The sequence below is a fragment of the Aethalodelphis obliquidens genome, unplaced genomic scaffold (assembly GCF_003676395.1).
Source record: "Aethalodelphis obliquidens isolate GAN/ISIS:26980383/991018 unplaced genomic scaffold, ASM367639v1 scaffold21, whole genome shotgun sequence".
NCBI classification, from domain to species: Eukaryota; Metazoa; Chordata; class Mammalia; order Artiodactyla; family Delphinidae; genus Aethalodelphis; species Aethalodelphis obliquidens.
In genome coordinates this window covers 17,900,449-18,022,322 of record NW_020837965.1, presented here as the reverse complement: position 1 = coordinate 18,022,322, position 121,874 = coordinate 17,900,449, and the positions used below count along the sequence as shown (strand labels likewise).

General features: G+C 51.6%; 1 protein-coding gene across 3 annotated transcripts; it reads left to right on the top strand.

Moving 5' to 3' along the window:
• The first annotated feature begins 45,160 nt into the window (after nt 1-45,160).
• On the top strand, nt 45,161-108,992 carry PRIMA1 (proline rich membrane anchor 1). Of its 3 annotated transcripts, none has more exons than XM_027120424.1 (5): nt 45,161-45,304; nt 46,087-46,210; nt 53,186-53,321; nt 92,048-92,177; nt 105,795-108,992. In XM_027120424.1, the coding sequence occupies exons 2-5, from the start codon at nt 46,118-46,120 to the stop codon at nt 105,895-105,897; spliced, it is 462 nt and encodes a 153-aa protein (XP_026976225.1). In that variant the 5' UTR covers nt 45,161-45,304; nt 46,087-46,117; the 3' UTR covers nt 105,898-108,992. The 3 variants fall into 3 exon arrangements, with proteins under 3 accessions (XP_026976225.1, XP_026976224.1, XP_026976223.1); XM_027120423.1 differs by lacking the exons at nt 45,161-45,304; nt 105,795-108,992 and adding exons at nt 45,362-45,461; nt 102,029-103,146; XM_027120422.1 differs by lacking the exon at nt 45,161-45,304 and adding an exon at nt 45,363-45,461.
• Nucleotides 108,993-121,874: the final 12,882 nt, after the last annotated feature.

Here is a 121,874-nt window from a genome sequence, read left to right as displayed (position 1 = left end):
CTCTCTCTCTCTCTCTCTCTCTCTCTCTCTCTCTCTTTTTCTCTCTTTCTCTCTTTCTTTCTCCAATTAAAAGAATTGCTCCAGGCCCCGATAAGGCCAGGTACTTCCCTACAGTGGAAACAATACCTCCTACAGATGCCAATACATCTGGATTGCACACCAGCTCTGCCACTAGAAGCCATGTGTCCTTGACAAGGCAGAAGCTCTCTGAGCCTCAGTCTTCCCTTCTGTAAAGTGGTCAGAGAACAGTGCTGGAGCAGGTCATAGGGTGAGGTTGGTGGTGGGTGAATCGGGGGGCAGCACCCTGCACATCCCCTGTTCCAGGTGAGGAAAGTCCTCAGGCACACGGTTTCTCTGGGCCTCAGATGCCCACAACAGCCGAGCAGTGGCTGCTGGTACCGGGAGTCTTCCTCCACTGTGACACTCTGATGTGATAGAGCTGGGGGAAGTAAGACAAGCCTGGAGCATTTCAGCCTTGGAAACTGTGTCCCAGTTGACCTCGATAATTTGAGAAACAGGAGCATGTCTTTTCCTTGATCTACCCATGAAATTGCCACAGCTTCATTCTTCAAAGACAGGCGCTGTCTGAAACCCAGGCTTTACGAAGAGGAAAACCCCAGAGCATTCTCCCGGTGACAGTCCCTGGTCACCCCTGTGTGAGAAATCTCTGTTCCTCCATCTTCCTTTCCTGCTTTGGGCTATCTTCACCCCCAGGGACTTACCTGCTTAAATACTTTGTGTTAATAGCTCTCAGAATGTATCGTTAACGTGTCTGTGAGCCAGTGTGCCCTGTCTTCAGTCTTAATGAAGACTCTGATTTAAACATGACCACAGACCTGGGGGAAGTCTGGGGGAAAGATGAGGAGGAAAACTTCCTTAAATTGTTTAGGCTCTGAGGCCCCTCTGAATTGTATTTGAAAATCTCTTACACTTAAATCCATCTTAATTAGAATGGATTTGGCTTCAAGTAATCACCCAAACTCCCATTCCTTTAGTGAAGCTGTCAGCATATTTGTATCTCACAGCAGGAAGCCCAGAGGTGGGCGGCTCTGGGCTAGTTCTGATGCTCCCAACAACAGCAGCAAGAACTGGATTCTTCCCAACCTTCCCCTGGGCCATCCTCAGGGCACAGCTTTGGTCCTCAAGCTGCTGCCCTCTGGACACAAATGAGGAAGAGCAGACAGGGATCTCAGGACAAACAGACAAATCACTGGCTTGGATTACTTTCTGCACTTGGCAGAAGAAGAAACTGAAGCACAGAGCAGTTAAGTAACACGCTCAAGGTCACACAGCAGAGCCAGATCAGTCTTCTTTTGAAGACCTCTTTCTATTGGATTATGTTGCCTCCCATCTCCTACCTGTCCTGTCTCCAACCAGAGCTCGTCACCCTGCTCCTTGCCCAGGAAGGAGCAATAGAACAGGACAAGAATCTCCGAGGTTTGGGAAATAGGACCCTCTCGTATCATATGACTATGGGTTTAATGCTGAATGTTTTAAAGTATCTCTACAGTTGCTGCCTCCTTTGTGTCTGAGAATACAGTGAGCCCAAATAAGGCCTCAGAGAAATGTAAATACGAACTGAATAGCAGGCTATGTTGATGAATTATAGTTCACGTTATTAGATGAAACACCAAGGTTACGTAAGAAAATGTCCACACACCCCTCTTTGCTGAGATGCAAATGCAAGTATTCATGAGTGAAATGAAGTTTGCAATTGGCTTTAAAATACTCCAGGGAAAGGTGAGGTGGGACAAAGCTATGGTGGCAAAGTTCTGATGGCTGTTGAAGCTGGGTGCTGGGCACATGGCAGCTCACTGGTGTCTCTACTTTTGAATGTTTGGAAATTTCACAATACAAATTAAAAATAAATGAAACATAAATTTCTAAATCAATAACAAAAGGGCCTCCCAGCCAAGCTAGGAATTAGTCCTGTGGAGTTAGTCAATGGAAACAGAGGGGCTAAAAATAGCAGAGAGATTTATCTGGTCTCTCCGCATGACATCTTTTGATAATTTATCATCCACGTTCACATTTACCACATTTGTTCTCTAGATGTCCTGGATGGAGCTGGGTTTCAAGGAGAGAAAGAAATATTTCCCTATCCCCGCTTAAATAAGTGCTCCTGCAACTTCTGATGGTGGGATGGATGGAAGTGCCTTTCTCTGCCCCCCACTACTGTGAGCCTCAGTTTCCCCAAAGAACATTAAGCATGAGGGTACCTGCTTTGACTCTCCAGTAGGGTCCTTGAAAGGAGCAGAGGAAATGCTATAACTGAAAATACTTTTTTAAAAAGCCTTAATTTTCTTGTTCGTAAGTGAGACCTGGCTCATTGTAGAATATTTAGGAAGCAAGATAATCAAAATAAAGAAAATATAAACGACTCACAATACCACCTCCCAAATATAACCAGTATTATTTTAGCATATTACCTTACAGGTTGTTGTTTGCCGTGCATATGTGCTTTTGTTGCTGTTAATTCACAAACAGGCTCAAATTATGTAACATTTTATTTTCTAACTTAACACATTGGGGACATCTTTTCATATTGTTACAAATTCTTCCACAATATTCTTTTACATTTTAATCATTGCTATGTTTTCCATTATGTGCCTATACCATAATTTATTTAACCAGTCTCATTATATTAGTTTCCTAGGGCTGCCATTACAAAGTGCCAAAAACATGGTGGCTTAAAACAAGACATATATTTTCTCACAATTTTGGAGGCCAGAAGCCTGAAGTCGAGGGTTGATTCCTTCTTGGGTATTCAAAGGGAGAATCCGGTCCATGCATGCCTCTCTCCTAGATTCTGGTGGTTGCAGGCAATCCCTGGGATTCCTTGGCTTGTGGCAGGATAACTCCACTCTCTGCCTCTGTCATCACATGACTTTCTTCCCTGTGTGTCTCTGTGTTTCTTCTTCTTTTCTTGTAAGGACACCAGTCATACAGGATTAAGGATCTATACTGCTTCTATATCATCTTAACTTAGCTAATTACATCTGCAGTGACATTAATTCCAAACAAGTTCATTTTCTTTTTTTTTTTAATTTTTAATATTTATTTTATTTTTATTATATTTATTTATTTTTTATTATTTTTTTTGTTGAGGAACGTGGCATCTTTGTTGAGGCATGCAGGATCTTTCGTTGCGGCGTGTGGGCTTCTCTCTAGTTGTGACTTATGGGATCCAGAGTGCGTTGCCTCTGTAGTTTGCGGCACACAGACTCTCTCGTGGAGGCTCGCGAGCTCAGTAGTTGTGGCATGCGGGCTTAGTTGCCCCACAGGCATGTGGGATCTTAGTTCCCCAACCAGGGATCGAACCTGTGTCCTCTGCACTGGAAGGAGGATTCTTTACCACTGGACCACCAGGGAAGTCCACCAAACAAGTTCATATTTTGCAGTTCAAAGAGTTAGAACTTTAACATGTCGTTCCGGGGATAGAAATCCATCATATTGGTGGGCTTTTTAATTAGCTCATTTGCTTTACATTTTTTTCTTTTTGCTATTACTAATGTCTCATTTTTTTTTTTTTTTTTTTTTTTTGGTACGTGGGCCTCTCCCTGTTGTGGCCTCTCCTGTTGCGGAGCACAGGCTCCGGACGCACGGGCTCAGCGGCCATGGTTCACGGGCCCAGCTGCTCCATGGCATGTGGGATCTTCCCAGACGGAGGCATGAATCCGTGTCTCCTGCATCGGCAGGCGGACTCTCAACCACTGCGCCACCAGGGAAGCCCTAATGTCTGAAATTTTTGAACACATCTATGATTATTTTCTTAAAGTAAATTCTTAGAAGTGGAATTTCTAGGATAAAGACTGTATCAGTCAAAGTTAGGCCATGAAAAGAGAAAGCATAGGTATTGCAAACAGAGGGGATTTAATATAGGGAATTAATTACATAGGTGTTAAGAAGATGAAAAGCAAAAAGATGCTGAGATAACTCAGAGATTAATAACTGCAGGAAGCAGTTACCATCCCCAGGACTTGGGGAACCACAGGAAAGAGTTGATGTTACTAGAACTCAGGAGTGTGGAGGAGGAGCCCCCCTAAAGCTCGTGCTTAGACTCCTACAGGAGACACCGCAGTGTCAGTGCTTGGAACTCTCGAGGGAGCACTGACAACTGGTGCTCAGACATCTAAGAGGAGGGCCCACAAGTGATCTCTGATGGAGCACCACGTATCTGATGCTTAGACTTCTGGTGCTCCTCCAGGGGGTACAAATGGCATGGCCGCTGCTGGTGGGGTACAGACCTCAGGTGGAAGCCAAAAGACAGTCCTTTCTCTCCTCCTCTCACCTTCCAGTTTCCACTGGTTTTAAGGTCAGGCTTTTCAATTTATATGTGGTCAAACCTATTAATTTTATTTTTTTATGGATTTGCCTTTGGTTTTATGCTTAGACAGCTCTTCCCCAGGCCAAGATTACATAAATATTTATATTTTCTTTATTCTTCATGGTTTCTATATTTTTAACATGAACTTTTAAAAATTTTAGTCTTTATATGGAATTTATTTGGGGATATATCAATAGTATAAAGTTAGAAATTATTGAACAGTCAATTTTCCTCTATTATTTGGAATGCCATCTTTATCCTTTATTAAATTTATATGCATATACATGTATCTGTGTCTATTTCTGGACAATCTCTTTTATTCCAATAGTCTGTCTGGTCATTACATTTTATTACATTCTCATAAAAATGTAAACTCCATGACAGTCATCTTGGTACCACCAGTGGCTAGCTAGAATGGTGCCTATCAAAAAGTAATTACTCAAGAAATACACATTGAATGATTGAGTGGACTGTTTCTGTGCCAGAATCATGTTCTTTTTGTTTTAAACTCAGATTTGTTGAGTATTAATTTACCTATAGTAAAATTTTCCCTTGTTAGTGTCCAGTTTAATGAGTTTGACAAACACATACAGTTGGGGAATCACCATCACAGTCAATGTATAGAACAGTTCCACTACCTCAAAAAAAACTATCATGCTTTTTTAAAATTAATTTTTTTAACTTTAAATTATAATTAAAAAAAACTCACATAACATAAAATTCTCCATCTTAACCATTTTTAAGTGTTAAGTATAGTAGTACCATAGTACTAGTGTTAAGTACAGTAGTACTATAGTACTAGTCAGTAGTGTTAAGTATATTTACATGGTTGTGCAATAGATCACCAGGACTTTTACAACTTGCAAAACTGTAACTCTGTATCCATTAAATACAACTCCTTATTCCCTCTCCCTTCAACCCCTGGCTACCACCCTTCTACTTTTTGTTTCTACAAATCTGAAGATTTTAGATGCCTCATATAAATGAGATCACACAGTATTTGTCTTTTTGTGGCTGGCTTATTTCACTTAACATGTGTCCTCAAGGTTCATCCATGTTGTAGCAAATGTCAGAATTTCTTTCCTTTTTCAGGTTGCATAATATTCCATGTTCTCTACCAAGTCCTTTTGTAGTGAATATCTTCCCCACCTCTCAGTCTTCTGTCTCAGCAGTTCGGCCTTTTCCAGGCTGTTACATAAATGGAATCTGACAGTTTGCAGCCTTTTGAGTCTAGCTTCTCCCACTCGGTGTAAGGCATCTGAGGTCCATCCACGTTTTTGTAACTATCAGTAGTTCGTCTCTTCTTATAGCTGGGTAATACGTCATTGTATGCATGCATCACAGTTTGTTTACCCATTTCCCAGCTGAAAATAAATTTGGGTTGTTCCCAATTTTAATTATTATGGTTTCATAATGCATTTTTATAGTGAAACCATTCAGTAAGATGCCAAACATATACCAGTTGTAGCCAGAACTAGTGGAGAAGCAGGTGTCCCTGGAATGTGGAGATAAGATTTCATTCTGGGATTGAGAGCAGGAAGAACTCACTTCTGATGAATGTGGAGAGCATCACTGATAACAGAAGACTTGTGGGAAACCGCCAGGTCCTGCCAATAAAACTGGGCCAAGTGAGCTCACCGGCAGTGTCATGAGGAGTAAGGCATTAGGGACATGAGCTCTGAAAACGAGGAGCTCTAGATGTGGCTCTTTCCTCTGATGCTTCCTTGCTGGTGATGGGGCAACCTCCTGGCCTGCTGGAAGCCTTGGTTTTCCATCTGTAAAATGGGAACACAATAGCACATTCCTCATGTGAAGCTGTTAGTGCAGCCACTAGCGCAAAGTAAGTGCTTACTAATTGCTTCTTTTTGTTAGCTATTCTCTTGGGAAAGTGAGGCTGGATCATGAAAAAGAAAGCCACGTATGGATTCATTCAGCTGTGTTTTTTCTCTGAAGAAAGAATGTACAAACAATGCAGGTGATTATGGTGGTTTTGAAACACGGCTGCAAATTCTTCAACATTCTTCCTTTCAAGACATGAGTCTATATTCTCTCTGCTTGAATCCGGATAGACTTGCAACTGCTTCCACCAATAGAGTAGAGCAGAAGTGATGGCGTGTGACCTCTGAGGCTGAGCCATGAACAGCCATGTGGCTTCTGCCTTGTTAGCTGGGCCTTCTGCTTTTGGAGGCCTGAGCCACCGTTAAAAAGGAGCCTGGCTATCCTGACGCCTGAAGCTGCAGGGGTGAGACTGTAACTGAGCAGGACCCCATGGGGCCTTCCTGGGACAGGCCTTCCCTTATATCCTCTGCTTTAGCTCCTCTCTGTGAAGTACCTAGAAAGCAGGATTTGATGCACATTTCCTGACTTGTTTTACAGATGGGAAACCATACCCCCACCTGCTCCCCACCAAATGGAAGATGTTAACAACTTGATCACCATGAGCCCATAGCCCCAGGCCTCCTGGAGCCTAAGGACTGGTAATGTGAACCCCTGTGACACTGTTCCCTCACTATCAACCAGTCAGAGGGTTGTGCACTAGCTGATCACATATCCCCCCTCACCTGGCTTTTTAAAATGCTTTGCCGAAACCCTTCGGACAGCTCGGGGCTTTTTAGGACATGAGCTACCCATCTCCTTGCTTGTCCCTGCAATAAACCTTTCTCTCCTCCAAACTCCAACGTTTCCGTTTGTTTGGACTCACTGTGTGTCAGGTACATGAACTTGTGCTAACAAGACCACATGCAGACCACACAGAAAAAGAAACCCAACAGGCACCTCAGCCCAGGAACCAGACGTGTGAGTAAAGAAGCTTCCAGATGATTCCAGCTCCCAGCCATTTGAGTCATCCCTAGCTTTGGGGACTCCCCAACTGAGGCCCCAGACATTGTGGAGACAACCCATCCCCTTTGTGCCCTGTCCAAATTTTTGACCCACAGAATTTGTATTCGCAATAAAATAATGGGGATTTTATGTCACTAAGTTTGGGTTGTTTTGTTACAGCCATAGATATCCAGGACGGTGGTCTAGAAGGGATTTAGGAAAAAAAAAAAAAAAGGAAGGCAAAGAGGGAAGATTTATCAGTGTTCTGCTAGCAGCTGGTGGAAGCCTCCACCCACCCACTAGAGGAGCCTCAGACACGTGGTGGGAGAATTAATCAGGCTTTTCCACGGCCTCAGTGAAACATCCCCCCAAGAATGTGTACCTTTGCTTCCTCTGCTTTTGTGCCTACTGAAAACCAGAGACTGACTAATTCAGCCATGATGGCCAGGAGTATTCCGGAGCCTGGAGGAGTTACATCAAAGCGGTAAACCAATAGCTCTGCGTTCTGGTTTGTACAACAGTCTCTTATGACTTCACATGTGTGAATCCCTTAAGCCCAAAACTTCTGGACCTCCTAAGCGGCACAGTGGAAAGTCACAGGCTGAGGCTCTGGGTCTAAATCCCAGCTTAGTTACAGTACCACCTTGGCAAGGTGCTTGGCCTCTGTGAGTCTCAGTTTCCCTGTCGGTAAAATTGAGTCAAGAATGTCTTTTTCGGGCTTCCCTGGTGGCGCAGTGGTTGAGAGTCCGCCTGCCGATGCAGGGGACACGGGTTCGTGCCCCAGTCCAGGAAGTTGCAGTATAGTATTAAAAAAAAAACGAAAAGACAACCTACAGAATGGGAGAAAATATTTGCAAATGATTCAACTGACAAGGGCTGAATCTCCAAAATAGTATTTCTTAATTTCTCTCCCCACACCTCCTAAAAAGCTTGAGGGCAAGTTCTAGACACAGTGATTCCTCCTAACTCCCCCTCCCCCTCTCCAGGCATTAATCCTCAGAAAACCTGGCCATGGGAGCCCGGCTTGCTCCTCTCTGACCCCTCCACCTCCGGCTACAGTGCTGCCCACACAAGTGGAAACTCTTGGCCTGGCTGTTGGAGCCAGGCTGGCTTCCTCGGTGGACCCGAAGATGTGTCTTGACTCTGCTCCTAACCCCACAGGTTCCGACTTGAGAGGCTGAGGGAGAATCAAATAGGAGGCAACAGAGAACACATGGCTGGGATGACAGAGTATATAGTCCCTGAAGGTAAGCAGCCTTGTCCCATCAACTGGTAGGATGGTAGAGAAGACGGGGCTTGGGAAATTACAGCCCCATCAGGCTGCCATCATCTCTTGCCTCTCATGAAAGTGACCAACAGCCCTTCGACTCTCATTTTAAAGATCAAATGGGAGGAAGGATGACTCCATCAGATTTCAGCCCAGGCCGCTGGCAGCCCCAAATGCCAGAGAGTGTGATGGATTGAGTGCCCGAAACACAGAAAGAAAACATGAATCTCCATATATCACTGGAAGACGCCAGTCAGATCCAAGGAGGCACGTGGTCCCTGCATCTTCTGGCCTCAAGACAGATCCTTGTGCTCTCTGGGGGTCCATGCCCAGGCTCTGGAACATCAGTTTTAGGAGAGCAGGCGACCAAATCCATTTTGTTCAGCACACATTAGGCACTCAGTAAATATTAGTTGGATGAGTGAATGAACGAACAAACACTTGTTCTGTCTTTCTAGCTATGAGGTTTTGATCAAGTCACTTTGCACAAATCAAATGGCCTGTCTTGGCCTCAGTTTCCTCATCTGTAAAATGGAACCAGGAATATCTACCTCTCCAGGGTTGTTGTGAAGATGAAATGACATCGTACAAAGAAAGCACAGTGGCTGGCATCCAGTACAAGGTGCCCAGGCAAGGGAGAGGCCAGGTGGGAGAGTCAGGTCACGAGGCAAAGTCCAGACGGGTAGGATGAGAGCCAGAAGGCCAGGCAGGGCCAGGGGAGTGGCTCTGTAGGGCACAGTCCTGAGACGTTTGGGGCAAAGATGGCTCAGCTTTGACTCATCATCTTCACTCTCCGCCCAGCTCTCTGTCTGCGTCCCGTCTGCCTCAGAGGAATCATGCAGAATGCTGTGACATGTGCTTAGCGGATCCTTCACTCCCGGTGACATGAGAATGGTATTCACAAAGGATTCACGGAAGGGGGTCCCTTTGTCAGGAACAGTTCTGAAGGCGTTGTGGAGGGAGGGACATCTGTACCTGTCTGTAACAGGCAGACAGAGCATGGCTGGTGGGGCTGGAACCCAGGCATGTTTGTGGGCTGGGTGCACCTTCTCTGGAGGCTCCAAAAGGCCAGGCTGAGGACTTCACACTTCACATCAAGGCAGTTGGGAGCTATGGAAGGTTTTAGAGCAGGAGTGATTACTCCAAAAAAATTCCTTAGCTTTGTTAAACAATTAGTGTTTTGACTCTTCCACAGAAAGGGGTCAGCAGTTCAACATTAGCGCCTACCATCCAGGCGAAAGAAAATAGCAGGGACGTGATGGCAGGAGTCACGAGCTCTGGGTTCAAGCCCCAGCTCTCCTGCTTACGGGCACCAGTCCCACAGGCAGGTGACTTCACTGCTCCAAGCCTTGGCCTCCTCGTCTGATTACTGAGCTGGCTGCACGAGGATTCTGTGTCAACGCCAGCCAGGCTCTAGCACGGTCCCCACCTGGCAGCAGGAGCAAGCAAGTCTCAGCTGGATTTTATTAGTATTTTATTTTTTTATTTTATTTTATTTTATTTATATTTATTTTATTTATATTTATTTTTATTATTTATAATTATTTATAATTATTTGTAATTATTATTTATATTTATTTTATTTATATTTTATTTTATTTTTATTTTATTAGTATTTATTAGTATTTGTGTTAAACAGAGAAGGAGCGGGAAAAGTTATCTTGAAAGGGGAAAAAGAGGACTTCCCTGGTGGCACAGTGGTTAAGAATCCGCCTGCCAATGCAGGGGACACAGGTTTGATCCCTGGTCTGGGAAGATCCCACGTGCCGCAGAGCAACTAAGCCCGTGCACCACAACTACTGAGCCTGCGCTCTAGAGCCCGTGAGCCACAACTACTGAAGCCCACGTGCTCTAGGGCCTGCGTGCTGCAACTACTGAGCCCACGTGCTGCAACTACTGAAGACCGTGTGCCTAGAGCCCGTGCTCCGCAAGGAGAGAAGCCACCATAATGAGAAGCCTGCGCACCGTAACAAAGAGTAGGCCCCGCTCGCCGCGGGCACCTAGAGAAAGCCCACGTGCAGCAACGAAGACCCAGTGCAGCCAAAAATAAAAAAAGAAAGGGGGAAAAAGAGGGGCAGGCAGGACATTGAAGTTCAGGTTGTCAGATGTGGGCGTCACCAGGGTGCCTTTGGGAAGTGTCCTGTGAGTGATAGCACCAAAAAATAACTGACCCTGGGTAGGAGGTTAAGTTCTTCTTTGCCCCCAGGATTCTTCTCCTGCCCCTCCAATTTTTCCAAAGCCCTAAGGGGCCTGTTGGCTGAAAGAGGCAGTGTGTGGGTTTCTTCTCTCAGTGGGGGATGGGCTGGTTTGTGGTTGAATCTCGGGTTTCCTCTGGCCAAGGGCTGCCTGGTTACAGATCCCATCTGAGCGTGGGGGTCCTGGAGATGCACCCTCACTCCCCATGGCCAACATGGCATCAGGATCATAAATTCACTTTGTTTCCCCATAGATGACAAACAGACAGGGGGAAGGGAGCGGGGACGAAGCCCAGGCTGGTGCCTGGAATCTGGGATCATGACGTAGCCTGTTGGAATGGGATCCTTGGCCCAGAAGGTACACTCTGCAGCCTGGCAGCCACTGGCCTTGGCAGTTGGCCAATGTTCCCAGAGCCCCTGGCACTGACTGCCTTTCTGCTTAAACAGGCTGTGCCTTTGCAGAACGGGGAGAGGGCTACGAGCCCAGTGTCCACCTCAGCTTAGCAGGACATACCCAGTCCACAGGTCCAGGCAAAGTTGGCTTAAATAAACACAATGAGGAAAAAAATCTAACTGGTCACTCATGGCTTCTCACTGGGACCTCCCCGCCACAGCCCCGTAGCTGCTATTTCCTAGCCCTCCAGACTCACTCCCTGCCCCGTTTACACCTGAGCATGCAGCCAGATTTCTCTTCCCAGATTACAGCTCTGGTCAAGTTATTCCCCACCTCAAAATGTCTGCTGTGCCACTATGGAGAACAGTATGGAGGTTCCTTAAAGAACTAAAAATAGAATTACCATAAGACCCAGCTATCCCACTTCTGGGCATATACCCTGAGAAAACCATAATTCAAAAAGAGTCATGTACCACAATGTTCATTGCAGCTCTATTTACAATAGCCAGGACATGGAAGCAACCTAAGTGTCCATCGACAGATGAATGGATAAAGAAGATGTGGCACATATATACAATGGAATATTACTCAGCCATAAAAAGAAACAAAACTGAGTTATTTGCTGTGAGGTGGATGGACCTAGAATCTGTCATACAGAGTGAAGTAAGTCAGAAAGAGAAAAACAAATACTGTATGCTAACACATATATATGGAATCTAAAAAATAAAATGGTCATGAAGAACCTAGGGGCAAGATGGGAATAAACAATAAACAAGATGGGAATAAGCAGACCTACTAGAGAATGGACTTGAGGATATGGGGAGGGGGAAGGGTAAGCTGTGACAAAGTGAGAGAGTGGCATGGACATATATACACTACCAAATGTAAAATAGATAGCTAGTGGGAAGCAGCCGCATAGCACAGGGAGATCAGCTCGGTGCTTTGTGACCACCTAGAGGGGTGGGAGGGAGGGAGACGTAAGAGGGAAGAGATATGGGGGTATATGTATATGTATAACTGATTCACTTTGTTATAAAGCAGAAACTAACACACCATTGTAAAGCAATTATACTCCAATAAAAATGTTAAAAAAAAAAAAAAAGAAACATGTCTGCTGTGGCTAAAAAGTACCTGCACACTCCTCACTGTTGTTTTCCAGGCACCTCCTTCTCAAGGCCAATCGCAAATGCTGTCTCCTCCAGGAAGTTTCTCCTGATTTATTTTTCTGAACTGTATGTGACTGCCCCCTTCACAATCCCCGTCAGCTTTCACTTATATCAGAACCGGTCCCAAGGCCTGGGGTGTAACACACAGAGCCAAGGAAGAGAAGAGGCAGTCCTTCCCCAGGGAGAGCTGATGGCTTCCCCAAGGTCCTGCAACCACACTGCCATCTGTGAAATAAAGAACATGGTCACACAGAGAGTTACCCACCAAAACTGAGCGGCCGGGGAGGCCAAGTGCTGGGTAGCTTTGGTGTGTGCCTGAATGTGTGTGTGTGTGTGTGTGTGTGCACGCGCACGCACGTGTGTGTGAGTACACGTGTGTGTCAGGGAAGCCCGGGGGCTGGGAACATCCCAGGTTGACAAATTTAAATCAAATTAGAGCGTTAGAACTGAAAGAGGCCTCAGATCGTTCAGTCCAATGCTTTATACACAAGGAGTCTCCAGAGAGGGGGTGGGATGGATTTCCAGTTAGAGATCACAGGAATCATCATTTAGTTCATGCAATCACATGGTCATTTGTTCTTTCAGTTATTCAACAACTTTACTAAAGCCCTGATAGATTCCAGACCTCCTGCCAGACTTTGGGAACCCAGAGCTGAAGAAGAAATGGCCCAGCCTGCACGAGGCTGAGAGTCCATGGGGAGTGACAAGTGCCAGTCTGGAGGTCAGCCCAAAGCGAGAAGAAGCAGAGAAGGGAGCAGAGGCCCTGTTGGGGGTGGCAAGGTGAGTAGACAAAAAGTGATCCCGGAAGGTTTCCCAGAGGAGGTGACATCTGGTCTGGGTGTGAGGAATGTTTAGGAGTTTCCTGCAGGGTCCAAAGAAGTAAAGTTAGGATAACCCATGCATGAGGACTCCCTGCCCACTGCTCTTCCCTACCCTGCACTGTAGGATTTTAACATGTGAGCACAGCCTGAAGGTAGTGGGAAGAAATGGGCCCTCTGTCACCCCAGCTTGGCCCAACCTCCACATAGCCACAAGCCTGAGGCTGCGTAAGGTACAGCAATGATTGGTCCAGAGTGACTCTGAGAGAGCCTCCGCAGGGAGACAGAGAGATGAACAGCAACTCTGGGGCAGACCTTGTGTTCAATGATCCATCCACACTGCAATGCTTGACACTTGGAGTGGAAAAGGCTGGGTCATTTTACAGACAAAGCAACTGAGGTCTATGCAGAGAGAGCCGCCGGCTCAAGCTACGCAGTAAGTCAGTAGCAGAGCTGGGACTCAGAACAGGCTTCTCAACTCCTAGGCCAGCGTGCTTCCCTGGCGGGGAGTCAAAGAAATCAGGGAAGCACCCCCTAGGGAAGCATCAGAACACATTATCTTAAACGTCTTTATAAAACTCACAACCAGGGCTTCCCTGGTGGCGCAGTGGTTGAGAGTCTGCCTGCCGATGCAGGGGACACAGGTTCGTGCCCCGGTCCAGGAAGATCCCACATGCCGCGGAGCGGCTGGGCCCGTGAGCCATGGCCGCTGGGCCTGCGCGTCCGGAGCCTGTGCCCCGCAACGGGAGAGGCCACAACAGTGAGAGGCCTGCGTACCACAAAACAAAATAAAAGTTAAAAAAAAAAAAAAAAAAACACTCAGAACCAAAAAAGACCGAGAGCCTGATAAGAAATACAACCAACACCAAATGTAGAGGTTAGGAGATAAGTCAAGACAACTTGTAAAACAGTGTTTTTCAGGGCTTCCCTGGTGGCGCAGTGGTTAAGAATCTGCCTGCCAATGCAGGGGACACGGGTTCGAGCCTTGGTCCGGGAAGATCCCACATGCCGCGGAGCTACTAACCCTGTGTGCCACAACTACTGAATCTGAGCTCTAGAACACGGGAGCCACAACTACTGAGCCTGTGTGCCACAACTACAGGAGCCCGTGCACCTAGAGCCCGTGCTCTGCAACAAGAGAAGTCACCGCAATGAGAAGCCCTCCCACCACAACGAAGAGTAGCCCCTGCTCGCCACAACTACGGAAAGCCGGCGGGCAGCAACGAAGGCTCAACGCAGCCATGAATAAATAAATAAATAAATATACAAGTTTTTAAAGGTGTTTTTCAGGCTGAGGGTCATGATTCCCCTTCCTTCAAGAAGCATTCTCCCTTGAAGACTCCCCTCCGGTTGCACTGGGCGTCTCCACCAAGCAACCCGGGAACTGAGTACCGTGTATCCTCATCTACACTCGAACTTAACAGACCTCTTCTCCACAGTGAAGGAGAAGCTCCTTGAAGGCAGGAATGGTGTCTCTTTTATTGCTGTGCTCCAATTACTCGACGTATTGTAGATGCTCAGTAAACATTTGTTAAGTTAATGACTGCATAAAAAAAAAAAGAGTAATGCTTCTTCCTAAAGATAAGGTCTCTGCTGTAAATTGAATTTCCATCCATCATCTCTCTATTCTCCCATCCCTCCTTCCAACCACCATCCTTCCATCCATTCATTCCTCCATCTTTCCATTCATCCATCATTTCCTGCCTAACCCCTTCTTCCCTTCCTCCTTTCCTCCCTTCCTCTGTCTCTCCCTCCATCACCCATTTATCTATGTATCCAACACCATTTTTTGAGCACCACCATGGGCAGGCCGCTGAGTTAAACAAAGAGAAACGGAGTCTGGTCTCTGAAGTGAAAAGCTTTCTGTTGGCAGGGGCCTTCATAGAAAACCATCATCAGTGTTTTGGAGAAGACAGCAGAGTAATTTAGAGATGTGATTTAATCAATACTTCCTGGTCCCTGAAATCCATCTCTGTTAAGTGACCAACAAAAGACGGAGGCCAGGGAAGTACCACTGACAAGTGAGAGGGGAGAAAACTCAGTGTGACATCTGATGGGGAAAAGATCCACCTGCTGGGTTAGGGCTGCTAAAACCACCAGACACCTTTGTTATTAGTAATCACTGTACAGGGGCTCCTGACAATGAAAGCAGCGTCCCCATGCCTGAAGCTCTGCTGCAGGCAGTGACAACAGGTCTCAGATAATCACCTGAAAATTCCTCCATGTGGGAAGCTTTGCCTCCAGCTTGACTCCAGTCGGCCTCCACACAGCCCATCACCACTCAAGACCCTCTGCCCCCAGAGAACCTGCCCAAGGGCAGCAGTGATGGTAGTAGCTGCATATTCTTTGCAGCAGGACACGCCTTCACATTCTTTTCTCCTTTGAGCCCTTTGAAGATCCTGATTGGGAAGTGGTATCAGTCTTCCCCTTTCCCAGCTAAGAAAACAGAGGCACAGGAGGATGAACCGACTTGACAAGGTGATCAAGTTTGCAACTGTCAGCGGGAAGGCAAACTCGGTTCCCTGACGGACTGCTCCCCTCCCCAGGCCTTCTGGGGACTTGACTCAGTATCAGGACATAATTAAAATCCTAAATGGCATTTTCCAGGTGACACCCAGAGTGAAAACAGCCCAGTGCTGGCCTGGAAACTAGGAACATTATTAGGACTTAAAGTTAACACCCCAGCACGGTGTTCTAGTACCCACGCTCACCATGCGGGTGGATGCCCCCTGAGCTCCAACGGCCTTTCAGAGGCTAGGAGAGTCCTTAGTCAGAGTACTGTATCATCCCTTTCAAAGCAAGAAGGCATTCGTGAGGGCTGCCAGCTGTCATTTCTATAATGGAATTTGCTTTCAAAGCCCCAGGTCATGCTAATGACAAAATAAAGCACGCTCAGGAGAAGTAGGCTCAAACAAGGCGGGTGGGAAATGCCAGGACACCTCCCGCACACGCACACATGCACATGTACTCACACACACTCCATGGGGAGGTTCTGGAAACCAGGGAGGGGGGATTTAACCTGGGAAGGAGATCCTGGGGGGCACTCGAGAGCTGTAAGTCCGTTAAGGGCTTTTTACATGGGAGAGAAATTAGAATTAATTTGAACGATGGTTGCTCCTCATTGAGTGCTTACTATGGGCCAAGCCCTGCACTGGGGGCTTTTATCTTCTCAGTCAATCCTCACAGCAAACGCAGGAGGGATCCTTTTCATCCCCATTTTGTAGGTGACAAAGCAGCGGCTCAGATGTAAGACCTTTTGCCCAGAGTCAGAGCGCTGGTAAGGAAGGGAGCTGGGACTTGAAAGCAGATCTGTCCTCCTCTCCTTACTACTCCACCTCCCTGCAGGTGGGAAAAAAAAATACTATAATAAAACAACAGGCTGGTGTCTCCACAGGGCAGAACTGAATCTCATGGCGAGATGTCACAGAGATGAAGCCACTGTCTCAATCCAAGAAAGAACTAAAAGCCAGGGCTGACCCCAAGTGGAACGAGTGGTGAGACACCTGCCCCAGGAGGTATGCAAGAAGCAGCAGAAACCGGTCACTGGGATGACCCGAGGGTCTGTTGGCTCCTGAGGCTGAAGCCAAAAGAGCTGTTTTTCAGCCCCCGCACAGAGCATCCACCCTCACTTCCGACTAGCCCCCGAGCTCCCAGGCAGAGGCTTCGCCCACATCCCGCGCTGCATGGCTCAGGGAGCTGCCGCGTGACAGTCCGCCTCCGAGGGCACCTCGACCCGTGGGTCGAGAGCCCCCATCGCCAGGGAGTTCCCACGCAGGCTCCGCCCCGCAGTGGCTGAGTCAGGAGCTGCCTGGTTGTCAGCACCGCCGGCAGCCCCGCCCACGGCAGGCGCTGCGGGGAACTGCCGCCCTGCTAACCGCCCCTGAGTGTCAGGTGCCACCCTCACACACTCTGCCCCAGGCGCTGTCTTCTGCCTCCCCAGCTCTGGAGCACTCTCTGAGTGCCTGCCATATGCCAGGGCGGTGCTCAGGAAGCGGAGTCCGGACTTGGATGGAGTCCACCAGTGCATTGCCGATCCGGCTTCTCCGGGATCACCCCATGACTCAGTTTCCCCATCAGCAAGACTGAGTAGTCACAGCCATGACCCAGGCTGGCAGGAGCACTAGAGGCGCTGATTAACATGAAGGGCAGAGAAGGGTGCCCGGCACACACCGGACAGCAGTCACTACAGCCTCACTTAGTGCCCCCAGCAGGCCAGTGAGATCTCGCTTCACAAACGAAGAAACTGAGGCTCAGAGAGGCAAAACCGTGCTCTCAGCTGGCAAGGGGCGGAGCCAGGACGGGAACCCGCAAAGTTCTGACACCAAGTCCAGGCCCCTCATCACTTCTCCTCTGCTCAGTCCCAAAGCCTGACCACACCTCTGCCACATCCAGCAGCCCGCCCCCACCCCAAGCTTCGGGTCACACCTGGGCTGCTGTGACCATTTCCTCTTGGCTCTCCCGATCTGGGGTCCCAGCAGGGTTTTCCCATCCAGCTGGAGGTGGGACTCTCATCAAAGAAGAAGCAGCGTGAAAGGTTTGGGCCAGATAGATGACAACCACAGAGGGCAGACACTGGGGCAGGGGCACCAGGAGGGAGGGGGCTGAGGGCTGAGGCTCCTCCAGTTAGTCACTGGTAACTTGGGACAAGTCATTCCACAGTTTTTTCATCATGAAATGAAGAGAGAAGAATTCTTGCAGGGCTGTTGGAAGGATAAAGTGAAGCGATGAATAGAAAGTGTCTAGCACGGGGGCTGGTATAAAAAGGTGCTTAGTAGCTGAGAATTGGAATTAGGGGTGGAACAAGCAGAGCTCACCAGGGGATCAAAGGCACCATCTCTGAAACTTGCTCTGCCCCAGAGGTAGGTCCATGGCTGATCTGCTCCCCATAAGTCATTCTTCTCTTAGTCCCACAACCAGGGATTGAACCTGGGTCCTTGGCAGTGAAAGCGCGGAGTCCTAACCATTGGATCTCCAGGAGATTCCCTCCCCGTAGGTCATTCTAATGTTTATTGAGCACCTACTATGTGCAGGGTTTTCAGCAGCTGCAGCGCTCTGCATTGAGGCTACGGAGGTGAATGGGGTGGGATTCCCAGCCTCAACAAGTGTCTATCTGGGGAGCTCAGACACACAAAAATAGCTCCAATACACCGTGTGATGCCTCCGTGAAAGAGGAGCAGGTAAAAAGCAGTGAGTACGTGGCGGAAGGAAAGTGCAATTCCAGCTGTGGGAGGAGGGGGGAAGTGGGGAGCTGGAGGTCAGGGAAGAACTCTAGCAGCTGGGCTTTAGGGGACAGGATTGGAATCAGGAGATGGGCGAGGGGCTTTCATCGTAGCAGGCACAGCCTCGGCAAAGGTGTGGAGGCTGGAAGGGCTGATGGAGCTCCAGGAGGGCAGAGCCCTGCGCTGGGAGTCTCTGTCCTTCCAAGGCAGGTGAGGTATGTTGTGAATTCTGCACGTTCCGTGTGGACAAGCCTGGGCCTGTACCCAGGGCCTGGCATGCATTAGGCACCCCGCAGAGATCTGTGGAATGAATAAGACGTGAACCAGTGTCCATTTCCTCTGAGTTTCGTCCAGCTGTTTTCTAGAACACGTAGCTGAGTAGCTTACGGATTTAGTTTCTGGAAAAACTGCTCTGGTCAGAGTTCTGTGTCTGACTACCTTGAAGAGTTACCTAAATTCACCATTACTAGTGAAAGCTAACATTTACGGAGCCCTGCGATGTGACTGGTTCTGTGCTAAGCGGGTTCAAGGATTGCGCCTTTAAGTCTTTATAACGACCATTTAAAGCAAGGGCTGTTGTTTGGTTTAATTTACAGATGAAGAGATCAAGGCCCAGAGAAGCTAAGTAACTTACCCAAGGTCACACAGCTGATAAAGGCAGGAGAGGAACTTGACTATAAATAAAGTGTTCCTGCTTTTCACCACGATATGATGTTGCCTTGTCTCTAAGTTGCTGTACTTTTGTGTCCAATATTATTTGGACTGGAAAGAAAATGCATCCTCAGAGAAATGTTTCTACAGTGTAGATTTTTAATTATCTTGTTTTAGCTGTAAAGTAAAATAGAGGTATATGTAAAATACATAAACATGTAATTATATGTAATGTAAGTAAAATAATATGGAATAATAATTTGAAAGAAGAACTAAATGACACTCATTTAAGAAAAGATCGATTCACTCACTCAACACTCAACACACAACTGTGTGCCAGTGAGGCGTTATTCTCAATGCAGTGGTGCACAAAGCAGACAGTGCCCTCAGAGTTTACATTCAAAAATAAATGATAAGTGGATGATGGAAAGAGAGAGAGATACAGAGTGTGATGAGTAAAAAACTAAATAAGAAAAATAAAAAGTAGAAATAAATCTGAAATTTAGTATTGCAAAGTATGAGTCTAGGGTGAAGTAACAAAAATAGGGTGAAGTGATACACAGTGACTCGGTGATTACTTCAGATGGGGTGGTCAGATCAGGGAGGCCCTCTTGGGGAGGGGACAGTTAAGCTGAGAGGTGACGAGAAGGCAGCTGTCTGACCATTCTAGAATACGGGAAAGGGCAGTGCAAAGGCCCTGAGGACAGAACCACTTGGCACATCCCTGAAAGAGAGAAAGAGTTCTATGTGCCGAGGTTGAAGAGGTGGGCAGGGTACACCATGGGGACTTCCTGTGCTGGGCGAGGGGGCTGGATTCTGGTCCAAGTGCTGGGGGAGGTTTGGAGGAAGTTGATGGGTTTGACTCCCACTGTTTCAAGGTCATGCTGGTGGCTGTGTGAGGGCAATTGGACTGCAGAGGGCAGGAGAGGAAGCTGAGGTCCAGGTGAGGTCCAGAGTAGTGACAGTGGAGATGGAGGACAGGGTCACACTGGGGACACACTGCATTTTGGAGGTGAAGTCAATGGCTCCTCCTGATAGAGGAGATAGCGGACAAAGGGGAATGGAGATATTCTCCATTTCTAGGTGCTTTGCCCAAAAGACCAGGGGGACGGTGGTGCCTCTAAAGGCACAGCTGGATTTGGGGAGGGGATGGTAATCAAGGGGACTCCTTCAGATGCCCATGTAAAGTCCATTCTGGAAATACCAGCCTAGAGCTATGGACCTAGCGGGGTAGAGACGTCCATCTGGGTGGCATTGGCATATGGATGGTTCTTAAAGCTGTGAGCCTGGGTGGGGTCCCCTCAGGAGGGAGGGAGTCAGACAAAGGAGGTGGCCCAGGTGTGCAGAAATAAACAAGAATGAGGGACCAAGATGCCGTGTAGGTCTTCTCAGAGGAGGAAGGGCAGCACCGAGAGCTGAGCTGGGCGGCCAGAAAAGTAGGGAAGGCCAAGAGGAGAAGGAGGAAGCGGCCGCTGAACTCACTTGCTGCCCATCAGCAAGATGCTGGCAATGTGCTTGGCTGGAGTGAGCCGGGGGGAAAAGGAGGTACGGAAGCACCAGAGATGGTAAACGGAGACTGAAACAAAGCTCAGCTGAGCTTTTCATAATTTGTGCGCCGGGAAGAGTAGCAGAGAAATGGGGTGACCCCTGCAGGGGGATGTGAAGTAAGGAGAGAACATTTTAAAGCTTGGAGATACTAAAATATATTCCTGTGCTCCTGGGAATGATCCAGTAGTGAGGGAGGAATTGCCAGTTTAGGAGATCATGGATAATCACAAAGCTGTACCGGGAGGGAAGGCAAAGGGTTTGGGCACGGAGTGTACCCACTGGTTGCTTTGAAGCCAAGACAAGGAGGGAACCCCTGTCCACTTGATTCCTGGCTGAGGCAAGGCTACCAGCTGAGAGAGGGAAAAGTATGCATTGTCAACTTAGAGAGCAAAGAGGAGTGTGGGAGGATTGGGGGCAGGGTGGAGGCCCCCAGGGGCTCACGTGTGCCGATCACAGGCTTCAATGTGCTCAGAGCGGTCCCTGTATAAATAACATTGCGGTGAACATCTTTGCATATCGACCCGTTTCTATATTGTGCGCTGTTTTCTCAGAATTGAGTCCTCGAAGTGGCTGTACACATGGTTGTGTGTACAGCTTTTCCATTTATTTGATTCATGTTGGAGTGAAGCATTTTTTCATAAGCTTACTAGCTACTTGTCTTTTCTCTTACTGTAAATTGTCCTTTTGTGGCATATGTAAAGAGTCTCTGAGGTAAATCTCAGTGAGATGATGGCCACACAGCCCATTAGGAGTGAACCAGGGGGTAAGCTTGCAGAGAGGGATTTTCTGGCTATTTCTTCTCCTGACAGTTGCAAGGGGGTAAAAAAACCTGTAAACTGAGTCAGGGCCATAAACAGCATATTTTGAAGCTAATTTAAAATAGGAGGCTTCTTTCAAACTGTTACCTCTCTCTTTCTTTCTTACATAAACACAAACACGCACATATATGATGATGATAGCGAGGAATTATTTACGGAGTTCTATCTCGGCTGAGCTTTTTCTGATGACTTTTATTAATTATTGAATCATTCGATAAATAATTCATGATTTTCCTGCTGGTGAAGGCATCATCAAAAACTCTTGAATACCCGTCAAGCCATCTCCTGGTCTTCCTGAAGCCGCAATAAACCCTGATTGTATTTCCATGAATGTGTGAATGTGTGTGTGTTTGTGTGCGTGCCCGAGTGTGGGCCAATGAGTGTGGAAGCCTGGTGTGAACAAGTGTGCAAGTGGTTATGCGTATGAGTGTATATCGAGCATGTGGTGTGAGTGTGCCAGTGGGGCGGGGCGTCTATTGCCAGGTGAGAATGAGTTGAAAAGGAATTTCTCTGTGACTCTATTCTGCACGTCGTTATCATTTCTTTGGCTTCTGGTGGTGGGAGCAATAGTTCTTTCTTTGTTATCTGTATAGATCGTTCCTTAATAAAAACAGATTTGGGATAGAGGAAATTGTAATAAAAAAATATGTGTGCCTTGGGGAGCAGTGAGGAGCTGGGGGGGCCGGGGAACGATGGGGAAAATAAGGAATGTCACCTCCACCAGGAAACTTTCCCTGATTCCCCAGGCTGGGCTTCTCAGTGTTTGGCACCTAATAGTTTTGGACAAATCACTGAAGGCTATAAAAGATAAAGAAAAGGAGAAGCTCCTTTAAAAAGGAAGACAGACCCAGCCATCGATCTCATCAGCAGGGCTTCTAGTCTGACCCCTTTGGAGGAGGGACCTGGGGCTCAGCTGGAGATGGAAGGGAGATGGCTATGGTGGCCAATTTGAGTACCCTGTGTACTGGGGTTGTTAGTTAACATGTCTGTGCTTCTGCCTATAAAATTACAACAAGAAATCCCTGCCCTGTGACCACTGGGGGCTACTGTTAGAGCCTTGAAGAGAAGTGAGTGCTTTGTGCCCAGGGTCCCCAGGGCTTCGTGGGAGTGGAAAGAACAGGAGACAGAGGACAGTTCTCAGTTCCTGCCTGGTCTCTCTACCATTAGCTGGCTGTGCAGTGAGGGGCAAGTCATCTCGTTTCAATTAGGCTCAGTTTCCTCAAGTGGAAAATGGGACACCATCAAGTATGAGATGGGAGCAAATGAAATCAAGCAGGACCATGGTGAGAATTAAATGGCTAACCCTGGCACACAGGGTCTGCACACAGCTGGCTCGTGGTAACAGTTTACTCGTTCCCTGTTCATCCCCAGGGGGCAGCATCTGAGCCCACAGATTGCCATCTAGTTGCAGCACCAGTTACTGAGAAATAAGCATTACCATAACCAACTCTGTGGATGTGTCCACTTCATTATGCTCTGGCCGGTTTTGTTTTATGCATTTGGAAGCTATTATGTGCCACCACATTTAGGATTGTTACGTCTTTCTGCTGTATAGACCTCTTTATCATTATGAAATGTCTCGGCTTTGTTGTGAAGTCTACTGTGTCTAATATTAAGACAGTCACATATCAGCTTTTCTTTGGTTAGCATACACATGGTACATCTATTTCTGTCCTTTTAATTTAAACCTATGTCTTTATAGTTAAAGGACATCTTTTAAAGGCAGCATATAGTTGCTCTTTTATCCAGTCTGACAATCTCCGCTTTTTAATGGACATTTCGATCCATTTACATTTAGTATAATTATTGCTGTGGTTGGGTCTATGCCTACAATCTTGCTTTCTTTTTTTTTTTTTTCTATTTGTCTCAGCTTTTTTGCTTTTCTACTTCTCCTGTTCTTTTGTATTAATTGATTTTTTTTTTTTAGTTTTCCATTCTATATCCTCTATTGCATTTTTAGCTATACTTCTTTTCATTATTTCTACTGATTGTTCTGAGGATTCTAATATACATCCTTAACTTACCATGTCCCCTTAGAATCAATATTGTACCACTTCATATTTCACTCTTCACATTTCAAATTTAGGAACATTACAAGACTACAATTACATTTATCTTCTTATCCTTTGTGGTATTATTGCCATATATTTCACTTCTACATAAGTGATAAACTTAACATTATAATGTTATCATTTTTACTTTAAGCTGTGACATTTTTTGTTAAAGAGATTAAGAGAAGAAAGTAAAAGCTAACGTGTTATATTTACCAACATCTCTATCATTCTGGTGCTCATCCTTCCTGCCTTCAGATCTGAATTTCCCTGTAGATTCGTTTCCATCTAGCCAGAAAAACCCCCTTTAGTGTTTCCTGCAGCACAGGTCTGGTGGTAAGAAATTTTCTCAGCTTTTGTTTACCTGAAAATATCTTTATTTTCCCCTCATTTTTAAACAGCTTTACTGAGCTATAATTCACATCCCACATGATTCACATATTTAAAGTGTACAATTCAATGGTTTTTGGTATATTACATTATTGTTTTTTTTTAATTGTGGTAAAATATATATGACATAGAATTTGCCATGTTAACCATTTTTAGTGGCATTAATTACATTCACAATCTGCATGATTATCTCCACTATTTCCAAAACTTTTTCATCACCTCAAATGCAAAGTGTACCTATTAAGCAATAACTCCCCATTCCCCACCCCAGCCCCTCTAATCTATTTTCCGTCTCTATGAATTTGCCTTTTTAGGTACCACATATAAGTGGAATCACACAGTATTTGGCCTTTTGTCTATGCCTTATTTCACTTAGCATATGTTTTTAAAGTTCATTCATGTTGTAACGTGTCAGTACTTTACTCCTTTTTAAGGCTTAATAATATTCCATTGTATGGATAGACCACATTTTGTTCATCCACTCATTTGTTGATAAATACTTCGTTGCTTCTACTTCTGACAATTATGAACAATGCTGCTATGAACATTAACATACAAGTATGTGTTTGAGTCCCTGCTCTCAATTCTTTCGAGTTCATTCTTCTTTCTTAAAGATATAGAACTCTATGTTGACAGTTTATTATTTTCTGTGCTTTTAAGACCTTATTCCATTTTCCTTTGGGTTTCCATTGTTTCTGATGAGAAGTCAGCCTTGATTTTTGTTGTCCTCCTGTATGTAATATGTCATTTTTGCCTGACTGCTTTTAAGATTTTTGTTCGGTTCTCAGAAGTCTGACTATGATGTTTCTAGGTTTGCTGAGCTTCTTGGACCATTGATTGGTGATTTTCATCAAATTTAGGAATTTTCAACCATTATTTCTTCAAATATTTTTCTACCCTATTTTCTCTCTCCATGTCTTCTGGGACTTTAAGTACATGTGTGTTATACTGCTTGACATTGGCTCGGAGGCCACTGGGGTACTCTTCATCAAAAAAAATTTTTTTCTCTCTGTTCTTTAAATAGGGTAATTTCTGTGAACTGTCTTCAAGTTCACAAACTCTCCAATCTGATGTTAAACCCATCCAGTGAATGTTTCATTTCATTTCATGTTGTATTTTTCTGTTCTAAAACATTCATATGGTTCTTTTGCTTCCATTCCTCTGCTGGGATTCCTCATCTGTTTGCTCAATCAGACCATCTTTTCCTTTAAGTCCTTGAAGATATTTATAGTAGCTTCTTTACTGTTCTTGCCTGCTGATTCCAACATCATGGTCATCTCTGGATCTGTTCCTACTCACTTCTTTTTTATTATTTATTTATTTATTTTTGGCTGCATTGGGTCTTCGTTGCTGCGTGAGGGCTTTCTCTAGTTGTGGTGAGCAGGGGCTACTCTTCACTGTGGTGCATGGGCTTCTCATTTTTGGTGGCTTCTCTTGTGGAGCACAGGATCTAGGCGCGTGGGCTTCAGTAGTTGTGGCTCGCGGGCTCTAGAGTGCAGGCTCAGTAGTTGTGGTGCACGGGCTTAGCTGCTCTGCGGCATGTGGGATCTTCCCGGACCAGGGCTCAAACCCATGTCCCCTGCACTGGCAGGCGGATTCTCAACCACTGCGCCACCAGGGAAGCCCCTACTTCTTTTTTCTTAATTATTGGACATACAGGGGTTCAAATCCCATCTCCTCCACTTTTTACATGTGCAACCTTGGGCAGATTAACATCTATTAGAGTATTTCCCCTTCTATCTACTAGGAACAGTAGCAGTTACTTTGCAGGATTGTCAGAGGATTGAATAAGGTACCGTATGTGAAGAGCCTAGCACATAGTAGGCGTTTAATGCAAGGTGGCTATTACTGACCTTCAAGATTAGGCTCATGAGACATCTCTCCCACAGGAAGCTCTTTCTGATAACTCCATTTGGAGTTGGTTGCCTCTTTTCTGTGCCCCTCAATACCTTGGGCTTACTGCTCAATGGCACATTATTGTACTATCTACTCACCCCCGTCTCTCCTGCTAGACTATGATTCTTCCGAAGTAAGAACGGGTTGTATTCAGCTCTGTGTCCCTGGCTCACAGTAGGTCCCAATGCACATTTGTTCCACCCAACCAAAGCAGCCCTTTTCTGAGAAGCCAGGAGCAGTTTCACAGACAGCACAATTTACTACAGTCTGCAACATGGTAGAGAGTTGCAATAGTTCAGGAATTCCCCACGGGCCAGCAAACCTGGGGTCCCTTGTGCCTCCAGCCCTGTAAAACTCTAATTGAAGCTCACGCTGCATTAAGCATTGCTTGTATTAGGTCTCGAGGCAGTGCAGTTGCTCTTTGCCTCTAATATACTACTGACATTTCATTTTTGTAGCATCAGTGTCTCATTATTACCCATGGCTTCTGCCATGAGACCATAAACACCTGGTACAGGCATCAGGCTTTTCTCGCCACGTGACACTCTCATATCTGAAACTGCCCCCAATCCTCCCCCTCCCCTCTAACTCAGAAACCTGACTCCTGGTCCACTGTTCTGTCCAGTGAACTCACGAGGCAGATATCCGTGATGGTGAGAATGATGATAAATGGGCCGACGAAGACTAAAGCTGATGAACTGAGGGATTACCGTGTCCCAGGCACTGTGCGTGCTACCCCACTTAATCCTTATCAACTCTGAGCAATGGGTGTCGTTATTCTCATATAAGAGAGGAGGACTCTGGAGGCAAAGGGAGATGATGACTTGCCCAAGGTCATGTAAATGGTAAGAGAAAACTCAAACTTGCTGACTCTTTGTCCAGTGCTCTACTTTTTTTTTTTTTTTTTTTTTTTGCGGTACGCAGGCCTCTCACTGCTGTGGCCTCTCCCGTTGCGGAGCACAGGCTCCAGACGCTCAGGCTCAGCAGCCATGGCTCACAGGCCCAGCCGCTCCACGGCATGTGGGATCTTCCCGGACCGGGGCACGAACCTGTGTCCCCTGCATCGGCAGGCGGACTCTCAACCACTGCGCCACCAGGGAAGGCCTGTCCAGTGCTCTTTTCTGTGGACTGTTGGTGGTGCTCAGCAACCCCTGACTCCGTGGACAGGTGCATGTGCCCAATCTTACCAGTCACATCAAGATGCTCCTGGCTCTGAAAGCTCTGGGGAGTGGTGTTTTTTTTTTTAAAAGGGATGTGCCTATCTGTGACGAGTAAGGTGAATGGGGTGACCTGGGAGATCTGGAGAGGGCGAGGTCCACAACAATTGTAATGACAGACGTCACTTTTTGAGGACCCATTGGAGCCAAAGCATACGCTGGGCAATTGACTTATATTATCTCAGTCCTCACAACAATCCTGCAGGGTAACTATTATTCCCATTTCACAGATGTGGAACTGAGGCCTGGAGAGATTCAGTAACTTGCAGCTCCCCAGTGGGCCTGCTCTCCCCTATCCCCAGGCCTGTGTCTATCCTCTGCCTCTTTCCCTGCCTGGTCTGCTCCTGGTCACCATTTGAGTGAACTGAGAAGTCACCTTCCTGGCCTGTGGCTCCCCCAGGCTGGGTCCGGGCCCACCTGGCCCCATAGCAACCTTGCCCTTCACCTCATCATGGAGCTTCACATACCGCACTGTTCTTACCCATTTTCTACCCCGAAATTGAAACGGTGAATAGCTCACATCTCACTTGGCTCAATGTGTTTAAATGAATTAGTAAACGTAAAATGCCTGGCGCTGTCTCTGGTGCATAGTTGGGGCTCAGTAAATGCTGTTACTTTTTTTTGTTTTTTTTTTGGCCACGCTGTGTGGCATGTGGGAGCTTTGTTCCCTGACCAGGGTTCAAACCCACGCCCCCTGCACTGGAAGGGTGGAGTCTTAACCACTGGACTACCAGGGAGGTCCCAATGCTGTTACCTTTATGGTCTCTGTTGCTTACCATAATACCAGGCGCACAGCAGGCCAAGAGACATCTGTTAAATTAAGGAATGAATTACTACCATATGGCCATGCATTCACAGAGCCAGGGATATGATTCCTCTTATCCCTGAAACCCACACATTGCCTCTGTCATCCAGGCTGGATATGCGGGATGACCCCCAACTACCTGTTGCCGACGTGCCTTGACCTCCAGGCAGCACCCCAACTCCTAACCCACCAGCAGAGGCAGGTGAGTACACTGGGAGCAGGGCTCTCTGCGACAGAGCTCACAGAGGCCTAAGACCACTGCCCAAAGCACCTTGGGAACGGAGGGCCCAAGCTCTGTCCTCTGCAGGGCTCGCGGAGGGAAGGGGACTCTCTGCAATTTTTCTTGGAATTTTCCAACATAAAACGCTGACCTTTCTCTTCTGAAAGAACAGGGTTTTAAGACTGGATTTGTTAATTGGCCTTCCCTGGTCATCTATGCGAGCTCCCTCCTCTTGCTGTCCTCCCCTAGCAAACCTTCATTTTGGTCCAGGCCCTACTCTCTGTCCATCCTCCAGACCCACGGCCTCTATCATCCTGAGGTAGCCCTTCTTCAGATGCAAATTCCGGGCTCCTTTGCTCCTTGTTCAGTCTGCTCTAATGATGCATGCCCCACCTCCTGCAGTGCAGCCCAAGGGAATCCCAGCTCCTCCCACCCAAATACTCACTTTTTCGTAACAGGGGAGCCACACCGCCAGATCCTTGGCCTGTCCCGACAAAAGCAGACCGACCAGCAGGAGGGGGCTGTGGCTGCGTTTCTTGCCCAAGCTAGGAATCATGTGCCCCAGGCATACGCCCTGGCACCTGGGGGTCCAATGGACCTCATCCCTCAACCCATTTCATTGGCCAGTTCCCCTCTTCCTCTTCATCTTCCCCTCACCGCCACCACCATCATCATTATCATCACCATCACTGCTAGCTCTTATTAAGGGCTTACAGTGTGTCAGGCACCGTTTGGAACACATTACATAGGTAAACATCATTTCATATAACTAGATCCCTACACTACTTTGGACAACTAGGGCCTGATCCTAGAAAACAGGTCCACTTGGTGGAGGTCCTGAGACCTCCACTCTGGTAACTAGACACTGTAACCATCATGGACAGAACACCTGGGACTTCATCCCAACTACCCTTCTAGAACCGAGGTTGCTGATTTGCCAGGTTCACCCATGAAACTGACTTCTCTTGAGCGTTGGCACTAGACCAGATGGGGTCCAGCTGTGCTCTAATACCTGGATCCTGGATGTGGGTTGTGGGATCTGCCATTAGGGCCAGGCCAGCAGGCCAGGGCAGCTTTGCCTTCCTCCCCTTCCCCAAGTCATGCCTGAGTTCCCAGCCTGTGTCACGGCCAAGCCCACCTGGGTTAGGACATGAATTCTCCATTTGAACATCCACAGTGACCCAGTGCCCCCAGTAATTGATGAACTGCCTACTTGAATTGTCTTGGTGGTGACTGCCATCTTGAGCTGCCTCTCCAGTTCTTCTCCTCCCTCTACCCTCTCAGCTTTTATAAAAGGCAGGATGGAAACATCACGGGTGTGACTCTTGTTAAAGCTGAAAAAGTCCATGTAGAGACACGGTTATCTTGTTAAAGCCATAAGAGAAAACCTATTCCGTTTTATTTTATTTTATTTTATTTATTTATTTTCTATTCCATTCTAGACTGAAGTTGAGGGTCCCCCATGGAGAGGACGGTATTCCAGTTCCTACAGCTGCAAATTGAGTACAGCAGCATCAAACAGACCTTTGTTATGCTCATGGATTCTGTGGCTCGGGAATTTGGGAAGGGCTCAGCTGGGCAATTCTTGCCTGGGGTCTCTAATGAAGGTGCCGTTAGATGTTGATTGGAGCTGCAGTCATCTGAGGGCTTGACAGGGCTGGAGGATCCACTTCTAAGGAGAATCATCACATGGCTGGCAAGTTGGCACAGCTGTTGGCTGGGAGCCTTGGTTTCTCTCCACAATGGCCTCTCCATGAAGCTGCCTGCGGGCTCTCATAGCATGGTAGCCAGCTTCCTCCAGAGTGAGATATCCAAGAGGCCGAGATGGAAGCTGCAACACCTTCTGTCACCCAGTATTAGAAGTCACTCACTGTCGCTTTCACCATATTCTGTAGGGGACACAGGCCAGCCATGATTCAGCGGAGGAAGGGTCTACACAGGCGCAAACACCAGGAGGCAATGACCATCGGGACCATCTTGGAGGCTGGCTGCCATGTACACCATTCTCGAGGAGGGAGCAGGTCCCCCAGGTGGGAATGGAATTGGGCGCCAAGAGAAGATGCCACATCCCTCCCTCGGTTCTGGATTTGAAGGTGTCAAGATGTCCAGCCACACTCTCCTAAACTGTGGGTGCCACAGTCCTGTCCACCATGCGAAATAAGACTGAGGAGGAGATAAAAGGACCGTGGGATGGAACCCAAACTGGAAATGGGTAAATGTCACTGACACTTTTGGCACCCGCCCTACCCCCCTCGCTCACCCCTGATGCCAGCTGTAGCTGTGGTGGACAGTTCTGGGCACGCTGCAGAGTGTCAGCTACAGCGCCAGACACATCTTGCTTCCCTGCCTGGTGCTCACTTGGCCCCGACACAGGGCAGCCCAGAAATGCAGAGGGGTTAACAACCCCTACCAACAGGGGTGGTAGTCGGTGGGTACAAGCCCCTGCCTCCTTTCCCTTCCGGGAACGATGCTGAGTTCCTTAGGGGTCCTCAGTGAAGCTGAGTCCCAGTGGCCCACAGCAGTGTGATAAAGCACTTAGTATTGCCTGTTTCTCCTTCCCCGTTCTCTTGCCTTCGGAATAAACACCTGTCACCCAACTCCTTGACTCAGACTCTAATTTGAGGGGAACTCAAACTAAGATTCATCTCACATTCTTTGTGGGCCCCATTTCCTCAATTCATAATATCCTCTGCTGGTTCTTTTATTCAGCAGACGCTTTTTGAGCACTTGGTCTGCACCAGACGCTGGGCGCAAAGGCAATGATCTCGGTCCTCGAAGACCTCAGCCTTGCCCACGGCAGTCCTAGACAAAGGCACCGACTATTAGCACGTTGATGAAGCCAAGGACCCGTGTGTGAAAGGAGCCCAGAAGAGGGGTCTCTAAATCAGACAGGGGTCTGGAGGTCTTCTCAAGATAAATGATGCTTGAGCTGAGAGTTTCAAAGGATGAAAAGTTGCTAATGAGACAAAGCATGGGGTGAGGTTGGTTTGAGCCAAGAGAATTGAAAGGGAACAGCATTGCCGAAGAACTACTGCTAAGGCTCTTTGTTGTTTTTTTTTTTAACACTTCTGGAGGGCTTTTCCAAGTGCCCAGCCCTCACGTGGATTATTTCATGGAATCCTCACGACACTTTATGCGCTAGGCATAATTGTCGCCATTTTATAGATGAGAAAACAGAGGTAAGAGTTAAGTAATTTGCCCATGGTTGCCCACCCAGTAAGTGGCGGAACCATAATTCAAACCCAGGTCAACCTGATTCCAGATCCCAAAGTCTCAGCTCTACGAACGTACTTGCTTGTACGGTTAGCAGTACATGTGGAGGGTGGTGGGGACAGAGCGGGGACAGGAGGCAGGTGCTAGGTCACAGACAGCAACAAACTCCGAGAGCTTAAACGAGGGAGTGACAAGCTCATGTCTGGTATTTTCCAAAGATAATTCTAGGCATTGTTAGAACATTCTCTCCCACGTTCCAGAGGATGAAAGAAAGGTTTTTGTCCATGTTGCACCCGGAGGGATAAAGGGCAAGCAGCGCCCCCATGAGGCTGGAATGGGGAGGCAGCAGGTGGGTAACACCATCCTCGTCCCAGTATCCCCCCACCTCACCCCAACCCCGACCTTAAGAAAGTGCCCTCCAGTGCGAACCTTCCAGGGCCCGGGATTTCATTAAGGAAAGAGGCATTTTCTTTCAGGTTTATCCCTCTTGGAAAGCGTAATAAGCATCACCTAATGAGCATCAAGGGCCTCCAGGGCGCAACGCTATACACGATGACTATTTTTGACTCACCCTGTTTTTTTCCAGGACAATCTTAATTAAGTGGAAGGTGCCAGTAGCTCTAAAAGTATTTATCAACTGCCTCTCAAAGTGACTCTGATTAATAGCAGAGGCGCAAATGTGTCGCCATAACCAGGTCACATGACATAATACAAATGACTGTCTGTTGCTATTTTTAAATAATGTTTATTAGAATCCCTTGGTGCGAAATAAATTTAATTTACAGCAGCTTGAAGCCCAGCCTGCACATGGCCTCCTGTGGCTTAGTTCATTAACACACTCAGGGAAGAAATGAGTTTTCTCCTTAATTCTCCCATTCCATTTCTCCTTTCTAATGAGGCCAGACAGTGAAACTCTTCAGGAGAGAATTTCTCCACTGTCTGCAGTAAAAATCATTCCTAAATGTTCAAATTTTTTAATTATCACAGAGGCACACAGCACAAATTCATGTTAGACGGCTCAGGGCAGAGCTGGAGAAATAAACAGTGAATCATCCATTCTCACGTGAGTGGGTGCAGGCCCTCAGAAGGGAGGACAACAAGAGGAGTCCTGTGGGTACCAAGAACATTCCAGTTGGAGACTTGGAGGCTTTTAAACAAATCCAACTAGAAAGTCCCCCTAGAAGCAGTAGCAGAGCTCTGGACTAGGAGACCAGAGACCTTGAGTCTAATTCTGCCTCTGAGTTTTGATTAGAAGACCTCTGAGGGCCTATCGAGCTCTTAACTCTCTGATTCTTTCCATTTCTGGGCCTGAGGACCAAACTGAAAGATCAAACATCTCAATCAAACTATCATGTAGAACAGGAGTGTACAAACTTGTTCTGTAAAGAGCCAGAGAGTAAATATTTTAGGCTTTGCAAGCTAAGAGGCAAAATCAGGGATATTGTATAGATACCTACATAATAAGAGCAAATTTCCCCAAGTAATGATTGATGAAATTAGAAATCTAATAATTACGTATAAATTTTGTAGAATAAGTCTACCAATGAGAAGAATGGAATTCCTTTTTGTGGGATAGCATTTGTTTAATTGAGGTTCAAAGTAACTGTTCCCTATCATCAAAACGATTGAAAATATTCATCTATAATAACCTTTCTTAGCTCATAGGCTCTACAAAAACAGGGGGCGGACTGGATTTGGCTTGCAGGCCATAGTTTGCTAACAGCCAGAATAGAAGAGCATCTAAGAGTGTGGGCTCTGCAGGAAAACCACCTGGGTTCAACTCCTGGCTGTACCAGTGATTGGCTGGGAATTTACGTAATCTCCTGTTCAAGCTATCCAGCGTCACAATAACGCTGCTAAACCTTGGTGGTGTACAGTGAGAACTATCTACCTAGCTCCCAGATCTGCGGAGGCCCCCTCGATCTGGGTGGGCTCTGCTGATCTAGGTGGGTTTACTCATGCACCTGGAGTCAGTTGCAGATTGGCTAAGTAGCTTTGCTGATCTCGGCTGGGCTCACCCACAGGTCTGAGGTTCAGTTGGTTGTTGGCTGATCTAGGGTGGCCTCAGCTGGGAGCAACTCAATTCTGTTCCATGGGTCTTTCACCTCTGGCAAGCTAGCCAGGGCACCATGTGACCATGGGAAGAGAAGCAAAAGTAAGAAAACCCAGTTACGCAGCACCCTCCAAGCTCTGCTTACACTACACTTCCCCATGGGTCCAAAGTAGGTCACAGAGGCCCAGAGTCAGTGGGAGGGCAATACCAAGTCACGTGGCATAGAAGGTGGATGCCGCAAGGGGCACACTCTGGAACCACTGATGCAGACTCATCATTCTTTCCCAGTTTCCTTGTCTATAAAATGGTGACAAGAACAGTAACTCCCTTATAAGTTTGCCATGAAGATATAAGGAGTTAACACTGTAGTATCTTTGAAACAGAGCCTGGTGCCTAGTAAACGGCCGAGAAATGGTGGTCGTTCTCATTGCCTGGTTTACCCAACTCTGGGTACCAGCATCTTCATTCTATTCACTGTGTAGAATCTATGCCTGCTAAGGATCTACAGATGAAAGTACCTGGAAAGAATGATTTACTCTGGGGCTCTTTTAAAGCTTTCTCTACGCTCAGTTAGGTATGGACCATGGATGCCAGAAGAAGTCTGGTGGTGTCTGGTCTCAGCCTGCCGCTCCACCCATTAAGGAAGTGCAGAGAGGCTGGGAGAGAGGAGCTGGGCTTTCAGGGAGACATCCTCGTGCGTTCCAGGTTGTGTGGCCCCATGCTGTCCACATGGGCTGGCTGCCTCTGGTTTAGAGGCTCTTTCACACTCTTGCAAAACTCAAAGGTTTGCCTCCCTCCGGACGGTCCACCTGGCCTGCTGCTGCCATGGGCCCCTCGGCCCCCTGCCTCTCTGACCTGAGCTCCATGAGGCTGCCCTCTGTCTTGCTCATCATGGTTGCATCAATACGAGGGGCTGCTCAAGCCTCTCCCAAGCAGGTAGGTGTCACTGTCTCCTTGGAATACGATCCAAAAGAGGGAAAAACAGATATCCTTGAACCTCTTATATAACATAATTAAGCACCCTTCCTGCAACACAGCCTCTGGGGTTGCTCTTTCTTGTCCGATGTCCTAGGGGTGACATATATTTCACGTTTAAGAAATCTAACATATGAGCTCCACAGTGCAAATTAAGAAATTGCTAGTTGTCTAGTTGCTCCCCAATATCAGTATCTCTCTTATTCATCAGTAATGGCATCTCTGATTTTAAGCTGGGCACATAGCTGCTCTGAAATGCTTTTCCCAGCTTCCCTCGCAGCTAGGTGTTGTCATGTGATTATGCCCAGGTCTATAGGCTGTAAGCAGAAATGTCATTTGATACTTTCAGAAAGTGTTCTTAAAGGGAGGAACCTACCCTTCTTTTTCTCTTCCTTTTCCCTGCTAGTTGGAATGTGGATCTGATGGCTGGAGTTCAAGCAGCTATATTGGACCATGAAGTAAAAAGAAACCTACATGCTGAGAATTGCAGATCAACAAGCTAGAAAAAGCCTGGACCCTACTCTGTGGAGCACCATACTAGCCCCAGGCTTCCTTTTACCAGAAATAAACTAACATGTTTAAAGCCCCCACTGATTACTGATCATGTCTAGTACTTGCATGGTATTTTAGAGTTGACAAAACCCATTCCCATTTATGTTCTCTTGTGATCTTCCCAGGAAAAGAAAGTAATTTCATTGTTCCCATTTTACAGATGAGGAAACTGAGGCTCAGAGACTGTAAATGATTGCCCAAGATCACACAGCTAGGTAAAAGCTGCTATTCAAACCTAGACCGTGTGACTCTAAGTCCAGGCTCTCAACCAGCACTCTCTTTGCCCACCTTCCATCTGAGCACCCCTTCACTCATATCCCTCTTTCCCGTGATGCCAGCATGGTCTTTATAAGTCACAAATGTACGATGCCATTTTCTTGCTTAAAACTGTTAAATGCTTCCCTACTGTCCCCCAAATGAATTCCAGATATGTTAGCATGGCTCACGAGGCCCACCACGGTCGAGTCTTTCCTTCCCGCAGCTCTTTCCTTGTACTTTCCCACCCTCTTCTCCAGCCATGCCCGAGAACACATAGCCAGGAAGCAGCAGTACTAAGATCCAAACGCAGCTCTGTTTGATATCAGAGTCAATGTGTTTTTCTCCCAAATCGTGCACCCCACCCCTACGCCATCAATTACTCATTGCTCACACAAGAGGGTAAAAAGGGCAGCTCCTAAGAGGCAGGCTACAGACAGCACAGGACAGGATGAGGTTGGTGGGGCGTTGGGATAGGGGAGGGAATCTTTCCTGGGCAAAGCGATGTAAGCCAGGATTTGAAGGATGACTAGGACTTTGCCATGAAGATGGAGGGAAAGCATTCCAGGTAGAGGAAACTGGACATGCAAAGGCAGGGAGTTGTAAACAGCAAACGTGTGCAGAAAATCACAGTTTGGTTAATCTAAAGCAGAAAGTACAATTATGCCGAGATGCTGAAAGCACTAGGTTCTTCCTGAAAGTTTACAGCCTGTGCTCACCTCTATCACAGTCCTTCTCACACCGTGTTTATAAGCATCTCTTCCCTTCTCTGTCTCCCCCACTAGCCAGGAGCTCCCAGAGGGAGGGCAGGGACCCCGACTCAGGAAATTCTGATCTCCAGTGCTCAAGTCTGGCCCATAATCTGTATTCTATAAATGTTCGTTAAGTGCCTAAATGAGCACAGAGTATCTCAGTTATTTCAGGGACAAACACACCAAGGTAATCCTTCTCATCATACTCTGAGGTAGGCATGCTCTTTGAAAAGTTATAACAAATAGCTGAGCGATGGGCCAGTCAAAGCGGGTGTTAGCAGATCTTCAAGCTCCTGGATGCTTCCGACATTTCTGACTAAAGTAAATGGCAAAATTCCTCATTCCCTGAAAAATCTACAAAGCTCAAAGACTGGCTCCCAGGCAGAAGCCATTCTGTGAAAATCCTAGTGTAAACAAGAAGAAACAGGATTCAGCAAGTTCACCTTGTGATTAAAAAAAAGTCACCCAAACATTGCATCAGAAAGCAAGACACAAAATGGAAAATTCTGTAAGTTGTCTCTCTTTCCGTTCACTCCTTCAACAAGCATGTACCGGGCCGTCGTAGGTCAAGCATGCTCTAGGCTTGGAGTGTGCTGGCCTCTCGGTTTGGGTTCTCCCCAAAGCGGTGTGAGACCAGGACTCATGGGGGTGATCTGTTTGGAAGGTGAGCCCAGAGGAGGAGGGAGGAGCCAGTTAAGGCTGTGTTAATGGAGACAGTTACCCGGCCCCCTCACCGCAGTCAAAAGGGCCTCAGTCCACTGAGGGGGGACCCCCAAGGAACTGTAAGAACGAGCTTCAGAATAGTCTTCAAAGCAAGGCAGGCCAGGGTACGTGTCCACAGCCCTACTCCATTGTTCAGGTCCTTCGGGAGGCCTCGCCCCCCGCACTTCTGGTTTCTCCCTGCTTTCCTTGGCTCTCAGGCAGCTTACTGGGCGGGGCGGGGGGTCGGGGTGGGGGGGACCCCAGCGTGCAGAGGAGCTGTCCATCATGGCTGTGCTGAAACCAGGGGTGTGTTGAGCGGATATGGTGCAGGATACAGGAAGTATCCGCTCCAGGCCATGAACAGAGAAGTCCAAACCCCCTGCCCTCAGGAAGCTTACATTTTAGTATGAGAGGAGACACATACTGATCACAGGAAACAAGTTTTAAAAGTGTGTATTAGGAAGCAATATATACTAGTGAGAAAAATAAAACAACATGGGAGAATGGGGAAAGCCAGCAGGCGTTGGCTATCAAGTTAAATAGGGTGGTCAGCACGGGTCTGGGTAGAAGAGTGACAGGCAAACAAAGACTTGAAAGGTGTGAGGGAGTGTGCCCTGCTGAAATGGGGGAAGGGTGTTCAGGCAGAGGGAACAGCCAGGCCCAGGCCCTGGCCCTGAGGCACGCTTGGATCTGAGTGTTTAAATAACAAGGAGGCTGGAGGCGGGGTAACAGGAGACAGTGAGAAGGGAGGTTGGAGAGTGAAGGAGACCCTTGCACAGAGGCCCAGGGGCACTGGGTTCTACAGTCACTCTCAAATATTTACGGAGCCCCTGTTAGACGTGGGGGGCTGCCGGGTGTCTGAACTCAGAGATGAATAAAACAGAGCCCCTTCCCCCAAGGCCCGCACAATTAGGAGAGGAGACAAACTTGCACCTAGGCGGAACAGACAGGATTTCTTGAGGGCCTGCGCTGTGAAGGCACTGGGCTCTACACTTTACATGCGTTATTTCTAGTATTTCCCCCTGTAGCCCAGCAAGGTGAATGTCAGCACCCTTGTTTTGCAGACAGGACAAGTGAGGCTCAGAGAGCTGAAAGGAACTTTCCAGATTCCTCCCATGGTCAAGCAACCCCAATACCAGAGTTCTTTCCATTAAGTCCACGCCCTGCTGCATCCCTGACTGCCCATGTCCTGATAATTCCAGTGCCATGATGGAGAGGTGTATAAGATCGGGAGAAGGGAGACAGGGACGACTGTATAGGAATTAGCCAAGTTGGCAGGAGGAGAAGGGATTCTCAGCACAGGAAACAGCGTGAGCAGAGCCGGGAGATGTGAAACAGCAGGAAGTGCTGGAGCACCAAGGACAAAGAGGGGAGTGAGTGCGGAGCGGCAGGGCCTGGGGACGCTTGGGCGCTGTGTGAGAGTCTTCTGGGGGCTTGAAAGCAGAGAAGAGAAACGGTCCTATTTGCAGCTTAGGAATCATGTATGTGTCTCCTCCCTCTACTAGAATGTGAGAAATTGGGGAGGAAGATCTATCTCCTTCATCCTGACGGCTCCTGCTTGGCCCAGCACATGGAAGAGAAGAGATGAAGCCAGCTCTCTGAGCTGGGCTGGCATTTGGACTTGACCCACTGGGCCAGAGGGGTGGCCCCCCGAGCAGTTCCAATCAAATGTCCTCTTGGATCATACCTGTGTGGACTCCCCTGTGACACTGGAAAATGTCACTGGACCAGGTGGCACCACCAAGCATGCAAAGTCCTGACAATTTCCCCCAAAGTTTTGGTCCTTTCTTAGGATTTAAGAAAGGACAACAAATGAGGGAAGATACAAGTGGTTTTAAACAAAAGTTTAAAATCCGGGCTTCTTCCTGACTCTCCTCCATGTCCAAACGTCTGGCTGCAAGAAATCTAGACCAAAATGTTCTTGGGGAAAGGGCCTAACTCAGAGTCTGGGGCAAGGCAAATCTGCCCACATAGCCCTTGGAATGAATCCAGCTCAGCTCTTAGGTTACTGGTTGGAGTGTGGGACCAACCTCAGAAAGACCAGTGAGGTCTGGGACAACACCTAGGAGAGACTTGGCTTCCCGCTCCCCCGATACGAGGGCAATCAGGAAAATGCCCTCTCTGGACAGAGTCACAGCTGATCTATCAAACGTGACATAGACGATTCCATATTTCACTCAAGCAGAGGTAATGAACGATTTGGACACCACCAATGTCTTTTTCAATAACTGTGTTTATTTGCAGTATTTCAAGATGTAATTACCCTGCATAACTTCATGGTTCAATGAGGGCTCTTTTACTGGTCATAAAGTGTTTCCTTTGTTTCCTTGTGTTTTACTTAAAAAGATTCCTGATGCCAATTAGCACTTTTGCAGAAGGGCAGCGTTTTTGCGCCTTTATCCGTCAAAATAATTAGAGACTCCTTCGCTGAGCAATTATTATGTGCCAGGCTAAGTGTTTATATGAATTATCTCAGTTAATCCTTCCAAGAACTCTGCAATCTAACTCTATCTAAATACTATAATTCCTGATAGACAAAGAAAAGGAGGCCAGCTTTTTTTTTTTTTTTTTGCGGTACGCGGGTCTCTCACTGTTGTGGCCTCTCCCATTGCAGAGCACAGGCTCCGGACGCACAGGCTCAGCGGCCATGGCTCATGGGCCCAGTCGCTCCACGGCATGTGGGATCTTCCCGGACCGGGGCACGAACCCGTGTCCCCTGCATCAGCAGGCGGACTCTCAACCACCGCGCCACCAGGGAAGCCTTTTTTTTTTTTTTTTTTCCGTAGAAGCCAGCTTTAAAGGTTAGGGTATTCTACAAAGACTCCACAGGTTATAAGAATCAAGCAGTCTGGCTCAAGAGCTGGTGTTCTCGACCCTCATGAGACTCTTCCCACCTAGAACTTGCCTGGATGCACAGCAGTGAGGACCTGAAGAAGACCATCTGGATGCTTAAGGAACCCCTTTGAATTTGCTGTGGGTCTTCAGAGGCTGCGGTAGGAATGCAGTGTCCTACTTCATTTTATGCATGTGGCCGCACCCTCTAGAGCCCATGAACCCTCCAAGAACTTGTCTGAGCCTAAACTCCCCAGGAACCGGAAGTAAAGCAGAGGTAATAACAAATGTGGGGGGAGCGAATTTCTAGGTCAGAAAGAGCAAGGGGAAATTGGCAGGGAGGTAGGGAAGGAAGGAAGGCAAAGAAAATGTGGGCCCTTCACTGGTCTGGCCACAGCTTTGCTGGGGAACACAGCCAACTGCTTAGTCACACAAGACAGACTCGAAGAGGCCAGATGGAACCAGATGGAGATGGAACCACGGATGGAGAAAGGGTGAGGGATCATCTCCCACATCTTTCCCGACCCTGTCTCTCCTTGATCAAAGTCTGTATCACAGAGACTTAACTCTCTACACTTTCAGGTCGTCTTCCTTGGCCCCTACAGATAGCTGCTCTGGGAGTCGGATCCCATCCACCATGGTGTGGGGCTTTGTCTGAGTATGGGATTGGTAGTAGGAGCCCAAACCTCCATGAGTCTGGTCCCCTCCATTGCTGTTGGGACCCCTCCTACAGTGGGCATGATGGAGGCCACACTGAAGCTCAGCTCTGCCAAGGCGGGGAGGCTGAGATGGCCACAGTGATAGGAGATGGGATGGTGGTAGCTCTGGCCGCCCTCTCCAGGGAGCAGAGTAAGGAAGCAGGTGGAGCCAGACAAATCTAGGTGCCTAAATGTGGTCTAATAGAGTCCACCCCCTGCATTACTCAGAACTGTTCACATCCTTCTATGCTATTTGCAAGTGACTTGAGAAGAAAATGCCATCAATTTGAGAGTGAAGGTACAAGTCCAACTGTAACTTCCTAACAAGACAGAAAAGCATGAGCAAGCCAAGCTATAGTCCCACTGCTGCAGCTGGTCCTAGGGCCATAATTGATGTTCATCATCTCCCCTCCCTACACCTCCCATTCTAGATTTCTATGGCCAGCTTTTCAGCTGGTCCGGGGTTCTTACCTGGACGGTCTTTGGACGTCTTAACTGCCCGTTCATGTTATCTCTGAGCAGAGACGCTCCAGAGAATCCCAGAGTACAGCTCGAGCTGCCATAACAACATACCACAGGAGGGGTGGCTTAAAGAGCAGAAATTGGGCTTCCCTGGTGGCACAGTGGTTGAGTCCGCCTGCCGATGCAGGGGACGCGGGTTCGTGCCCCGGTCCAGGAAGGTCCCACATGCCGCGGAGTGGCTGGGCCTGTGAGCCATGGCCGCTGAGCCTGCACGTCCGGAGCCTGTGCTCTGCAACGGGAGAGGCCGCAACAGTGACAGGCCCGCGTACTGCAAAAAAAGGAAAAAAAAAAAAGAGCAGAAATTCATTTTCTCACAGTTCTGGAGCCTGGGAGTCCCAGATAAAGGTCCATAGAGTCGGTTTCTGGTAAGAACTCTCTTCCTGGCTTGCAGAGCTCTTCCTCTGAGCACATGCAGAGAGAAGGAAAGAGAGCTCTCATCTGTCTTCCTCTTATTGTAAGGACACCAATTTTATTGGATTAGGGCCCTACCCTTACGAGCTCATTTAACCTTCATTTCCTCCTGAAGACCATTTCTCCAAATACAGTCACATTGGGGAATTATGGCTTCAACATACGCATTTGCGGGGTGGGGGAGGGTACAAAATTCAGTCCGTAGCCAGATATACTCTTCCCCGTGCCCACTGCGTAACAGCAAGCCTAGATCCCCATGGTAATCAAGGATGACCGCCCTGCCAGTATAGCAACTCCTCTCTCTGACTGCTGGTCCACTGGCAAGAGAAGCCCAAGGTGCCCAGGTAGAACTTATGGCTTTCAGTTTTGAGCATCCCTTTCTGTGTTCACTGGTGGAGGCATCAGCTTCTAGGAGCCAAGACCGCTAACCGCTTAGTGTCTACATTTGCAGGAACAAAAAACACAGAGTCTGCAGGTATCTCTCTGACAGGTGGGCTCAGAGGGGCCAATCATACTTCACTCCTTTGTTCCCAGATTTCGTGTGTTCTTGCTGTTGGAGACACATCTATCAACTCACATGCAACCAGGAGAACAATGGCCCAACCCCACAGGTTGTTGTCTCCCAGCTGATGCCACGGCTCAGCCTTCAGCAGACCAAGCCATTGTTCAGGGAAGCACTAAGATGGCCAGAGAGAGGGGCTGGCTGACTTCCACAGGATGGGTCATCCTGTCCAACTGATTGCTGAGAGCCTCCTTAGCAATGGATACTCCCTGGTGAGTATGAATATGAGGCAGGACCATCTGTACCCTTTGTGTCCACCCCTATGCGTTCATCCATTGACTATTTACCTGACCTCCATGCCCCTGAGTTTTCAGTATTGTTATTTCCACAAACAATTAGCTGAGCCACTTCCCCCTGCAGACCTAAGATTTTCAGGCTTGTTCGCCCAAATATTCCTATTCTGGATCACAAGGTCCATCTCTTTCCCTATCAGAGCCCTGATGTGAACAGCTGGGTGGCTGCACGTGTAGTGTTCTTTCCAGCTCTGCCACCCTTACAATCAGATCCTGGGCCTATTGTTCAGGTGCCTCGTGGATGTCAAGAGATGAGAGTGTCCTCAAAGCTTTCACAAAGTATGCCTCAAGTTGGCAAATAGCTTCCCTATCACTTTCTTTTTGCAAAATCTCCAGTGCTGTCAGAAGAAGCCATCTAACCTCACAGTCTTTATGACTATCATTGATCGAACACAGTGGCCACTTGACCTCCCATAGCCTTGCTTTTTACCCACATCTCATCTCGCTTAGCCAGAGGTGAAGCTTTACAAATAGTAATGTCAAATATATGCGTGATTATGACCTGCTTCCCGTCAGTAATGGGGCCCCTATGGCTTCCAGATAGATGGAAAATCCAGCTCCAACATCTGACCCCGAAGACTTGCTTTCTGGACCACCTGTGGTGCCCATTGTCCCCGGTTCCTTAGGAGACAAAGCATGAAGCAATGCTTGCTTGCTAACACTTTATTGAGGGCTACAATTCTAGGACAAGAAAAAGAAAAGAAAATGGAAGTAAAGGAAGGAAGGAGGACAGTAAATACAAGGCTGTGGGTTATCCAGGTGGCTGCATCTTTGGAAGAAAACATTGCCAGTCACTCAATCACACCTCCTGGACATCTCCTGACAGGCCAAATGGAACTACTACCATCCATGTGCTGGCTCCCTCCCATCTCTTGTCTTTTGTTCGTCAAAATTTGCTGCAAGGTTTAACGCCCCTGCATTTCTTTTTTTGTGTGTGTGGTACGCGGCCCTCTTACTGCTGTGGCCTCTCCCGTTGCGGAGCACAGGCTCCGGACGCGCAGGCCCAGCGGCCATGGCTCACGGGCCCAGCCACTCCGCGGCATGTGGGATCTTCCCGGACCGGGGCACGAACCCGCGTCTCCTGCACTGGCAGGCAGACCCCCAACCACTGCGCCACCAGGGAAGCCCGCCCCTGCATTTCTCGAGGAGAGTTACCTGGCCCTGGTAGGCAGATCCCAGGTACCATGGGTTGCTTGGTCTTCACCCTAACAGAGGTGTGATATTCCATGGCGTTAGGAGGGCTGGGAGAACGTGGAGCCAGCTGACACTCAGGCGGTGCGTAGACTGGGTCCAGTACAGGAATACTGAAGATCAGAATGGATGATGCAGGCTTTCCAAGAGGCACAGCCTGCCTAGGGTCTCCTGAAGTGTTGGACCTCTGGTTGGGGCCAGTACTTCTGAATCCCAGGTGAGCAGCTGTGTGATCCTGGGAAAGTCACATCTCTGAACTTGTCAAATGGGGCAATTACATTTACCCCACAGAATTGTAAGAACTGAATTAGAATGTGATTTAAGAACATTTTTAAGTAGCAAAGTGTTCCATATAGACCTCAGGGGCTGCTGTCATGTCTAAAGACTGAAGTCGTGGACTGAACAAAATACCCTGGCCAGCTTAAGTGGAAAGGCATTAAAATACCTATTATTAAAATACCAAAATAAAAATATTTTGACCTCAGCTGACCAACAGGGCTCATTCTGTGCCTCATTCTCCTGCTTCAAACCACTGGTGAAAGCAAGTCATCCAGGAAGCCCCTCCTGCCCCAACACCTATATTTTCTCCCCATCCCTCCTCCCACTATGATGGGCCCCTTAAAGGCAACAAGAAGATCTGATTTGTCCACTGTTGTATACCCAGCATCGAATGCTCTGTCTGGCCCTTAGTAGGTGTTCCAGACACTATGTATGGAATGAATGAACAAATGAACAAGCATCTCCACATCTTTGCCCAGGGGGTTCCCAAGGCCTGAAATACTCCCCCACTCCCGGCTGGTCACCCAATCTTGGAAGCCTTTCCTGACCCTCCTTCCAACAGAAGGACATGAAGCTGCAAACACCTCACATTTCAGAGTTTTCACTGCTCTCTCCTCCCTTTATAGTGCTTCTGTCACACACAGCTGGCAGCAGAATGCCAATGGACAGTGGAATGGCTGGTTTTGTCATCTGTCTCCCAGATCAGACCCCAAGCTCTTGGAGGGAAGGGACAGGGCCTCGTTCACGACTGTGTCCAAACACCTCCTTGGTTCAGATGCGGCTCTACGGAGTTTGCATGGAGAAGAGCCTCGGGTCAGCCCTCAGTATGAAAGAGGTCGCTAGGAAATTGGTCTGAAAGCCGGTTTGCAGAGCAGTTTATAGAGTGTGTGTTTGCAGGGGGTGACTTAAGGGTGCCCAGAGAGATTGGGGAAAGGAACTAAGTAAATGCTCCTTCGATGAATGAGCTATGGTGTCTGACTCTCCGCTCTGTCCTGACCCCCTGGTTCCTTCACCCAACCTAAAAATAAGATTGTCCATGCGTTGGGGGCGGGGGCGCTCTGGAGAGCGCCTCTATACATCAAAGCGCTCGTCAGGTGCTCTCACCCGACCAGCGGAGGCCATGCATACCTGTGGTGCGGCCTGGCGGGGCCCGGGGCAGCTTGTCTGAAAGAAACGTAACGCGCTGCTTCGCCACCGACTTGTTGATAATCTCGCCTCAAAAAGGAGTTTGAGATGGCTGACGAAAAGCGGTGGTGGAGAGGTCCTCCCCGGGGCCGTCGGCAACTCCTTCCAAGGTGCAGCCGTGTGGCTGGAACGGTCCCCCCGCCCGGGACTACAGAAGGGAGAACACAGCACTTGGCCCCGAGAGTGGCGGCCTGCACCTTGAGCCCGGGCAACCGGGGCGCCTTCGGCACCGTCCGAATGGGGTGGAGGAGGGGAGGGATTCCGCAGGGATCGAGCGCAAAAAGGGGTCTCCACGAGTCAGTCCTTACTCCCTTCCCGCCCCCTCGGAGAAACTTGGCGGGGAGGGGGGACGACAGGCAAGGAGCAAGACCCTCGGGAGCTGGAGTCTGCCTCGCGGGTGGATAAATAAATTATTAAGCGCCCAATACACAATAGCCTCACTAGATGGAGACGAGGAATCACTGCAGCGGCGCTGGCGGCAGCTGCGGCGGCGGGGAGCGCGGGCGGGAGCGCAGCCCTGGGCGGGAGGCGGGCGAGCTCTGGCTCGGCTCACGTCTGTTTTCCTTTTTCGTGCATTATTTATTTCGCCTCCGCCCGCGGCCCTGCGGCCAGAACAGGCGCTCGAGGCCAGCGCCTCTAGCCGCTGCTTCTCACGGGTTGGCGTGACGGGCGACCGGAGCTCGGGCACACCAGCGCCCCGGGCAGCCGCGCGGCGCCACCGGGGAGGGCGGGGACCCGGGGAGGGCACGCACCGCCCGCTCCAGGCGGCTAGGAGGAGACTTTCCCCGCCCTCCGCCTCCGCCTCGGCAGCCCGCCCCGGCCCTGGGCGCGGGGTGCAGCCCCTCCCGCCCCGCGCGCGGCCAGGCGCAGCCCGGAGCCACCGCGCCCTGCGCTCCGTGCGAGCGCGCCCTGCCGGGGCCCCCGGCTCAGCCGCCCCGGAGGCCCAAACCGCGCGCAAACTTTTGCTCCAGTGCCCGGCGCTCCTCCCAGGCATGTGAAGCCCCCAGGCGCCCGCGCAGTCACCAGGGTGAGGACCGAGGCCCCGCCTAGAGGGCGGGGGACTGGGGAGGCGGCTGGCTTTAAATGGGGGCCGTCCGGCCGCTCGGGAACAGATTCTGCCGCGGGGGGGAGCGGGCGCCTCCCTTCCTCGCGCCGAGGATCGGCTGGGGCCGCCGCCAGGCAAGGTGGCGTAAGGCCCCGGAGGGGTGCGGGCGGAGATGGAGACGCGGGGGGAGCTCGTGCCCTGAGGCCGAAGGCCGGGGCTCGGCAGAGCGCGAGGGCAAACGGGGCGCGCACTGAGGTGCATGTGTTGCAGTGTGCGCAGTGAGGGCCGGTGGGGCAGAGAGGGTGCACGCAGCGTGTACATGCGGGGTCAGCGAGCGTGCGGGCAGGAGTCGGTGGGTGTGCACGGCCGTTTCTGTGGGTGTGCACGCAGGGTGAATGGTGCCCGCCGGGTTTGAAGTGTGCTCTCAGTGGGAGAGAGTTGTGCATGGCTGTTTCTGGGGAGGTGCACGGGCCTCGGTAAGCGTGCTTGGCTGTTTCTGGAGGTGTGCATGGGGCCAGGGTTTGCGCGCAGGATTCCGGGGGCGTGCACCACGACGGACTGTAAGTTCTTGGATGCCGGCCCCTGTGAGTGTGCATGAAGGGTCAGCGAGGATGCAAGCTGGAATGAAAGGCCAGGCTTGGTTTACGAGGGTGCCCCAGGGTGCGGGGCGTGCCCGCCCAGCCGGGACTGCTACGTGTGTGCGGGTGCGCAACCACGGTGGTGCCGGCGGCGCCTGCCTGACCCGAGCTTTGCTCCCCTGACAGTTCGCCCCGGGAGCGGGTGCCGCGGGCCGAGATGCTCCTCCGGGACCTGGTGCTGCGCCGTGGCTACTGCTGGCCCTCACTGCTGCTGCACTGCGCGCTCCACCCGCTCTGGGGCTTCGTGCAGGTGAGCGGTGGCGCGGGCTGCGCGCGCCTGAGGACCTCCTGGTCAGGACCGGGTAGGGGGTGGTTGTCACTTCACTCCCACGACCCTGGCTTCCTGAAATCGCCCCTCTGATTGGTCCTGGGAAGAGTTTAGGAAGAGAAAGGATGCATACTCTCGCTCTGAAAAGATAAGAAACTCCTGAAGGAGGCTTCGGTCCTGGCCTGCTGAGGCCTTCAGGACAGCGCCTTGGAACAGAAAGGGCTGAGGGAATGCCTTCTTGATGATAATATTCTATTGCAGAAATGCAGACAAAGAAACCTTAGAGCTTTTACAAAGTTAAAAAGAAAAATGATACCAAGAATATACCTTCTTTATTTCCCATCAGAGCCACTAGTAAGCTTCATATTAGCCTTCTTAAACTGGACTTCAACACAGAAGGGGTTGTTTCTTGTAGGTAGTAGAGTTGAGGATGTGGACAGGTTTTGCGAGGTGGCCACTGGTGGGGGAATGTAAGAAAGAGCTGTCCATCTACAAGGACTGCCTGAGGATGGAATCTTCACCCCGGGTCCCCCAGTCCCCAGGGCAGAGACCAGGTAGCCACCAACTCGAGTGACCTGTGTTAGGGTCAGAGAGATGGTAAGATGGGATGGTCCCTAGTCCCTCCCAGAATGCACACAGTCAGCAGTACAGTGGAATGGTGAAGAGGTGGACTTTGGTGTCAGCTCTGAATTTTGAGCCCCAGCTCTGCCCCTTACCAGCTGGGGGACTTTAGACAGTGCGCTTAACCTCTCTGCGCTCTGGTTTCTTCTTCCTCCCTGTGCTATTATAAGTACTTGATGAGATAAAGATTACTTAGCGCAGCTCCTGAACCATAATAAACGCTAAATGGTAGCTGGTGCTGCTATTATTGATGTTAGTAATAGTAACGTCACTCCTCTGTCTGGCTAGCCAGGTACTCTGTTGATTGCTACGTAGTCTGATCAACAATTTTGAATGGTTTTGATCAGCATTTTTACCATTTCAGTCATTGAAATACCCACTCTGGGGTGTTTGCAGCTTCATGTCCTTCTGTTGGCATTTTGGGGCTTGGGGACTATTCAGGTAGTTGCCCTGAGTAGGAGGTGACAGTCCAGAGAAGATGGGATTGAGCAACACTGCTTGCCAGGCTGCCAAGGCTCATGAGCTGTCCCAAGTGACGGGGCGTTGCTGGGAACCGGGGTGGTCAGTACTGCTTGTATGGCAGCCCTGGTGAGCCCTGGAGAGAACCAGGGGCTCTAATGCTGGAACCAGCCAGCTCAGGGGAGAGCTCGAGTGGGGGAGGGGCATACCCCCTGCTGCAGAGCCAGGCCCATCTTGTGCTCTCTTCCCTGGCTTGCTTCTGTGTCACTCACAGTTGTTTTCCTTTCGGAATTTGACAGCTTTGTTTAATGTGTGAAGCGGCAGTTATTAAACTCAGCTGTGCCTCCTTGGGATTCAGAATTTTGTCACTTCGAAACACTTGGGTGGTTTGGGACCAGTTTCTCTCGTTCAACTTTTAGCTGAACCTCAGGTGTTAAGCTCACTTCCTTTTTGTATTCGTTTGTTTACAATTTTCCCTCTTCTGGGAGACTTTTTCAGCTAGTACAGAGAGCAACATGATGATGTTGTTAATCTCCAAGGACTGGAATTTTCTGCAGGAACTAGCAGGATAGAAACAGCAGCTCCACCACCTCCCTACCCACTCCCACCACCAAAAGAAAGGATTTTGTAAAGTAGCTTTGTTTTTTAGCAGTGTTCTTCAGCCAGGCGGTGCTCACACAAGCAAATGTGGGTGTGAGTTTGTGTGTGTGTATTTCAGATGCTGTTTACTCAATACAAATCAAGTTTTGTGGAAATCAATTAGAAAAGAAATCCTCCAGGCAAGTAGAACGGGTAAAATCTTGGCTGGAGGCACTGGAAAGATTAATCTATAAATGATAAGGACTGAGAAGTCAAGGGAAAAGGGGCTTTGGAAGGAATGGATTTGGTTTTTGAGCAAAAGAGCCGAAACCAGAAGAGAGGGGAGAAGGGGAAAAATCGAAGTGCACAAAGCCATGTGTTTCCCTTTAATTGGAGAGAGTGTCATTTGTCACGTCATAGGAGTTTCTTGAATATAAAGAAATCTATCTGTGCTTTCATGAGCTTTTTGCCTGAAGAATCCCTCTAAGTAGTAAACATCTGGAAGGGGGAGACCAGCACAATAATTGGTGAAGCAAGAGGTCTGTGGTCCCTCAAAGCATCAGGTTCCAACCCTGAGATCAGCCCGGAGCCTCTGGCTGCTGCCTGGATGATAAGAAACTTAATCGTTACAGTCAGATGACATTAAATGGCCACAAGGTTGGTGGGGGCACTCTTGAGGCTCTTCCCTTTTTTCCTTCATGTGTCTGGAATTGAGATTTTGAGCTTTTGTGACTTAGGGTTCTTCTAAGTTCACTTCCACATGAGTCCTTTTTTTTTTTTTGCAAGTGAAGAGGATGACAGGCTGGCGAATTTATTAGGTGTGACAGGAGCGTGTCTCATCAAGTGACTGTGGCGCTGTGACAGTATCGAGTTACTGTCTCGATAAAAGATGCCAGAAGCCATCATCCTTGTGGGCGCCCCCCTAAAGCAATTGTCATGGAGACAGGCTCTGATCCGGGCCTGTGGGTCTCTGTGTGGCAATGAGGAGCCATCCCAGACCCAGGCGATGCCGACCCCCTGCCCCTGTGGTCAGTCATTACAGCTTCACTTATTTAGTCAGCTGCAATTATTGGGCACCTACTGTTTGCCAGGCCTCCCGTGTTAAGTGCAAGGGATCTAGGGGTCCCTGCCTTCATGGCATTGACAGTCTAGCACCGGAGAGATTGTGAGACAAGTCATAATAGGCAGGAGTGCTCAATAGGAGCAAATAGCTTAGAAACGGGAGCTTGTGGAGGATTCAGAGAAACCTCGCGGATGCAGCGCTTCGGCTGAGACACAGACAAGGAGAAATCAGGAGTCAGGATGCAAGCGTGAGTGAAGTGTCCAGGCGGAGGAGGGAACAGCCCCGAGGTGGGAGGAGAGGGCAGGGCATTGGAAGAACGCAGGCGAGGCCTCTGTTGTAAGCCACTAACATCGTGTCTTACAGTTTGGACTTGATCCTGAGGGCTCTGGGGGCCGTGGAAAGTTTTAAGCAAGAGACGACACAACCTCAGATTGGCATTTTAGAAATCTCAGTCCAGCTCCAGCACAAAGTTTGGATTCAGGGAGGGGGCGAGGCCAGGGGCACAGGGGCTGGTGAGAGTAGGGTTGCCAGATTTAGCAAATAAAAATACAGGCGGTCCAGTTCAATTTTCAGATGAACAATGGATCGTTCTTGACGGTTAAGTATAATCCCATACAATATTTGGGACATATTTATACTTAAACAATGTTGTTGTTTCTCTAAAACTTTACAGGGTGTCCTGTATTTTATGTGGCAATGCTAGGAGAGAGGCAGGGCTACCCAGGGGGGGATGTGATGGTGTCCTGGTTTAGGGCTGTAGCACTGGGAGTGAGGAGAGGTGGATGGATTCAAGGACTATCTAGGAGGACTGGGCCAGAGAGCTACACTGGTTGGCCAGAAGTGGGAACTGGCTTCCACAGCACTGTGTCCCCCAGACCACGGTGCCAGGGACCAAATCCAGTGACTGCGGAACCTCTCTGTGCCTCAGGATTCTGGCCCCAGGAGGACGCTGCAGAGCAGGGACGGGATGGTAGGAGATGGCAACACCGGAATAAAAAGTGGTCACAGGAAGTCACGATCCCGGCTTTAGGCGGGTCGTTGACCTCTCTGGGCCTCTGCTCCTTCTTGGTTAAGTCTAGCTAAGAGCAAGTGACTTCAGGGGCAAGTTTCTTCTCCTGGTAAGACTCCCCAGGATGTAAACCAACCAAGCCAGGCATTGAGACAAGCTCGTGGTACTGAGGTTTCCTCTCTGCTGGTCTAAACACAACACTGCCGACCCGCAGAATCCCAAAGTGGACCCGGAGCTGGGGGATGGGGTAGATCCCATGTTTCTCCACTGCTGGGCAGACAGTCCCCAGCACACGTTTTTACTGAGCGCCAACGGAACGCCGGGCCCTGTGCAACTTTGGTAAATCACTTAGCTTTTGCCAAGCCTGTCGTTCCAGCCAGGAAGTGTGGATGATAAGAGCTACCTCTCTTGATTATCCTCATGGCGAAAGGAGAGCCTGTTTCCCACGACTGACACACAGTAGGGCTCAGGAAGTCACGCTTAGTCAGGATTGATAAAGCACAGACCCACCTACCTTTCTGCTCCAAGATGCTCACAACTTAGTGTGGGAGGACATTAACAGTGGGAAAAGGGCCCCAAAGGGGAGGGTTTACGAGGTGAAGAGGCAGCACTGGGCAGCTGGGTCTCATTTGGGGGGGTGTGGGGTTCAGGACAGATTGCCTGGGAAAGCCATGTAAGAGCTGGGTTTGAAGGATGCATAGAAGTTGGCAAGTGGATAAAGGACCTGTGTAACCAGCTGTCAGTCTAGGGAGGCTCAGCGGCCACAGGCTTGCACTGGACCAAACCAGTGAGGAGCCCCAGGGGTCCCCGCCTCGGGGAGAAGGACAGCCTGCTCAGGCTCGCTAATTTTGTGATGACCTTTGGGTAAGCAGTTATGCCCGCTCGCATTTCAGTGGGACCGTTACACGAGAGACCACAGATGTTTAACACGCCGTGTGTGCCTGCACTTCCCCCACTTCAGCCTTGAAACTTGGCCCTGGTTTCCCTGCCTGTAATTTCATCACATTAAGCACTCTTATCCATATGTGCCCTTACAGCCTCTCACGAAAATAGGTCATTGTGTTGGGCCAGGTTAAAGAAACGTGCTCCCCTTGAACGTTCTTGCAGAAATTGCACCTCGGAGGGTGGGAAAGTAATTGCTTTGGCGATGGCATTGCTTGAGGTTTGCACACTTGGTAGACTTCAGCGGAGAAGCAATCTCAGAGGCCAGCCGTTGGGAGAAGGGAGAGTTCGAGCAACCGCCATGGTCTTAGAAGGTCAGAATCCAGATGGTGATGGGAGGGCTGACAACTACGCTGGGGGAGAAGCCAGTGGATTTGCCATGCCATCTAAGGAGTTAATCATCTCCGTAAAATAACAGAAAAGGCTCACGGTCTGAGGAGATGCTCTTCCCGGCGGGAGGTAAGATTGCCTTCCAGAGTTTGCAATGCAGTCCGTGGTCCTTTAAAAACACTAAAAGGTGGTGAGCAGGAGCTTCGTGGCCTCGTCGATATTAAGTCAGGCCTGTAAATCAATCCACCGCCTGCTGCCATTCCTGTAGCCGTTACCCATCCTGTTCACACCTGCCAAGTGGCAAGGGAGCAGCCGAGCCCTGGCTCTCTCTGCGGGCCTGGAACACGTGCAGCAAAGGGTCTGCACTGGCCCCCAAAGGCAGGCCTTCCGTGGCTGGTTGCAGGGAAATTGGGGATCTGGGTTTCTACTCACCGGAGATGACAGCCAGAGAGATGAACTGTGGGCATCACTGAAGTAGAGGGGTGACCACCAACTCTTCCTTCATGTCTTTAAATCAGCTGTTCTCTGGACAGGCAGAAAATGCTAGGTTCAAAGGTTTATGGCCCTCTGCCATAGAGAGGGATGTTGGCAGTTGGTCTAAACCAGCCGTTCTCTCACTGGCTACATAGTTTAACCTGGGCTGCTTCAACAAATACGCATGCGCAGCTCCGCCTGTAGAAATGCTGACTTCACTGGCGTGGGAAAAGCTCGAGCATGGGTATTTTTTAAAGCTGCCTGGAGATACTGATGTGCAAGAAAGGCTGGGAACCGCTGGGTGAACACAACCCACTTTTGCTCCCCTTTTTAGTTTACAGATGGGGAAAGTGGGACTGGTGTTGAAAGAACACCAGCCCAGGAATCAAGAGGTGTGGATTTTGGTGAATTCCAGGCGTTTCCTTAGGTGTTACGATGGCGAGAGAAAAAACAAAAGGCTTGACCCCTGACCCCATAGACCTTAGAGTCCAGTGGTAGATAGGCGGCTGAGCTAGGTAAACACCCCCATGTGGATTTCTGCCTCACAGCGTGAAATCCGGTGCCAGGAGAACCTGTAAAATGGAGATCTGACCTCGTGGAGGCGGGGCGGTCAGAGATGCTTCCCTGAGGAGGTGATGGCCAAGCTGAGTAATGGGTAAAGCAGAGGGAAAGGTGTCGGAGGAGATTCCAGGCCACTGGAGCAGCGTGCTCAAAGGGAGGGAGCGTGACCAGGCGCCAGGCACCGGAAGGAGGGCTTTGAGAGCAGAGCAGAAGGCCAGAGCAGGAGGGGAGGGGGCCCTCCCTTGCAGGGCCCTGTGGCCCGGTGATTCCCCTGAGCTGTGGGTGAGCGTCCGGGCGTGGCGGGGCGGGGGGCTGCAGGCAGTGTGGTCAGGTGTGTTTCCCACAAGGCCACTCGGGTGGCTCGTGCATCACACTGGGGAGGTTGCTCTGCTCCCCTTCGTCACGTGCGCCACCAGAGCAGAGGTCTGGCCGGGTAAGGTTCCTCCCCCAAGGTGGGGGGGCCTTGGCCCAGAGTGGACACAGAGAGGCCATCAGGAACTGTGGCCAGAGAGGAGGCGAGGGCTTGGTCCTGCACCGTAGCCGGGCAGATGGGAGAAGCGGTTAGGTCAGGTTACGCAGAAGGTAAAATCAGTGTCCTGTCACCATCTGGGTGTGAGAACCTCAGGCGGCCACTTCTCCTGCCTGGGCCTCAGTTTCCTCATTTGCACGATGGGGAGATTCTAGAAGCCTCTCATGAATGCCCAAGCCAACTGTCCCGGTCCCACAGAGCTGGAAATACAACCTAGGTCTCCATCCCCGCCAGGCCAGCCCCGCGTAACACTGTTCCCCGCGAGCCAGCCCAGTTTCTGGCTCTTCCTCCTGCCTAGGTCTGGGGAGGGGTGCGTGCGTCGGGGTGGTCCCGTTTGGGCTCCCAGATGCCGCATTGGCTTCTCTCGGGCGCCCGTGCCCGTTCCTGCAGGTGACACACGGGGAGCCCCGGAAGTCCTGCTCCAAGGTGACGGACAGCTGCCAACACATCTGCCAGTGCCGGCCCCCGCCCCCGCTGCCCCCGCCCCCGCCGCCCCCGCCGCCTCCCCGACTCCTCTCCGCCCCAGGTAAGTAAAGGCTCAGCTCTGGTTCCGGTTTCTCTTCGCGTTTTCCGGGGCCCAGGAAGGACCTGGGAAGCAGGTTCCCGGGAAGCCAGGAAGCAGAGGGCAGCCTTGCTTCCTTTGTAATTTTCCACTGGCCGAGCAGGAGGGAAGCCAAGACCCAACTTTTCCCTGCAGTCTGCAGAACGCCTTTCCCACAGAATGTTCCTGTGAGATGGAGAAGGATGTTTCTCCATTGGTTAATCAGATAAAAGTCAATCTCCATTTGATGAGTGGCTCTGCCTGGATTGTTCCGAAGGCCAGACCTTGAAGGGGGGCAACCATGGGCACTGGTCTGAAATACCCCTCTCATGAGCATGGTTTCATTTTTTGATTTTAATTCATGTGTAAGGGAGCAATTAGTATAGAACCGAGGTGGAGGCTCTGAGAGCAAAGTTACACGGGTGCCGTTCAGCTATTTGCAGCAAGTTCTGCTACACACACACACACACACACACACACACACACGCACACACACACACACACACACACACACACACACACACACCCGCGCATCCCCTCCCCCGCCCCGTCACTTGTTTTCCTTGATTTCATCTCTGAACAATCTGATTGCAAACAAAGGAGGGTTTCTTTAGCCAGAAATGGCTTCAGTCCTGACCCGTAGGGGTTAAGTTCCCTGCTTACAATTGCCAGTTGATAAGGCCTCTAACAAGAGATTCTGTATTCGGGTTTGATCACTCAAGTTGCGGCCTATAGAATGCCCAAGCTCATGTGTGAATCCACCTCATTAAACACATCTCCGTTGAGTTATTTGGGGCATGTTTTAAATAACTTTGACGAGGCTTATTCTCTGGTAAGCCGTGTTTCCAAGCTTGCGGTGTGCAGGCAGGGATGCGGTGTTCTGGTGGAATCTTTTGCAGTTCCCATGTGTTTCTGCACTTTGTCTGCTAGGCCCCCACCTGTCTTCATTCTTCCCTGACACACGTGGCTCAGTGCTTCTCAAAGTGTGGCCCTCAGCATCGCCTGAAGCATTCGTTTTAAAGTGACGCTGCACAGGGCCACTTCAACCCACTGAGTCAGAGCCTTTGGGGTGGGACTTAGGAAGTGGCATCCTAGCAAGTTCTGAGATGATTCAAGTGCAAGTTAAAGTCAAGAACCTCAGCCTACCAGGCCCTGTGCTCCCGGCCTCTGCAGGGTCCTGCCATCCCAAGATGCTCACCCTCCTTCTCTCTCCTGAAGGAATCCCTGGGCTGTACTGTAGGGCCCCGCCTCAGGCCCCTGGCCCCTCACTCCCTTCCCTTCCATGAAATTCCTTCTCCCTCTGCTATTCAAGCTCCAGGCCCCTGCTGCTTCCAGGTGCGTTTGTACCTAAATGGATCCACGTCCGCCAGTTAGAGTCTGTTCAGTTCATCTTGTGCGAACCGAGCATCTGTGCCAGACACAGACCTGAAAGACCATTCTGGTCTCCGGGATCTCTCGGCCTCAAGGAAGGCCTTCTGTCAGCAACCGACAAAAAGTGACCTGAGAGAGCACAGAAATTGTTCTCCAGGTGCACTGGAAATCCTTGAGTGGCTGGGCCAAACTACAGCCACAGTAACATTGACTTGGGTCTTCATAATAAATGGAATTGTTCTAGGTCATTGAACGGGTGGTGGGGAAAGGGCATCCAGGCAGAAGGACCATCGAGAGCAAAGGCTTGGAGGTGTGACGCTATGGGACTTCTCATGGGAGGTCCAAGCCCCTCAGACTGTGATGTGCCTTGTGTGCCCGGCCGAGTAGATCACATTTCATCCTGTGAATCGCTGTTTGCCAAACATTCCCCTATCCAAATACCTCCTGTTGTTTGCCTTATTTTTTTTTCTTTAAACAGACTCACTTTTGTGTTGATACAAATTAATCTCCAAAGAAAACTTTAATAACTACCATCAGTGAAAAACCAGAATCACTTGCGTAAGTAGAAGGTGACATAAAAACAAATGCAAACAAACCGGTGTTTTTTTTTGTTTTTTTTTGTTTTTTGCGGTACGCGGGCCTCTCACTGCTGTGGCCTCTCCCGTTGTGGAGCACAGGCTCCGGACGCGCAGGCTCAGAGGCCATGGCTCACGGGCCCAGCCGCTCCGCGGCATGTGGGATCTTCCCGAACCGGGGCACGAACCCATGTCCCCTGCATCGGCAGGCGGACTCTCAACCACTGCGCCACCAGGGAAGCCCCAAACCGGTGTTTTAAAGTTCTAGCCTGTCGTGAAAGGTTCTGAGCTCGAGGCCTCCTTTCTTTCTGCTAAAAAGGCAGCGCAGCAGGTGGTAGGTAGACGGGTGGCAGAGCTGTAGTAGCCCCGTGTGGAGATATTTCTCAAGAAAGAAATCAGAAGGTTTGTGAGAGAATCAAAAGGGGCCTAAGTTTCTTGTTCTATGTTTCTGTGTGTCTGAGCACCAGGTCCACGTGTCATCCAATACCAGCTCACTTACCTGCAGGGACACGCGCCCCATCCTTTAGGAAACTCTACTCTGGGCAGCGATGAGCCCACGAAGGTATTAAGCAAAGAAGTGACACAATCCCACACCGTCCGCTTCAGAGTCAACTTTCCTGACCATGTGGAGGGTGGATTGGGGTGAGCTACCCGACTGGGGTAAAGAGGGGACCACTGAGATACTTCAGGCCCCAGAACAGCCATGAAGGCCTGAAGCCAGGTGGGGGGCTGTGGAGAAGGGGAGGCAGGTGGCCGTGCCAGGTGTGAGGGGACGGAGGCCTCCTGTGAGCTTGAGGCCTGAGAGCACTTCTGGGTTAGAGGACAGCAGGTGTAGTTTGATTCTATGGTAGGACTTTTTCAGTTACAAGTAGCAGAAACCCATCTTGAAGTGGCTTAAGTGATGCAAAAACTAGAGAGAGCTGTTCGTTTTTTGGCTCATGTATTGGAATATTCCAGCAGCAGGTCTTATGTGATGACGGTACTGGGTTTCTGTGTCCATCTCTCTCTTGTGATTTCTCCCGGGTCACCTTTTCTCTCAGGCAGGCCCAGTCTCTGTGGCTCCAGGCTCCAGGATTCCATCAACCTTACAGTTAGTAATCTCCCTACAAGGAGAGCTTCTCTTCCTCAATCATTCAACTAAAGACCCAGGGCTGACTTTCACTAGACCAGCTTGAGTCACATGTCCATCCTTGAACCAATCATGATGGCCTACGAGATGGAATGTGCTGATTGGTCAGGCCTGGGCCATGTGACCACGGTTGACAGTTGAGGCTTATGGATAGAGGTTAAGAGGGTGGTGGCTTCTGAAAGGAAAATCCAGGTAGAGGGGTTGTAACCCAAGGATGAAGACGTGGACACTGGGCAGGAGGACAGTGGATGCACCCCACAGCCATGGGGTTCCTGGCAGATTAGACCAGTGGCAGAGAATGTATTTTGTACACTGTCTTGGTCCTCACTGAGCTCAGCCCAGAACCCCACACACGAGTACTGCCCGGTAATGTCAGACAGAGCTATGGCCACATCCACAACTTCTGCATATTCTTTAATCCCTGAGGAATTAGCCTCTCCCAGAGGGCACGGGGCTTCAGCAGGTGTGCACGGAGCTCCCCAGGTGCTGGCAGGGGCTTGGAAGTCAGCTAGGATCAAGAGAGGAGCAGCTCCTGCCCACAGGGAGCTCACGGTGCGGTGGTCCGTAATCTGCAGAGGGTGTGTCTAGGAGTGTCCTTTCCTGCCATCTTTCTGGATACACTGGCTCCAGGCACATGCCAGCCTTTGCTCCTTTGGTCATCAGATGTGCCTGCATCCCTGCCGCTCACAAGGGCTTCTGATTTACCTGGTGAACGTTTGCCGAGTGTCTGCTCTGCGTCCAGCCCTGTGTTGGGTGCACTGAAGGCCCACAGAGAGTTGTTCTCAATGGCGGGGCCCGAGTAATGAAAAGACTGAGAACACGGCATGAGAGGTTGAGACCCTGAGCCTGGGTTGATGTGCCAGCCCTGCCACTTCCTCTGCATGATGATAAGAGGGCTGATAAACTTTTTTTTTTAATTTTTATTTTATACTGGACTATAGTTGATTTACAATGTTGTGTTAGTTTCAGGTGTACAGCGAAGTGAATTAGTTATACATATACATATATCTATTCTTTTTCAGATTCTTTTCCCATATACATTATTATAGAATATTGAGTAGAGTTCCCTGTGCTATACAGTAGGTCCTTGTTGGTTATCTATTTTATATATAGTAGGGTGTATATGTTAATCCCAACCTCCCAATTTATCCTTCTCCCCAGCCTTTCCCCTTTGGTAACCAGAAGTTTGTTTTCTATGTCTGTGAGCCTATTTCCGGTTTGTAAATAAGTTCATTTACATCATTCTTTTAGATTCCACATATAAGTGATACCATGTGATACTTGTCTTTCTCTGTCTGACTTACTTCACTTAGTATGATAATCTCCAGGTCCATCCATGTTGCTGCACATGGCATTATTTCATTCTTTTTTATGGCCGAGTAATATTCCATTGTATATATGTACCACATCTTCTTTATGCATTCATCTGTTGATGGACATTTAGGTTGCTTCCATGTCCTGGCTATTGTAAATAGTGCTGCAGTGAACATTGGGGTGCATGTATCTTTTCAAATTATGGTTTTCTTCAGATATATGCCCAGGAGTGGGATTGCAGGATCATACGGTAGGTCTGTTTTTAGTTTTTTAAGGAATCTCCGTACTTCTCCATAGTGGCTGTACCAATTTACATTCCCACCAATGGTGTAGAAGGGTTGAAATAGGGCTGGTAAACTTAAGCCTGAGTTTTAGGTGTGAGGTTTTCACCCACCAATGGGGTTGACTGGAGGATTCATGGAAGTGGCAAGCACTTTTGAAAACTGGACCGGTATCCATTGCTGCTAACCATTGTGGGAAACGGTATCCATTGCTGCTACCCATTGTGGGAAAATCATTCTGACAGGGAGCAGCCTCTGAGTGTTAGGCTTAGGGAAAAAAGAGGTGCTTTGGGGGAAAGATATTTAATTCCAAAAAGGGCAGGAAGGGAGGGTCAGGACAACATGGGAGAATTTCCAAGTAGACCTCGGATAGGCAGGAGCACAGGGGGGCCGGACAGTCCATGGAGAGGCTGAAGCAAAGGCCCGGAGTTCGGAGCCCGAGGATCAGGCAGGAGGCGCCCTGCTGCAGGAATGTCCTTCTGCAGGAGTATGGGCGTCGGTACATGTGTCGGGGATAGAGGGAGAAAGAGGACACAGGGAAACCTCTGTACCTACTCACACAGACCTATAAAGTCGCCTGTAAAAGGAAGAGCCAGAAACGTTTGCCAGAATTGTTGGGCATCCTCCCTGTGGCCACGCAGGCCTCCCTCTTCATCCAAACAGCACCTGCTGCTGCCCTGCTGCTCCGGGCTACCAACGTATCCCGGGTTGGCCGGGACTCTCCTGGTTTTAGCCCTGAAAGCCCTGCCTCCCGGGAAACCCTGTAGTCCTGGGCAGACTGGGATGGTGGGTCACCTACTGCTGGGCCACCCTTCTGGCAGTGGCAACATGGTCTTTCAATTTATTTCTTACGTTTTATTTTGTTTTACTGTGAAACTTTCAAGAGCACTGTCCCCTCACCCCCCACCTCCAGCTCCATTCTAGAACGTGTTGATCACGGGGGCAGCTCAGCCCCACATTTGTCTGTGGGTCCCCAGCTCGGCTGCCCCTCCCAGCCGCCCTGGGACGTCTGTTGAGACAGCCTTGCCCTGAGTCCTACTTGCCACCGAGAAGGAACTTGGAAGGGGTTCTTGTGATGTGGAAGATTCTTGACCAGCATCTCCAGTTTCTGCCCTTTGTTTCCCAAGCTCTGCCCACGTCCTTCACACTTTAGGTGGCGACTGCCTAGGGCAGCTGCACTTTGTAAACTTTTGCAAACAGTGGGAGGCACTAGACTGGGTGATTCTCAAATGCAGGTGTGGTCCGAATCCCCTGGAGGGCTTGTCCAAACACAGGTTGCTGAATCCCATCCCCAGAATTCCTGATTCAGTCGGTCTGGGGTGGGCCAGAGGATTTGCATTTCTAATATATCAGGTGACACTGATGCACTGGCCGGCCAGGGCACACCCTTTGAGAACCAGTGTCCTAGAGAACGGCAGTCAAGTCAAGGGGCTTTGGAGTTACGTGCAGCTCTTCCACTCCGAGCTCTGCGACCCTCGGCACATCTCATCCCTCTCAGCCTCAGTTTCCTCATCTGTAAAATGGAGCTAATCGTACTTAACCTCAGGAGGGATTGCAGTGAAGACTGGAAATTATACAGCCTGTACTTGGCAGAAACTACATGCTTAAAAGTGGTATTACAGCACAGTGGCTCAGCCTGGCTGTCCTGCCCTCTAGATCTGGGGTCCACCCTTGTTTATGAGCTAAGTGATTTGGGCAATGTGTCCTTAACAGCTTGGGACCTCAATTTCCACATCTGTAAAGTGGGGCTAATGACAATATCCACTGCATGTGGGCTGGGCGGTTGTGAGTATTCCATGCCATGAAGTTAACACAGCGCAGAGCCTGGAACCCAAGTGACACTCACTGAATGGCAGCTAATAAGTAATACTAATGATAACAGTAGTAGTAATAATTATAATAATAGGTCACTGACGTTCAGGTTGGGAGTTGTTTAAACGTGGTTCCGGCACCTCGCTGCTGAGAAAGGAACATCTGATTAGAAACGCAGGGAGGAAATGAGTGCTTTAAGGATGTGTAGATGCCCCTAGGTATTCAACAGGAAAGAAAAGGTTTACTGAGAGTACCACTCCTGCCCCAGTAGGGGCAGCTGTCACCAGGCTTGTGATCCCCAGGGTCAGCCCCAGAGTCCCTGGGTGAAAGTATTTCTGGAAGGCATGGGCAGGGGTGAACCCTGGCAAAGCAAAGGAATAGACGTGCTCGAGGACCCGACCAAAAAGCCCACGGCAGCTGCCAGGGCTCAGGACTGGGCCGACTTTGTAAATGTCAGTGATGCCCCACTCGTCCCCGCATGTGACTCAGACGCTGCGGCCGAGGAAGGAGCCGTGTACCAGCCCTCAAGGAAGAGCATGTACACCCCCTCCACGAGACCTGCTTCTGAGGCTGATGGGGCCAAAAATAGCTGTGGCAGAACAGAGGCGTGAGCCTGCATTCCCATAGCGCCTGTCTTTAAGGAGCTCAAAGCACTGAGGTAGATTTGATTTTTCGCCTTCATTTTATTCTTAGAAAAACCCGAAGAGAGGTTGACTCCGCAAAGGTCACACAGCAGTGGTGGAGCTAGGAATGGGGCCACCTGGTTCCCTTCCTATGTGCCAAGGGCCACGTTTTAACAGAGAGAAGCAAGTGGGACTGTGGAAGTTCTAGAATGCTTTTTTTACTCAGCCAGAACACTAGGAGGAACTGGTACTCAGCCCCCGGTACTGAGGTGGAAGGTCTGTGCTTCTCTTCTCCTTTAATCCTCACGTACTCCTTTGTAGGAGGTCGTATCAGCCCCGATTTCCCTTAGGAGCCTGGGACTCAGAGAGGGTGACTTACTTGTTCTCGGCGGCCCAGCTGGTAAGGAGGGGAAGTACTTCCAGGTCACCAGATTACTTCCTGCCGAGTCCTCTGCCTAACTCTCCTCCTCCATCCCTGAGAGTCCGCTTCAGGGGTCCCCTTTCCTCTCCTTGAATGGGCCTCGCTCCTTCCTGTCTCGGAGCCTCTTGTACATACTAGTCCTCGTGTCTGCCAGGCATCCCCTCAAAGTAGTTAACCTCAACTCAGGCAGATCTCAGCTCAAATATCCTCCAGGAAAACCTTCGCTGACTTCTACAGAGGTCGCTCCGTTGCCTGTTCTGGGTCTCGATGGCTATGGGGTCAGTTGCGCCAAAAGTTAGTGGTTAAAAAAACACCCCAAGCGTACTGTCCTTTCCTCTCAGCAGTTATGGGGGGTGACGGGGCTCCGCCAGGAGGGTCTTGCTCGGGGTCTCCATGCAATTGTAACCAGCTGGCTGGAGCTGGAGCCGTGTCGAAGGCTCCCTTTCTCGTGCCTGGTGGCTGACGATGGCTCCTGGAGGGGTCCCCAGCTGGTCTTGTTTCTCCACGTGGCCTGGGCTTCCTTACAGCATGGTGGCAGGGTTCCAAGCTTGAGAAGCAGGTAGAAGCTGTACGCCTTTGATGATGTAACCGAGGAAATCATGCGGCATCATTTCCACTGCATTCTGTTCCTTGGACTTGAGTAACCAAGGCTGCTCAGCTTCTAGGTTCAGGGAATTCGATTCCACCTCATGGTAGAGGAGTGTCAGGGAATTTGTGTACGTTTTAAAACCACGCACATACATACACACACTCTTTGAACTTTTTCTTTTCCTTTATAGCAATCATCCTACTCTTTATATCTAATTAATCATTTGACTAATGCCTGGGCTTTTTGCTCGATACAAAGAATCGCGTGTGTCCGCCGTGTCCACTTACAGCCCAGCTTGTTAGCATATGCCTGGCGCATCACAGGTCCTCAGTAGCTACTAATTTGTTTCTTTTGCAAAGATTCTTATGCTCTACTGTATGCCAGGCACTGTGCAAGGTTCTGGGCACTGTGCCAGGCACTGTACAAGGTTCTGGGAGTGCAGTGGTGAACAGGATGGAAGGGTCCCTGTGTGGGGGACAGAAAATAAACCAAAACTATCGCCAGAAAAATAGAAGATAGCGTATCCTACAAAGGTAATTAAAATCACAAGATCTGATAGGGGGTGACTGGGCGGTCACTTAGATTGTGTGGTCTGGGGACAGGAGATGACATTTCAGCTGAGACCCGATTGAAGGGAAGGTGTGCGCAAGGAAGACGTGGGGGAAGAGCGTTCCCAGCAGAGGGAACAGCAGTGCGAGTTCCTCGTGTGCTCGGGGTGTGTGAGGGGCCATTGTGGCTGCTGGCTGAGGCGAGGCCCAGGGGGAGGGCCTGGGAGGCCAGGGAAGGGGTTGGGGTTTTATCTTGAGTGTAAGCAGAAGCTTCGAGAGGGTTTTGAGCAGGGCTGTGGTGTGGCCTCATTTATACTTTACAGAGCCCGGCTCCCAGCACGGAGGGTGTCCCTTCGGTCCAGGTGGTGATGGGGAAGCCTGTGAGGTGGCCTGGATGGGGGGAGGGGAGAGGCAGCAGCGTCAAGGCCTGGTCTGATTTAAGATGGTTTTGGAGGTGAGGTGATGGCTGCGCTTGTAGGGAACGAGGGCAGCAAGGATGCTGTTAGGTCCTGTGGAATGAAGAAGGGGGGAAGCCTCAGGACATCACTCACAAGCTCCCCCTCCTTGGTCCCCTTGGACGTTTGTGATCTCAGCAGCGGGATAATGACTCAGACCCGGGTGCTGCCGGGAAGAGGCGAGCATGTGACACGGGACTTTGGATATCCAACACAGGCTGTGCCACTTGGGTCGCTTCTTGTTTCACGGGCCATGTTGGTGCCAAGCTGGTCTTCACTGCTGCCGTTGATCTGGACCTTGGGGTATTGGATGTTCATCATTTGCGGGAGGAGGGGTTTCTGTGCTGTCATCTTTGAGCCACTTGTCTGGTCTGTGAGTAGTAGGATCTGGTGGCTGGGCCTGGCTCTGTCTCTTACCAACTGTGTGCTGGTCACTCAACCTCTCTGAGCTTCCGTTTCCTCATCTGCCGGAGGGGGTTCAGGATGCCGTCCTCAGAAGGTACTTGGGGAGCATGAATAATATGTGGGCCTAGCCCAGCACCCGCTACGTTCCCACTCCCATAAATGGGCTCTTGTCAATAGAATCCTAGCTTGAGCAAATCTCTTATCCAATCCAGTCTCAGCTCTCCCATCCCTAAAAAGGCCTGGCTGGCTCTGCCCTGAGTTCCCCTCGACACTGAGCATCACGTGTATGGTAGCGTGATTTTCTTGTGCCCGAACTCGAGTGTCTGATATCCGTAATATCTTTCAGTACATGGAATCGTTTGTCTTCCATGTATTTGCTCATACCCAGCAAATAAAAGATTACAAATTGACGTGGACTTTAATTTCTTAACAAACCTATACTCGTTGATTTGAACAAATGTTTGCCAAGAGGTTGTGCCCTGGCAGGTCTTGGGGCTGCAGAGGTGAGCCGTGCACAGCCCTGCCCTCAGGTAGCCTGCCTCTGGCCGGATGCCTGAGCCCTGCTGCATATCGGCATCCCCCGGGAGCTTTAGACACGACTGATGCCCGGGCCCGCCCTCAGTGGAGATGCTTCTTGCATGAATCAAGGTTGAGACCCTCGGCTGGAACCGGAGGCCAGAGGCAAGAAGGGGTCTGTACCAGAAGGAGGAAGACGTGAGGGCCCAAAAGACCGGTGAGGCTTGCACGTGCGTGACCTCCTGGTACGGCTACGGGCGCTGTGATGACCCCAGAATTGGGGCCAAACAGGGCAGGGAGGGTGCGGCCCCCATAATGGAAGGGGAGTCTGCTGGGTGGGGGGCATGATCCTGGCTAAAGGGCCCCGCCTGTCGCATCGGGATGGAAGGCTGGTTCTGACGCCCTCTGACTCTGGCCTCACGTGGACCTCGTTTTCCTCATAGGGCTGTTGAGAGGGTCACATGAGTTTGAAGGTGACGGTGCTAAGAACAGTGCCAGCACGGGGTGATCGCCCTGCCAGACTTAGCTATCTCGTATTATTACGGAAGTCATCTAGAATGTCCCTCTTACGTCCGGGTCAAAGCGGCCAGCCTGGCCCGTTTAGTTTCTGATCCAGCCCCTGAGGTCGGGGACTGTTGTTTCGTCTTTGTCCCCAGAGACAGCTCAGAGCTTGACATGGAAAGCGCACACTGAGTGTTTGAATATATGAATGCATGTGTGACTAAATGAGGAAGACAGAAGAGAAACTGTCCAGGGCAGGGGGGTAGAGAGGGGACTGACATGTTTTTAAGCGTCTGCCATTTGTCAAGGAGCATTTGGGGCCATGTCTTATTTAGGGCTCGATGGAGGGTGGGGTGTCGACTTACCCAGGCAGAGCTGCAGCCCTGGCAGTTGGAAGCCTAGCCGGCGAGCCCAGGAAGGGCACCGGCAGCACCTGGTACAAGTTGGTCCTCAGTAGCTCCACTGTCATTGCCACAGGTGACCTTGCCCCCGTCAGACCCAGATGGACCCACATCTCCTAGCTAGGAGCCCACACCCCTCTTTAGCACCCGAGAAAGCACGCCAGCATTCGAGCGAGTGCTCTCCTTTCATAAGGATACCTAATTCATATATTTAAAGAGCAGCAAATCACTCACAGACATTTACTCATTCAACAAACATATGGAGAGCTCTGCTGAGGCCACAGACTGAGGAGGACACAGTGGGTAAGACTGGGCGAACCCAGGGAAGCTTCAGTGGGGGACGATCCGGGCTCTGCTTTCTCTCATGTGGAGTTTGGGATGCCTGTGGACAGCCAGGAAAGGCAGAACACACAGGAACTGTAGGCTAAACGGAGCACCAAGTGTCCGCAGGCCGTCGGGCCCCTGAGAGGAGAGGGTGTGACCTAGAGCAGGTGTCCTACAGGAGGCACTGGCTGAGCTGAGCGGGGATGATTCTCCAGGTGAGGGCTGGGCGTGCTCACAGCACAGAGAACGGCAGGGGCAAAGGATGGGAAGCCACGGTGATGGGAGGCATGGTGAGAGAGGAGTGGAGGCGTGGCAAAGCCTGACAGTGTGCGGGAGTCTCAGACTCACTCCCCGGGCGGTGCGAGCCCTGAAGGGTCCGACTGGGTCCGACTGGAGAGCTGCCACCTAAGCTGCCTTTACTCAGCCCTGGCTGGGGTCAAAGTAGAAGGAAGTTGAAAGCAGAGGGTGGGGAGGAGATGGTGGCCTGGGACAGGCAGCAGCTATGAAGCACGAGAAATTTCAGGACTCAGTGACCAGCTGCTGTCCAGGGTGAGGGAGAAGGAAGACTCTGTCCTGGAGACAGGACACGAGGGAGAGGGATGGCCTCAGGAGTTCCAGGCTTTGTCACGAGGCATTGGAGGTGGCACAGGACAGCGGGGGAGATGGTTGGCTGGTGGGTCTGGAGTTGAGGGCAGAGGGCTGAGCTGGCCCTAAGGATGGGGTGGGAGCAGCAACGGCCTTGGGGCCCAAGCCACTGGAGGTCAATCACCTGGGGAGAGCAGGGGGAGGACAGAGCCTAGGGTTCCGGGAAAGAGGAGCCCGAGAAAGGGCAGCCAGAGGGGAAGGAGGAAAACCAGGAGAGGGCAACAGGCAAGGAGTCGAGCGCTGGGAGGGCTCACGGGATTCGTAACCAGGCGCTGGTATCCACCTTCCTGTATCCACTTATCTTCTCCTCTAGAGTGGAGAAGAATGAAGGAGGAAGAAGCTTAAGAACTGAAACAAATGCGTGCTCCCACTTAGGGACCACTGGAAGTCAGGTGGTGATAAAGTTAGTCCAATCCAGGGAGGCTTCAGGGAGGAGGCGAGCCCACTCTGCATACCTGCAAGGTGGGGAGAGGTACGATTGGCCTCAGGAAGACGAGCTGAGTGGGAAAGGGCATGAGCAAGGTAGGGGAGCTAGTGTGGACGTGGCTGGGAGCAACCAGGGGCCCCCAGTGGAAGATCTGGTCTGCGTTGTCACAGGTGGGTGTGCTGATCAGGGTTCAGAAGCAGAGTCCCCGGGATGCTAGGAGCTGAGGCTGGGGGAGGCGATGGCAAGACCGGGAGACCTATATTCATTCAAACATTTCTTGAGCATTTCTACGTTCCAAGAGCTTGGGCTACACCGTGGAACAAAGTCAATGCAGAGCTGCTACTCTGGCAGGGGAGAGAGAGCAGAGAACAATAAACTTGATGAACCTTTAGGCTGTAGAGTGTGCTAGAAATGTAAGTGCTATGGGAAGAAAGCAGCGAGGGGTGGCCGGACACTGCAGTTGCTACAAGGCGAGCAGCTCCAATGGGGTCTGCCCCAGAGATGCTGGGACCAGGGCTGTCCTGGAACCAGGACAGAACCATCTGATTTCAGGTCCCAGCGAGCCCCTCAATGAGCACTCGGATTCGAACAAGGCTCTGATGAAGGGCTTTGTAAGTGGCCTGGTACTGGTGTAATTAAAAGAGGGAAATGATTTCTGCATCTGCCAGGTGGGGGATGAATGCCTACCACCCAGTGCTTCCGGGTGTGACGCCTGAGTCCTTCATCACTTTCATGGCACTGTGATTGGCTATGCAGCCCAGATCTGCCCCACCTGTATCTCCAGGGCCCTGGGACTGGCATTCCCAAAGTCACCTCTTGGGTCTCAATCCTGGCACCCAGGTCTAGCCCAGAGCAGAGGCCTATTGTGGAGGAACCATCATGGAGGTCATTTCCGTGGGTACAGGAAAAGAGTTGAACTCTGTAAGAAACATGGTGATAGTTTCTCTGAAGTGAATCAATGCTGACAAATGAAACTAACAGTTGAGTTTAAATATACTCAGGAGCAAGAAGCCACTCTTTTTTTTTCTTTTTTTACTGAAGTCTAGTTGATGTACAATATTATATGTTACAGGTGTACAATATAGTGATTCACAATTTTTAAAGGTTATACTCCATTTGTAGTTATTTAAAAATATTGGCTGTATTCCCTGTGTTGCACAGTATATCTTTGTAGGTTTTTTGTTTTTTGTTTTTTCTTTAATTTATGGCTGTGTAGGGTCTTTGTGCGCGGGCTTTCTCTAGTTGCAGCGAGCGGGGGCTACTCTTCCTTGCAGTGCGCAGGCTTCTCATTGCAGTGGTTTCTCTTGTTGCAGAGCACGGGCTCTAGGTGCATGGGCTTCAGTAGTTGTGGCTTGCGGGCTCTAGAGCACAGGCTCAGTAGTTGTGGTGCTTGGGCTTAGTTGTTCCATGGCATGTGGGATCTTCCCAGACCAGGGCTCGAACCCGTGTCCCCTGCATTGACAGGCGGATTCTTAACCACTGTGCCACCAGGGAAGTCCCTGTAGCTTATTTTATACATAACAGTTTTTCCTCTTAATCCCCTACTCCTGTATTGCCCCTTCCCCCCACTGGTAACCACTAGTTTGTTCTCTATATCTGTGAGTCTGCTTCTCTTTTGTTACATTCACTAGTTTGTCATATTTTTTAGATTCCACATATAAGTGATATCATATAGTATTTGTCTTTCTCTATCTGACTTATTTCACTTAGTGTAATGCCCTCCAAGTCCACCCATGTTGCTGCAAATGGCAACATTTCACTCTTTGTTCTTCTTTCTCTAGTTGCTTTAGATGTAATATTAGGTTGTTTATTTGAGATTTTTCTTGTTTCCTGAGGTAAGCTTGTATTGCTATAAACTTCCCTCTTAGAACTGCTTTTGCTGCACCCCATAGGTTTTGGATCATTGTGCTTTTGTTTTCATTTGTCTCTGGGTATGTTTTGATTTCCCCTTTGATTTCTTCAGTGATCCATTGATTGTTTAGTAGCATATTGTTTAACCTCCATGTGTTTGTAGGTTTTGCATTTTTTTTCATGTAGTTAATTTCTAATCTTGTAGCGTTGCGGTCGAAAAAGATACTTGATATGATTTCAATTTTCTTAAATTTACTGAAGCTTGCTTTGTGGCCCAGCATGGGATCTATCCTGGAGAATGTTCCATGTGCACTTGAAAAGACAGTGTATTCTGCTGCTTTCAGATGGAATGCTCTGTAAATATCAATTAAGTCCATCTGGTCTAATGTATCATTTAAGGCCTGTGTTTCCTTATTGATTTTCTGTCTGGATGATCTGTCCATTGATGTAAGTGGGGTGTTAAAGTCCTTCACTATTATTGTGTTACTGTCAATTTCTCCTTTTATGTTTGTTAACACTTGCCTTACATATTGAGGTGCTCCTATGTTGGGTGCATATATACTTACGATTGTTATATCTTCTTCTTGGATTGATCCCTTGATCATAAAATTGCATTTTTTATGTGGCTGAGTAGTATTCCATTGTGTATATATACCACATCTTCTTCATCCATTCATCTGTTGGTGGACACTTAGGTTGCTTCCATATCTTGGCAGTTGTAAATAATTGGGGTACATGTGATGAACACTGGGGTTCATGCATCTTTTAGAATTAGTGTTTTTGTTTTTTTCAGGTATATACTCAGGAGTGGAATTGCTGGGTCACATGGTAGCTCAGGAGTGGAATTGCTGGGTCACATGGTAGCTCAGGAGTGGAATTGCTGGGTCACATGGTAGCTCTATTTTTAGTTTTTTGAGAAACCTCCATCAAGAAGCCACCCTTGGTTTCTGCTATGGAAAAGCTCACAACCTGGGGCTTCCCTGGTGGCGCAGTGGTTGAGAGTCCGCCTGCCGATGCAGGGGACGCGGGTTCGTGCCCCAGTCCGTGAGGATCCCACATGCCGTGGAGCGGCTGGGCCCGTGAGCTGTGGCCACTGAGCCTGCGCGTCCGGAGCCTGTGCTCCGCAACGGGAGAGTCCACAACAGTGAGAGGCCCGCGTACCGCAAGAAAAAAAAAAAAAAAAAGATTATAAAAAAGCTCACAACCCAAAACCCTTCTAACTTTTTGGTCAAGAACCAAATGAAACTAGAGTCCGGATGCCCAGTGGGAGATTGTTGCAGGTGTTCAAACATCTGCTGAACTCCTGCTCTGGGGTGGATGCTGTGGCAGGAGCTGGGGATGTGAGGATATAGTGGTGATTACATGGCAGAAACAGAGGCTACAGAGAGGGCCCTACCTTGGACAGAGTGGCCAGGATAGGTCTCTCCGAGCTGTCTGATATTTGAAGGAGAAGGAACTAGCCTTGTGAAGACCGGGGAGAGCATTCCAGGCAGGGAGAATAGCATGTACAAAAGCCCTGTGGTGGGAACAACTGTTGTGCTGGGTGTGGTGATCAAGGGGGAAAGTGGTTTAAAACGATGTTAGAGAGGTTAGTACCAAATCACGCAGGGCCTTGAAAACCATACTTTACATACTACAGAGCTGGATTTTTCCCAAAGTGCCATGGAAAACCACTAAAGAAGTTTGGACCAATAAGGTGGCACTAACAGATTTACTTTTGAAGACAATCATTGGTGGCCGAGTGGAGAATGGGCTGGAGGGGAAAGAGAGTTATAAGGAAGACCAGCCAGGAAGCTATCGCTGTTGTCCAGGTGATGGGAGATGGAGTCCTGGACTGGGGCAGTGGCCAAGGGGAAGGAGAGGTGGACAGACAGATCCCAGACACAGTTTGGAGAGAGCCAGCAGGATTGGGTGGAGAAGGATGAAGAGGAAAAGGAGAGAGTCTAAGAAGGAGATACAAGGACGAGAAGTTGATGCCAACCAGTGTCTGCCAACAGTTTGGTGGCCCTGGTACCATCTGCTGAGCAGGGATGCTGATTCACTCAGCTCATTTGTATGGAACACCTCCTATGCACTTACTGGTGCTAGGGTGAGCAACATAGAGATAAGTAAGAACTGTTCCCTGCCCTGGAGGACCTCACCAGCCATGGGAGGGGGGATTAGAAGCTGTCATCCAGCGCAGAGTACAATGGATACGAAGTGCTGCTGAGCCCAGAAGCGGGAGCTCTGAACCATCAAGGATGACTGCTTGGAGGAGGTGGCATGGAATTGAGAGCAGTTAGGATTTTGAAGAGCAGACGTGGGGAGGGGTGTGAGGGTTGATGGAAAAGGTGCTCCTGGGGAAAGAAACAGCATGAGAAATGTGGGGAGTCAGGAGTCCCAAGGCCTTTTGGGAACCTGAGCGTGGTCCCACTTGTTGGGAGCATGGGATACCGGGGCAGGGTGATGAGAGTGGGTGCTGTCTCGGGATGGACCGGCTGAGGAGTCTGGATGTGATTCGAGAAGAGCTAAAGCTTTTGAGCAGCTGAGTTAAGCCGACCAGGTGGTGTTTGAAGACTATTAATCTCACAGAGACAGGAAGGAGGCCGAGTCCACTGCACATTTGTGTGTCTCTTTCTAAGATTGTGCCAAGATGTTGGCCTTGTTTTGTTCCCCTTTACAGCCCAGTGTATGGGGACTTGATTTATGCTGGCTCTCCATCCCATTCCTCTCTCTAAATATGGTTAGGTTGCAAATGCGGATGGTATCTGTTAGTCCTGCAGCGTGGGCCTTCCTTCAGTTTATCAAGATTGGACAGGGGGCTTCCCTGGTGGCGCAGTGGTTGAGAGTCCGCCTGCCGATGCAGGGGACACGGGTTCGTGCCCCGGTCCGGGAAGATCCCACATACCGCGGAGCGGCTAGGCCCATGAGCCATGGCCTCTGAGCCTGCGTGTCCGGAGCCTGTGCTCTGCAACGGGAGAGGCCACAGCAGTGAGAGGCCCGTGTACCGCAAAAAAAAAGAAAAAAAAAAAAAAAGATTGGACAGGACCTGACAGTGGCACCCATGCTCCCCTTTGCCCTTTGGCCTCCAAAGAAAGAACCCAGTAAAGGTTCAAGGTGTCTGGGACCAGCCTGTCTGGGATGCTGGGATGCTCGCACTGGGGCCTCTGCCAACATCCAGAGAGGTGGTGACGGCAAGTACTTCTTCTTGGTCACTCCTCTTCCAGGAAGGCCTCCCCGCCTCTAGGCCTGGAAGTTGGGATTACGAATGGGTTGCTCCAGCTGGCTTGTTGGGCTGCCTGGGGAAGAGCTGTTTTTCTTCCTTTCTTACTCAGCCAGGAGAATTGCTGGGCTTAAGAGATTCCAAACTCTGATTGTGCTGGAAATACAGATACCTTGACTACTCAAGAGTATTTTGATTCTGTGAAACAGGTACTTTTCCTCTTTCCCCTCACCTCCCTCTCCAGCCCTTTCCCTCGTACTCAAGTTCATACTTCTCCAAGTTCAGATGAATCTCCCCCACCCAACACACATACACACACACACACACACACACACACACACACAGAGGCAGTGCCCTGCCCTCCGACACCCTCTTTCCCTCTCTCACCTTGAGCTGACTTTGATCCTACCTGTGGTTCTCAGTCAGGGGTAAATCAGCCCCTTAGAGTCCATTTAGAAAAGTGGGGGAATTCTTGTTTGGGGGGGCGGTGAGTGCTGCTGGCATTTGGTGGTCAGGGGCCAGGGATAAGAAATGTCATGCAGGGGGCAATTTACACGACAAAGGCCCTCCCCATGATACAGGGATCCGGCTGAGAAACTGCTTAGCCGCCAGGCCTTGTTTTGAAGCAGCCAGTCTTCAAGTCCTAACCCGGTGTCCCCAGGAGAGTTCTCTCTTTCCATTTTTGGAAAACTCAGTGACCCGCATCGCTACCCTGGAAGACAGTTACTGTCTCTTTCGATGATTCTGTTTCACTTTGGATAATGGCTTGAGGCTAGTCCACATTCATTTATCAACCATTTATGAAACACTTTGCGAACAACAGAGAGATGCAGAATAGGCAAGACCTGGCCCAGGTCCTTAGAGAGCTTGTGTTTACGTTGCTGAGTGACTCTAGAGGTCTTCGATGACCCCAGCAACTCACAGTCCCCTGGAAGGCAGAGAAAGGGTCTGCTTCTTTCCCACGTCCGCCCCACAGAGCTGCTTTACGTGGCCTGCTCGTGACAGGATGCCGTTCACGCCTGTCGGCATTCTGGTTGGCTGGAGGACAGGGCTCTTGGTGATCCATTACCAGGGCTTTTGTTCTCCCCTATGCTGTCAATGCTGATGTATGAAATTGAAATTTGACGCGTGGTCTTACGTGGTCAGGTACTTGTATTAGGCTGTGTCTTTATAGGCGTCATGTTTTTCTTGACTTTCATTGGTCATCTTGTCTTATATCGGGTGCCCTAGGGGCAGAGCCTGAGCTGGGTTCAGCTGTGTCATCATTGAAGGAGGGTCCTCAGGAGGGAAGTGAGGGAAACAGGACCCGAAACGGAAGGAGCCAATCAAGGGTGTGGTTTCAGGGGAACCCACAGGGAGCTCAGGATGTGAGTGGCTCCAACGAGGAAGCCGTGAGGCAAGGGGGCAGCCTTTTATGCTTCCAAATCACTGTCTGCCCCAGTGGTCCATGGGGGACCCCAGCAGCATCTCCTACATCGCTCAGAAGCAAGGAGCATCTCCATCAGGTTAGGTGCTGCACAACATGCCCTCAGTTTCTTGGCCCAAATCAGGCAGAATCCTTTGCTATAAAGACCTACCCAATTTTGTCCTCCTACCTTTGAGATTTTTAAGTGTTTCCCCACTTTTTGTTCCTCTCATTCCCTTTGTCCCCCATTTCCACTGGTCTCCTGATCCCACCAAGACAAAGCCCGGTGCCCTGAAGTACCCAGCTCACCTCAGAGACTTGGGGAGCTGGAGGGGTGCACACGGAAGGGGATGAGTCACCCCAGCCCTTAGCCACAGCTGATCTGCAGTGCAAAGCCCCCTCCCTCAGGCCCCACCCCCAGGCCAGAACCCTACCTTCCTCTACAGGGAGAAATACACAAAAGATTTTTGTCTCATCTCTGAGAACATTGTGGACCTTATAACCAGCAAAGCAGTTTATCTCCTTTCTCAACCCTAAGATGCTTTCTGCAGGCCCCTTAAAGCCCCGTGGGATTACCGGCTCTGACGTTTACTGCTCCTCATTCCGGGAGAGACTATAGGAGGGGGGGCGTGCTGGAGGCTGTTTATTAAGTGCTCTGTCTCCGAGGTGCAGCCGTTAGTAATACCGCTAATTCCTTTCTTGCTTTTTATTTTTTTTTAAAAGCACATCCCACAACTTATCCATCCTCCCCTTGGAAGTTAGCCCACTCTGTGCTGGCTCAGGCAGTTCTGTCACTGCCCGGAAAGTTTCTAGATTCTTCCCTATAAGGGTTTGAACCCGCGTGGCCAAAACGGGGAGGAAAGTTAGGCATCTGATTTACAGTTTACAAGGAAGATTCCGGCAGCTGTGTGGAGGATGGATGGGGGAAGGGAGAGACCAGTTAGGAGGCTGCTGTCAAGAGGGCAGGTGAGGGCGGAAGGGACGGGAGGCCAAATTCGAAGGAAGAAATGACGAGACTTTTGTTGCATTGAAAGGAGGGAACGGTGAGGGGAGGGGGGTGTCAGGAAAGACCCCCCAGTTTCTGAATTGAGCAGCTGGGTGAATGGATGATTGGAGGAGGGGGGTTGAGGGGTGAAAAGTGAAGAGTTGGGTTTGGGACACAGACAGTCTAAGCTGGTCTGTGGACCACCTAAGTGGAGATGCTGAGTCAGGAGCTCAGGGAAGAGGCTGGGTCTAAACGGTAAATATGGGAGTGGCTGGCACCTGGCTGGTGTTTGAAGCCCTGGGACTGGATACATCTTCTGGGGAGCGAATGGAGAGAGAGACAGGTATGGGAGAGGCCGCCTGCAGCTCCAGGACCTAAGAATGCTGCATTCACTTTCTCTCTGTTTTGCAAGATGACAGCTTCCTTGCCTTCCTTTATTCCCAGAGGAATATATCTTTACAGCTGATCCATTACTGAGGCCATCACCTGGGTCACTGCCCCCCAGAAGGATGGGAAAGGCAGCCATATCAGATACCACACTGATGGGCCTGTGGCCGCACGGGCCACACCCAGTGTTTAAAAAGAGAAAGAAACAATATGCAACCCTCAAAGATAGTTCACATTTTAAAACTCCTGATTTCGGTGTTCTCTTAAAAATCAGCACCTCGCAGTGCTGTGGAATGGAAGTGAGAGCTAAGGCTCAGAGTGGCGTCCTCCAGGTGACGAGGGCAGTTTGAGGCAGTGTGGGGTTGGGAGGGGAGAAAAGTAGAGAGAAGGAGGCTGGAAGGACTTCAGGGGGGCGGGGGCGGGGGGGGGCCTGGAGGGACTGTAGTGAGTGTTTGTTCTTTGCGAAGCTTGGTGATCCCTTCGTGCTCCTCTAGGGAATCTTCGGTAAATGCTCATTCCTCATTACTGCCTGTGGGTTGGCCCCGGGGGCTGGGGGCGGGAGATGCTGAGTTGGCCTCCGGGTGAATTTGGGACAGGAGGCAAGGCCCCAGGAGCCCATGGCACCTGGTTTACCGTCTCTGTCTAACAGAAGTACTGGAAAGGCTCCACATCCCTTATCTGAAACTTGGGACTGGCTGTGTTTTGGAACTCAGAACGCTTCAGATTCTACAAAAGCGGTGTCATATATCAATACATATCATATATCAACGGATTAAGTCACACCTCCAGGCAGTCCAGCACCCAATAGTATTCCTGCAGTGAAACGTGTGGATATTCACACTGAATGAGACAATCACAACCATAAAGAAACCCACTTCCCCACAGCTCAGGTTTGGCTACCAAATTAATTTTGGCAGCAAATGACAAAGAGTTGAGGTCCTGCACTTGAAAAACATCCTCTTCTGAGCTGGCTAGATAAATCGTGGCATATCCATACCTTGGCACTCCATTCAGCAATTTTTTTAAAAAGGCAGCTCTGTTCATACTGACGTGAAAGCATTGCCAAAATATATTAAGTGAAATATATATTATATCTGACAGCATCCCTGGTGTATGTATAGGATGCTATCTTAGTCTGTTCTGGCTACTCCAGTGGAATAGACTGGGTGGTTTATAAACAACAGAAATTTAATTCTCACAGTTCCAGAGGCTGGAAGTCCAAGATCAAGTTGCTGGTAGATTTGGTGTTTGGTGAGAGCCCCTTTCCTGGTTCATAGACGGTGCCTTCTTGCTCTGCCTTCACATGGCAGAAGGGGCGACAGATCTTTCTACAGTTTCTTTTATAAGGGCACTAATCCCGTTCATGAGGGCTCCACCCTCATGACCTAATCACCTCTCAGAGGCCTCAACTTTTAACACTGTCACTTCGGGGGTTAGGATTCTGACGTATGAGTTTGGGAGGCACACAAACGTGCAGTCCATAAATGGTGTTCTCACTTGGAATATATATAAATACAACAGACCTGCTGTCTCAAGGGACACATGAGAAATCGGGTCCAGTAGCCTCTGGGGAAGGAAACTGGGTACCTGGGCTAACCCTTAGGCCTCCATGTCCTTTCACTGACCAGCGTCTGGGTTATTGATCATATTTTACAGTTCAGATTCCCTAGAACTGAGGAAATCTCAGCATCAGAAGAGCTTCTGAGACTCCACCTCATTCTCAGGGGAGGGGGCTGAGGCAGAGCCGGCCTCTGCTCAGGGCCGTGGCTGCCATGGCATTTGTTTGTGGTACCTTGGGTTTTCTGAAGCAGGTGGACACAGCTGGTTCCTAAAGTGTCACCCTGTCTGTATGAGGCAGCCCTTGTTTCAAGGCCCCATTGATGTCCCTGTCAAAGGCAGATGATGGGACAGTTGATTATGGTGACCTGTGTGGCCAGCTGTCATGAAAAATAAAGAACAGGCGACAGTGTCTGGGTTCTTGAGGTGCTCAAGAGCCGTTGGATTTTGGAACAATGTGTCCAGGGAGCTTGTGACTCTAAGGAATTAAAGAGGGGAGGGCTTCCCTGGTGGCGCAGTGGTTGAGAGTCCGCCTGCCGATGCAGGGGACATGGGTTCGTGCCCCGGTCCGGGAAGATCCCACATGCTGCGGAGCGGCTGGGCCCGTGAGCCATGGCCGCTGAGCCTGCGCGTCGGGAGCCTGTGCTCCGCAACGGGAGAGGCCACAGCAGTGAGAGGCCCGCGTACCACAAAAAAAAAAGAGGGGAGTATTTATCCTGAATGTCATATAAAAAGTTTCTCCCAATCTCTCCCTTGCTGAGAATTTTATTTCCCTTTTCCATCACTCCTGGGGTCCAGGGTGGGCATGACTGCGTTCCCAGGTCTTGTGCACGTCTCACGGATCTTCGGTTGAGTAAGTCCTGCCCTCCACCCTTAAGAGGAGTGAGTAAAGGGCTAGAGAAGGCTGGGAGTGTGGCCGGGGACACTCCGCATGGAAGCCATGGGTCTGAGGTCGAGGCATCCCCCGGCAATGTTCCAATCTGTTCTTCCAGCTGGGCCAAGGCGCCCTGCCGCCAAAATCCAGTAACAGTGGTCTTTGCCTGGTTGGCAATAGGATGTGGTAGAAAGAAGACGGACTTTGACATCAGATGGTCCTGGAATCCTGGCTTCTCCGGTGACCTCTCCTCACTGAGCGTCTGTAATTGGGGACAGTGACACCCACGTCTCCTGATGGATCAGGAGACCTCAATCAGGTGATACACATGCACGCAATGTGGCTTAAAAAGGGCTTAGCAAAGGAGGGGCTGTTGTTATCATTATAGTTGTATTAAGCTCCTTGAAATATTTTTAAGACATAAAATTAGTCCTCCATAAAATTTTCTGAAACCTTAGGCATTTGCTAGTCTGCCAAAAGATAAGAAACAGAGAACACTAGTGAAGGCTCAGAAACAGCCTGGCAGCCCCAGTCTAGAGGTCTGACGTGTGTGAACGCAGGCGACAGTGGCCGTGACTTTGTGTAGATGGCGATCACGGCACCTTTGTATGATGGGCAAGTTGTTCCTACTTCACCTTGTGGGGTTTAATGCATCCTGGACCGTGACCTCCTGCACCCGGACTTTGAGTTGCTCTGCCCAGAACGGGACAGAGACACCCTGCTCCACTGTGCCTTCCACTCTCGAGGGAGTCCTGTTTGAAAAGAGGGTGGTATCATCTCTCCAGTTAAGAAAGGGATGGTGTCCAGTGGCTTTTAAGAAGAATCACTATTGTTTAGTCTTCTCCCCAGGAAAAATGACAGAGTTCTGCCTGGCGGGTCAGGGAGGAACGTCCATTAGTTTCTGTCCCCTTCTTTCACCAGAGGAAAAACAAGACAACGATATGAACAGTGCCCATTCCCAGCTCCCAAGTTTCTGTGTCACCCTCACCAGCACTCAGAGAAGGCTAAAGGCTACCGTTTCCCGGAAGGGGTGTCGGCCTGCCCTCCGCCCCTCCCGAGAGTGAATGGGCTCCTTGTTCTCCGATTTAGAATGAACTGGACTGTGGGCAGCAAGGGCACATTGTCTCCTGCCTTGGCAGAGAGAATTACGGATGCTTCGGAAAATAATGCCTTCCCCTCTTCTTGGATGCTGTTACGGGCAGTTCCGCTGGGCAGCCTCTCAGTAGCTGGGGGTCGTCGTGGAGGCAGTTGGCTTGGAATCTCAGGTTCCAGCTGGGAGGCCATCAGGCCTGACTCCTTCTGTTGGCTGGGACGGGTGTGCTGGACTCTGGGAGGCAGGTCAGGGCTGCACTATTGGCCGTGCCCGCATTGGAGGCATCCATCTCTGCACCGCGTGGTGGAGCCAGGGAACAGCCCTGGAGACCTTCCAGTCCCCTGGTTTTCAACCGGGAGATTTTGTTCCCCAGGGAACATTTGGTCATCACAGTTGGGAGAGGGATGCTCCTGGCACCCAGCGGGTAGAGGCCGTCAGCTAGTGTGTCCAGTGCACAGGACAGTCCTCACAGCAAAGGAAGATCCAGCCCCAGATGTCAACAGTGTCGAGGCTGAGGAACCCAGCTCTAGGCCAAGCTCACCACTCCCATCTGGCATATGGGCATTTGAAGTCCAGACTGATGAAGTGACTTTCAAAAGTTCCAGGGGTTTCCAAACAACGCCACCAGGTTATGTGGCCTTGATCTTGAGAATGAGCTGCTTGTCCAGAAAGAGATCAGGATTCCCAGGCAGGAGCCCGCTGCCAAGTTGAGACCTTCTGCCCAGGGTCAGCTTGCCCCGTCCTTCAGACAGGCCAGCGTCACGGAAGTTGTCCACGGGGAGTGTGACGGTGGGGTTCTCGTGGGCCTGGCCCCATCCCCTGCAGCGAAACCACTGCACAGCTGCTCATCACGGAGGGCAGAGCCACCGCTTCATCATCTCAAAGACAGAGTGACTACTCTGGGTCACGTGTTCCACTCACCAACCACATGGCTGTTGAGTGTGCCAGCCAAGCGTGGATGTTAGGCTGCGCCCCAGCACGCTTACAGCTCCTCAGAGAGCCAACCTGTTGGGCCTCCCAGCTGCTGTCATTGTCCTGGAACCTCCCAGCAGTGGCAGCGGAGGCCTTACAGCTCAGAAGCTCTGCCTCAGTGACTCTGCCAGTGGCTCTGTGACTCTGCCTCTTTGGTCCTTAGGAACCCTCAGTTTCCTTACCTGTAAAATGATGCTCAGAGTTCCTGCCTTGGCCTATTTGTGGGGGAGGAGAAATGAGAATGAAATAAAAGAATCTGAAGAAGAAAGGGCTTTGAAAAGAGCACAGCCGTCATACATGTGGCTGTCGTCATGTGTGTGGCTGCCGTCATATGTGTGGCTGCCGTCATATGTGTGGCTGCCGTCATACGTGTGGCTGTCTCATTTTGCTTCCCATGAGGTATGAAAACTACTCTTGGCTGCCTCTTTGGAAAGCGAAGCAGGACATCTCACCTCTCATCACCCTGGACACGTGGCAGTGCCGTCCAGTAGACTTCCTGCAATGATGTAAATGATCTGTACCCGTGCTGTCCAGTACGGTAGCCATTAGCTACATGTGGCTACCGAGCACTTAAAATACGGCTATAGTACAAGTGAGAAACTGAACTTTTAACTCAATTTAATTAAATTTAGGTAGTTACATGTGGCGGGTGGCTACTCTGTCGGAGCGCGGCCACGGACCATCCCTACAGGTTTCTTTCCTTCTTAATACTGTGGTTTTGCCCCAAAGCTACAGACATTGCAGGTTTCTTCCTTTTTTAACAAAGACCAATTGAGCAGCAGTGATCTTTTTCAGCTGTGTCACTGTCCCTTTGTAGTCGCATTCAGGACAAAAATCATCCTTGGGTTAACCCAGCAGGGACCTTTTAAACAGAACTTAGGCTCAGTCCAGAGAACTAGCAAAGGCTGGTTCTGGGAAGGAATCTTCCAGAACATAGAAATCACACATGAATCTCGTTGGGATGTAGTTTTATTTATTTGAGGCCTTAGAAGGCAGGCCACGATCTTTCGGTACCATGGTGACCTCGAGTCTAGGGCTCCTGATGTGGAACATGTCCTCAGAGACAAGGATTCTTAAAGGAGGCGTTCCCAGGGGAGACTAGAAGGCAACAGACGAGGGGGGACAGGGTGGGGAGGAAGCCAAGTGAGAGTCCAGGAGGCTTGAGCCTGACCCCATAGGGGGCTCTGGAGGCTTGGTGATGTCTCACCATTGTCCCCAGCTGGTGGCAAAGGCTGACTGTCCCACCTGGTACCTGTCACGGGTTGAGGACTCTCTGGGCTTTGGAGGAGTAAATTCCCAGGTTCTTTGCCTGTGCTCGGCCACTCTAGCAGCCCCAGGCAGTCTTCTGAAGAAAGTACAGGTGCCCAGGGAAGTCAAGGTAGCTGCATGCCCCCTGCACCTCAGCGCAGGTGGGAAGCAGCTCCCGCCTTACCTCCCACACCTTCACAGCCAAGTCTGGGCAAGGCAGCTGCAGCAGCTGATGTCCAAATGCCCAACAAATAAAAAGACCCCGAGATGTACCCATGAGAGGGGCCAGTGGGTGGAAGGAGGGGCCAGAGGCTCTCCTGTGCGCTTAGAACGGTCAGAGGAGGAATGGAACAGAGCCGCCTGTGCCGCTGCTAAGCTGAGGCTAAGCCTTTCAACAGAGCAGGGGCCAGAAGCGTCCTGGAGCCTAACGCCAAAGCGGCGGCTGTCCCAGCCTTAGGAATCAGCCTGCTGCATTGAAGGACAGTTAGTGTCGGCAGCTCCTGGGGGTGTCCGTCCTAAATCTGCCCCCGTCCCATTGCCTCCACTCACGGGCCCTAGACCTGACCTGAAGAGCCCCCAACGTGTTATGGTGGTGACCCTGCCCTTTGTTGTCTGCCCCTGCAGCAGGGCCGCGGATGGTACCTGGCATATTACCACCGTAGATGCCCCCCACCCGCCTTCCAGGGAATGTTGTGCCCCCGGCAACTGAGCACTTAGCAGGCGCGGTGTGGCCAAGTCGAGACTGTCACTGTTAAAACTCCCCGACAGCACAGAGCCCTGTCACACGTCTAGACACCTCCCCACCAGGGCACTGGTGGGACATTTGGAGTAAAGGGACTTTCTAAAATATAAAATAAGGCGTGGAACGTGTACTGGTAACATGCAAATATGCGGCATAATTTCAGGGGTCTCTCAGATCAGTTTTCTAAGCTTGTCTGAGAATCTCAGCCGAAGACCACGGAAGTTAGGGAGGGGTGGACACACTCATTCTGTAAAAGGCCAGAGAGTAAATAACTTAGGCTTTGCAGGCCATACAGTCTCTGCTGCAGCTACTCAACTCTGCCGACGCAGCAAGAAAGCAGCCGTGACAATATGTAAACAAATGGGCGTGTTCTGTGTTTCTATAAAACTTTATTTACAAAAGCAGGTGGTGGGCCAGATTTGGCCTGTGGGCCCGAGTTTGTTGACCCTTGGGCTGAGTGGATCCTGAACCCCTCTTCACAGTGATGACGGCTGTTTGGACCGAGCAGATTCTACCTGAATGGGCAGTCATGAGACCCCATCATCTAAGTGCCCTCTGGAAAGGGAGAAAGTTCTCCCAACAGGTATTGAGTATCAACTCGGTGCTGGGGCTCTGCTGAGCATTTAACATAAACCATTGGGAGCATGTTCCTGTCCCAAGGTCATGAGCCTCTCACGAAGATGAGCCCATTGCGCTCCGTCAGCCTATGTTGGGTCTTCATGTTCGGGGAATTCTTATTTTTTTGTTCTGTAGTTTCCTGCTGTTTGTACCTAAGGCACATGCCCAGTATCTTGGTGAGGCAGGAATCAAACGTGCATTTAGCTGGTGGTTAGTGAATTCGTGTCCATTCTTCAGCAGACTGGACCACAAGGGCAGCGTCCCTGTGTGTTTTTGCCAACCTTCCTCTCCCCAGCACCTAGCCCCGTGCGTGGCATGTCGTAGGCTCTTAGCAGATAGGTGTTGAGTGAGTGAATGGATTTGTCCTCGAACAAGGAGGAGTCGGGGCAATGAGGGTGGGCTCAGGTGGTTCCCCAGAGCTTTCCCCTGTGGCGCCGTCTCCTCACTTCTGGACAGTGCTGCGCTGTTCTAGGCTGGCTGAACGTAGCCCTTCCAGGCAGCGGTGCATCTGCAGCCCTGGGTGGGAACCGAAGGCTCGGCAGATCTGGGGAGGGTCCCCAGGGCCAGGCACAGAGAAGGTGTGGGCTGCAGCTCCAGAAAGACAGCAGAGCTGCTGAGTACAAGTCCCGGCCTTGAGGAGCCTCACAAAGAGGGCTGTTTGGGTGAAGAACAAGGGGAGACGTGTTCTGCAGTCGCCATCAGAGGCAAAATTAATTGCCCCAGGCAGCGGCCTGCTGTTCTCAGGCCTCCACCCAGGCCTCTCCCTGGCATCGGGAAACACCAAGGCTGCCCCCACCATAGACACTTCAATCCAATTCATAATTTTCCTTTCTTAATTAGGCACGGGAACGATGGAGACAGTTATTAATAATGTATTGGGTGTTTTCTTAATGCCCCCCCCCCCCCAGGAGCCGATCCTGAGAACCGTGTCCTTTACGATAAGCGGCCACATTGCCACCACGCTGGGCTCCATGCCCGGGATGCCGGGCAGAAGTAAATAAATCAGAGAAGTGAGCGTCTCGTGGAGCTCAGGGAACCGGCCGGGACTCACAGATGGAAGGGCCCAGAGCCCCTCAGCAGGGCTTTAGCGGGGTGATCCCATCACCAGGGGGGAAGCAGAGGCTTGGGGCACCAGCTGCCCATTCCCCATTCTTTCCCTTGCAGCCTAGGCCAACCCAGACAGGACCTTTCCATAGGGCTGTCCCCTGTCCCCAACCCTATAGGGCTCAACCAAAATGTCACTTCCTCAAAGAGGCTTCCCCACAGCCCAAGGTGACACCGATCTTGCCTTTCCACACCTGGCATTGCTCCCCTGGATTTGCTGGCTCGCTGGTTTTTGGTCTGTGTAGCAGTTACGGGTTGGCCCTGGAGCCAGATGTCTGGGTTCAAATCCCAGCTCCGCCACCCACCCAAGTGGAGCTGGGCGTCTTCACGTGACCAGGCGGTGTGCCTCCGTTTCCGCCTCTGGTTCAGCACCGTCTTCACTCCCCGGGTGCACCCACTTCATCATACACGCTGGGCAAACCCGGCTGCCCCCCGCCGGCAGCTGAAGGCGGCTGGGCACAATGGCCAACCTGGAACTGGACTCGCCCTCACACCACTGGCCCTTCAAGCTCCTCCTTTCCCCAGCCAGACCAGTCACCCACCTGCTCTCCTAGAAAACCAGATCACCTTCTCTGCTCCCCTGGAACGCCGACCCCCTCCCCCATCCTGCTCTCAGCCCTGGCGCTGGCCTGGCCTCCCTCCGAAGGCAGCTTCCACTGACTCTCACCTGTCATCCCCCCACCTTTCCTCCACAGCACAGCTCCTGCCACCTGTGCACAGGCCGCCCCCTCTCCTGGGTCCCGCCCACCAGCACTCACACACGCTGCATCTCCCGTCTTAGAATCCTTCTCTTGCCACCACTGCTCGCCCCAGCTGTGGCTCCATGTTGCTGTTCCCTTTTGCAACACAACTCCACCAAAAAGCTGTGCATACTTGCTGTTTCCATTTCCTCTCCCCACATCCCCTCCTAGATGGCCCCGGTCAAGCTTCCTCCAGCGCTTCCGCAAAACCACCTGTGTGGCGGTCAGCGGTGACCGCCACGTTGCTCCATCCAGTGGCTGGCTCTCAGCCTCGTGGCGTTTGTCCGTCAGCTGCAGCGGACACAGCGGACTGTCCCCTCCTCCTTGACGTCCTGCTCTGACTTGGCCACAGGACCCCACATCGCCTTGGCCCCTGTCCCTGCTGGCCTCTCCTCCCAGCCTCCTTTGCTGCCTCCTTCTCTGTTCCTTGGCCTCTTCCCGTGGAGCTCCCCAGGGCTCAGGCCTGGACCCTCCTCTCCACTCTGCTCACGCTCCCTCACTTGATGATCTCATCCCCTCTCGGGACTGGGTGCTGACAGCTCCCAAATTTATGCCTGCAGCAGAGCCCTTGCTGCTGAACTCAGAATCTAGATCCCGCTGCTGGGTTGCCATCTCCCTTGGGTGTGTGATGGGAATTTCAGACTTTACTCCCGACCTCCACACCCAGCAAGCCTGTCCTGCCCCAGCTTTCCCCGTCGCTTGACGGCAGCTCCATCCTTCCGCTTGCTCAGCCCCCAATCCTTCAAGTCATCCTTACCTCTTCTCTGTCTCTCACACCCACATCCAAGCTTTCGTGAACCCTACCTTCCAAACATATTCAGAATCTACCTTTGCCCACCACCTCCGCTGCTGACCCCCATCTGAGCCACCGTCAGCTCTCTCCTGGGCTATCGGCAGTATCCTCCCAGCTTCCCACACTGGCACACACCCCCTGCCACACACACACACACACACACACACACACACACGGTCTATAGTCTACTCTAAACACAGAGTGATTGAGCCAATGTGTAAGTCACACCTCACCACCCCTCTCTCCAGACCCCTCAATTGCACCTCATTTCTCAGTGTAAAGGCCCACACCTCTCTCGTGGCCTCCAGACCCTGAGCCATCTCATCTCCTCCCGTCCTCCCCTTGCCCACGTCATGCCAACATGCCAGGCCCGCAGTGACATCAGGGCCTTTGCTTTGGCTCTTCCCTCAGGTACCTGCATGATGAACCCCCTTACCAAACCCCAGTCTTTGCTCAAAAGTCGCCCCTGGAGGCCACCCTACTTCACATTGCAATCCACCCACCCTGCACGCCAGCACCCTCAGCGCCCCCAAAGCTGCTCTGTTTGGTGGTAAAGAAGGGCATGGCAGTGTCCACAGGGAAAGAAGCCTGCCTGTTTTCATGCCTCTAACAGCAAGGAGACAGGTCTGGAAGCGTCCGGCAGACTGTTCCCCGCGTGTCATTGGCCAGAACTGCATGACGTGCCCACCTCTGACCCAATTAGGAGCAGAGGGCTAGAACGACCAGGCCTGGCTGAGACCTGAGCTGGTCCTGCCTCCCCAAGGCCTGGGCCCTGTAGAGGGGATCAGGGACACAGGAGGAGAACTGGGGCTCTGCGAGGGAGAAGGGGAAGGATGCGGGGGCAGCTGAGGGGAGTCTGCTGCGAGCTCCCTGATCTCATATCTCATTTCATCCTTGCACCAGCCCGGTGGAGGAGGTGCTGTTGTTTCCTCCCAATTTATAGTGGAATTTAAATTGAGATTAAATCTAAAAGATTAAATGATTTTCCCAGGGTCGGAATCTGGAATTTAACCCCAGATCCTTCCAGGTCCTTTGAAGAGCCACTGTGCTGAACTGGGGGAGGTACCCCAGGGATGAGGGGCCTGGTGACAGTGATAACCAGACAGGACTCCCCAGGAGTCAGGGAGAGGCAGGTGGAGAGGAGGTCGGAGTGCTCAGCCACACTGGCCACTGGTGGCCTAGCTGTGGAGCAGAGGGCGTGCTGACCCCCAGGCTGGGGCCTGAGCCTGGAACGAGGGCAGGACAGGAAGGGGGCAGCTCACTGATGGTTGTTTCCAGCACGGAAGGTGGGGATTTGAGAGAGGCTGCACACACGTAGCAGTGGCGGAAAAGAAGCCGAGGCGGAGAAGATGTTTGGGGGGCCACTGGTAGCACAGTGAGGGGAGGTCCAGGGGCCCTGGGCAGCCCTCCCTGTGAAGCCCAGTGAGCTGTCCAGCCCGCCTGGCCCTTGTGGCTCCAGCCCCTCTGGAGTCCTGGTGGCCAACTGAGGTCTGTCTTCTGGCTGAGCCCCTCACCAGAGGCTGGCTAAGGCCTCCCGCGCTTCCATAGACCAACGAAGTCCATCTACAGAGGACGAAAGCCAGGGAATGCTCAGCTGCAGCAGCCCCTAGAGCCCGGCTGGCAGGAACAGGAAGGGGGCTCCCGGGCTGGGTGTGGAAGTCAGTGGAGACCAGCAACAGGACTGCGGGAGGCGTAGTGGGCAAGACAGATGGCCCTCCACGCCGGCCCGGCACAGCACGGCTTCCCCGGAACACTGCCCCTCCCTGGCCGCCCTGGAGGCCAGGGACCCCCATTCAGGCTGCAGTGTCCAACCTGCAGGGTGGAGAGGGAGGGGCCCTGGGTTCTGGAAAAGGCAAACTGCTGAGGCCCTCCCCCAGGAGCAGGGAATTCACGCCTTCTGCCTGCTCTTACTAGGCAGCCTGGGGCTTCCTGCTGTGGGAGCCTCAGGTCTGGGGGAGGAATGGGGAAGACTTATGGAAAAGGGGGGTCTCTGTGCTGCACCCACAGCCAGATCCCCAGCGGCCGAGAAGGGGTGGAAGGAGCCCCCGCGCTGAGGTGCCGATGCTCACTGCTTTCATCGGAGCAACTCAAACGAGGCTTCTCCTTTCTCTCCAGAAACGGGGGCTGATTGCAGGGCGTTGTGTAAAGCATCAAGGTCTGAGCTTGTATCTGTGGTTTAAAGTCCGGCCACACACGCTGGCAACGTGCCGGTAGGAAACGAGTGAGCGCCTCACCCCAAGCTGGCCCGGGCAGGGGGGTGGACGCCCCTGGCACAGACCTCCCAGTGGAGGCCTGTGCCGGTGAATGGAGAGCAGCGGCCTGAGTTGGTCCCTTGTGTCCCGCAGACAATGGGCTCTGTGTGGGGCGTGAGAGGGAGGGGCCGTCGCCGTTGGATTTGGGGTCTGTGTCAAGCAGCCCAACAGAGGTGGGGCTGGGGACCCCGAGGCAGTGAAGGGAAAGGGCCATCAGCCCGTGAAGGAACTTCTGAGAATCCAGGTCCTTCACGGTCCTCGGGGGCAGCACATAAAGCAGGGCTGGGGGACGGGAAGCCCAGGTCTGCCCCTCCCCTCCTCCCGGCCTCGTGTCCTCCTTTGTCTGAAGGGTCTGGGGGCCGGGTGTTGCCACCACACAGATGTACTAGCAAAGTTCCTGGACCCCTTGCTGTCCTCGTGCGCCACATAAAACCAACAGGGGTTTTAGGCGAGCAGGCAGAGGCAAGACGAGAGTAACCATCCTCTTAAAGGCTCTTCAAACACTCCACCAACTTGCAGTGTGTGCATGATTCCTAGACATGCTGGACCCTCCACGTGGGCGGCAGGGTGTGGAAGTGAAACGGAGCCCACCCACCCTGAGGGCCAGCTGTGCCCCGAGACCGTCCCTGGGATCGGGGCTGTGTGGCCCCCTTCACATCTGCTCCCAAAGCCCAGGGCAGCACCTGATACCCAAGGGTGACGAGTCCCTGGCCGTGTCGTGAGGCCCGGGCCAGCTTCTGACCTCAGTTTCCACAGCGCAAAGGCTGAGCGTGTCCGCTGTGGTTTGAGAAGCATGTTTACAGACATCAGCCCCTCAAAGGAGACCGGTCTCTGCAGCCCAGGGGACCCTTGACACTGCAGCCCACGCTCAGGGGCTGTGATCCGCCCAGTGGGCTGGGAGCTGAGCTGTGAGGGGCAGGAAGCAGAGTGGCAGCTTTCTGTGCAAGTCACACCTCCTCACCTGGCCGTGACCAAGGCCAGCTCCTGGGCATCAGTCGGGAAGCCGCTCGGGTAACCTGGGCAGGAGTCACCAGACTGTGAAAGTTGGAGACGTCTAAGGATGGCCTAGAGGTTACTGCATGCCCGTGGTGTCACCAGCAGGGCCTGGCAATCAGGCTGCGCTCAAGGAACACTGAGCCACGTGAGCGTGGGGCTGGCCTCCGCAGGTGGCCACGTGCGGGTCCAGAGGCCGAGCCAGGGAGAAATCACAGCCTCCATCTCACAATGGAAACATCAGGTTAAAACAAAGAACATGGCTCTCACTCCCTTCTAGCAATCCTTGAAAAATACCTTGCAAAACTAAGGTTGTTTCCACCCAACTCACTGTTCCTTTGATTCATTCATGCCCCACTCAGTTCCCCTCCTGTCAATCAGACATCTCCAGTGCACAGCGGGCTCTGAAGAAGAGATGGAAGTGGCAGGCCCCAGGTCCAAGGTAAAGATGCGCTGAGTTGGCCGTGAGTGTTGTCACAAGGCACACCTGGTTCCAATCCTGGCAGGCCCCTGCCTGTGTGTCCCCACTGCAGAAGGGGGACTAATAGCGGCCTCAGAGTTGGTGCCACGCGAGGGAGGGAGGTACTCCTGGTAGCCTCGAGAACACTGTCTCTGTCGTCCCATTTGATAGACACAAATACCCCAGTGAGGAATACAGGAAAGGCGCGTGTCCCAGAGAGCAGCTGACCTCACGCAGTTCCTCTGCGACACCGGACCTCAGGCAGGTCCACACACCCCAGCAGGAACCTCCTTGGTCTGCTTAGCCCCCGTGATACCGTTCAGATGGGGACATCCAAAGCGACCCCTCTGCCCCCAACTGCTTCTTTTCCAGACACCTGTGGGGGCATCTCGGCCTCTTCTCCATTTCTTTTCTAGCACTTACCATAATCTGTAATTATTTATTTGTGGGTGCTGTTGGCTCCCTCTGTTTTTCTGCAGGTGCCCTTGGGGAGGGGCCTCGTCTGTCTTGCTTCCTCTTGGCCCCATTTCCTCGATGTTCTCAGTGGGCTGGACCTGGGCGGCATCTCCCTTCCAGGACTGATATTTAGAAACTGTCTCCAGGCAGTAAGCTGGGGCAGCCGTACCGCTCACCTTCTCTGTTTTTGTTTCGTTTTGTTTTTTGACTGCGCGGCACAGCTTGTGGAATCTCAGTTCCCCCCAACCAGGGGCTGAACCCAGGCCACAGCAATGAAAGCCCGGAACCCCGATCACTAGGCCTCCAGGGAACTCCCACCTCCTTTGTTTCTTGTCTCTCGCTGCCTTTTGTTGCCTTGATGTCCGTTGTTTTGAGACCATTGTTTTGTCTATTTGGTACATCTTTTGGATGTTGGGAGGGGATGGGTAGTGATGCCAACTCTGGGCCTTGTTACTCCACCTTGGCCGGAAGCTGCAGTCCCAAATATAAGCTTTTAATGCTGCATTTCTTGACTGAAAAGACAGCAGCTACTGCGAAAAAGCAAAACTGAGTCCGTGTTGTTCTAAATCGCTCTCTGGTTGCCAGTCTCATTATCTTTACAGGCATCAGGGGTGTTTAATGAATACAGCAGACAAAGCCTCATTGAGTCCCAGGAGGGAGGGTGTCGTGACCCCTGAGATATCATGACAGCTCCTGCCTGTCTGTCGTGTTTGCAGAATCTTGGCAGGGAGCGAGGGGGAGTGACAGAGAAGTCAGCTCCGCGGCAGCCTCGTGTCAGCGGCTTCACGCTCTGGTGGCCTCAGCACCCTCCTCCGTCTGACCACTTGCCTCTCACAAGGCATCACCCTCCCCTTGAACCTTGGCGCCGAGTGGCTTCCTCTCCTCGGCCACAAGTGACCTTCCCCTTGCACATCAGCACCTCCTGTGTCTCCTCTCCTCTTGGAGCCTGCCGTCTCCTTGAGCAAGGTGATCAGGTCTTGGCAGCTGGCATTAGACCCGGGAAGGGCACAGGTTACATCTAATTCACCTCTGTACTCCCAGCTCCTAGCACGGTGCCAGGCACAGAGGGTGATTAGTAAATATGTGGTGGATGAATGAACAAATGAATGGATGAGTGAGAACCTTCATGATTCTGTCTTCTCGAATGTGAGCCATCCGTCTGCCCACAGGGTAAATGGTCTCATCACATCTGGAAAGGAGTACTGGCCACGCCCAATGAGAAGGAAGTTCAGGCGGGGGCAGACCTGGCCTGCAGCCTGAAGATCCTGGGGTCCGAATCCTGGCCCCTGGGAAAGCTGCTTGATCCCCAGCCTCAGCATTTATTCTCTTTTCTGAAATGACACCTCCTAGGCTTCCTCAGACTCCGACATCCCCCGATCTTTTCTAATGTAAAAGGCATGAGTCAAGCAAGGGTAAATAAGGATGCATTCTTTGAACACAATAGCTGTTTTCTTGGCAAAATCCAAGATTTACGCCTTGGACTGTTTCACAAAACACCTCCTTTGCTTGGGGTGGTTTCCTCACATGCAAGTGGTGAGCAGTACACTGCTGAATATTAGAGGGGGACCCTCTGCAGAAGGACCCTCTAGAACAAACCTCCCTGCTTTCATTATCAACTGTGTTTGAAAAAAGTCAGCAAGAAGGAAATTCCCACCTCATTAACAGCGAATATAAAGGAAAGAACATCACGAGACGCACTCTGAAATTTAGCGTCTAATTCCAAACGAAGTTTAGAATCAACCCTTTCTTCTGTTTCGAGTTGATGGAATTTCTCAACAGGGGCCCTGGTGGCACTCTGGAGGGACAAGTCTACCTTGCGTGGGAATATCCGGGTCACTGTTGTTAATATCCATAGCTGCTAGGCGACCAAAGACAGCCCCCACACCCGGATTTCCAAATGCCCCCAGGAGGGATGCTGCCCCTGGCTGAGGCCACACACTGGTAGACGAATGCCCTGGCCATGGGAGTGTTGGGTAAACTGTGGGCCACTGGTGTGAGGGTTACCATGGGCTGCAGGCTTGGCCCTGGACACTTGCCCAGAGGTGTCATAGCCTGGGTGGTAGAATGGACAGAAAACAAAATTGCTTCCCTTGGCAGTGAAAATGCAAACCATTGGGGGCCGGGACCCCGCGTATCTGGTTGCTCTTCTGATTCTCCAGCAATGACCACTGTTGTGGGGAATATCTGTCCCCAGTCACCCTGGGGAGACTGAGCGAAGCCAGAGGCACCCCCAAGATGAACAATGAGGGGGAAGGATTTTGTGTTTGATATTTCACAGAAAAAGCACTGAAGAAGTTCATCATGGGGAAAAATGAGAATCCTTTCGGATTGCCTCTCCCTTATTCTAGAGTTTATTCCCCTTTTGAATGCTATATTCTCTATCTTTTGAGTGTTGGAGTTTCTAAAGGCCGGCTTTCACTGGGCTGAGAGCAGCCGTGTGGCTCAGTGACATCCTGTTCCAGTCATTTCTTAGGATGCTTTTCTGAATCTGCTTGGTCTCTGTGTGGATCTGAGCTCCACCTCTGGGGACCTTGCACCTGTTAATGGGGCTTTAGCACCTGTTCCCTGGGAAGCACATAAAGGCTTCCTGGATCTCCTAATCCAGATGCAACAATGCCACAATTTGATAACAGTTTGGTAACCTGTAACCACTCCCTTCTCTCCATCTTTCCTTGTTCCCAACAGGAGTATACAAGAGTACAAGCACTTGGGGAAAACAGCACGGCAATTCCTTACAAAGTTAATCATACACAAACCACAGGATCCAGTGATCCCATTCCTAGGTGTATATCCGAGAGAAACAGGAACACATGTCCATATCAAGAAAGTATGTCTATACCATGTGCGCAAATGTTTATAGGAGCTTTGTTCACAAAAGTCAAAACCCGGAAACAGCCTAGGTGTCCATCAGCAGGTGACCAGGATAAACAAATTGCGGTATATACATACAATGGAATACATCTCAGCTATAAAAGGAAGCAGTTACTGAAATATGCAGCGATGTGGGTGAATCACAAAACCACTGCTATACAAAGGAAGCAAACAAAAATACACACGGCATGATTCCATTTATGTGGATTTCAAGAACAAGCAAATCTAATCTGTGACTTTAGAAAGCAAAACAGGGTTTTGCTGGTTGCCAGCAGGGTAGGGATTGATTAGAAGGAGGCACAGGGAAGCTTTCTGGGGTGATGGAAATATTCTATGTCATGATAAGAGGTGTGGCTTACACTGGTGGACGCATTTGTCAAAGCTGATCAGATGGTACACTTAGGATGGGTGCATTTCATTATATGTAAATTACACCTTGATGATTATAACAATAACAACATCATCAATAATAGTAATTTAATAATGAAGCCACCCATGGTGTCCTTTGGGAAATCTGTCACTATTCCCTGTTACTATTCCCTGTCATTTTCCTTTGGGAAATCTGTCACTGTTGTACCCTTCGAGGTGCCTATTATTATTATTATTTTTTTTTTTTTTTTTGCGGTACGCGGGCCTCTCATTGTTGTGGCCTCTCCCGTTGCGGAGCACAGGCTCCGGACGCGCAGGCTCAGCGGCCATGGCTCACGGGCCCAGCCGCTCCGCGGCATGTGGGATCCTCCCGGACCGGGGCACGAACCCGTGTCCCCTGCATCGGCAGGCGGACTCCCAACCACTGCACCACCAGGGAGGCCCTCGAGGTGCCTATTATTAAGTCTGGGGCATAGTTTTGATTCTTTTGCATATATTCACGTCTTGAAGAACTGCCCCAAACTAGTAATGTCTGTATGTCTGTCTGTCCATCTGTCCTCCCTTACAAGCCCCCTGTCTCTTTCCCTCCCTCCCTCTCCCTTTTTCTCTCTCTCTTTCCCTCACTTCCATTCCTTTTGCAATTCCAGGCAATTCTTTCCAGTTGGGTCTAGGTCTTCCAGAGCCTCTGGGATAGGCTGTGTGATGTCTCTGCTTTTCTCGGAGCCGAGTAAACCGGCTCTGTTGCAAGCCTCATCTACACCCGTGTGTGGGTCCACCCACACAGCTCACGCCAAGGGGGAGGACAGGTTCACCCCAAGGACCCCACGGACTGAGTAACGACAAGGGTGTCCTGCAGCACCCACGTCATATGCTTTCCAAATTGTGGCCACCCTGTGCAGGCTGAGACAGCTGCGGAAACCCACCACATGGACCAACCCAAGAAGGGAGAAAATTTGCCTCTTGCAAAAAATTAGCTTACGAAACGGACGTTGACAGGCCTCCCTTTCTCTCCCCCGCCCATCGTGCTCTGCGGGCCCTGCTCGTCACCCTCACCTTCAGAGGAAGCAGATTTAATGTCCCAACTGAGAGAATGAGATGTTCTGTTACTTTTCATGGGAAATTAAACCCGACCCTGCTGTCAGTTAGCTCATGCCAAGGGAGGATGGATGGCCCCGGGTGCGGTGCTTGACCCCAGCTCGGAGCACGTTGCCTGGCTGGAGGCCAACCATGATGTCACCTGCCGCTGGGCGGGGGTGGGGACAGCAGGACAGGTTGGAGAGCCTTCATCTGGGTGATGGATGGCGGTGAGACCAGCCTTGGTGTCACCCGCAACGTTCCAGCTCTGATGCCGGCTGGGACCCACTCATCCAGGGGAGACTCAGGCTGCTCCCGTCTCTTTCAGCTCCCAACGCTACCTCGTGTCCCACTGAGGAAAGCTGGTGGTCGGGGCCGGTGATCATCATCGCGGTCTGTTGTGCCTCCCTGGTGTTTCTCACTGTGCTTGTCATCATTTGCTACAAAGCCATAAAGAGGTGAGTGCTCACCCAGCTCTGAGCCCAGAGGGGAGCCCAGCTGGGCTCAGGAGTCCTCTGCCCACCCCCATTCTGTTTTTGGTTGTTTTTTAATAATAAAAATTGTTACACGTTTAATAAGCAGAAAGAATGTACAGTGAACGCCCATCTACCTTCACCCCGATTCAGCAGTTACCAAGATCTGGCTAATATTTACTCTCTTTCCTTTTCTTTGTACCTTTTTCTTTGCTGAAGTATTTAAAGTTGATCTCAGATATTATGCCCCTGTCCTTTTAGGGGGTTCAGCGAGCAATTTGATGAGCGCCAATTATATGTCAGGCTCGATGCGGTATAAAGCTCCCCTATCCGTAAGTCGCAGGCCCTGCTGTGAAGAGCTCTCTCCAGGCCTGGGAGCATGGAAGTAATCCTTGCAGGGTGGGTGATGGAGCGGCTGGAGGGGGTGCCATGCTGGTTTGGAGTGGGAACTGGGTTTGGGAGTCCGATCTAAATTCAGACTCCAGTTCAAGCTGTGTGACCAGGAGGAAATCAGCTCTCTGGCCCTCAGTTTCCCTATTGGTAAAATGGGAGTCAAGAATAACGGTCTTACCCTGGGGAACGGTGAGATGCCTTCTGTGAATGGCCTGCATAATATGTATACTCTGCAGTGCCTGGCATACAGTACATGCTCACCAAGTACTGCACCAACTTTCACTGTTTCCATAGTCAAAGACAGAGGAAGAAGGCTGACAGAGGAGGGAGCGAGGTTCTCTTGGGAGGAGAGGTAGTGATGCCTCAGAGAAGGTTTTCCGTGAATGTGCCACCTCAGCTGGGTTTTGAAGGATGAATAGGAGTGTTCCAGCAGGATCATGAATGATCCAAACAGCAAATTATCTTTCAATAACACTCTCCGTCATTTCTGTTAACTACCATCTCACTTGAGTTGGGGTGTGCAGCTCAATATGGTTATTGTTGGGGCCTGAGGAGGTTTGAGGTGTGTCCAGGGCCCTAAGTACTGCAGAATAGGCCACGGTGTGACACCCCCTGCACTTACAATACAGTAGCTCTGGCTATGTCCTTTGATTTCCAGTTCTTAGCCTCCTCCAAAAAAATGGCCTCCCTGGCCTTGGGGGATGTTAGGGGAAGATAAAATCAAAAGACAAACAATAATGTTGCAAAATGCCAGCGGGCCACAGGGATTGTTAATATGTTTTTAAGAAAGTTTAAAAAAAATTCCCTAAGGCCCAAAGTTAGAGGATCTATTCTGAGCAATCATAAGACCAAAGTTATTTAACTTTACCCTTTTAGTCGTTGTTCTGTGTGATTTCACTTTAATGATTCAAAAGCAGAAAGAGTAAAATATCAAAAGTCTTAACATGCATATGGTCAGGGCTGCATCAGGCCAACAGCCTGGGAGTGTCCTGGTGACCAGGCAGGAAAGGCAGAAGGCATGGGAACTCTGATGGGGAGGAAACAGCATTTGAGCTGAGAGCCTGCTGCAGCGGGAGGACGATTTTAAGAAGCAGAGCAGGGGAGGCATTCCAGGCACCAGGAAGCCCCTGTGACGGGGCAGATGAGGCTGGAGGGAACCCTGAGCCCGACAGCGGAGGCGTCTGTCCCACCAGGCGGAGCTGCTGGCCCGTGATTCAGTAGACACAGGGAGCTACTGAAGGTTCTGGGGGAACAGTGTGCAAGTTCTCTGGGGCACTGCCAGAGAACGGGGCAGCAGTCCCCTCAAGGACCCTCCTTCCCCCAGAGACAGGCTGCAGCATCTTTTTAATAAGCTCAGGCACTTCCAAAAGATACGGGTTCGCTTCTGCCTCTCTCTCTCTGCCCCAAACTCTCCTGAAGAAATGGGCTACCTGCTCCAAGGGCAGGAGGGCAGGGCGAACCGATCAGAAGAAGCTGACGGTCACAGCTCCGCACCGTGGCGTTTCGGCCAGCGGTGGCCTTGTTTCGGCGGAGCGGCGGCCCTCACAGGTGTGTGGAGGCCCCGCCCTCACCGCCCTTGGAGCAACCGGAGGGGCCTCCCGTCTCCTTCCGCTGGCTCTGGGCTCTTGGTTCCCGGGTCTGTCAGCCTCCTGGAAAGGCAGAGAACTCACCCCCCAGACGGCTCAGTGGATCCCTTCCATGGTGTGGCTGGGACTCCTTCCCGGAGGGTGGGCGGGGCTTCCTCCCAGGGGTGTGGGCGGGGCTTCCTCCAGGGGGTGTGGGCAGGTCCACCGAGCGGTGGAATTCGTGAAGCATTTCAGGACTAAAAGCGGTGGGAGCTCTTAGCACCCCTAGGACAACGGAAATAATACAAGGGGGAACCTAGAGAGCCCGGAGACTCGAAAGAAGGGCTAATCAGCAGGACCTGTGGTTGGAACTGCGGGAGATGCAGCCCCAAAACAGCAGGTGGGGGGAGAAAACTCCCCACCCTTTCTTTCTCCAGGCTCCCAGGTCTCCTGGAGGTGCCTCCCATTGGCCAAACCCAAGAAACAGAGGAGCCCAGGAGATACTGCATAGGTGTCAGCCTCCCGGGCCCACGTAGTAAACGGAGCACAGTCCCTTTTCTGCCCCAGCGCCCACATCAGCAACCTCCTCTGGGTGAAGACCCAGCCCTCTGCCGTCCAGACCCTCACAGTCCAGAGAGGGCATCCCTGGCGCAGGAGGACAGATAATCAGTGACAGGAGGGGCTGCTACTCACGGTCAGTGGGGGCAGAAATAGAGGCCAGTTCTCCCAGAAGCCTCCTGGAAGGAAGCTTGACCTGGGGAAGGTGGGTTGGGGGAGGAGCAGCAGAAGTTACGCCCGGTGTAGGAGAGCAAATGCCCCCTCCCGGCTCCCCCCGTTGACCCTGTAAGAGATAGCCTGTCGCAGGCAGCTGTCTGTGCATTTCTCTCCCGAGTAAATGGAAGATTTCTTGCTCACAGTCAATTCTTTTTGGTTAATAATTCATCTGAAACATGCCTTTTCTCTCAGGAAACAAAAGCATTGCATGTCGCTATAAAACCATTAAAAGGAAAATTCAGTGATAGACCCTGCTTTCTTAAAAAAAACACTGTCACAGCCTGGAGTCCTAGGGGAGGATTTCCAAGAGATCTTTGTGAATGGCCACAACACAGCCTTTTGGAGGCAGATTGCTGGGAGGATGGTTCTAGGATCAGCTGGGATGGGAAGGAGATGATTCTGGAGATGCCAGCTCGGCTTGGCATGTGGGTTGTGGCCGCAGGGATGAGAGAGACGGGGTGGGGGGGCAGATGCAGAAGGAGCACCCCCATGGTGCCCTCACTGGGCATTGACCTCGATGGGAGGTGGGGTCTACTTAGCACGTTCCACACACAGACTCAGTGACTCAAACGTCATCCTGTGACTCAACTAATGTTCCCAAGGTCCCAGCTCTGTGCTGGGAGGTAAGGTGCTCAAGGCATCCAGGTTGGGAGATCCCAGAGGAAGGGGCGCCTCACCTAGACCTGGGGGCTTGAGAAGTTTTTTGGAAGGAGATGGGCATCCTGTGTGTTAGTCAGTGGGACTAACACGTACAGTGGCCCCCAAGTCCCCTGTCAATAACCCAAATTCTGGAGGGTTCCCAGCCGTGGGGAGCCCACGCGGTCTGCATTTCAGTAGCTCCTTGCTCTGAGCTTGCTGTGACCACGGGATGGTCAGGCCCCAGAGCCCTTGGGCGTTCTGGACCTCGTGCTCCATCCAGGCCGCTTCCCCACCCCAGGCCTGGCATGTACCCGTCATCAGACAACAGGACAGCCTGGAGCTGTTAAAAGAACCCAGAACTGGGAGTCAAGACCCCCGCGTTCTGTTCCCAGCCCCAGCCCAGCTCAGTGGGTATCACTGCCCTCATCTTCAAAGTGAGGGTCCCTCAAGCCTCTCTCCGGTTCCCTGAGCCTTTGTTTCTCTGTCCTGGCATGGCAGGCAGACCACTGCCACTAGGTCCTTCCACCGCCCAGACGTGTAAATACTGGGCCAGGGGCCAGGGCTGTGCTTGGCCTGGGCGCTTTGGTGGTGGGTGCTTCAGGCACAGCCCCTGTCTTCACTGCACACATCCCTAGGGGGAGAAGTGGGTGTTAATCAGATTGCCCCCCCAAAGGACCGGGAATTACAATGGGAGAGGACTGCCTGCAGGGGAGACCAAGGCTCTGTGAGCAGGGACGACAGAAGAACCTCTTGGTCCAGGGCGGGACAAGGACCTCAGACAAGCCGGAGTCAGCGAGAGGCATGGAGATCAAGCTCCAAGGTGTGGGGTGCCCAGTGCCTGGGTAGGAGGGCCAGGTGGCACCCCACAGGCCTGTGGGCCCTCAAGAGTGAGGTCGTTCTCCTAGGTGGGTTTGCAGCTTCTCTGCCGGCCACACCCTTCATGCAGACGCCTGCATTGCAGAGATGGCCTCACCCCTCCCAGCCCCCTCCCTTGAGCTACCCCCACTCCCAAGGCACAGGAAGAACACCTTGCTTCCTTTGCTGGTGCATGGCACGGGTCTTTCACCCTCTGCCACCGATTTGCCATTAAGCCACTTGACAACCATTTCCTTCTAATTTACAGGGTATTGGCTGAAAGACCAATAAAAGGCTGCAGAACAGTTTGGCCGATCCTGCAGGCTGCTAATAGCAGACAATAAGCAAGCATGCTGCTCCCTGGGAGTACGCTGCGGTGTGCACACGTGTGCCTGAGAGTGCCTGGGCACCCGCATCATTGCTGGGCTCCCATGCACATCAGCTTTTCGTGGTTGAGTTGCTTCCAGGAGAACAGACACTTTTGAACACCCAAGTCTCCTTGATGGGCCTTAGAACCCACTGACCGGCATAGGCTGCTCAGTGAGCCAGTGCTGGACCACACATATTTATCGAGCACCTACTATGTGCTGGGACCTAGACTAGATGTCAGGGATGTAGCGATAAACAAGACTGGGTCCCTGCCCGCCCCCTCCTTCTGGGGGAAGCAGATCAAACATACACACACTGGCAAATTAATAAATGAAGTGCTTTAAAAGACTGAGTGCTATGAAGAGGAAAAAAGAGAGCCTCGGGGTAATGAGGGAGAGGAAGAGAAGGGGGTGGGAGAGGTGCTTCCACTACCCCAAGTGTCAGGAGTGCCGTGCGTGCCTCTTGAGGCGGCTTTATGGTTAGAAAGTATGCTTAGGGCTTTGAATGTTCATTATCACTTTTTAATTTAATTTTTATTTTTATTAAAGCAACACATGCACATAGTTAAAAATGTCAAATGAGTCACAGCCTATTAAGAAAACCAGCAGCCCCCTGATTGTCCCTCTTTCACCCCAAATCTCATTCATAAGAGGCAAGCACTTTTTTTTTTTTTTTTTTGGCTGTGTTGGGTCTTCGTTTCTGTGCGAGGGCTTTCTCTAGTTGTGGCAAGCGGGGGCCTCTCTTCATTGCGGTGCGCGGGCCTTTCACTGTCGTGGCCTCTCTTGTTGAGGGGCACAGGCTCCACACGCGCAGGCTCAGTAGTTGTGGCTCACGGGCCTAGTTGCTCCGCGGCATGTGGGATCTTCCCAGACCAGGGCTCGAACCCGTGTCCCCTGCATTGGCAGGCAGATTCTCAACCACTGCGCCACCAGGGAAGCCCGAGGCAACCACTTTTGGGTGTTCGTTGTTCCTTCTGGTATTTCTCTGCATATTCTAAGTGATGTGGATACTCTATTTACCTTTTCTTTCAATCTGAAACATTATCAATTGACTTTTCACTATAGCAGACACAAGGTTCAGGACCCTAACACTACCCACAGACGTACAAAGCACTTCCCCGCTTCCCATCCACTTCCTACAGGTGTCTCCTGTGAGAGGTTCAGTGACTAGCCAGTGTCTCCCTTAGTAAGTGATAATGTAAACATTGATCCCAGCTGAGTGAACTATGATTCGTTTCCTTCCCTGGAGTGAGCAATGCCTCTTCCCAATATGGTCAAATACATCAGGTGATCAATCTGTCAGTTCCATGTTTGTCTTGGAGAATCCGTCCTCCTCTGCAGGTGGATGGTAGCTCTCTGGGCTTGATGCACAGCTGTTGCATTCTCCAGCAGCCTTCCAAGCTCCCCTCTGGGAACTTGCTGCCCTCAGCTCTCTCCCTCTCCTTCTCCCACTCCAGTTCTTTATTTCTTTAGCTTGACTCCATCGTGGAATTTGTCCTAGATCTTTCCTGAATCATAGACTCGAGAGCGAGTCAGTTTAGTGAAGTTAGTTTTCTTTTTAGAATTGACGTGCTTTCTGGAGCTTTGGGATGGCCCAGAAGAGGGTTAGCTCTTACTGAGTGTGTGGCAAGTCAAGAAGACCTGGTTCCCAGGCAGCTGGAATGCCATGGAGGAGGGCAAAGGAGATTCCTGTGATGTCTGAGCCACAATAAACCTCCGTGGTCGTAGGAGGAAGCTGAGACCTGGATGGGGACGAGACGTGGCTCAGGTCACAGAGGGGTCCAGCCCTCGTCTCACATTCTTTGAGGATGCAGGGAGTTGCCCTCCTGGCTTCCAGCTGAGTCCTTACTGCTCACTCAGGACCCACCTCAAACACACCTCCTCGGACATGGCGCCCTGGGCTGGGGTAGATCTTTCTTCCCCACCAAGTGCTAGAGTTGTAGCTCTCCCTGGATTTACATTTCTGCTTTCTGCTTTAGGTCGGTTAATGTTGGTGTTTGCATGTGCATGTGCTCGTGCACGAGTGCGTGAGTGACTGTGCACACGCACGCACACGCACACAACAGGCACATTAGACGGGGGAGTGGTCGTCCTGTCTCACTCATCTCCCCTCTCTCCTCCACAGCGCCTGGCACACGCCTGGCACGTGGTACTCTTCCATGACTTCCTGTGGTGCGAATGGAGGCTTGTTTGTACAGACTTGCCAGAGTCTGCCTTTAAAAATGACAAACTCTATGTACAATTTCAGTAAACTTAGTCGTTTTGTTCCTCTCCCTCTGGGTGAGTGAAGTAGGATCTGCTCTTAGAGTGAATAATGTGTGCACGGTTTTAATGCCTGGCCTCACCCCTTCATCAGCTTCCTGACCGTCTGCCATGTCTGCCCCCTCCCGCCAAGCCCCTTCCCGGTACCCAAGATCCAGTGCTCGCACACTGACTCAGCAGCCCCCTGTCACGCCCGAAGAGGCCTGGCCTCCCTGCCACGCGCACATGACACACTCTCAGACTGAGACTGCCTCAGAGGAGGCAGGCCCTGCCATCAGCCGCCTCCCCTTCCACCCCAGAGGACACGCCCAGCAGCCCAGCCCTCTCTTCCCTGGCCTCTGCTGAGCTGCCTAGTCAGAGTCAGAGCAGGGGCCAGAGGAAGACCGGGTGGGCTGGGTCCAGGATTCGGAACAGGAGTGGAACCTCTTCATCCAGCCTCAATTTGCCGTGAACTTCCAGGAGCAAGAAATTCACCTCGAATCCATCTTGCATCCCTGGGGTCTTGAGCCTGAGGTTATCTTTTGCACCAACACCTCTTGGGACAGGTGGGGGCCTAATGCAGTGATTGGGTGCTTGAGACCCAGCCTTTCCCATCTGCCACTTCTATAGCAGTGCTGCTCCCCCCAGGCCCCCAAATCCAGCCTCTCTGGCTGGAATTTGAGACTCTCATGTCCGGCTGTACCGTGAATTAAGTTTAAAGTAGTACGCTCCAGGGAGGGACCCTTTGGGCATCGGTGTTGAGCACAGATGCATGGCTGTGCTCAGAAACCGTCTGACTTCCTTTGGGACCTGGGCTGGATTCAGAGAGCTGATTCCAGTGCTTTGCGGCAGGAGCAAGACTCAACCGTCTAACTCCTGGGCCAGCACTCCTTCCCCTGAGCCACGCTGCCATCCTCTCGGCTGTCCCAGTGGTGGGACCAACACACAGATTTCTTCTGATCCCAGATGCCACAGGATCTCTCATTATTTTTACCATCACCACACCTCTCCCTCCAAGAAGAGACTGGGCCCAGAAGGGGCTGGGGCGCAGGGTGTCCTGACCTGCCCTGGGCTGGGATACTTACTTGGGCTTATTTGTGCTTCTCCCCCGCCCCATAGGGGTCCACATGCTGTGGCGGGTGATGGAGTCCCATCCTGGCGGTAGGAGGCGGGCTGTAGGGACCAGCTGCTCTGTCTGCCCGGGATCCTCGGGTCAGGAGCCCTGTGGGGTGCACCAGCGGATGGGAGACTCAGACGGGTCCCTGCTTCTTAGGCCTTCTTTTGTCACCAGGAAGCTCCATCCTCCCTGAACTCGTCTCTCCAGACATTGGGACAAGGCCATGGGGCAGGGTGAGGGGTAGACAGGAATCCCCGATATGAGGAGTCCTCTGATGGCTCCCACTGCACTCAGAATAAGATCCAGATGCCTGGTCCTGCCAGCCAGGTCCCGAGGAGGTCATGAGTCCCAGAGCCTCCCCAGTGCCATCCTTCGACTTGCTCAGCAGATGTGGCCGAGCAAGGAAGCCCTGGTGGTTGGTGGGGGGACGGTGAGCACAGGGGACGCGACTGGAGTGCGAGGTTCCCCAGCCACGTGCCTGGCTCGCCGTCCCCTGGTGGTGGCGGAGGGTGCGGGGCGGGAATGGGGCTGCTGCTCCTCACGGTCAGGGACGCCCTCTGTGGCCCAGAAAGGCTTTTCTTTGGCTTCTTGACGAGGTTTGGAGAAATCTGCGGTCTACAGAGGCGTCTCATGGTAGAACCCTGTGTGTGTGTGTGTGTGTGTGTGTGTGTGTGATATGTGTGCATGTGTGTGTATATGTGTGTGTAGTGTGTGTATGTATGTGGGGGCGTGTATGAGTGTATATGTGTGCATGCGTGTGTGGGTTTGTGTATTGTGTGTGCATGTGTGTGTGATGTGTGTAGTGTGGTGTGTGTGTGTCTGAGCATGTGTGTGTGATATACRTGTGCATGTGTGTGTAGTATGTATGTATGGGTGTGRCGGGCATGTATGAGTGTATTGTGTGCATGTATGTGTGGGTTTGTGTATTGTGTGTGCATGTGTGTGTGATGTGTGTAGTGTGTGTGATATACGTGTGCATGTATGTGTGTAGTATGTATGTATGGGTGTGGCGGGCATGTATGAGTGTATATGTGTGCATGCATGTGGGGGTTTGTGTATTGTGTGTGCATATGGGTGGGTGTGTGATGTACGTGCAGTGTGGTATGTGTGTGTGCATGTGTGTAGTGTGGTATGTGTGTATGAGCATGTGTGTGTGTAGTATGTGTATGTATGGCTGTGTGTGGGCGTGTATGAGTGTATATGTGTGCATGTATGTGTGGGTTTGTGTATTGTGTGTGTGATGTGTGTAGTGTGGTGTGTGTGTGTGAGCATGTGTGTGTGATATACGTGTGCATGTATGTGTGTGTATGTGTGTATGGGTGTGGTGGGCATGTATGAGTGTATTGTGTGCATGTATGTGGGGGGTTGTGTATTGTGTGTGCATATGGGTGTGTGTGTGATGTACGTGCAGTGTGGTGTGTGTGGGTACATGTGTGCGTAGGTATGTGTGTGTGCGTCAGGAGTGGGCTGTGGGGAGGATGAATGCCTTTGGAAGAGGGGGTCTGAGACCGCTAACCTCACTTCGCTGAGAATGACCCTCCGTGGGGTGCGTGAGACAAGAAACCAGCCGACAGCCTCCCTCTCGAGCCCTCAGAGCTGTTCTTCGCTTCCAGTTACCCCCAGAGCAGGGGCTGCGGGTGGGGCCCGTGGCAGCCTCGCCAGCGTTGACCGAGAGGGCGCCGCCCTGCCCAGGCTGGACCAGCCGCTGTTCTGCAGGCAGTGAGGCATCGGCGCCGCCCTCCAAGCAGAGAACGGGGGGCCCCCTGTGCACCAGGCCGGGGTGGGGTGGGCGTGGGGTCTCAAGGTGGGAGACCTCACCCTCCGACAGCTGGGAGTCGGGCACAGAGCCAAGGAAGCGCTCACTTCCCTTTCTCTTGGTTTTAGGAACCAGGCCATGTAGGCAGCCGTTTGCGCCCATCTCTTCCCACACAGACCGGGTGGAAAGGCCTTTCTTTGGTTTAGCGGGACCTCCCCGGCTGGCTCACGGAGGGGCCCGGCTGGGTCCGCACAAGCCTCCCTAGCACTTCAGGAGCCCTGCAGGGCGCACACTAGGTGGGAAGTCTGTGCGGACTGGAGACCACTGGCTGCTCCCCGCTGACCCCTTTCCAGCCGCAGTACTGAGAGCTAACACACACTTGTGGAGCTCTTACTGTATGCCAGATGCTCATCCAGGGGCTTGACACGCATTAACGTATTTAATCCTCCCCACGGGCCTGTGAAATGGACACCATTATTGTGCCCATTTTATAGACCAGGAAACTGAGGCCTAGAGCGGTTAAGTGGCTTGCCCAAGGTCACACAGCTAGAAAGTGGTGGAGCTGGGTTTACTGAGCCTGATTCTTCCTCCCAGCACTTCTGCAGCGTCACCCTGAAGAGCCGTCCTTAGAGAGAAGACGTAGATGGGGTTCAAGGCAGAGGCTTGTCCTGCCGTAGGTAAAACTCCAGGTTCCACCGGGCTCCAGTGAACCCCGGAAGGGCTTCAGGACTGGGCTGCCCAGGGAGCAGAGTGGATGGGGGCTCAGCTCCAGTGGGGAGGGGGGCAGACCAAGTTCACTTCTCAGAAAAGCCCTTGGGACAGCTACTTCTCCCCTCAGCGCACCCAGGCTCTGGGACTGCTCCTGAGGCAGTGTTGCGCCAGCCAAGTGTTGCCTTCTTTGCCGGGTGGAGCCCCTGCCGAGACCCCCTTTCCTGTCTGGGAAGCTGGCTGAGTCACTGAGAAGGCCCTGGAGCTCTCTCCTGGCCCTGCCCCCAGTGTCCCTCCAGCCACTCCCTCTGAGCCACCGTTGCCCCCAAGGCCCCGGGAATGCAAAGGGGTCTCCCAGCCAGCAGCCTGCGTTAGCAATGTCTCCTCTCCTCCTGACAGAAGGAATCCTGCTCAGTTCCTACCTACTCCCTGAAAAGGGCAGGAAGGGCTTCCCTGGTGGCGCAGTGGTTGAGAGTCCGCCTGCCGATGCAGGGGACATGGGTTCGTGCCCCGTTCCGGGAAGATCCCACATGCCGCGGAGCGGCTGGGCCCATGAGCCATGGCCGCTGAGCCTGCACATCCGGAGCCTCTGCAACGGGAGAGGCCACAACAGTGAGAGGCCCACATACGGCAAAAAAAAAAAAGACAGGAACTCTGTGCCCTCCAGGCTTTGTCCATTTCCCTGTGAGTTCCAGGACCCCTTCATCTCTTCATTATCCACCCCGCTTTTTTTTTTTTTTTGGCTGTGCCACGAAGCATATGGGATCTTAATTCCCTGTCCAGAGATCAAACCCGTGCCCCCTGCAGTGGAAGCGCAGAGTCTTAACCACTGGACCACCAGGGAAGTTCCTCATTATCCACCCTTGAAGGCCCTTAAGGCTCATCTCCCCTGCCCTGGACCCATTGCAGCTGAGTTTTCAGACCTAGCCCAAGAGTGAATATTTATTAGGGAGAAAAACAGAAAAATCTTTGGGCCCAGAGATTTTTGCCTCTATTTTCTGGAACCCTGATTCTGATGAAATCCCTCTATATTAATGATAAATTTAGGAATCTCACTTAAGTCCATCGGTGGCCTCATGTTAGGGGCAACAAAGGATCCTACTGTAAGAATATGCATCCCCACACCCGATTTTCCAGGCTGGGTAAAACTCCCTGAGTCAGAAATCAAGCCCACCCAGCGAGGTCAGAGCTGCTTGAGGCCCCTGGAAAGGGGTGGGTGGGACAGGAGGAAAGGTAAAGGAGACGGAGGGAGAAAGGCGCAGGGGAGAGGTCAACTCAGAGTCCGTCATTTCCAGAAGCCCATCACAAACACGGCAGCTTGTCTGAGCCCTTTCTGAATTCCAGAAAGTGCCTGTGAGCATGTACATAAATGGGGTGTTCAGACCCTAGAACATAGCATGCGCTGGGTTAAAGCAAAATGCGACAGGCTTCTGGGGGGACTTGAGAACCCTGGGGAATCTCCAAGAGGAGGACGGAGGAGGGCCTTCCTAAGGTGACTGGACCACAGAGCCCTTTTGGCAGGGGGCGGGGGGGGGGAAATGCCTGCTTTATCATCAGTAGCAGCAGGATGCTGATTCAGCAGAAAGATGTCTGGACCAGGACATGGTAGTGGGTGGTGTTCCAGGTCCCACCACAAACTAGCTGGGAGGTCCTTGGGCAAGTCACAGCTCTCCCTAAGCCTCAGCTGCCCCATGAAATGAATCCCATAACTTCAGGCCTATCTTCTTCAGGGGACCGTTGTGAGAGGGGACAACCACAGGGGACATGTGATAACCATGTCACCTCTGAACAGGCTTGGTAGTCCCACCCCATGAAACTACTGATAAGCTGCTCACAGACCCTCCCTCCCCTAAACTAATCACCAAGGCCCTTATCCCACAGGCATCAAACAGTCTCCACCTACCAGGCCTTCTCCTGATGGGTTTGGGGAGGCTCTGAGGACATTTGAGAAGGCAGATGCAATCAGTCCCTAGGCTTTCAACCATGACCGCAAGAGTTCAACTTAGACAACACACAAAGCCAGTTCAGGCGCAGCCCCAGCGTTATTGGGGATACAGGAGGTGTCTGAGCTGCTGCCTCATGGGCCTCAGATCCACCCAAGAGACAGCAGGATTGTGGCATGGGGTCGGGCTACGCAGCATGTATGGCATGGACCTGTTGGGAGGCTGTGGCCACTCAGGCCTGGGGCTGGGGGCCGAAGCCCTCCTGAGCCATGCAAGAGAGGAGGTGGGATTTGAGCCAGGCCAGAAAGCAGTGCTGTGAATTCAGAGTCTCAGCGGAGTGGGCACGAGCCTTCTCAAAGCCATCCTCCCAGCCTTCCCGATGCCCTGCGTTTGTAAGACGAATGGCTCCTGGGGTTAAAGGGCCTCTGGAGTGAGTTTCAAATGGCTCGATGTGAAGTGTTTGAGAACCACTGGGGTGCACTAGTTTAGTCTGGACATTCACCATCACCACAACCACCACCGTTACCATCTCTACCGTCATCATTATTACCACTACCTTCAACTGTACCACCATTACTATTACCACTGTCATCATCGCCATCACCACCACCATGACCACCACTCTCATCACCACCATCAACTCCACCAGGACCTCCACCCCCATTACTATTACCACCATTTCCACCCACCATCACTACCACCTTTACCATCAGTGCCACCACCCCTGTCATCACCATCACCGCCTCCACCACCATTACCACCATTACCGCCATCCACTTCATCACATTTTCCACCTGCCTTTGATCACACAGAGATAAGATTATAAAGTCCAACTACTGGCACCTCTCCTCTCTTAACCGTCTGCACCCCAAATATTCATCGTCATGTCTGTTGGCTCATAATCAAAGAGACCAACCAAAGCCTGATATCATACTAGGCTGAGCATACATTCTGGTTTGTCCAGAACAGTTCCAAATCCTGCCTGTTGTCCCTGCTTCATTATTCACGGCTCCCCTCTTTCACTGTCAGCTACGTTTGCATGACATTATATTGTCTCCCTAGTTTAAGACCACATCCCACTTCTGATTGAGTCCCACGAAGATTAGCACCCCAAGGATGCTGACCTGGAACAGAGCCTGGCGGGAAAACTAGGAGGGTGAGATACCCCTCGCCAGGCTTCGATAACTAATGGATACCCCTGCCTCCCCCTCCCTTGCCTTCCCGCTGCTGCACCGGCCCCCAGGAAACCCCTGAGAAAAGAGGAAAACGGCACCGGTGTTGCTGAGTATCCCATGACCTCCTCGCACAGCAACAAAGGGGTGGACGTGAACAGCGCCGTGGTGTGAGTCTGCAGGCCCTGGGCCGCTGGCCAGAGGGGCACCTCGGCGGCACTAGTGGACACAGGAAAGCAGGTGGACACGAGCTGACACTGGGCTTGTCGGGACTTCATTGCCTTGCAGGACTCGAGCCTCCCGAAGGAGAAACCATACTCTGCCCAGCCTTGCCCCCTGGTCAGTCCGTGGGCAGGGGCAGCGGACACCATGCTGAGCCAGGCTCACCTGCGTGCAGCACCCGGGGCAGCGCTGCCACCCGCGGCCCCGTCTCTTCCTTGTCTTGCGTTTGATCCGTTGACTGTCTCCGGGCTGCTGCCTAAAGCACACGCTCTGAGAAGGCAGGGAGTCTGTCTGCTGGGGCGGGGAGGCATCCCCCTTTAGCCAAAAGGAAACCTCTCCTCCTCCCCAGGAAGCCCGCCTGCTTCTTCCTTGACCAAGCTGTGCCCAGCAGAAGCCATGGGCGCATCTAGGAGACGTCCCCGTTCAAAGGTGCTTCCCACACATCTGTCCGCCGCCCCGTCTGCAGCTGTCTCAGTCTTCAGGGCCTGCCTTCTCCCTCCCGTCCCCACCGACGCCTGGGGCCCCTGTCTGCTGACCCCCTGCCACGGAGGGCCGTGAGCCCAGCCTACAGAGTCCCCTCCGGACCCAGCAGAGGGGCCCATTCACACCCCGGGGTGGAGTCTGGCCGTCCAGGGAAAAACGACTCACTGAACCTCAGGCCCGGGGCCTGGGAGGGGCAGGGGCCACTACGCCTGTCCTCAGGTTCATTCCCCCACCTGACCCTCAGAGGAACCAACGCTTCCATGTGAGCCAGGCCCTGCCTTTCCCCCGGCAGAGGCCGCCACTTGTGCCAAACCCACCGCCGGCCCTCTGGGCTGGGCCCACCCTGCCTGGCGCTGGGGCCCCTGATGCTCCCCTGAGGCCTGGTACCCAGACCCTTCCCTGAGAGTCTCCAGGCCTCCCGTCACCCAGAAGGAAGCAGTGTTCTTCCTGTGGCTTGCTTTGAATGTCTTTTATGTTCTAAAAGCGCTGAACCCTCCAGAGTGGTTGGTAGATGAAGGGAAGAAAAGGAGATGTGAGGAGAGGGACCCTCCAGGCCTGGTGACCCCCATCTACTGGCCCGGTGACCCCCATCAGCCAGCCTCTTTGGCAGTCGGCCACCTGCCCCGTGGGCACATTGCTAGGCCCTTGGAGACAGCAGCCTTGTGGTTCTGCACAGCCCATGCGCTGGGAGAACACGCCCTGCGGTTCCCTCACTGCCCACACACCTGCTGAGAAGGGACCCGACCCAGCCAGCGACTCCACTGGCTGGCTATGTAGGGACTTAGCCTGGGGACCCTGACCGCCTCCTAAGCCATCAGTGTCGTTCTCTGGGGGGTGTTTGGGCCACAGGTGAGACTTTCCCATCCAGGGGAGACTGATAGACTGAAAACCAGTCCCCATTTGGGCTGAACCTTGAAACATCCATTGTCCAGGAGCCCTGGTGCCCACGGAGTTGTCTGTGGGCCGAGCGCAGGGAAAAAGGTGAGTGTGCTGTGACCCTGACCAGGTCCTGCTCCCAGGTCAGCGGGTACAGGCTGAGGACAGGTCCAGGGCAGACTCTCCCAGAAAGGATTTTTCCTGCTTTTCCATTTTCCCCGTGCGTTGAGGCCTGAGTGTGGGTGCGGATTGGATTTTGCTCACCCTGTGCACCTTAGCACAGGGCCACCTGTGGCCTGCATCCCTGGTGAGCACGTGACAGTACTCACGGTTCATGCCCTCCGGTTCCCAAGGATGCAGACCTGGGTGACAAGCGGGCCAGAGGCTGTGGGTCCTCAGCGGGGCACACCCCACCCCAGCGCACTTCCCCCGCTGCCTGCAGCCTCCTGCTGAGTCCCCCCTGATCCCTGAACAGATACCCAGGCAGGACCCCAGCCCTAAGCACACGCCATCCTGGGTTCGGAAGTGATAGGAGGGCACCTTCAGGCAGAGGGAAGGATCCGAGCTAAGGGATCGTGGAGTGCTGGACAGCCAGTCTCGGGGGGACCCCGAGGCGGGCAGGTCACAGCCCGGCTTTTGCACAAACCGACTGGTCCACCTTCCCCAACCTGAGCTTAAATTTAGGAGGCCCGGATTTTGCAATTAGCCTAATCCTCCAGCCCCGGCGAGGTTCCCCACGAGGAACCCCAGTGGACCATCCATCCATCACTCTGGGGCCAGTATCCCCTTCCCTGCAGACACACAGCCAGGGCTCCATGAAAAGCTAACGTTTGTGCGTAAATTCCCCCAAATTGGGTGTGTCAAATCTCCTCTCGCCAGTTAGTGAAAACTAAGAGAAGGGCCCAGTTTTTAAAAGAGAATTCACTTGAGAACAAACCCAGAACCGGCCATCTGGAAGACAGCTCTCACGGGTGCAGGGGGAGAGCCCCACTGGATTTTCAGCTTAAGCAACAGAAGCAACAATAAAACTACCCCAGCCTGGTGTTTGAGCTTAGAACTTTAATTTAAGGAGTGTATCTGCAGCCCCTAAACACGGACCAATCCTCAGACTAGTCTGAGCTTTCGAGAACGAAATGCACATTCCTTCTCTGCATATTCTCAAATAGGTATTTTTCAACCGTCTCCTAGTTGAGCCCAACTTTCGAGTGGCATATAGATCTCCCAGCGTTTTCAGGTGTTCCTTAGACGCTTCTAAAGCCAGTTTTAGAAGAAAGACTAATAGCTGTAAAAATATAGACATATATATTATATATAGTTATATATATATATTTAAAGAGATATCTATATCTATATCTAATTACTGTACTCTCTGAATCTGTACAAAGTATGATTTAAACAGCCCAGGTAGTGTGAGATATCCAATGCATGAATGTAAATACCCTGAGACCTGCCTTCCTAACCGTGTGCCAAGAGTACCCGGGAAGATGGCTCTTATTCCCAGGAGTTCTGTCTCAATGGACAAATACACGCATCGGTGCCGTCTTGCCCACCAACAAGCCACTGATGTCGACTCTGTGCTGAGATGTTGCACAGGAAGCAGGACCGGCAGCGCTGGGTGTGGGCTCCGTGTTACTTACGACGAAGAAAGCATCATGCCTTTTTATTTTCAATAAAAATATACTTATAAAGATGGCTGTCAGCTGTCCTTTGTGGCGCAGTGGGGAAGGAGAGAGCGGACTGAGTGTGGTGGTGTGGTCCTTCCCTGAGGCCCTGCTATAGACCCAGGTACCTTGGGTACCTGGCTGGCCGTGGTACTTTGCTTGCCTGGTTTCTATATGGTTTTATCGTAATGCCCCGAGGCTGGCATTTGTGGGCATTCCAAAGTACCAAGCCCCTCCGTCAGCCCCAACCCGGCCACATTGATTCTTGACTCAAGTGAGAGGAGAGTGTCCAACCATCCTAGTTCGCCTGGGACTGGGGGGTTTTCCTAAAATATGGAACGTTCAGAGCTGAAACGGGAAAAGTGCCTGGCGGACTGGATGAGCCAGTCGCTCTAATTTGACAAGTGCTCACGGGAATCATGGGGGCCAGGGATCCGCGGGCCACGCTGGAGGGGAGACGGGTTACTTCTGTGGCCAGTGACGGGCCTCCTACTATATCTACCCCCAGGTCTAGACCTCGGCCCCCAGGGTCAGTCTGCAGCTGCTCAGATCACTGTGGTGTGGCCTACCCTGCGCCCCCAAGCAGAGGGACCCCAGCCCCACCAGGAGCAGCCCTCTTTCCCTGTGGTTTTGGAGAGAAGAGGCTCCTGTCTGATGGGCCAGGCAGGATGGAGAAAGAAAACAGTTGCCCCTGCAGCATCATCGTTTTTATCTGAGGAGTGAGGAAACAGTTTGGAGACGGAGTGACAGCCAAGGTCACGCAGACACAGGAAACGGGTGGGACTGGGGTTTGCACCCAGACTTGGGTGTCTTCAGCATGCAGCCACTGGACACGGCTGAGGGGGACCCAACCCAGACTGTCTCCCCACAGTTGGGGTGCTGCTGGACCCCATCACCTCTACCTGGGTTCCCCACGGCTTCAGAGTCAGCTCCGTGGAGGCAATTGGGAGGCCCCTGTGTGCCCGGAGTTGGGGGCCTGGAATTTCTCCAAGCTGACAGCCCAGGGGGACGTTGGCTCAGTGCAGCAGCTCTGGAGGAAAGGGCCTGTGTCTCAGGCATCTGGGGTCAGGGCAGCGGAGGGGAGCCGTGGAAGTCCCTGCTGAGAGCCAGGAGGCTGTCATCCCAGTGGCACAACCCCCAACCTCCACCTGGGATTCCACGAGCTGTCATTTCCCGAAACTTGACACGTGTCCTGGCAGACAGTAGGCGCACGGTGGGTGGTGGCCACCATTGCTGTCACTGTCACTGCTGTCATTAATAAAAGGCTGCCACCCAGGCCACAGGGAGAGCTCCTCCGCCCACTGGCCACTTACCCGGGTCCCCTGTTGGGGGCTGGTGAAGATTCGGTGGGGCACGTCCGGCCTCGCTCCCGAGCACCCCAGCCTGGCCAAACTCACAGCAGCAACGCCCAAGGCCAGCAGGGCGTGTGGCAGGGAGCACCAGGCCTGGGTGTGAGGCTCTGCTGACCCCTGCAGGTGCCCGGCGGGCAGGAAGCAGCACCAGCCTAGGAGAGGACAGGTGCTGGGGAGCCGTCAGCCCAGAGCGGCAGAGTGCCCCCGCCCCTTCCCATCTCCACCCCGCCTTTCTGGGGCTTTTGGTCACGCTTCCAGCTCCAGACGGAGACCAACACGGCAAACAACGGCGGGTGCTCCGGCCGCCTGCCAGCCCCGTGCCCACCCGTGAGCCTCGCCCCTCGTGCTCGGGGTCCTGCTGCCGCCACCCAGGTGTGGGACACGGTGAGATCCACAGATGACTGGGATGGCCGCACGGAGCTGTGCTGGAATGACTGCCCCTGCCAGTGGGGGGCGGCTCTTCCTCCTTGCTTCCCTCAGACACCGCACTGAGACTCACCCTGTGTGACATCTCGGGAGACGGTCCTGTGAGGTGGAGGGAGCAGCGGCACGTGGTTCCCGGTGCGGCCTCGCTGCGGCCTCATCTTTGGCCATGCCCACCCACCCCACCTGCCTAGGGACCGGCCCCACTGGACCTCCACTTCCTTCCTCCACCCTCCCCTGCCACCCACCCCCGCCCAGGAGGGAGCCATTAAGCTCCCTCCTCCCTCTTCCCAAAGTAGCTGTCAGGAAAGCGCCTGAAAACTTCCTTGACATAGTAGTTTTGATGCCCTGTCTCCTGTTTCCATCCCTGGCACAAACAGTGCCACCAATCCAAACTCCAGGTGCCGCTGTGACTGCCCTTATCCAGCACATCTGACCCCTCGGGCCACCCCTCCTTCCCATCCTCTGCTGGGGAGCGGCTCTCCCAAAAGTACATCCTCAGGCTCCTGACTTCAGCTGTCAATCATTTGCTCAGTCATTCCCCAAATACTTACAGAGCATCTGATACGTGGCAGGCAGCACACTGGACACTGGGGTTCAGCTTCCCCGATGCTTGAGGTCCCAGCTCGTCCCTGCCCTCAAATCCGGCGGGTCCCGCCCTGGCCCTCCAATCGGCTGTCCAGTCCCACCTCCGCTGTCCCAACCCCCAGCGCTGGTCCCACACCCCACTTTCCCCAAACTCTGCCTCATTCCATCTAGCCTCTGTCTGCCCACAGGAACTTCCTCAAACCTACCCCGCTGACGGCTAGGGACCGCTCCCTGGCCACGGTCTCTGGCCTGGCTGCCCTTCCCTGGGCCATCCCACACCGCTCACCGCAGCGCCACTCCACGCGCACACCTCCCCGTCTGCAGGTTTCGGGCTCCCCTCCCCCACCCCTTGGCCTGGCTGCATGGCCACATCTGATGTGCTGTGCAGATCCTCTCAGAAGCTGCCTCTTCCCTGACCACATGGACCAAAAGCCCACGGGTGCACAGAGCCCAGTGATTTCTACCTTCTCTGGACAGCACAGACAGCCCTGCGTGCACAGCTCTCATGTCTGCCCTCTCCCGTGGACAGTTCCAGAAGCTTTCTCCTCTCTTGTGTGAACCTGTCACCCCCTGGAGAGCTTGCATCCACTCCTACCCTAGGTGTTGATCATGCTGTGTCCTGGGGATTCAGAGAAACAGGAGAGGGCCCCACCCCCAGGAGCAGTTTGGTGGTGGCGATGCAAACAGACAGTGACACCGGTGTGGAGATGGAGGGACACCCAGGGTCGACTTCCCAGCACTTCACATACATCATCTCTTTTAATGCTTCCTGCAAGCCTAGGACGATGTAGATCATCCCTATTTCACGGAAGAGTAAACTGAGGTTCAGAGAGGTTCAGAGGGGTTCAGCGGCTCACCAAGGGTCAAAAAAGCAGTAAATGGCAGAGCCGAAATTCAGACCCAGTTCTGTGTGGCTATAAGTTCCAGGCCCTTCCAACCCAGACAGGCCCTCAGATTTCAAATGGTCCATCCCAGCTAGATTTACACCCGATTATCTTCCCAGCCCACGAAAAGCAAACAGGACACTCAGCGTCCCCAGCCCCTGGAAGCTGGAGTCAGGGATTCATGGATCTAACATGAATCAATTTTTGTGATTTATTTTTTTTTTAACCGAAGTATAGTTGGTTTACCACGTTGTGTTAATTTCTGCTGTACAGCAAAGTGATTCAGTTCTACATATATATACATCCTTTTTTAAAAAATATTCTTTTCCATTATGGTTTATCATAGGATATTGAACATAGTTCTCTGTGCTATACAGTAGGACCTTGTTTTTTATCCATTCTAGATATAAAAGCTTCCATCTGCTAACCCCAAACTCCCACTCCATCCCTCCCCCAACCCCCTCCCCCTTGGCAACCACGAGTCTGTTCTCTATGTCCATGATTCTGTTTCTGTTTCACAGATTGGTTTATTTGTGGCATGTTTTAGATTCCACATATAAGTGATATCATATGGCATTTGTCTTTCTCTTTCTTACTTCATTTAGTACTAACATGAATCAATTAATATGTGATTCTGGCAAGTCCTCTCCCCTCTCAGAGCCTCAGTTTTCTCACCCGTAAAATAAGACTAATAATCCCTGGCCAGCTGCTTCTCCAGGATGTGCACATGGAAGGGACTGGAAGGGTCCCAGCATCACCGGATTGAGGTCACAGCAGTTGGGTCCTCATTCCAAGCCTGCAGGAACCTGAAGCTCTCCTGTCCTCTCTACCCATCCCTTGGGGACTTATATCTGGCTACAGAATTCAGAGCTTTCAGGGTTGCCCCTGGTCCCCAACAAGCCGGCCATCACGTGACACCCAGTCCCTGCTTCCTGGGTCTCCACAGAAGATTCTCCAAGTCCTGTGAGACACTCATGTAGGGGACGACTTTAGGGGGGCTCTGTGTAGGTGGGTGGGGGGAAAATTGCCTTCTCAGTCAGTACTGGCACCTGGACCCTGAGGATGCCCCCAGCCCCAGGGAAGGAACCAGAGATGGGCCTGAGACCCAGGCGGCCCCTCCTTTCTCAGTCTTCAAGAAGGCCTCGTCCCAGCCATGTGAGCCACAGACTCGGGGGCCCCTCCACCGAAGGTGGGGAGCCCGCGCCAGGCCCCCCAGGGGTAGTAGGGGCTCCCTGAAACCAGAGGGGCCTGCAGGGCTGCCCAGAACAATGTGAACAGCGGCCCTGGACCTCCTGACTCCCCTTGGCTGGCGCAAACAGCCTGCTTCCCGCCAGGCCCAGCTGCCGCTGGGTGTGGGTACCTGAGGCACCCTTGGCCTCGCATGTGATGGCTCTCTGTGGGTGGCCGTGTGGCCTCAAGAGGGTCTTCCTGGGACGGCTTCTCAGGGACGGGAAGCAGAATCCTGCCCCCACAAGGTTGCACTGGGCTCTCATCCTCCCCGGCCCCTGGTGGGCACCGTCACCCCTGCCTTGGCTGCAAGGTCGGTCTTTCAGAGTCATTCCCTCAACAGAAGCCCTTGACCTTTGACCTCAGCCCTGTGCTCCTGCCCTCATGCCACATCTCTATTTCTTCCACTAAGTTTCCTCAGGGGGATGGGGGTCCTTTCCTGTCGCCTAACCACAGCCAGAGCCATCTGGGGCCAATAGAGAAGCTCTTCTAACAGTGAAGCCCAGAAGGGACAGGGTTCAGGCTTAGTTCTCTTCTCCCAGGAGCTTCCTGAGGGAAAGCATCCTCCTTTTTTTTTTTTTTTTATGAAGACAAAAACAAGCCAGCCTTTCCCAAAGGAAATGAGTGTCTACTGACTCCCAGCTAAGAGGGGCCCTCAGGAGTTCCTCCCAGAGCAAAGAGGTAGCTTGCTGTCTCCACCGTTAGAACTGGAAGAAATCAGAAGCTTTTGTTTGTTGCTCCTCATGTGCCCGCCCTACACCCCTTAATTAAAAAAAAAAATGTCCTCCTTTCCAGACTCGCTGATACATGGGGATAATGCAATTATGAAAACAGAGTCAGGCAAGGCCCCCCCGCCAAAGAAAGAGTCGCTCTGATGGTGGGCGTGCAGGTTGGGGGATGTCTGAGTAGGGGGCACTGCACCCCTGACGTGAGCGCAACCCTAGGAAGTCCCATCCCTGCCCAGGAAGACAGAGGGGTCCAGACGATCGTGGCGACGCAGCTAAGCACACAGACGATCGCCAGCGAGGCCACTCTGAACCTGCCCTCAAAGCGCAGGGCTGAGGAGGGTCTGGTGGAAGGAGCCCCTTTTCTGTGGAATTCCAGGGGGGCTGGCTTCATGCCACTGACTTTTGCCTGGAGGCTTGGCCTCAGCCTTTCAAATGGGACGTATTCTCAGCGGCAAGTCTGTTCTCTGTGAGAACTTAATTTTCGATTTCATTCTTAGTCAAACTTAAAGAAAAAAGTGTAATAAACATGTCTGGATCACAGGAATACATACTGAGATTTCAGGCCCACATTTGTGTTCACCACCCGGTGACGACAAACAGCACCATTTTAGTCGTCGTGGGTGATGAGAAAAGAAGCCAGCTGGGCACCGTGGCTGGCTGGCCTCCCTGCTGCCTGGCCTCTCCGTGCAATCCCCCTCCTCTGTCTGCCACACCCTCCCAGAGAGCTCATCCAGTCCGGGGCTTCACACCCCATCAAACGTGCATGACCCCCACGTTCGTGCCTCCGGTCCCCACTTCCCAATCATCCCCAGACCTGAGTGCGTCCAACTGCACACTTGCTGTAGGCAGGCATCTCATCAGAGCCCGGAAGGACTCCTGGCTCTCCCCTTACGACCTCTCGTCACCCCATTGTCCTCACCTCCACACCTGGCCTCTTCAGCACCACTGTTTCTCAGCCCAAACCCTGACAGTCAGCCTTTATTCCTCTTTGCCTCTCAAAAGGGACATGTTCTCAGGGGTGATCATTTGTCAGCGGCCGATAAACCAGCAAGTCCTATCAACTCGGTCTCCAAGACACTTAAATCCATCTGCTTAACTCGGCCCCGACCACCCCCATCCAAGCCACCATCACTTCCTGCCTGGACTACAGTGACAACCCCTGCCTGGGCGCTCTGCTTCCACCCCTGCCACCCCCAGGATCGTTCCCACAAAAGCCAGAGGGATCCTTACGAAACGTAAGTCAGACCGTACATGAGTTAAAAACCTGCCCATGACTTTTTTCATACTTAAACGCCGCACTCCGTGCACTGGCTCACAAAGCCCGTCCTGACCTGGCCCCTGCTTCTCCGGCACCCACTCCCCTTCGTCACCCTGGCCTTCCTGAGCTCCTCACATGTGCCAGCACCTTCTCATTGTAGGTCTTTTCAGCCACTCTTTCCTTGGTTATCACCTGTGGCTTTCTTCAACCAGCCCTAGTCTTTCTCTAATCTGTCGCCTTAGTAGTTTATTTTCAATACAGCACTTCTCGCCAGCTAAGGACACTTGTTGAGAAGTGTATGCATTTCCTGGCTTTCTCCTCCCACATGAATATAAGATGTGTGAGGACAGGGGCCTGCTCTGCTTTTGGGTCTTAGTCATTGCCAAGTCTCTAGACCCCCAGTGTGACTGACACCAGAAATGTTTGTAGGATTCATTGATTAATTAATTGTGGGTTACACATTTAATACCGTACACACAGCGTCAAGAAAAGAATACAGCACTTTATTTCCCAAAACTGTTCAGAGTCCCCACCTCACTGGGTGTAGCGGGGTTGAGGCGGTAGAAAACCCTGAATTTGCAAATTGATGGTGTTTGGGCCTCTTCTGGTTTAACTAGCTTCTTTTGGATGACTCTGTCTCTTTGGGACAGACGCTCAAACTGCGAGCCATCTCCTCAGCCCGGCTCCCCTCCAGGAGGCTCCCAGGTGTGCCCCTGAGGGGGTATCTGTGGTCTCGGGCACAGGCAGAGGCAGGTGCAGACCACGTGGTACCTTCGGGGTCCTGGCAGGTCTCGTGGCAGGCCTGGGCTGCTTCCGGGCCAGGTGACTGCAGAACTGTGCCTGGGCCCTTCCGGTCTCCAAGGGTGACGGCACCTCCAGCTGTCCACACTGTGGCAGGCTCTTCCTCCTGACCATGGGCCCTGCCCATCTTCCTGCTCTCTCAGCTCCAGCCACGGGGACTCTGGAACCTGCACGCTCCCGCAAGCCGGGAGAGAGCTGCCGGAGCTGGGTGCAGGATTCCATCTGCAGCCCCGAGGCTGCCCAGGGCTGCCGGCCCTTCTCCTGGAGGCTTGTGCACCACCATGTGGTGGGGCTCCCTGGGACATTCCCATCAGGGCATTTCTACAATGTTCTCACCCCCAGCAGGGAAGCTGCCGACGTGCCCACCTGGCCTCTCTGCCCTGCCCTACATTTGTCTCCCTTTTTCTTTGGCCAACAGTCCACTAGGGTCCAGAAGAGGCAGGCTCTCCATTCCCTCATCCTGTGTGACCAGAACTTTCCCTGCGTCTGAACCCCCTCCCACCCACGCCATCCATGGAGCTAGGCTGGGGAACGCGATTTCCTGGAGAAGAACAAAAGACATATCCATTTATTACTTTCAAAATATCATCCCCATTACAAACACAAGGATGTGTTCACACCATGTGAAGTCCCAGCGATGAGAGAACACACCATATGCAGGAGGATTTCCCAGTTGCTCATTCAAACAGAGAAATGCGGGGGAGCCTTGAGTCACCACACGCAGCCCAGCAGCGTAGGAATGCCGCATTCCAAAGGATGGGAGCCAAGGTCCCATTGCAAGCTGTGATTACATCTCAGCAAAACACCAGCTGTCATTACATGGCATTACAGTTGGAAGAAGAAACGGCTGCGTGAATGTCGGCTTCTTAGCCCACAGCCTGGCATTCCCAGGAGTAGCGAGGGTTCCTTAAAGTTCCACTCTTATTCCTGTTTACGACTCCCTCTCTGTGCTAAGTACCTGACAGACATCATTTCGTTTACTCTTCACAAAAAACGTCAACAGAGAGGAATTAGCATCTCCATTGTGCAGCTGATGAAACTGAGCCTTAGCGAGATGAAGTACTTGCCGGTGGTCATAGAGCGGGTCAGCGGGAATGTCCGCAACTGGCCTGGCCGCAGAGCCTGTGTGTGTTCCCCTCCAGCTGCCCCCCAGCCCTGACCCCAGCATCGGGCTCTCTAGCTGAAGGCTCTGGGCACACCGTGCTGTCTGAAACTGGCCGATCCCCTCTTGGGAGCTTTCCCACCACCAGCCCCCAGCACCCCACCTGGGCAGCGTGATTGTCCTCACCTGGAGTGTTTCTGTCCTTCATGCCTGATTACTTGCTTGTTCCTTTCTTTTCCAAGTGGCCACCTGAAGGAGCGGAAATCAGGGCATCTGCCAGGCAGCCCCGGGAGGCTCCCCTCTCCACCGGCCTGCGGGCGGGGGCCTGTCTGGACTGCATGATTAAAAAGCCAGCTCTTTGTTCGACCAGATCCGTGCCTTCCGCCAATGTCCCGGGCACCCTGCAGGGACGAGCTGCTGCCAGGGCTCACCTTGGAGGGACCAGCCCTGACTAGAAATGAGGTCGAACTGATGGGTCGGGGTGTGGAGGGGGCCCATGGCCATGCAGATGGAGGTGGGGGAGTGATGCCAGGGAGAGGTGGGCCACTGTGGGGCTGAGAGCACGGCCCCAAGTCCTGCTTGGCCACTGGCTCGCTAAGTGACACTGGGTCAATCCCACCCCGTCTTAGGCCCGTAAAATGAGACGGTCGGTCTAAACTGGGTGGCAAACTCACAAGCCTGCAGGGTGGAGCAGGTGAATGAGTGAAGCACCAACTGGGAGGCAACAGGATCTCTGCCGAGAGGCTGTGGGGTCTTCCTGCTTGGGAGGCAGAGGTCAGTAGTGGGAAACAGTACAGAACTGTAGACTGCATGCTCTAGCGGAAGTATTCAAACTGAAAGGGGAAATGGAAAGTTCAAGTTCATCAAACAAAATATGCTGTGGGCCAAGTTTCACCAGCAGGCTGCCGGCTGCTGACTTCTGGTCTATGCGATTCTAGGTTACCTTGCGGTCAGGTGAGTAGCAAAGGACTCTACCCATCATTGACCTGCCAGAATTATGTAGTAGAAAGAGCCAAGGCTTTGGAGGCAGACATATCTGGATTCAAAGTTTGCTCTGCCTCTTACTGAGTGACTCCTTCAGATATTGTCTCTCCATGCCTCAGTTTCCTCATCTGTAATATGGGGTTAATAACAGAAGTACCTGCCTCACATCACTGTTGAGAAGACTAAATGACACTGCTGTATCTAAAGTGCCTGACATGCAGTAAGCCCACACAGAGGGCAGCTATGATTATTTGAATTAGGGGCAAGTCTCAGCAGGGCTGAGTGAACTCAGACCCCTAATCTAATAGAGTTCATCATCCCAATCTGATGAATTCAGAAAACTTTATTCTTTGCCATAAAACTATTATATTAAGTGGGAAACTAAATGTGATTTAATTTGTGAGCTATAATTTTTTGGCAAATAAATGAATTCCCAAAGTAAAGGAGAAAATGCCTTTGTCAGATGAAGTGACAGTGGCTCAGTGGAAATTTATTATAGATGATTAATAAACAGAGAAACCAACAAGACTGAGCTTCCTCCAAAAGAGCCCTCAGATTGCTTTATCCCATGCTCTTGGCACATTTTAGCCAAAAGAGGCCAGAATCAAAGAAAGGGAGAGAGAAATTAACATTTACTGAGTGAAGCTCTGATGGAGTCAGTTGGCCTTCTGGTCCTAATGCTACTACTGCCAGCTTGACCTTGGATGAGTCATTTAACTTCTGGGCTTCAGTTGCCTCACCTGCAAAGTGGGAATATTAACGGGGAAGAGAGGGCTAAGAGAAGTAAAGATAATGTTTGCGAAGTGCTTAACACCTAGTAGATACTCAGTAAACGGTGGCTCTGTGGTTTCACTTGAACCCCCTCAAAAGAGGCTCACTGCTGTCAGTGGAAGGAACTGGCCAGCCTCTTACTGATAACCCTTCCTCTCCCAGAGGGTTTGACTCATAAAAACATAGTTTGGTTCCATTCCATTGAGTTCCAACCACTCCCTTCATTCTTCTTAAGACCATTACTGTTAAAGCACCCAATTTGCCCAAAATACATAGTTTCAAATTAATTCTATTAAAGAGGTATATTAAATGATCTGGATTGTCCGATTAATGCCAGAAGCCCTTGAGTCCCAGCTCACGAAAGAGTCTTGGTGGATAACCCATCTTCTCTGATCCAATCCAACTTTATTTGTCCTGTTGTAGCTTGGAAATGGAGACGAAGTTGCTGCAGTCACTTGGCCTCAGATGAGACTCTTAGGGAAGAGAGTTGCTGAAAATATCCCATTGTCAGGCAGAATGACACGCTTGTAAAGAATGGCATACAATGAAGACTGGACACCCTTGGTTAATGAGCGCGTTTCAGCTCCCATGGGTCTTGTAGGTCTTGCTTCTGAGGGACTGGCTGAAGAAAAAACCAGATGAGCCTGCAGCTGTGAGCTGTCCCCTCGTTTGGTCTTCATAAGGTGGCACAGGTTTCCTCGGAGGTCCATAGAGTCTGGTACAGTCTCCCAAGCACCACCTCAGTCCTCCACTCGTTTGTGCTTTCCATCCCCCCAGGGAGATGCGTAGACAGCTCCATTTTACAGATAAGGCAAGACAGAGGTCCAGAGAGATTGAATAACGTGTCCAAGGTCACCCAACTAGTAAGAGGCATGCTCACTGCAAAACAGTCATGGAATCTACACATTTGCAGATTTTGGCCCATTCTACCCTTGGGAATCTCAGAATGTTCTGTTCACATCCTGGAACCCGTAGGATTCTGTGAGGGAAGGAAAACTGAATTTATTTATTTATTTATTGGCTCTTCTCCAAGCCAATAATCAGAACTGGCCAGATCTGGATTGGAGTCTCTCTGCCCTCTCTGCTGCTGTCAGAGCTGTCACCCGGGGCTGGACTGTGGGGTAGCAGGAGTCTATATGGACCGTGGTTGAGAGCACAGTCCCTGGCGTCAGACAACCTGGGGTCATGTTCCGGCTCTGCCTCTTACTAGCTGTAGACCTTGGGCAAGGAGCTTTACTTCTCTAGGCTTTAACATGAGAATAAAAACAGTAACCGATAACTCTTATTGAGGGCTTACCATGTGCCCGGCATTGCTTTAAGCTCTCTCCTTGCATTCTTTATTTCGTCATCTCAACAACCCTATGAGGTAGAATGTGTCACTGTCCACATTTTACAGATGAGGAAACACCAGTAATGCAACTTCAAAAACCCTGAGGCTTTGGGGAAAATATACCCATGCGAGGGCTCAACTCAGTGCTCCTCGGTGGCCTTCACCTAGGCCAGAGGTCAGGAGACTTTTTCTGTAAAGGGCCAGATGGTAAATGTTTCAGGCTTTCAGGACTATTCAGTCTCCTTCATGACCCTTCAACTCTGCCGCTGTAGCACAAACACAGCCAGAGACAATGTGTAAATGGCTGGTGTGGTTGTGTTCTAGTAGATTTTTTACAAAAACAGGCAGTGGGCTGCAGTTGTCTGACTCCTGACCTAGGCGAATGGCTTCTCCTCTTCCTCGTAAGGACCAATCCTGCTAAACTTCCATCTGCCCCTTCTTTTCCTGGCTTTTTTCTTCTAAGTGCCTGAGCCCCACTTGCTGGAGAGGCTACCACAATGACATAACAAAAGAAGATGAGGATACTGGGTAGAGGGCAGGGGGGAGTGAGTGTAAGCCAGAGAAGCCTGCTGGTCTCTATCAGCCAATGAAGTGGCAGGGTCCCAGCAGGGGCAGTATTTTGGTCAAGCTGGTAGGAAAACTGGTCCCACAGTTCTGAGGGGCAAGGAGGGAGACCTGCCTGGATGGGACCAAGGACCCAGGTTGTGACTGGGGTAAAGGAAACAGGTCCAGATAGCAGGAAGCATTAGAGGCGACCCAGTCAAGAGGGCTGAGCTAAAGGGTCATCTCCAGCCCTTGGGGGGATGCAAATACAAAGGGAAATTGAGGCAGAAGTTCATTCAAGGAACTGGGCAAAGAAGATGGAGAAGAAGCTGTGGATGACTCTGGACCTTGTCTACTGGTAGAATAGGGCCACCAAGATCCTGGCCACCTGTGGCAGGGTGGGCTCAGGACCACTAAAGAGCTGGGCCTACAGCTGAGCCCAGATGGGGAAGTCAGTTAAACCTCCAGGGAGAGCAGCCAGGGCCTCCTGCTCCGGCCTGTGTCTGTAACCCCCTCTAGGAATCCCTGCATAAAAAAGAGAAAGTCACAATTTAGCCCTTGCTGAGCCCACTGGGTAGCTCAAGAAAGACCTGCTGCTTAATCAAATCCGTTCCATTCAACAGACACTAATTAAACATGTACTATGAGCCAAACCCTGGGGATACAGAGACAGGACATATCCTCAAAGCCGTCACAGTTTACAAGCGAGATAAGTACATGCGCAACTTTTTATCATACAAGACCAAACGTGCACAAAAGCGTAACCAAGCACGACTGGGACGGAGGAGAATTCTGAACAGGGGAAGGCCTTTCCAAAGAGTTCATTAGCAAAATATGAAGAAGAATCATTTCTATAGTCTTACTATAAGGACCTATTTGTTCCCCACAAGTTTTCATAAGAATGGAGATCTGCGGGCT

Bases quoted from the DNA above. Each gene is read 5' to 3' on its own strand.
- PRIMA1 (XM_027120424.1), top strand. From the start codon at position 46,118: ATGCTCCTCCGGGACCTGGTGCTGCGCCGTGGCTACTGCTGGCCCTCA. The intron at 46,211-53,185 runs GTGAGCGGTGGC...CCGTTCCTGCAG, and splicing joins CGCTCTGGGGCTTCGTGCAG to GTGACACACGGGGAGCCCCG. The intron at 92,178-105,794 runs GTGAGTGCTCAC...ACCGGCCCCCAG, and splicing joins TGCTACAAAGCCATAAAGAG to GAAACCCCTGAGAAAAGAGG.